Source organism: Vidua chalybeata, chromosome 34 (genome assembly GCF_026979565.1).
Source record: "Vidua chalybeata isolate OUT-0048 chromosome 34, bVidCha1 merged haplotype, whole genome shotgun sequence".
In the NCBI taxonomy this organism is placed as follows: domain Eukaryota; kingdom Metazoa; phylum Chordata; class Aves; order Passeriformes; family Viduidae; genus Vidua; species Vidua chalybeata.
The window spans coordinates 786,845-919,612 of NC_071563.1; the positions used below are offsets into that span (position 1 = coordinate 786,845).

Consider the following 132,768-nt stretch of genomic DNA (forward strand, 5'->3'; position numbering starts at 1 on the left):
TCACAAAGGACTCAGAAGGCGACTGTTTAATATAGACATAATTATCTACAGGCGTTTCAGGCTTAAGTTTGAAGAAAGCCTTTTCAGCCGCCTTCAGACTCTGCTGCAGAGCCCCCCTGGGAATTTTCTCAGCCTGCTTCTGCCCTGACACCCAGTCTCCTTTCCCACACAATTGGTCAAGAGATAGAATCCGACCCTCAGCGTCTAGTGCAGTATCTTGGCTGGCCCATAACTCAGGCAACACAGCCCAGACCTCTCTTCCCCATGCCACCTCCCACAGCATGAACTCTGTTTGTGTAAGTAGGCATGAGAAGAGGGTCCTTAGCTCTGCCGGAGTGTACTCATCTGATGTTAAATTTGCCTTTAGTAGGCCTCTGAAATGTTCACTTTCCCTTTTAAATTCTTTTTGGGCCTTGCACAGTTCTTTAATGTCTGCTGAGGGATCGGCGACCACTGGGCAAGGAGCCTACCCTCCGGCTGCGGGACGCATGGAACCGGCGCAGCTGAAAGGGTAGGAAGGGTGTCAGGCAGGCCTGGGTTCCCACAACCCCCCGCCCCGGAAAACAAAGCGTGGGAACCGGAAGGAGGGTTGTGGGAACCGTGGGAATCAGAGGCGTGGGATCAGAAGGGACGACAACAGGACCAGTGGGAGGGGCATTGGGTGATGACGTGTCCAGGTGGATGGTGACATCAGGCGGGGTTAAAGATGATATGGGAGGGACGGTGGGCGGAGAGGTAGGACTGGCAGGAAAACCAGAGGGCCAGAAGGGGTTGGGTTCGGGAAGGATGGGGCTCTGGGGAGGAAAGGGAGGAGGATCACGGGAAGTAGAAGGACAAGTGGTGGGAAACGCCGTGTGGCGCCCGCCATTTTGTGCCTCTTGGGGGCCATTTTGAGGGGAGATGGGATCAGGGACATGGAATCTAAATGAGGGTTTTTGGATGGGGCTGTATATTTAGGAGAAAATGGGGGACAGGAAAGATCCCAAGCAGTCTGGCCAGGACTGCCCAGGCGGGGAACGCGAGAATTCTGTGGAGAGCCGGGGAGACGGTGGCAACCCCGCACCGAATGGCGGGTTGCTCCCTCAGAATTCCTGAACGAGGAGCAGCGGGAGAGGAAAGAGGTGTAGGATGGGACGAACCGAGTTGTGAACTGGGGAAAAGTTTGTCATTGGATGGCTGTCTCTGCATTTCATTTTTGACAATATTACGAATTTGCAGGGCCAGATATGTGAATTTAGATAGGGATGGATCCCTAATCTTAGAATTTCATTCCCTACCCTGTCCCAAAATGACACTTGTAATAATTTTGGGCCGAAACATCAGGGAAATGCAGGGACAACCATCTGACTTCTGAACTTCGGATTTTTTTAAACTTTTGTTCCCCTCCTGAAAGGATGCCCACAACTTGGTAATAAAGCCTCTTCTGTGAGACAGACAGCTGTGCACCCATGCTGTCGGATGTTACAGTTGTCTGGCAGACCCGATCCCCAGCCAGAAGAAAAGTAACAATCAAAAGGCAATCTGCCCTGGCTACCCAGCAACCTACCTAGAGGTTGCTTAGCAACCTGCCCAGTGAAATCAAGGAGAACCTCCCTCCCCCACTTAAAGGGAAGACAAGGAAGGGACCCCGAGACAGTTAGGCTACGCCCCCGAGTGGGCAGAATTGCTTAGAAAGACCCTCAACCTCCCTTAAAAGAGGAGAGATTACAAAGAAGCAACTTACCTAAGTTGCAAACTCAAGGCCAGGGCAGGAACAGAAAATCCAGGGCAGGAACAGAAAGTCCTCGGCTGGGGGGCTTCAGTGGGGGTCTGACCTCTCGGGTGCTGGAGAGGCTACCAGACCCTTCCCCGGGAGCGCCACTCCCTAAAACGGAGTCTGCTCCCACCGGGGTAGCTTGACGTCCACAGGTGATAAGTCCGGAGCCACAGGAGACTAGGCTAGTCCACCAGGAAAATCCTAGGGAAGAAGAGCGGTCCCCCGAAGCGTCCGGGCACCCCCTCCGTGGGGTCCGGCGGTGTTCTCAGGCGCCACGTTGGGCGCCAAGCTGCCGTCGTGTACACTCGGCAGCCGCTCAAGTGACCCAGCCAGGTGACACGGCGATGGCAGAAGGCACTGCCTTCGGTTCCCCGCAGGGTTCTCCAGGAGTGCCTCCGGAGGAGAGACAGGACAGCAAACCCGCTGAAGGACGAGGCTGACTCTCTTTGGGGGCGAATGTCAGGCTTTATTAGAGATCCCAGGAGCTCCAACAAGACCTAACCGAAGCCAACCAACGAGAGCCCCGAGAGGGCCTCTGCAACAACTTATAAAGGGGGGAGTGGAAGGGGAGAACAACCAATGGGGTGAAACTGGGGTGTGGCTTTTGAGAGGTTGGATGGGATTAACAACCTATTAGGGGAAGGTAGGGGAGGGGTCCCTGGTCCTGATCCAATCACTCGACGCCCCTGATGGAAGTTTCTGGGTGGTGGGAATGGGCTGCCGAGTGATGGACAGGGCACCAGGGAGGGGACTCAGGAATGACTCAGCAGTTCTGCTGAGTCAAGGGGCAGGCTTAGGGAGGAGTGACAGGGGTTGAACCAAAGGGATATGGGGGGTAACAGGGACGAACCATTCTCAGAACATAGGCAACTACAACAGTATAACCAAACATAATAAAACACAATACAACAAATCAGCAATCAAGCAATCAGTGCAGGACTGCTTCTGATGCCTTGAATCAAATACCAGATAAGAACAGCAAGCCAAGAGAAGAGAAAAACAGGGAGCCAGGCAAAAGGACCAAGAAGACCTTTTCAAAAGTAGATGAAAAAGGAGATCACTTAAGAAAGGTCATTATTTTTGCTTCCAGGATCTGTTCCATCTAGATAGGGCCAGACTTGCTCAAATTACCCAGAATGACAAAGAGTGTTTATCCTGTGAACTCCCACCTACTCTTTGGGCATTTGTTTCCTCTTTAGTTTCATTGGATTGAGGCAGTGACCTTTTCAGAGAGTGAGGAGGAGCTCTCAGAACTCCCCTAACCCCATCCCTGCACAACACTCAGAACTCCCAGCAAGGAGATGTCGCTGCTGTGTGAGTCCAAGAGAGGCAAGAAAGGAACGTTGTAGCAAGAGTGAGGTGCACAGGAATGTGTCCAAGTTTTCCTTCTCTCTGTTCATCAGCATTTGTTTTCTCTGTCTGGGCTCACAGGCCCCTCCACAGAAGAAAACAGAGGGATCTCCTTGACAGAGCCTCAGCAGTGGGGCATCTTCAGTCCAGGGAGCTCCAGACCCCAAGAGACCTTTGTGGCCCTGACTCCAGTGCTGCCTGCAGGGCTGGATCTGCGTCCACACAGGAGACGAGGGAGAACAGCTGGCTTGGAACCTCTTCTAGCTGGGACCAGCCGTGTCTCTCAAGGCTCTGGGCAGAGCTTGAGCTTCCCCCCACCAACATGCCCAGGTGCCCAAGGGCAGGTTGGTGAGAGCAGCACAGGTGAGTGCCCAGCCTGACAGAAGGAATTGCTGTGGCAATTCTAACTACTAGATATCTAACTAACTAACTAACAACTTGTGACTTTGTTTTTGAGAGTCTAGCCACAGGTGGATCTGATTGGTTATTAGGTTCAAACAATTTTCACTAGACTCCAATTAAGTAATCACTCTAGGTGAACAATTTTCTAAACACATTCCACATAGGAAAAACAAGGAGCAGAAATAGAAATTGTTTTCTCTTTCTTTTTCTCTGTGCACCTGGATGAAAAATCTTGAGAGAGAGAGAAATGTGCTTACTACACAGCACAGGTGAGTGCCCAGCCTGACAGAAGGAATTGCTGTGGCAAAGGGAAAGGGAGAGAACACACGCTCCGGGCTTCAGCTGCACATTGCTTTAACTTGGCTCCGGTGGCACAGCCAGGCAAGAGCCTGAGGCAACACACGGCGTTCCCTACTGCACCAGGACAGCCCCCACCAACAGGAGCAGGGCACAAAGAGGTGGGGAGGGGGTCTGCAGCTTCACAGCGCTGCTGGACAACAGGGGCAGGGAGAGGAGGGACACGAGGGGAGTTTCCAGCCTTAACACAGCCCCAGTGGCTATTTACAGTAAAAGACTTCAGCATTTCCCTGGACCAAGGACGAGGTGTCGGTGTCTTTTTTGGGAATCCAGAAGCCATTTTGAAGGGAGGATATCCCAGATGAATGACAAAGCCTCAACGAAACTGGAAGGTGCAACAATGGAACTCTGAAAATCCAGAACCCAATTCATGGCAGACTCCAAGGATATACTGGTGCTAAAGATGTGATATTATTTGAAAGTAGCAATAGACAGAGTCAGACTTGCCCCGCCCCAAGGAGGTACCTGGGAGGTCCCACCTTGCCCAAATCTGCCTTAATCCATATGAGTCTTACATTTTCCAAGACCTCACCACAGAGAAGACCAGAAGAGGATTTTATGGTATGCTGATGGGATCCATGGAATGGTGACCTTTTTTACTTAATCTGTCTCTGTCACTCTCTTTCTCCTCCCTCTTCCCAACCCCCCATCCCCCCCCTCCACCACCACTTTTTCTATTTCTTTCTCTCTCTCTTCCTCACATTTACTGTTACATAAAATCCAGACGACTGACTTTGGCATATGGTCTCGTTTGCACCTCAATTCAGAGGCATCTCCCTAATAATTTTAATAACCAGATGATAACAACCCACTGAAACTTGACCAGAACTCTTTCACCTTTAAGCAGTTTAAGCAATCATTATAGGAAAAAAAAAATATAGACTAGCACATTTAGAAAATGTTGCATTTCCTCAGTGAAAAAAAAGCACAATCAGTAGACCATATGTCATTCATCCACTCACTGAACTGCTGCACCAGAAGACTGGCATTAGCACATCCTGTACTTCCCTTTGGCATTCTCTTTCAGAGCCCAGATGAGACAAAATCAAAAAGTTCAACTTTAGTCAGTCTTTACCTTCAAAGGAAATTCAGGACTCCCGTGCAGAGACCAATGCTCTGCCTGTTCAGGACTCCTTTGCAGAGACCAATGCTCTGCGTGTTCAGGAATCCCTTGCAGAGACCAATGCTCTGCAAATTCAGGAATCCCGTGCAGAGACCAATGCTCTGCAAATGCAGGAATCCCGTGCAGAGACCAATGCTCTGCAAATTCAGGAATCCTTTGCAGAGACCAATGCTCTGCAAATTCAGGAATCCCGTGCAGAGACCAATGCTCTGCGTGTTCAGGACTCCTTTGCAGAGACCAATGCTCTGCTTTTTGAGGAATCTTTTGCAGAGACCAATGCTCTGCGTTTTGAGGACTCCTTTGCAGAGACCAATGCTCTGCGAACAATTCGCTTGTGAATGGCGAGTGTAGCCGCCTGCACGAGCCCAGGCTGGCACAAGCAGCCAGGAGCGCGGTCTGTGGCCACTGAGCTGTTCCGCAGCACAGCAGCCCCGCACGTCACAGCCGCCGCCGCCGCCGCGTTCGCGGTTACCAGGCACCCACGGCACCCGATCGTCGGGGCCGGGCGGGGCCGGGCCGGGCGGGGCCGGGCCGAGCCGCAGCGATTTTCAAAGGCGATCGTCACTTGAGCTACTGACTTGACTTTGGTGCTTTCTGAAGAGTTTTTCTCCAAGTATTTAGGAAAGCTTCAAATGTGCTGATAAAGGCACCCCTGGCAGGCCTATCCATTGCTCTTGGGGTAGCACTAGTATTCTACCCTGGCTGGAACACCAGGAGGGGCTGAGGGAGCTGGGAAAGGGGCTCAGCCTGGGAAAAAAGAGGCTCAGGGGGGACCTTCTGGCTCTGCACTACTCCCTGACAGGAGGGGACAGGAGGGTGCTGTGAGTTCAGGAGGCGCCGGAGCGGCGTGGCTCCCACTGTCCCCTCTTCCACAAATCCCTACAACTCCCTTCTACCTCTCCACGTCCCTGCCCCCCCATTTCTGTGACCCTGAGACCCCCCCTGCACTCCCATTCCTGAAAACCAAGACGTCCTTTTACCCGTTTGCCCGGCCGGCACTGAGACGCCCCTGTCCCTCGGCTGTGCCCTGTCCCTCGGCTCTGTGGGCTGGGGGTGGCAGCAGGACCCGGGGCAGCCCTGGGGGAGAACAGTCCTGAGCCCCAGCTCAGCCAGTTCCCCCAGTTCCCCCCAGGTCACTCCCAGCCACTTTCAGTTACACTCACTATGTTCCCAGTATCATCCTGGTCACTCCCAGTAAGATTCCAGTTGCTCTCAGTGGCCCCTAGCATAGACCCAGTCACTCCAAGTATGATCCCAGTCTTCCCCGGTATGGTCCCAATCAATCCCAGTTGCCCCCAGTGTAGACTCAGTCACTCCCAGTTGCTCTCAGTGTGTTCCCAGTCACCCCCAGTACAGTTACAGACACTCCCAGTACATCCCAGATGGCCTCAGCATACTCCTAGTCATTCCCAGTCACATCCACTCAGCCCAGTAAGGTTCCAGTTTCCAGCAGTATGATCCCAGTCACTCTCAGCCACTCCCAGTCAATCCCGGTTGGTGCCACTATGATCCCTGTTGCCCCAGTTCTGGTCCTGCTGGGTCCCAGTGTGCTCTGATCCTGCTCCCTGTGGGTCCCAGTCCTGGGTGTGGTGTGTCCCGCTGTATCCCGGTGTCCCACTCCATCCCAGCCTGTCCCAGTCCATGCCGGTCCCTTCCCGGCAGCCGCTGCCGTTTCCCAGATCCTGCCCCTCCCGCCCCTGGAGCTGCAGCCGGACGCCCCCCAAGATGCTGCCGGGGCTCGGGGGCTTCGTGTTGGGCTTCGTCTGCTGGGCTGGGGCTCAGCTTCCCCTGCGGGAGAAGGGGAGGAGGGTCCGGGGGTCGTGTCCCCCCTGGGAGCGCGTCTGACACCCCCATGTCCCCCCATGCCGGGGTCACCCCCTTTTCTCTCCCCAGAGTCCTGCCCCAGCTCCTGCTCCCCTCTGGGAGGGGCTTCGGGGAGCCCCCCTGGGACCCCGTTGGAATCCCCATTCCTGGGGTCCTGCGGGGCCCCCCCGCAGCTCCTTCCCCAGTTCCAGGACCCCCTGTACCCCCTTATCCTGCCCTGACATCCCCTGCACTCCCTTTGCCGGCTCTCCTCCTCTGGCAGCCCCTGGATCCCCCGTTTCCCGGGCTCCGGCCACCCCCGGACCCCCATTCCCGGCCAGCCCGGGGCACCTCACCCCCAGGCCTCCCTTTGCTGGGGAACCCGGCCTGGGCACGGGGCTCTGCAGCCGCTCTGGGATCTGTGATCGCCCCAAGGAAAGGGAGAGAAGAGCGAGAGGCACAGAAGGGGATCGCCAGCCAGGGATCGCAGTCCCAGCGCCCGCTCCTGCTCCGCCGGGGCTGGGAGCCGCAGCCGCAGGAAAAAATGGATCCGCGGATGGCGGGGCTTGCCCCGCTTCGGGCCGAAGCCGGCGGGTTCCAGGCAGGCTTGGAGCGCAGGGCCCGGCAGCTGAGCCCAGCCCGGCCCGGGGGTCCCGCAGGGAGCGGCCGAGGAGCTGCCGGGGGATGCCAGGAGGGGATCCCGGGGAATTCTCTGGAATTCCCCCGTCCCCTCCCCCCTCGCTCCCTCGGGCACTTTTGCTTCGGCCTTTCCCGCCCTGCGCCGCCGGGATCTGCCCGGTGAGCGGTGACGTCATTGCAGCCTCGGGCTGCCATTGGCGGGCAGCAAAGAGCGGCGCCAATGGCGGGGCCGGAGGCGGCTCTGGGGGCGGGGCCGCAGCGGAGCAGAGCGATGGCTCCAGCGCTGGGGCTGGGGGCGCTCCTGGGGCTCCGGGGGGAGGGGGCGGCGAGAGGTGAGAGGGACCCCCGGCACCGGGACTCTTTGATCGCCCGTTCCGGAGCACCCAGGGGCCCCTGAACCCCCATTCCTGGGCGCCGCCATCCCCCCGCACCCCCATTCCCGGCATGGGTTCCACCCTGCACCCCCTTATCCGGCACCAACAACCCCTGCACCCCCTTCCCGGCCATCCCGCCTCTCTCAGCCCCAGAGCCCCCTTTTCCTTCGCCCACAGACCCCCTGGACTCCTATTCCTGCCTTTCCCAGCACCCAGCCCCTGCTTTCCTCAACACCGAAAACACCCGGGACCCCTAGTCCCAGCCATCCTGGGTTTTCCCACCTTTTGCTGGGAATGGGGACACCGTGGAGCTCCCTTTCCTGGATACAGGAAGCCCCTTAACCCCGCCCGTGCCACCTCTACCCACCCCAGCCTCCCCTTTTCTTAATCCTGGAACCCCCAGACCCCGTTCCCAGCTCTCCCGTCCCCCCTTTCCTTCTCCCGTGACCCGCCAGCCCCTAAATCTCCGTGTCCCCCCAGTTCTCCTGGCCCTGCGTTCTCTGCTCGTGGCGCTGTCGGAGCCCGGCCCGGGGTTCCCCCAGTTCGTGTCCATGGGGTCCCTGGATGGGATCCCCTCCCAGTGCTGCCGCAGCGAGCGGGGCCGGGCGGAGCCGCGGCCGCCGGGGGTGGCGGCCGGAGCCGAGCCGGGATCTCGGCATCGCCAGAGCCGGCACAACGAGCGGGGGCTTCTCCTCCGCCTGCCCGGTGGCTGTGGGCGAATCTCAACAGAGGCAGAATCTTGGCTGAGCTGGCCCAGCCCGGGGCTGCTCCTGGGGCCTGGCGGATCCTGGCTCGGCCTGGGCGAGCAGCAGGGCGAGCCTTAGTAAGTAACAGGGCAAGATGTTGGCAGCTGCAGCCGCTAACACCTCGGCCCCGCGGCCTCTCCTCCCCCTGCCCGGCAGCTGATGGGGCCTGGTGGGCTCCCCAGGCAGGAGCCCAGCCTGCGGCAGAGGCCACCTGGCCTGTCCCAGGCCAAGATGAGGGCCAGGCTGGTCAGTTACCTCTTTGCAGCTGGAAAAGAAAGAGGGATTTCCCAGGATTTTTCCTTTTTTACATGCATGTTCACAGAGGCTTATCAGCTTTCTCAGGGCTTTAACAGATTGTCAATTCTCAAAGCTAATTACTGATTGCTTTTTGTGTCAGACATGGAGGAAACTGCTAGCAGCTTCTCTTTGCATTTCTTCCATAAGCGCCTCCCATGCAAAACCACCCCACCATAGGAACAGGGGGCTGGAGAAGGTTGCCATGGAAACTGACCATAGCAACAGGGGGGCTGGTGATGTTTGCCTAGGAAGGAACCGAGTTGCCACAGGCCCTCAGAGGGGTTCCATGGGGACTTCCCAAGAGTCTCCTGGCTCTTCAAGAACTGGAATGTCACAGGCAGAGACAGGGGCTCCATGGAGACCTCCCAGGGCCTTCTGGAGATGGTAAAGAGCCGTGTGGTCAGAGGCAGTCACAGCCATTCCATGGTGACATCCCAGGGGACCTTGGGTTGCAAAGGCACTGATCTGTCACAGGCACTCACGGGGGCTCCACGGTGACATCCCAGGAGTCCCCAGGCTGCCAAAGAGCCGGGATGTCCCAGACTGGCACAGGAGTTCCTGTCATGGACAGAGTGGGAGCTTCAGCAAAAGCTTTGTTTCCTTATTGGAGAAACTCCTGCTGAGTCATGAGGTGGAAAAATGGCTTTGATTTTGGTTACAGGTATCTCCTCTAACTCATCACTGTCTTTTTCCACAGGGCAGAAGCCAATGCCCAGCCACAGCCAATGTCCAACAGCAGCTCCATCAGCCACTTCCTCCTGCTGGCACTGGCAGACACGTGGCAGCTGCAGCTCCTGCACTTCTGCCTCTCCCTGGCCATCTCCCTGGCTGCCCTCCTGGGCAACGGCCTCATCATCAGCGCTGGCCACCAACTGCACACGCCCATGTTCTTCTTCCTGCTCAACCTGGCCCTCAGCCACCTGGGCTCCATCGGCACCACTGTCCCCAAAGCCATCCACAATTCCCTCTGGGACACCAGGACCAGCTCCTATACAGGATGTGCAGTCCAACTATTTTTTTTTGTCTTTTTCATTTCAGCAGAGTTTTCCCTTCTTACCATCATGTGCTACGACCGCTACATGCCCATCTGCAAAGCTCTGCACTACGGGACCCTCCTGGGCAGCAGAGCTTGTGCCCACATGGCAGCAGCTGCCTGGGCCAGTGGCTTTCTCTTTTCACTGCTGCACCCAGCCAATACATTTTCCCTGCCCCTGTGCCAGGACAATTCCCTAGGTCACTTCTTCTGTGAAATCCCTCAGATCCTCAAGTTCACGTGCTCCACATCCTATCTCAGGGAACTTGGGTTCATTGCAGTTAGTGCCTGTTTAGGACTCATATGATTTGTGTTCATTGTTTTCTCCTATGTGCAGATCCTCAGCGCCGTGCTGAGGATCCCCTCTGAGCAGGGAGGGCACAAAGCCTTTTCCACCTGCCTCCCTCACCTGGCCATGCTCTCCCTGTTTGTCACCACTGGCACATTTGTCTGCCTGAAGCCCCTCTCCATCTCCTCCCCATCCATGGATCTGGCACTGTCAGTTCTGTACTCGGTGGTGCCTCCAGCCCTGAACCCCCTCATCTACAGCCTGAGGAACCAGGAGCTCAAGGCTGCAGTGTGGACACTGATGACTGGATGATTTCAGGATCATTAAAGTGCTGGCAAATCAATTGTAATAAACTCTAAATCACTTGGAATAAAAGTCATCTTTGCTACTTCTTTTTGGCTTGGTTGTGGGGGTTTTTTACCTTTATATTAGTTTTCACATATTGTCCACAAAGAAAAGCCATTCCTTGTGGCATTTCTCATTTTGTTTCTCTTCACCATCCCTGTAGCCACAGACTGTGTCAATGAGGGGCTGCGCTCATGGTGGCTTTAAAGGAACTCAAGGATCTCCCAGCAAAGTTTTTTGTAGAGATGCCCTTTTTGTTGCCTTCTCTAGAGCTGCAGCAGCAATGTCTGTCTGCAGAGCTGGGGGCAGATCAGTGCTGGCACAGCAGCTGTGCCCAGCAGCAGCAGCACTTGGTGGTGCCAGTGCTGCTCCTGTGCCACTGCCCGGCTGCCCTGGTGGCCCTGGTGTTGCTGCAGGGCCTGAGTGCTCTCGGGGCCGGGCACAGTCCTGGGGGTGGCAGTGCCAGGGCTGCAGCAGGGACAGGCCATGGGCACTGCTGGGGCAGTGCTGACGCCTCAGGCCAGGGCCTGGGGACTCCAGGCTCCTTTGCCCAGGCTCTCTCAAGAACACGGCCAGGCCAATGCTCAACAGAGAAAAACCCCCGTGAGCAGCCCCAGGCTGGCCGTGGGCAGGCTGGGGGCAAACAGCACGGCTGGTGCTCAGCCAGGGCCCCGGGGGAGAGGGGAAGGAACAGCAGAGCAGGGGCTGGTCCTTTCCCACTGTGCTGGACAGCCCATGGCAGTGTCCTAGAGCATCCTCATGGAGCTGCCAACATTATCCCCCCTCTGCAGCCCTGGCCTCTTCCCCAGCTCACAGAGGTGCCACATCCTTGCAGGCACAGACACAGCAGCACTGGCTCAGGAGCTCCTGTTTGCATTGCACAGAGCTGGTGGGAGCACAGCCATGCTGTTGGTGTGGGGACATGAACCTGAGGGAGCACAAATGCCATCAGCCCCTGAGGCCAGGAAAGGCTGGGGCATGGCAGGGAAAGCACTCAGCTTTGTGCTGGCCTCTGCAGTCAGTCAGAAAGTTTGTTCCCATCAGCTGGGAGTTTCACCAACACAAAGGACGTTGTCTTTATGGGCTTTCCCCTAGGAGCGCAGGGGAAATGGCACCAAGGGAACTTTGAACTTTTGAACTCCTCCTGCAACTGCTCCAAGGGTGATGTCAGGGAATCCCAGAATCAGCAAGGTTGGAAAAGACCTCGGAGATCATCAAGTCCAACCTGTGCCCTGACACTGCCTTGTGTCCCCTGAGACTCCTCTTTTCCAGGATAAACAACTCCATCTCCCTCAGCTTCTCCTCACAGAACTTGTGTTCCAGACCCCTCAGCAGCCCTGCTGCCCTTCTCTGTACACGCTCCAGCCCCTCCATGTCCTTCCTAAATTGGGGGGCCCAGAACTGGACACATCACTCGAGGTGCTGCCCAACCAGTGCTGAACACAGGGGAAGAATCACTGCCCTGCTCCTGCTGGCCACAGCATTCCTGATCCAGCCCAGGAGCCATTGGCCTTCTTGGCCACCTGGGCACACTGCTGGCTCATGCCCAGCCTGCTGTCCATCAGTCCCCCAGGTCCCTTTCTGCCTGGCAGTTGTCCAGCCCCTTTGTCCCCAGCCTGTAGTGCTGCAGGAGTTGTTGTGGCCAAAGTGCAGGACCCGGCACTTGGACTTGTTCAGCCTCACCTTGTTGGATTTGGGCCCTGGATCCAGCCTGTCCAGGTCCCTGTGCAGAGCCCTCCTACCCTCCAGCAGATCCACACTCGCACCCAGTTTGGTGTCATCTGCAAATTTGATGATGGTGGACTCAGTCCCCTCATCCAGATCATCAGTGTAGATGTTCAAATCCATGCTGGCAGGCTCTGATCCCTCGGCCATCCTGCAGGTGCCCTGTGATGGCACTCAAGGTGATGATCTCTTCCATAACCTTGCCGGGCACCGAGGTCAGGCTGACAGCCCTGGAGCTGCCCAGCTCCTCCTTCCAGCCCTTCTTGGGGATGGGGTCACATTGGCACCTCCAGTCCCCTGGGACCTCCCTGCTGAGCCAGGACTGATGATAAATGATGGAGAGCAGCTTGGGGAGCTCATCCACCAGCTCCCTCATCCCCCTAGCATGGATCCTATCTGATCCCATACACCTGTGAGCATCTGAGTGGCTCAGCAGGTCCCAACTGCTCCCTCCTGGATTACAGGGAATGTTCTGCTCCCCGTCCCCATTTACCAGCTCAGGAGAACACTTGTCCTGAGGACAACCTGTCTTCTTGTTCAAAACTGAGACAAACAAGGTGTAAAGTAGCTCAGCCTTTTCCTTCTCTTTAGTTACTTGATCTTTAGTTCTCTGTGTAGGAACTGAGCTTGTGACCCCTTTATCTTTAGTTATATTCTCCACTGCATCCAATAAAGAATAGAGATTCTCCTTCTCCCTGGTTTTGCTATTTTTTTATTAAAAAAAATTATAAAATATTTTTTATAAAAATATTTTTTATAATTTTTTTTTTTTTACAGAAGCCACTAGGTTTAGTTTTAATTGAGGTTTCACCTCTCTAATTTTCTTTCCATATAGCCTTAAACAAAGTCCATAAACACTTCCTGAGTTGCTGGTCCTTTTTTCCCCTGTGTTCCCAAAAATGCTGCATGGGCAGCCTGGACAGTAATTTTCCTCACTAGCTCATCTTTTGGCACGCTGGGACAGGCTGCTCCTTCCCCCTTCAGATTGCTTTCTTGAAATGTCTTCATCCTTCCTGGACCTCTTTCCTTTTAAGGCTTGATTCCCTTAAAAACACCTGGAAACTGACTGAGGCTGCCCTCTATGCCCTTGTCCAGATCAGCAATAAAGAGATTTAAATGACCAGGCCCCAGTCCTGAGCTCTGGGGACACTCCTGGATGTGACTCCATTCCTCAGCTGCGCTGAGTGCCAGGACATGGCTGAGGGAAATGGTGGGTGGGGGTAGGGACAAAGTGTTTCTGATTGTCAGCCATGAAGGCTCTTGATTTTCATATCTGTTCAGACTGCATTAGGAGGTGCTGGGGATCAATATCAATTGGACATTGCTGATATCAATCTATAAACAGGAAGAGAAAACTTAATAGGACAAAACTATTCTGTGTTCATTGTTTCCAATATATTAGATTCACATTGAATAGACTTCTGAAATCTGTCTAATTGACCACAGAAGAACTGAAGACTTGAATTATTCCCATGGGCTTCTCTTGTTTGGGTGTTTTGAACAAATGTTTATGAGCTTTTCTCACTGAATTCCTGAATTGAAGAACTCAAGAAAGAAGAGGCCTGTGGAGTAGTAAAATCCATCAGCAACCTCCAAGTGGCTGAGGATGCATCCTCATCAGAGCAGCAATGAGCAGAAATGGGCACAGCTTTGTGGCTGCCCCAGCTCTGGGATGGGCCCTGGGCCTGGAGCAGGAGCAGCTCTGGAGGGCCCCAAGGCCGGGGCTCTTGTGCTGGCCTGGGCAGATGGGATGGCAGCAGGGGCTGCAGAGCTCTCAGCACCTGAGCCCGAGGGGAGCAGGGCAGCCAGGGAGCCTCCTTGTGCCTTGGGCAAGCCCCTTCCCCCATGGCTGGGGCTGAGTCCTGGCTGAGCTGCAGCTGCTGCTGTGCCCTTGGCAGGGGCTGAGGCCGTGGGGCCAGTGGCCAGAGCAGCCTGGCCTGAGCAGAGCTGTGGGGCCAGAGCCGGCTGGGCTGTGCTGGGGAGAGGCCCTTGGTGCTGCACAGAGCTCAGGGCAGCTGGCAGAGCTTGCAGGGAGCTGGGCTGGGCTGGGAGAGGCTGACAGAGAAACCATCAGTGACCATCTCAGCCTGGCTGAGCGTGCAGGGGCAGGACTCAGCCCAGGCCTTGTGGGGCAGGGCCAGCGCCTGTGCAAGGCATGGAAAACAGGCAATGCCTGAGAGATGAGGCTGCTCTGTGCCCTTGGGGGCATGGACAGAGCAGGGAGGGGCTCCAGGACATTTGTCAGCGCCAGCCTCTGTCTCCAGCCCTTGGCAGCCCTGGCTGCTGAGCCCAGCTTTGGCCTGGGCTGAGTTTGGCTGTGGCCCAGCTCCATCCTCCTGCGGGGCTCAGGGCCTGTTCCCGGCCATGGCCAGCCCTGGCCGGCCTCTCAGCTGGCCCAGAGGCCGGCAGAGCCGGGGCAGGGCTGTCTGTGCAGCCCCACAGGTGCCACGGGCTGGGCAGGAGCTGGCAGAGGCTGCCCAGCAGGGAGGCCATGGGGCACAGAGCCCCAAGGCTGCCGTGGGCACCACGGCACAGGGGCCGTTCCCAGCCGCAATGCTCCTGTCCTGGGCTGGGCCTGCACAGGGGCTGTGGCACCATGGCTGGCCAGCACAGGGTGTTGCCTTCTGCTGAGAAGGCAGGCGACTTGGTTTTAAGACACAGCACGGCAACCCGGCCTCACCTGGGTTACTTGGGCCACTAACATGCACAGACACTAATGTAGTTGATGGTTAAAATCGCGTTTATTACTTTATCTTGTGTGGTTAAATAGTCAAGGGGCCCTACTACGTCAAAAGGGGGAAGGTAGGCCCGGCTAGAGCTAGTAAGGAGTAGAAGACCACTGGTGTTATGAAGTGCTACATGTCTCAGGGGTGATTAGTTACATATCGCAAGATGAGGGGGAGAGGGTCTTGCTTTCCGTTACATCCCGAAATCTTCCGTTCGCCTGTCCCTATCTACTACACAGGGCCACAAATGGGCCACGCAGCCGCTGCCGGGGCTGGCAGCAAGGCCGGGCACAGACAAGGAATTGCTGAGCGTGGCCTGCGCTGGCCAGGGCTGACTGTGCCAAAGGCAGAGCTCAGCTGCCCTTGCTGGCTGCAGGAACAGTCAAGAGCCCAAAGAGCCTCCATGGCTGTACTGGAGACCAAGGCTGGAGGAGAGAAATGCACGGCTGCTGTGGGATGGGCAGGGCATGGAATTCCAGCAGACCCCTCAGCTTACAAGGTGCTCTGCTCTCCCTCAGCTCCTCTCTGAGAGAGCCAATCCCAGCTCAGCACCTCAGGGTACTGGGGCCCTAAAGGAGAACTGCCTGTTCATGGGCATGCAGCTGATGGAAAGGGGCACAGGTTTTAATATCTGTTCATTTCATAAGATATAAGCAAATCTTCATTATCTGGCTCATTTGAGTGCTTTGAAGAAATGGTAATATTTTCCCACCAGGAACAGGAATTTCCTGGCTCTACTGTTTTCTTCTGCTGATGGCAGGAGAAGAAATACTGATCTTCCCCTCTACCAATGCCATCAACATTCAGTCTAATATTTCATAACCCTCTTCCTTCAGGTGTTACCAGCTCTCCTGGTTAAATGGCCATGTCTAAGGACATCTCTTCATTTACAGCAGCTGCATCTATGTCCTTCCCATTGCTCCCACATTTCCTCCTGCAGCTGGTCTCTGCTCATTCCAATGCATCTCCCTTGAGTGCCTTAATGCTTTACTGGCCTCAGAGATTTTCCCAATTTTTCAGAAGTTTAAATAACTCCTTACTCAGCATCTTAGTTGTAGTTTTATCTTTTATATCTCCTCTTCTTATGACTTTGACTAAAATCCTTCCTGTATGGCAATGCCTTGTAGACGAGGGACATGTCAGATGCTGCTGTCTGCTCACAAGGAGCAGAGAGAAAGGTTTTGATGTTTATTAAAATTTATCATGTTGACATTTTTGCTGTTGGCCATGAAGAGAAAGCTTTCTGTGCCTCTGAGTCTCAGCAGTTCCTGGCCCCTCAAAGGACACAAACCTGATGAGTTGTGGTTGCCACTCCAGTGGCTGCACTAGGACCTCCCTTCATAGCCAGAGCAGAGCTCCCTTGCCCCACAAAGTCCCTGGCACTGGAGGGATGAAGGAAAGAGGACAGGCTGTGGGGATCAGGGGCAGGGCAGAGCCAGGCAGAAGAAGGACTTCTGCATTTGGTGGAGCTGTGCCTTGCCTTGGCTTTGTTGGCTGACAAGAAATAAACATCCCTCTGTGTCTTGGGCTGCTCCTTCTCCAAGGAAAGCAGGTGGGAGTTGGAGCCAAGGAGCTGAAACCGGCAGGTGCAGCCTGGGCTGCAGGGAGCTCAGATTTGCACAAGGCTGCTCTGAGTGCCAGGGCTTGGATGGGGGAAATGCTGGGGTGGGAGTAGGGACAGAGTGAGATTGATTGTCAGCCATCAAGGGTCTTGATTTTCCTATCTCTTCCAACTGCATGAGGACGTACTTGGATTCAGTGTCAATTGGAGATTGCACATAGCCATGTATTAACAGGGAAAAACCTAAACAGGACCTAAAACATGTTGTCTCACTGTCTTTTTAAATCTGATAGATTCAGTTTGAATACACTTCAAGCCCCTGGAGCAGGAAAATTCAGCAGCAGCCTCCAAGTTGCTGAGGAGGTCAGCAGCTCCCTCTGAGGCCATCCCTGCCCAGAGACCCTGGGGGAATGGGCAGACAAGGAGAGCGTCCCTGGGGCTGGGCAAGCAGAACTCAGAGGCACCAAGGGCACCAACAGCTGGGAAATGGAGTGTGGAATGTGGCTGTGAAAGCCCTGCCTGGGCTGTGCCAAGCAGGACAGACAAGCCCTGACTGCCATCCCCCAAACCATTTTCTCAAGAAAACATTTAAAAGGAGTTACAATCATTTGTGTCCTCTGAGTTGGATGTCCTGCAGAAATACCAACAAGAGATTCTCAGGAGCTCAAAACAAACCAAACAGCCTTTAGTGGCAACTTGAGAATATCAGAGAAACTTTGGCAGAAGGTTTAATATGACATTCAATCAACAAAAAACACTTCTCAGAGTATTAACTTGGCCCATTCAACTTCACAAACTCTAAGCCTGTTCAATTTTAAGTTAATCAAAATTTGCAAAGCAGAGAATTAGAAGAAGACACAGAAAGAGAGAAAGACAAATAAGATATGGAGAAGCACAGACAGAGCTACCAGCTACTGGATTCCAGCGTTGTTGAGATGGAAATTCCAAGAGGAGCTAGGGTCAAGATGTGTGCTTGCCTTGTGGCCAGCCTTGAATACCCCTTGGTCTTCCTGGGCCCTTCCGCCAGCTGGGACTTGGGGTCATTTGGTCACTCAGGAGCTGGGCTGGGGGCTCCAGAGGTGGCTGTGGAGCATTGCCTGTGCTGTGCCAGGGACTGGCAGCCACTGCTGGACTGGGATAGAGGCTCTGGGGGCATTGGGGTTCCAGGGCAGGGCAGTGCTGGGGTGACAGGGCAGGGCAAGGCTGGACCTGCCCTTTCCTCCCCCCCACACAAAATGATTCAAGCCAACAATCTCCTCCAGTCTGTCACAATAGGGGTTATTGGAGGTGGAACCCAAATTTGGCCATGGGCACCTGGCCGAGAAGGACAGCTCTTTTCCATGGGAAGGAAAACACGGAGCCATCTCCACAGTTTTGGGGACAGATGAGAGGTGACCCTGATGTCACAATGGCCCCTTGCTTCTATGACACCCCAAAGTGTCATAATGGTCTCCACGGTTCCATGTGGCACCACAGTGTCACAACGGGGCCTCACAGTGTCACAATGATCCTTACATTCCATGGAGCCACACAGAGTCAGTACAGTCCCCTTGGTTCCATGAGCTCCAGCAATGTCACAGTGGTCTCTATGATTCCATGAAGCCCCACAGTGTCACAATGGCTCCTTGGTTCCATGGACCCTGTGCTGGTGCATTCCCCCCTCCCCTTCTCAGCCCGCCCTGCCAGCTGAGAAATGCTCCTTGGGCCTCAGCCTTGGCCAACAGCCCCTGGGCTCAGCTCCTCTGGAGCTCATCACAAACACTGCCTGCTCCAGGCACTGCTGCTGCCCTTACAAGCTCCTTGTTTCTTTAGGAGCAGCCCTGGGAACTGTTTTTGTTCCCTCAGTGGCACAACATCCCTGTTCTCACACTGCCAAAGAAAGCTGTTGTTGCCACATGCAGCCAGGATGAACCATTGCTGGGACTGAAGTCCCTCTCTTGGGGCCCTACAAACTGCGCTCCAAAAGGAGCCCCTTGGAGCTCTCCTGGGCCAGCCACCTCCCTCTGGTTGGGGCGTCTCCGATCCGGGAACTCTCCCGTTTGCTGCACTCGGGGGATCCCCCAACAATGACGCAGCCTGGGCCGATCCCCCCACTCCTCCAGGCTCAACCCTTTGCCCGCTGGGGAGATGCCACAGCCTCGGCAGGGAGCATTTCCCTGCCCTCAGGGGAATTTCTCACAGGTGCCTTGCACTGACTCTCTGCGTCTGTGTGCACACACGAGTGCATGTGCTGGGGAAATGTGGCAGAAATGCTGCTCTCTGAGGGGCTTGAGTGCCTTGGGTAGTTGAGTCAGTCAGGCCTGTAAGTAAGGTTAAGTCACAAGCTGTAAGCTAAGTTAAATGCTGCAAAGAGTTGTTCTTTTCCTAAGTTGTTAAGTTTCAAATAAGTCATAATCTATGTCAAATATTGTTAAGTGTTATTCCATTGCCAAATCATGAAGTCCTAGGTTATAAGTAAGGTTAAATACTGTTACGTGCTGTTCTTTTGCTAAATGCTGAAGTCTAAGGTCTCAGTCAAGTCCTGTTAAGTTTGAGCTCTGTTAAGCTCTGTCATGGTGCAATGCCAGCGCCCCCATGAAAATACACCTTCCCTAAATAAATGCTGTGAGATGTTATCAGGAACAGAGTAGAGCAGGCCCAAGCTTGATAACAAAGGGAAAAACAGACTTTATTAAACTACTACTACAAAAGACACACACACTAAATCCAGGATGAAGACCCTCTAAAACACCCCTCCTCCTCCCAATTTCCAAGACAACCACCATGAAATGTCACCCGGGATTCCTGTTCAAATTACCACACTTCAGATAATCAATACTCAGTCTATCAAGGGAGAGATAAGTCTCTCTTGCGCCACTGACCCCCCAGGAAACACAATTGCCACCTCCTGTGTTTCCATGTCACACATGGCAACCCCCCAGAGAAAATCTGCCAGTGTGACACTCTCCTCTCCATGTCACAGTGCTCTCACCATCACACATGGACAGACTGCTCATAGGGCTCCTGTAAGGATGCTTTGCCACAGACCCAAAGATACAACAGTTCAGCTTCTCATCTTGGGACTACAGTCCCCCCCATTTTCCCCTGGGGCCAAGGGTCCAGGAATAGAGATCATCTTCCTCCTGAAGACAGAGGGCATCACCATTCCCTCCTCAGCTTTTCTCTGTTCTTGCCATTCCTTCGCTGTTGGTTGCTGAAGCTGGTCTCCTTGGGTCACCACTGCATCCCCCTAAAATGCAGTCTCTATTGCAGGAGAATTTGGTTCAGTCTATGGCTAACAAGAAAAGTCCAGCCAAAACCTACTTCATCATCTCCTCCCACATAAATATTTCTTCTTCTAACATCTCAGGTCCCGGACTGTCTCTCTTCCACTACAAATCGAGGAGGAGTAATATTTTACAAAGCCCTCATTTCCCAGAAAGGATTAAAAGTTCAGACTCCCTGGATGGCTGAAATCCCTGCCCCGCATTCTCGACTCCCACGATGGGCATCATCCCCCCCCACCCCTTTCTGCATCTCCTCTGCCGGCAAATCTCCAGGTGCTGTCAGGCTCTCTGTCTCTTTCCCTCTGGGGGTGGGGGACAAAGGCATCTCTGCTTCTCTCCACCCTTCCGTTCACAGGAGCTGGCTCGGTTCCAGACCTTCAGCCCCCTCGGCTGACCTGGACAAGGCCGCGTGGCTTCCCCTCCCCCACCCAGCCCATGGCTGGGCAGGGGAGAGTCTGCACTGCACTCTCTGATGACCAGAACCAAAGAGAGAGTTCCCCTGGGAGTTCTTGCTTTTAACCCCCTGTGTTCTCAGAGGCGTGTCCATATGTTCAGTGGTCAATCCAGGTGCCAATATCCAAACCTGATCACTGATTGGTGTGACCCAGCTTCCTGGAAAAAAATTCACTTCCATGTCAAACCACAACAGTAGAATCTACTTGGAAATGTTCTGCAGTTCAATGCCGTGCTGGGAGCAGTCCTGAACAATGCAGCATCCTCAGCACACAAGGAGAACACTTCCAAGCCTTACCAGCTGTCTCCTTGCAGCCAGATCTTGTCCCCCAGTGCTGTGAGAAGCACCCAGGGCTGGCTGAGAGCTGTCCCTGGCAGGCAGCAGAGGCCCTGGCCCAGCACAGCACCCTGGGCTGCAGGACCCTGATCTGCAGGACAGCCCTGGGCACCCCTGGCCTCAGAGAATGTACTCACAGAGTCTGTGGGCATTGGGATGTTCCAGCTTTAGGAGAACACTGCAGGAGCTGCAGCTGCATTGTCCTGCAGCCAGAGGTTCCTGTGTCAAGGGCTGGCTGTGATTGTGCCCCAGGCACTTCTCAGCACCTTCCCAGCCCTGACTGATTGAAGCTCTCTGTGCCTCTGGGCTGTGCCTAGGCTGGCTGCACGCAGTGGCCCAGCCCTGCTGGGCTGTGCACAGGAGCTGCCAGGCCACACAAAGCCTTGGGCTGCTCCAGGCTGCTCCTGGTGGACGTGTTGCACCACAGCCCTGCCCTGGGAGAGAAATTCCTTTCTCCTGCTGTCCAGTATGGGCCTCTCCAGCTGCCCTTGGTGCCATTATTTCCTTCTCATGCTTATCTCCTCTAGGAAGAAAAGCTCCACCATCTCTGAAACCACTCTTCAGTCCCTCCCAGGCTACTCCTGTTCTCTCCTCAGTCTCCATGCCACTGAGCCCAGAGCCCGCAGCCTCTGCCTGCAGACTTTTCCCGCCCCGGCCCAGTCTCTCCTCAGCCAGTTCGCACAGCGGCAGCGGCGGGAGGGCCGGCAGCGGGCCGACACCCAGGCAGCCGGGGCCTTCGGCCGGCAGGGCGAGAGCCCGCTGCAGAGGCAGGGCGGGCACGCTTAGCGCCCTCCCTTTCCCAAGGAGCTTGCTCCTCGGCTCTCGCCGAGCCTTCTGCTTTGCCGGCCTTCCTTCCTTGCTGCTCAGCCCCGGCCCCGGCCGAGCCTGCGGCGGGACGGCAGCGGGGGGAGCGGCTGAAGGCAGGGAGCCACATTCCACACTCCATTTCCCAGCTGTTGGTGCCGTTGGTGCCTCCGAGTTCTGCTTGCCCAGCCCCAGGGACGCTCTCCTGCCCCTGCACGCTCACTGGCAGTGTTGCTTTGTTCTTTTCTCTCTCCGACTTCCTTGTTTTCGCCCAGCTACTCTTTCCCAGGGCGCTGGCCAGGCGCTTCCGGGAGCAGCCGGAGAGAAGCAGCAATCACCTTTGTGGGTTCGTTTGATACGGACAGAGCTATTTAGAGAGCGCAATCATGACCGGGATAAAGAGACTCAAGAGATTGGACACTTGTGTGCAGTCCAAAGTAGGTTGTATTTGCTCGAACACTGCACATACAAGTGACAATGATTAGGGGTTGAGTTACAGGTTGTATAGGGGAAAATAAGAGATAAGGTGAAACAATAGAACAATGCCCAGTATGAATACATTATAGGTAAAATCCAATGGGAATAGCTTCAGGGGGAAGGATGAATACACATAAAAATACAGAATAGAAACTCCAGCTTTAGGTTTAGGAAACAGAAACTCCCATTTCAAATTCACAAAGCTTTTTTGCTCCATTTGCGTAGCTGTACACTACAACACCTTGTTACGTCACAGAGTCTTCTGGACATCACAGCGCAGCTGTAGGAGATCGCAGAGTGATATCCTAGGGTTGGCTCTATGACATCACAAGGGGGTTTGTGACATCCCCGAGTGAGCTGTGACATCATAGGGGGCTGTGTGACATCACAGGGCATGTGTGAGGTCACTGGGGAGGTCACTACACCTCTGCCCCCCTCACAGTTCCCCCCAGAGAAGTCCAACGCTGCTCGTGCACAGCAGGGTCCCCTGTCCCACCCGGTCCCCCCACCCCTGGCACCGCAGCCTCCCCCAGAGGATGTTCCACGAGATCGCCCAGAGCCTGACACAGGGATGGGGGGTCAGGGCTGTGAGGGGTGGGGCAGGGGGACAGGGACCCCCGGCAGTGTCCCTGTGTCCCCCAGGGCCAGGGCTTCTCCACCCTGTTATGAATGAGGGTTTGAGAGCACTTAAAAAAATCCCTGGCATGGGATCAGTAAAAACCAGATTTAATATCATTCAACAGTACCACAGAATTCCTTGGTAAGAGTCACTCTGCTGCTGACTGGACACTTCAGGCACACCAAGGAAACAAAGCAACAAGAAAACCAAACAAAATCCAGGCAATCAAACCAGAAATGAGCCACGAACGCCCCAGTGTCTGTGTGTCCATGTTTGTCTGTATGTGTCTCTGGCTCTGTGTGTGTGTGTGTGTGCCTAAAGGACAGTGAGGGCAAGGATAAAAGGAATACGGCCTAAAAGCGAAAGAGAACTCAACAGGACTTGACTGATACCTTAGACTTCAGCGTTTAGCAAAAGAACAGCATGTAACAGTATTTAACCTTACTTATAACCTATTCAACTTCGCTTAAAACTTATTTAAAACATAACAAATTAGCAGAAGAACAACTCTCAGCAGCATTTAACTTCGCTTACAGCTTGTGACTTAACCTTACTTACAGGCCTGACTGACTCAACTACCCAAGGAACTCAAGCCCCTCAGAGAGCAGCATTTCTGCCACATTTCCCCAGCACATGCACTCGTGTGTGCACACAGACACAAAGAGTCAGTGCAAGGCACCTGAGAGAAATTCCCCTGAGGGCAGGGAAATGCTCCCTGCAGAGGCTGTGGCATCTCCCCAGCGGGCAAAGGGTTGAGCCTGGAGGAGTGGGGGGATCGGCCCAGGCTCCGTCGTTGTTGGGGGATCCCCCGAGTGCAGCAAACGGGAGAGTTCCCGGATCGGAGACGCCCCAACCAGAGGGAGGTGGCTGGCCCAGGAGAGCTCCAAGGGGCTCCTTTTGGAGCGCAGTTTGTAGGGCCCCAAGAGAGGGGCTTCAGTCCCAGCAATGGTTCATCCTGGCTGCACTTGGCATCAACAGCTTTCTTTGGCAGTGTGAGAACAGGGATGTTGTGCCACTGAGGGAACAAAAACAGGTCCCAGGGCTGCTCCTAAAGAAACAAGGAGATTGTAAGGGCAGCTGCAGTGCCTGGAGCAGGCAGTGTTTGTGAGGAGCTCCAGAGGAGCTGAGCCCAGGGGCTGTTGGCCAAGGCTGAGTCCCAAGGAGCATTTCTCAGCTGGCAGGGCGGGCTGAGAAGGGGAGGGGGGAATGCACCAGCACAGGGTCCATGGAACCAAGGAGCCATTGTGACACTGTGGGGCCTCATGGAATCATGGAGACCAGTGTGACATTGCTGGAGCTCATGGAACCAAGGGGACTGTACTGACTCTGTGTGGCTCCATGGAATGTAAGGATCATTGTGACACTGTGAGGCCCCGTTGTGACACTGTGGCGCCACATGGAACCGTGGAGACCATTATGACCATTGGGGCGTCATGGAAGCAAGGGGCCATTGTGACACCAGGGTCACCTCTCATCTGTCCCCAAAACCCTGGAGATGGCTGTGTGTTTTCCTTCCAATGGAAAAGAGCTGTCCTTCTCGGCCAGGTGCCCATGGCCACATTTGGGTTCCACCTCCAATAATCCCTATTGTGACAGACTGGAGGAGATTGTTGGCTTGAATCATTTTGTGTGGGGGGGAGGAAAGGGCAGGTCCAGCCTTGCCCTGCCCTGTCACCCCAGCACTGCCCTGCCCTGGAACCCCAATCCCCCCAGAGCCTCTATCCCAGCCCAGCAGTGTCTGCCAGTCCCTGGCACAGCACAGGCAATGCTCCACAGCCACCTCTGGAGCCCCCAGCCCAGCTCCTGAGTGACCAAATGACCCCAAGTCCCAGCTGGGGGAAGGGCCCAGGAAGACCAAGGGGTATTCAAGGCTGACAACAAGGCAAGCACACATCTTGACCCTACCTCCTCTTGGAATTTCCATCTCAACAACGCTGGAATCCAGTAGCTGGTAGCTCTGTCTGTGCTTCTCCATATCTTATTTTTCTTTCTCTCTTTCTGTGTCTTCTTCTAATTCTCTCCTTTGCAAATTTTGATTAACTTAAAATTGAACAGGCTTAGAGTTTGTGAAGTTGAATGGGCCAAGTTAATACTCTGAGAAGTGTTTTTTGTTGATTGAATGTCATATTAAACCTTCTGCCAAAGTTTCTCTGATATTCTCAAGTTGCCACTAAAGGCTGTTTGGTTTGTTTTGAGCTCCTGAGAATCTCTTGTTGGTATTTCTGCAGGACATCCAACTCAGAGGACACAAATGATTGTAACTCCTTTTAAATGTTTTCTTGAGAAAATGGTTTGGGGGATGGCAGTCAGGGCTTGTCTGTCCTGCTTGGCACAGCCCAGGCAGGGCTTTCACAGCCACATTCCACACTCCATTTCCCAGCTGTTGGTGCCCTTGGTGCCTCTGAGTTCTGCTTGCCCAGCCCCAGGGACACTCTCCTTGTCTGCCCATTCCCCCAGGGTCTCTGGCCAGGGATGGCCTCAGAGGAAGCTGCTGACCTCCTAAGCAACTTGGAGGCTGCTGCTGAATCTTCCTGCTCCAGGGGCTTGAAGTGTATTCAAACTGAATCTATCAGATTTAAAAAGACAGTGAGAAAACATGTTTTAGGTCTTGTTTAGGTTTTTCCCTGTTAATACACGGCTATGTGCAATCTCCAATTGACACTGAATCCAAGTACCTCCTCATGCAGTTGGAAGAGATAGGAAAATCAAGACCCTTGATGGCTGACAATCAATCTCACTCTGTCTCTACTCCCACCACAGCATTTCCCCCATCCAAGCCCTGGCACTCAGAGCAGCCTTGTGCAAATCTGAGCTCCCTGCAGCCCAGGCTGCACCTGCCGGTTTCAGCTCCTTGGCTCCAACTCCCACCTGCTTTCCTTGGAGAAGGAGCTGCCCGAGACACAGAGGGATGTTCATTTCTTGTCAGCCAACAAAGCCAAGGCAAGGCACAGCTCCACCAAATGCAAAAGTCCTTCTTCTGCCTGGCTCTGCCCTGCCCCTGATCCCCACAGCCTGTCCTGTTTCCTTCATCCCTCCAGTGCCAGGGACTTTGTGGGGCAAGGGAGCTCTGCTCTGGCTATGGAGGGAGATCCAAGTGCAGCCACTGGAGTGGCAACCACAACTCATCAGGTTTCTGTCCTTTGAGGGCCCAGGAACTGCTGAGACTCAGAGGCACAGAAAGCTTTCTCTTCATGGCCAACAGCAAAAATGTCAACATGATAAATTTTAATAAACATCAAAACCTTTCTCTCTGCTCCTTGTGAGCAGACAGCAGCATCTGACATGTCCCTTGTCCACAAGGCATTGCCATACAGGAAGGATTTTAGTCAAAGGCATAAGAAGAGGTGATATAAAAGATAAAACTACAACTAAGATGCTGAGTAGGGAGTTATTTAAACTTCTGAAGAACTGGGAAACTCCCTGATGCTCAAAGCATGAAGCCATTCAAGGGAGACACATTGGAATGAGCAGAGTCCAGCTGCAGGAAGAAATTCAGGAGCAACGGGAAGGACATAGATGCAGCTGCTGTAAATGAAGAGATGTCCTTAGACATGGCCAGTTAACCACGAGAGCTGGAAACACCTGAAGAAAGAGGGTCATGAAATATTAGACTGAATGTTGGTGGCATCAGTAGAGGGGAAGATCAGTATTTCTTCTCCTGCCATCAGCAGAAGAAAACAGTAGAGCCAGGAAATTCCTGTTCCTGGTGGGAAAACTTTGCCATTTCTTCAAAGTACTCAAGTGACCCAGATAATAAAGATGTGCTTATCTCTTATGAAACTAACAGGTATTAAATCCTCTGCCCCTTTCCAGGTAGACACCTGTCCCCACAGGCCCCCAGCTGGGGAATAATTAGCATTGACTCCATGACTGCAGAAGGCTGATCAATTGCTTTATTATATCAACTTATACTGTATTATACTGTACTTAAGAAACTCAGCAACCCTTACAGCCAGTCCAATACAGCTGGGACCTAATTGGTCAATCCATCCAAACACCACCCAGTGTCCAATTACAAAATCACCCTTTGGTAAACAAATCTCCGTGACACATTCCTCATGTGCACAACAGCAGGTGCAACAAGTGGAGATGAGAATTGTTTCTCATTCTTTTCTCTGATCTTCTCCCAGCTTTCCCTAGGAAAATGCCTGGGAAAGTCTGTGCCTGCTCTCTGTGGCCAGAGAGCTGCTGCCACAAGCACCGCAGTGGCAGCCCCAACATTCCCCTCTTTGTTACACCGGAAGGGTGGCAGCCCCAAATGTTTTCATGTCTTTGACCCCACAAGGATGTCAGCTCCAACCTTCCCCTCTCTATGACACCACAACTGTGGCAGCAGCACTAGAACAGAAGCAACAGCCGTGGAACAACAGGGGAGCTGGGGAGGAGCAGAGAAGGAGCAGTGGAACAGTGGTGGATGAGCAGTGTTGGAGCAGCAGTGGAGCAGTGGTGGAGGAGCAGAGCAAGTGTGCTGAAACAGCACAAGACAGCTTTTGAGCAGCAGTGGAGTGAGCATGGAAAAGGTGGAACAGTGGTGGAACAGGAACTACAGCCATGGAATAGAGGTGGCACAGGCCTCACAGCTGTGGAGCTGTGGGACACAGAGCGGCTCCGAGCGCTGCAGGAGCCGGCCCCACACAACAGAGCGATCCCTTCAGACTGACCCAGTGCGGGGGGCAGAGGCAGGAATTGCTGCTGGGCTGTGGAAGGTGTGGATCGAGTGCATTGAAGGATGACCTGGGGGTTTGATCCTGCTCATTGTGGCTGCTTTTGTGCTGCCAGGATGGTTCCAGTTTGTCTGAAGTCATGAACTGAGAAGGAACTTGGGACAAAATTTTTCAAACTGCCTTCTTTACTGCAGGGAAACACATCTGGGGAGAAGTTTCATGATTTCTGATTTGGGAACCAAAGTGGGTCAGTTATTGGCCTGTGGTTTTGTTCTAATCCAGGCACAATTTCCATATTACTGCACTTTAGCGTAAGAAACGAGGAACGTGCCTCACCCTTGCGATGTTGATAATGGGTGAAGAGCTTTTTGTGGTCCTAGTGCTAAAAAAGCAATTGGAATTCTTTTCCCTCCTTCCCCTTTTCTTCCTCTCTCTGGCAATGAGCCTTCAACTCTTCCTGCAGGTCTGCTTCCCATAATCTGCTCTGGACTTGGAATGTGCCAAATGAACAGAGGGAAGACAGAGATTAATGGACCATAAAAACTTCAAGCTTTCTCCTTGTAGCCTCTGAAGTTCAAGGAGTTGGAAACTTCTGCTTTTTCAACTGTTCACCACATGCCACTCCTCTAACTTCTGCCCGGCCATAAAACCTTCCTGTGGCCCTGTTTGGGAATTGACACTCATATTTTTCAGGAGAACCACAGTGGGGGTCAAAGGTTTGGGTTCTGAAGCCTGTGGGAGCCTTGCCGGAGACACAGAGAATCCCCGTGTCCCTATTTGTTTTTTTTTTTTTTTCCCCGGGACTATCCAGATGTTTGTCCCAGGTTCCAAGAAGGAAAAAAGAAGTGGATAAGTGGTTCCCAAGACATGTCCATAGCTGCAATTCCTGTTTGACATAAGTGAAATTAGTGAAAGGCTCCTGCTTCTCTCTTTCCACAGGGACACTGTGGATGCATCCGGGATCTCTGGTGACCCAGCTGGGGAAACATTTCAGGCCACTGCCTTGACTGTTTGCTCTGGAACTTGCCCAAGGAGCCGCAGTGCCCATGGGCAAAGATTTTCCTCTGGAATGTTGCTGCTTTGTGCTCCATTGATGAGAGAGCAGAGTGTCCCTGTGGGGATTCTTGACTAGATGGACAAGTGCTATGATGTCATTGATGTGCTGACATCATCTTGAAAAGGAATTGTGCAAGACTCCGCAGTGTCCTAATTGGGGAACTTTGGCTGAGGCTTTGGCTGAACTTTGGGCCAGGCTTCCTTGGAGATCAGTGCCAGTCAGGGGGATGGAACCGGATGGCAATGGACCCCGTGCTGACAGCCCCAGGAGAACGAGCTGGACATTCACGGAGGCTCCCAGTGTGGGCAGATTGGCCCCCCAGCTTTGGGGACCCCATGGGAATGTCCCTGCTTCCCTCTGGGCTCTGTCTCAGTTTTGCAGAATCTGTTCCTATGGCTGTGCAGCCTTTCAGGAAGGATGTGTTTTCCCTCTTGTTTCCAGCCACTGTCCCAGTCACAGGGAGTCAGCTTCTTCCTGCTCCAAGGAAAGGTGCTGGTGGCACAGCCCATGTGTCAACCCCGGTTCTGTCTGCAGCACTGGTGGCTTGGACATGAGGAGGTTGCATGGGGAACCTCCCTGTGGTTGAGGAAGCTCAGGTACAGATCCTGGAAGGAAGCCCAAAGGCCCCAAAGCATTTCTGCAGGAGAACTCCTGCTCCAGTGTCTGTGAGGCAGAGCAGAAGGGCTGCTCAGACTTGCCACACTGCTCTAGGCAATTCTGCTTGGCAGGAACAAACCCCACAGATCCCTTCCCTGAGCAGCAAGAGGCCCTATGTCCATCCCAGCATCCAAAAGGGACAGTCAGGGCCCCTGGCACAGGTGGGATCAGTGGGCTGGCACAGCAGCCACAAGGCAGCATCAAGGATGTGTCTCTGGTGGACACTGATGCACTGTGCTTGGAAACCCCCATTCCAAAGGGGCAGAATCCATCCATCTTTCTGGAGGGATGACAGGATGCCACAGACTGTCTGTGCTGGAGACCTAGGAAGGTCTCACTGGGAAGGAGTGGCCAAATCACCCTCGTGGGACCGGCACTGAGTCTCCATTCATCCTTGGCAGGGATGTCCAGGACCCATTCAGGAGCCCGTGGGCTTTTGTCAGTGATGCCTTGAGGATGGAGAAGGTTCAAGAGCTGTTTGTCTTGCCCGGGACCCCCCCAGGATCCTTCCCTTGTGGGGTTGCTGGTGGGTCCAAGAACAGCATGTGGCCAGTGGGGCCGGGACAGGGCAGAAATGACAACATCGCATCCCCTGGGACTCCCCGGTTCCCTTCCAAGAGCTGATCTGCACCCGGAGAGAAAAGCATTGCTCAAGAAGTCTCACTCACCCTTGAATACTCCCACCTGACCAGGGCAAAAACCTAATGGAGAGTGGAAGATGATCCTGGGCCTTGAAAAGCATCTGCTGAGGGCACAGCAGCACTGAAAGAACTGAAGCACAGAAGGGTGCTCAGGAGAGCAGAGTGAGAAAGAGAAATGGGTGTCCAGAGCAGCAGAGCAACAGGCACTGGGATGGGGCCGTGTGGGACAGCCTGTGCTGGCCGATGCCATGTGGCCTGGTGAGGCTGGAAGGCATCCAGAGCACCTTGCTCTGCCAACCCTTGGCTCTGGCCAAGCTTCAAACCAAGTGCCTCCTTGTCAAAAAGAAAAAGAGCAGGGGCTGGAAGGAAAACTGATCCCAAGATGAGTCACCAGCCTGATAAGGATAACACCAGCTGGGAAACACCAACCGACAGAGGGAGGGGCAGCTGCAGGGCCATTATCTCAGAACCCTCAGTGCATGGCTATCAGCTGGGACAATTCACACCTTCCCAGGGGTATTCAAGCACTTACTAGATGGCCAGGAGATACAATCAGCAATCAGCCAATCAGTGCAGGACTGCTTCTGATGCCTTGAATCAAGAAGCCAGATAAGAACAGCAAGCCAAGAGAAGAGAAAAATGGGGAGCCAGGAAAAAGGACCAGGAAGACCTTTTCAAAAGTGCTTGAAAAGAAGAGCACTTAAGAAAAGTAACTTGAGTACTGTTTTTCTTATAGCTACTCTTTTTACTCCTTTTAAAATATAAGAACCAAACCTTTTTACAGCATATTGTTAAATATTTTGTAACAGTTTCTACCCTAATTTTTACCGTCCAGAGAGAAAGCTCTTCTCCTATAAAGAACAGAAAGAAAAAGAGCTGTGCAGCACATCCTGCATAGGAGCTGGTCCTGGTGTCCCAGAGGGAATTGTGCATGGCTTTGGGGACAGTGGTGCAGATGGAGCCCAGGTGGCTGAGGTCCAGGTTGAGCAGGAAGAAGAACATGGGCGTGTGCAGTTGGTGGCCGCAGGCTCCGGCGCTGATGATGAGGCCGTTGCCCAGGAGGGCAGCCAAGGAGATGGCCAGGGAGAGGCAGAAGTGCAGGAGCTGCAGCTGCCACGTGTCTGCCAGTGCCAGCAGGAGGAAGTGGCTGACGGAGCTGCTGTTGGACATTTGTGCTGTCTTGGCATGGGCATCTGTAAAAAAAAAGTAGTCCTGGACTAGGTGGATTTGGAGAGGACTTTGAATATCCCAGCACAGCTTGGGGGCACATTTCCCCCACTGCCTGCCCAGGACTCTGCTGCCTGGAGCTGTCCCTGCCAGCAGCTGCTTCCCTGTGCCCTGGGCTGGGCCCTGCTGGAGCTGCCAGAGCCCAGCCCAGCCCTGGGGGCTCAGCTCTGCCCTACAGAGCCCTCCCAGCTCAGGCACTGCCCAGGGGCAGCTCTGGCTCTGCAGGCTCTGATGGCAACGTCAGAGCAACCCTGAGCAGGCTGGAAAAGCAACACAGATGCTTCCTCTAAAGGCCGCTGTGCTGATTTCTGTCACTGCCTGCTTTATTCAGATCTGAGAGAAAACTTGTTTATTTTTCTCCACCTGAACTGAGACGAATATCTATGTACAATTTCTCATCCACGCATTCCAGAGCAGTAGATTAAAAAAGAAGGATTTTCCCATTTGTGCAGCCCCTGCCTTGCTGTTCTCCCTGTAGAATCTACTTGGAAATGTTCTGCAGTTCAATGCCGTGCTGGGAGCAGTCCTGAACAATGCAGCATCCTCAGCACAAAAGGAGAACACTTCCAAGCCTTACCAGCTGTCTCCTTGCAGCCAGATCTTGTCCCCCAGTGCTGTGAGAAGCACCCAGGGCTGGCTGAGAGCTGTCCCTGGCAGGCAGCAGAGGCCCTGGCCCAGCACAGCGCCCTGGGCTGCAGGACCCTGCTCTGCAGGACAGCCCTGGGCACCCCTGGCCTCAGAGAATGTACTCACAGAGTCTGTGGGCACTGGGATGTTCCAGCTTAGGAGAACACTGCAGGAGCTGCAGCTGCATTGTCCTGCAGCCAGAGGTTCCTGTGTCAAGGGCTGGCAGTGATTGTGCCCCAGGCACTTCTCAGCACCTTCCCAGCCCTGACTGATTGAAGCTCTCTGTGCCTCTGGGCTGTGCCTGGGCTGGCTGCAGGCAGTGGCCCAGCCCTGCTGGGCTGTGCACAGGAGCTGCCAGGCCACACAAAGCCTTGGGCTGCTCCAGGCTCCTTCTGCGGGACATCTTGCACCACAGCCCTGCCCTGAGAGAGAAATTCCTTTCTCCTGCTCTCCAGTCTGGGCCTCTCCAGCTGCCCTTGGTGCCATTATTTCCTTCTCATGCTTATCTCCTCTAGGAAGAAAAGTTCCACCATCTCTGAAACCACCCTTCAGCCCCTCCCAGGCTACTCCTCTCCTCAGTCTCCATGCCACTGAGCCCAGAGCCCGCAGCCTCTGCCTGCTGGTTGTGTGATGAGGCCTCCAAACCCCATCTTGGGAGATTTTTGGATCCTCTCCAAGGTCTGTGAAAATGGAAAATTAGTGGTCCAAGGTATTTTCTCCCAAATCTTGCAGTGGCAGAACAAGGGTCAATATCTCTAAATTACATGATGTAGCTGGGCGTGTGTAATCAATTCCCATCTCTTAGAAGTGATACAGTTATCTTCTGTTAATTGACCAGTTTTCTTTATCTCTTCCACAACCAATCTTTCCTGCAGGAAATATCTTCTCTTAATGGGCCATTGAATGTCCCTGCAGGACTGAGAAAAATGACATCATCCCATTGTGAGATGCTCCGCCCAGGGGGAGGGGCCAAGCATTCCTGCCTGTTTATAATCTCGGACTTTGAACACCATCGGCATCTGTTTCCCACTGCATTCTCAGTGGAGCAGCTTTCCTTCTCCACTGGATTCGCAGAGAAAGATTCCCAACAACACCACCACTGGACCTTCAGAGGAAAACTTCAGCTTTCTACAGGATCATTGCTTCAACACAAGCACACCTGTCATACTGGAGGAGGACTGCAGCCCCCATTTCATGGGACTGCTGCCAGCATCCTGACCCACAGGCTGCCATGTCCTATTCTGACTCAGTGAGTGGTTTTTATTTTGTGCTATCGCATTTGTATTTTTCTAGGAAAGAACTGTTATTCCTATGCCCATATTTTTCCCTGAGAAACCCTTAATTTCAAAATCATCATAATTTGGAGGGAAGCAGTTTCCGTTTTCTATTTCAAGAGAGGATCCTGTCTTCCTTAGCAGACACCTGTCTTTTCAGACCGTGACAATGCCCCAGCACACCCAGGCAGGTGAGGAGGAAATCACTGCCCCTTTCCCCCCCTCTCCTGCTCCATCTCCCAGCCCAGCATTGCCCCCGGCTGCAGGACGACCCCGCTGCCAGCGCCGACCTCCTGGGGATGCACTGGGGGCATCTCCTTCCCCTTCCCTCTGGCATGGAGGCAAATCCCATCCTGTCCTTGTTCTTCCTCCCCCAGACAAGGAGCTGAAAATGGAGACCAGGAAGGACAAATCCCCGCAACAGAGCCTCATGGAAGAGGCCGTTTTGAGTGGTTCCACAGTGCTGGAATCCAATGGGGAGGAAAAGCCCCAGAGATCCCGCAGGAAGAGGGGCTCCAAACCCAGCCCAGAGTGCTCTGAAGAGAAAAGACCCAGTCTGTGCCAGGAAGGTGGACAGAGCTTCAGCCGGAGCTCGGAGCTGGTGGTAAATGAGCAGTTTCATGACAGGGAGAAGCCCTACAAGTGCTTGGAGTGTGGGAAGAGCTTCAGCCGGAGCTCCAATCTGATCCGCCACCAGATGATCCACACTGGGGAATGGCCCTACAAGTGTGGGGAATGTGGGAAGGGCTTCAGCTGCAGCTCTGAGCTGATCCGCCACCAGATGATTCACACAGGGGAACGACCCTACAAGTGTCCTGAGTGTCAGAAGAGGTTTCGGATCAGCTCCCATCTCATCCTGCACCAGCGGATTCACACAGATGAGAGGCCCTTCCGCTGCCCCGACTGCAGGAAGGGCTTCAAGCAAAACTCCCACCTCATCAGCCATCGGCGCATCCACACCGGGGAGAAGCCCTATGAGTGTCCGCAGTGTGGGAAGAGCTTCTCCAGGAACTCTCACTTGACTGAACACCAACGGACACACCAGTAAGGGAAGGCCTGCAACTGCCCTGACTGCAGGAAGAGCTTTGTGCACTGCTCCAGCTTCATCCCCCATTGGAGGACCCATGTTGGGAAGAGCTCTGGTGACCCATGTTCCCTGTGATCCATGCTGGGAAGAAACCTGTCTCTTTTCCTGCCCCTGGCAATGACATGATGTGGGCTCAAAGAACATGAGGGTCTGGCCGTGGTGCTGTCATAACATTCACTCCCACATCAGGTCATTGCCAGGGGCAGGAAAGGGACTCTCTCTCTCTCCTGAGGAGGAGGGTGTCCTTTCCAGGTAGGAGGGAATAGGTGGCTTGGAAGAGACAGTGGGTGGTGGTGTAGTTTTCTTATCTCTTCTGTGTTCAATATTGTTTCTGTTTCTATTTGTTCCTTATGAGGTTGCTGTTCCAAATAAATTGTTCTTATCCCAGCCCAGGATCTTTGCCTTTTGTGCTTTCCATGGGAGGCGGGAGGGCAGCGAGTAGCAGGGCGGTTTTAGCAGGAGCAGGAAATTGGGGAATCCCATTCCTAAACCCTGGCTCATGGAGACTGAGCATCCCAGCTGGTGCCAGCCCTGGTGGCCATGGCAGCAGCCTTGGGAGCGGGTCCCTGGCTGGGAGCTGTGGGAACCTCTTCACTCTGGTGCCCAGGGACAGGAGTGGAGGGAGCTCCCAGGGCTTTTGGGGGATGGTAAAGAGCTGTGTGTGGTCAGAGGCAGTCACAGCCATTGTATGGTGACATCCCAGGGCACCTTGAGGTGCAAAGGCACTGATCTGTCACAGGCACTCACGGGGGCTCCATGGTGACATCCCAGGAGTCCCCAGGCTGCCAAAGAGCCGGGATGTCCCTGACAGGCACACTAGATCCTGTCATGGGCAGAGTGGGAGCTTCAGGCAAAAGTTTTGTTTCTTTATTAGAGAAACTCCTGCTGAGTCATGAGATGGAGAAATGACACCCAGCAGCCACCATAGAACCCCAAAACCCTCCAGGACCCCTGGACTTCTGCAATTCCTTCTAAGAGAGGAGACTGTGAGTGGCTGGATCCAATTCCAGCCCCAGACTTTGTCCAAGGTGTAAAAGATTGGACCGGTGGAATTGAACTTTAATGCCATTTGTCCCACAGGATTAAGGATGGAATACCAGAGAGATTTATGTAAATACAGCTCTGATTGATTCTGATCATGGTTAGACAGAAAGATCTTAATCAGCGTTATTTACTCTACAGCATAGGAGCTACAACAGTTCTTAGAACATTCTGCTCTAGGAAGCAATTCTGAAGTCAGCAGGGCCTTGCTGGAGTTGTTTGAGCCCTTTGCAGGCAGAGCCTCCTGTTCCAGCAGGAACTGCCTTTCCTGTGCCATGAGCAGGGCAGGTCCCGCTGCAGGAAAAGCCCCAGGCCAGCCCCAACTCAGGGAAGGCCTCGGGCACAAGTGCAGAGTGCCCTGCTGGGAGCTGTGCCAGGGAGAGCCTGAGGCACCAAAGGCACCTTGGCAGCAGCAGCTGCTTGCAGGGCATGGCCAGAAGCCTCCCTTGGCAACCCAGCCTGGTGGCCAGCACTGCAGAGCTGCTGCTTCAGGGCTCATTTCTGGCAGGGCTCTGGAAAGCCACTTGTGCTCCAGGAGCCTGACTGGGAAGCAACTGGCCCCAGCACCTTGGGGACAAGATCTTAATGAAAAGAGTCTTCATGGCAGCAGAGACAAGGCAGGGGCAGAGGAAAGGGGAGAGCCAGGCCCAGGGGACAGGGCTGCCATGGTGATGGCTGTGAGGTCACTGCCACTGCAGCAGCCTGGCTGCCCTCAGCAGACATTCTGGCCAGAAGCCTTGTGAGGTCCCCCAGCACATCAGAGAATCCACACAACGGGAATTCCATCCTTGGGGAGGGGAGGGGATTCCTCTATGTCCACTTGCACAAAGCTCCTGCTCTTGGATAATTCCTGGGATGGAGCATCCACTTCTCTGGAAAAACAGTTGCAGTTTTTTTCCATTGTATAATATTTCCTCCTTCTAACAAATGTGCGTCCAGCCTCATGCAATTTAGACATATTGACCCTTGTTCTGCCACTGCAAGATTTGGGAGAAAATACCTTTGACCACTACTTTTCCGTTTTCACAGACCTTGGAGAGGACCCAAAAATCTCCCAAGATGGGGTCTGGAGGCCTCATCACACAACCAGCAGGCAGAGGCTGCGGGCTCTGGGCTCAGTGGCATGGAGACTGAGGAGAGAACAGGAGTAGCCTGGGAGGGACTGAAGAGTGGTTTCAGAGATGGTGGAGCTTTTCTTCCTAGAGGAGATAAGCATGAGAAGGAAATAATGGCACCAAGGGCAGCTGGAGAGGCCCAGACTGGACAGCAGGAGAAAGGAATTTCTCTCCCAGGGCAGGGCTGTGGTGCAAGACGTCCCCCAGGAGCAGCCTGGAGCAGCCCAAGGCTTTGTGTGGCCTGGCAGCTCCTGTGCACAGCCCAGCAGGGCTGGGCCACTGCGTGCAGCCAGCCCAGGCACAGCCCAGAGGCACAGAGAGCTTCAATCAGTCAGGGCTGGGAAGGTGCTGAGAAGTGCCTGGGGCACAATCACTGCCAGCCCTTGACACAGGAACCTCTGGCTGCAGAACAATGCAGCTGCAGCTCCTGCAGTGTTCTCCTAAAGCTGGAACATCCCAATGCCCACAGACTCTGTGAGTACATTCTCTGAGGCCAGGGGTGCCCAGGGCTGTCCTGCAGAGCAGGGTCCTGCAGCCCAGGGCGCTGTGCTGGGCCAGGGCCTCTGCTGCCTGCCAGGGACAGCTCTCAGCCAGCCCTGGGTGCTTCTCACAGCACTAGGGGACAAGATCTGGCTGCAAGGAGACAGCTGGTAAGGCTTGGAAGTGTTCTCCTTCTGTGCTGAGGATGCTGCATTGTTCAGGACTGCTCCCAGCACGGCATTGAACTGCAGAACATTTCCAAGTAGATTCTACTGTTGTGGTTTGACATGGAAGTAAATTTTTTTTCATGAAGCTGGGTCACACCAATCAGTGATCAGGTTTGGATATTGGCACCTGGAGTGACCACTGAACATATGGACATGCCTCTGAGAACACAGGGGGTTAAAAGCAAGAACTCCCAGGGGAACTCTCTCTTTGTTTCCAGTCATCAGAGAGTGCAGTGCAGACTCTCCCCTGCCCAGCCATGGGCTGGGTGGGGGAGGGGAAGCCACGCGGCCTTGTCCAGGTCAGCCGAGGGGGCTGAAGGTCTGGAACCGAGCCAGCTCCTGTGAACGGAAGGGTGGAGAGAAGCAGAGATGCCTTTGTCCCCCACCCCCAGAGGGAAAGAGACAGAGAGCCTGACAGCACCTGGAGATTTGCCGGCAGAGGAGATGCAGAAAGGGGTGGGGGGGGATGATGCCCATCGTGGGAGTCGAGAATGCGGGGCAGAGATTTCAGCCGTCCAGGGAGTCTGAACTTTTAATCCTTTCTGGGAAATGAGGGCTTTGTAAAATATTACTCCTCCTCGATTTGTAGTGGAAGAGAGACAGTCCGGGACCTGACATGTTAGAAGAAGAAATCTTTAGGTGGGAGGAGATGATGAAGTAGGTTTTGGCTGGACTTTTCTTGTTAGCCCTCGACTGAACCAAATTCTCCTGCAATAGAGACTGCATTTTAGGGGGATGCAGTGGTGACCCAAGGAGACCAGCTTCAGCAACCACCAGCGAAGGAATGGCAAGAACAGGGGAAAGCTGAGGGGGGAATGGTGATGCCCTCTGTCTTCAGGAGGAAGATGATCTCTGTTCCTGGACCCTTGGCCCCAGGGGAAAATGGGGGGGACTGTAGTCCCAAGATGAGAAGCTGAACTGTTGTATCTTTGGGTCTGTGGCAAAGCATCCTTACAGGAGCCCTATGAGCAGTCTGTCCATGTGTGATGGTGAGAGCCCTGTGACATGGAAAGGAGAGTGTCACACTGGCAGATTTTCTCTGGGCGGTTGCCGTGTGTGACGTGGAAACACAGGAGGTGGCAACTGTGTTTCCTGGGGGGTCTATGGCACAGGAGAGGCTCCTCTCTCCCTTGATAGACTGAGTATTGATTATCTGAAGGGTGGCAATTTGAACAGGAATCCCGGGTGACATTTCATGGTGGTTGTCATGGAAATTGGGAGGAGGAGGGGTGTTTTAGAGGGTCTTCATCCTGGATTTAGTGTGTGTGTCTTTTGTAGTAGTAGTTTAATAAAGTTTGTTTTTCCCTTTGTTATTAAGCTTGGGCCTGCTCTACTCTGTTCCTGATAACATCTCACACCATTTATTTAGGGAAGGTGTATTTTCATGGGGGCGCTGGCATTGCACCAGTGTCAAACCATGACAGAGCTTAACAGAGCTCAAACTTAACAGGACTTGACTGAGACCTTAGACTTCAGCATTTAGCAAAAGAACAGCACGTAACAGTATTTAACCTTACTTATAACCTAGGACTTCATAATTTGGCAATGGAATAACACTTAACAATATTTGACATAGATTATGATTTATTTGAAACTTAACAAATTATCAGAAGAACAACTCTTAGCAGCATTTAACTTAGCTTACAGCTTGTGACTTAACCTTACTTACAGGCCTGACTGACTCAACTATCCGAGGCACTCAAGCCCCTCAGAGAGCAGCATTTCTGCCACATTTCCCCAGCACATGCACTCGTGTGTGCACACAGACACAGAGAGTCAGTGCAAGACACCTGTGAGAAATTCCCCTGAGGGCAGGGAAATGCTCCCTGCCGAGGCTGTGGCATCTCCCCAACGGGCAAAGGGTTGAGCCTGGAGGAGTGGGGGGATCGGCCCAGGCTCCGTCGTTGTTGGGGGATCCCCCGAGTGCAGCAAACGGGAGAGTTCCCGGATCGGAGACGCCCCAACCAGAGGGAGGTGGCTGGCCCAGGAGAGCTCCAAGGGGCTCCTTTTGGAGCGCACTTTGTAGGGCCCCAAGAGAGGGGCTTCAGTCCCAGCAATGGTTCATCCTGGCTGCATGTGGCAACAACAGCTTTCTTTGGCAGTGTGAGAACAGTGATGTTGTGCCACTGAGGGAACAAAAACAGTTCCCAGGGCTGCTCCTAAAGAAACAAGGAGCTTGTAAGGGCAGCAGCAGTGCCTGGAGCAGGCAGTGTTTGTGATGAGCTCCAGAGGAGCTGAGCCCAGGGGCTGTTGGCCAAGGCTGAGACCCAAGGAGCATTTCTCAGCTGGCAGAACGGGCTGAGAAGGGGAGGGGGGAATGCACCAGCACAGGGTCCATGGAACCAAAGAGCCATTGTGAAACTGTGGGGCTTCATGGAATCATGGAGACCACTGTGACATTGCTGGAGCTCATGGAACCAAGGGGACTGTACTGACTCTGTGTGGCTCCATGGAATGTAAGGATCATTGTGACACTGTGAGGCCCCGTTGTGACACTGTGGCGCCACATGGAGTCGTGGAGACCATTATGACACTTTGGGGTGTCATAGAAGCAAGGGGCCATTGTGACACCAGGGTCACCTCTCATCTGTCCCCAAAACTGTGGAGATGGCTCCGTGCTTTCCTTCCCATGGAAAAGAGCTGTCCTTCTCGGCCAGGTGCCCATGGCCACATTTGGGTTCCACCTCCAATAATCCCTATTGTGACAGACTGGAGGAGATTGTTGCCTTGAATCATTTTGTGGGGCGGGGAGGAAAGGGCAGGTCCAGCCTTGCCCTGCCCTGTCACCCCAGCACTGCCCTGCCCTGGAACCCCAATGCCCCCAGAGCCTCTATCCCAGCCCAGCAGTGTCTGCCAGTCCCTGGCACAGCACAGGCAATGCTCCACAGCCACCTCTGGAGCCCCCAGCCCAGCTCCTGAGTGACCAAATGACCCCAAGTCCCAGCTGGGGGAAGGGTCCAGGAAGACCAAGGGGTATTCAAGGCTGACCACAAGGCAAGCACACATCTTGACCCTACCTCCTCTTGGAATTTCCATCTCAACAACGCTGGAATCCAGTAGCTGGTAGCTCTGTCTGTGCTTCTCCATATCTTATTTTTCTTTCTCTCTTTCTGTGTCTTCTTCTAATTCTCTCCTTTTGCAAATTTTGATTAACTTAAAATTGAACGGGCTTAGAGTTTGTGAAGTTGAATGGGTCAAGTTAATACTCTGAGAAGTGTTTTTTGTTGATTGAATGTCATATTAAACCATTTCCCGAAGTTTCTCTGATGTTCTCAAGTTGCCACTAAAGGCTGTTTGGTTTCTTTTGAGCTCCTGGGAATCTCTTCTTGGTATTTCTGCAGGACATCCAACTCAGAGGACACAAATGATTGTAACTCCTTTTAAATGTCTTCTTGAGAAAATGGTTTGAGGGATGGCAGTCAGGGCTTGTCTGTCCTGCTTGGCACAGCCCAGGCAGGGCTTTCACAGCCACATTCCACACTCCATTTCCCAGCTGTTGGTGCCCTTGGTGCCTCTGAGTTCTGCTTGCCCAGCCCCAGGGACGCTCTCCTTGTCTGCCCATTCCCCCAGGGTCTCTGGGCAGGGATGGCCTCAGTGGGGGCTGCTGACCTCCTCAGCAACTTGGAGGCTGCTGCTGAAATTTCCTGCTCCAGAGCTTTGAAGTGTATTCAAACTGAATCTATCATATTTCAAAAGACAGTGAGAAAACATGTTTTAGGTCCTGTTTAGGCTTTTTCCCCTGTTAATACACGGCTATGTGGAATCTCCAATTGACACTGAATCCAAGTACCTCCTCATGCAGTTGGAATAGATATGAAAATCAAGACCCCTCATGGCTGACAATCAATCTGACTCTGTCCCTACTCCCACCCCAGCATTTCCCCCATCCAAGCCCTGGCACTCAGAGCAGCCTTGTGCAAATCTGAGCTCCCTGCAGCCCAGGCTGCACCTGCCAGTTTCAGCTCCTTGGCTCCAACTCCCACCTGCTTTCCTTGGAGAAGGAGCTGCCCGAGACACAGAGGGATGTTCATTTCTTGTCAGCCAACAAAGCCAAGGCAAGGCACAGCTCCACCAAATGCAAAAGTCCTTCTTCTGCCTGGCTCTGCCCTGCCCCTGATCCCCACAGCTTGTCCTGTTTCCTTCATCCCTCCAGTGCCAGGGACTTTGTGGGACAAGGGAGCTCTGCTCTGGCTGTGGAGGGAGGTCCAAGTGCAGCCACTGGAGTGGCAACCACAACTCATCAGGTTTGTGTCCTTTGAGGGCCCTGGAACTGCTGAGACTCAGAGGCACAGAAAGCTTTCTCTTCATGGCCAACAGCAAAAATGTCAACATCATAAATTTTAATAAACATCAAAACCTTTCTCTCTGCTCCTTGTGACATTCCAGCAGCATCTGACATGTCCCTCGTCTACAAGGCATTGCCATACAGGAAGGATTTTAGTCAAAGTCATAAGAAGAGGAGATATAAAAGATAAAACTACAACTAAGATGCTAAGTAAGGAGTTATTTAAACTTCTGAAAAATTGGGAAAATCTCTGAGGCCAGTAAAGCATTAAGGCACTCAAGGGAGATGCATTGGAATGAGCAGAGACCAGCTGCAGGAGGAAATCCAGGAGCAATGGGAAGGACATAGATGCAGCTGCTGTAAATGAAGAGATGTCCTTAGACATGGCCATTTAACCAGGAGAGCTGGTAACACCTGAAGGAAGAGGGTTATGAAATATTAGACTGAATGTTGGTGGCATTGGTAGAGGGGAAGATCAGTATTTCTTCTCCTGCCATCAGCAGAAGAAAACAGTAGAGCCAGGAAATTCCTGTTCCTGGTGGGAAAACTTTGCCATTTCTTCAAAGTACTCAAGTGACCCAGATAACAAAGATGTGCTTATCTCTTATGAAACTAACAGGTATTAAATCCTGCGCCCCTTTCGAGGTAGACACCCGTTGCCACAGGCCCCCAGCTGGGGAATAATGAGCATTGACTCCATGACTGCAGAAGGCTGATCAATTGCTTTATTATATCATCTTATACTCTATTATACTGTACTTCTTAAGAAACTCAGCAACCCTTACAGCCAGTCCAATACAGCTGGGACCTAATTGGTCAATCCATCCAAACACCACCCAGTGTCCAATTACAAAATCACCCTTTGGTAAACAAATCTCCATGACACATTCCACATGTGTACAACAGCAGGTGCAACAAGTGGAGATGAGAATTGTTTCTCATTCTTTTCTCTGATCTTCTCCCAGCCTTCCCCAGGAAAATACCTGGGAAAGTGTGTGCCTGCTCTCTGTGGCCAGAGAGCTGCTGCCACAAGCACCGCAGTGGCAGCCCCAACATTCCCCTCTTTATTACACCACAGGGGTGGCAGCCCCAAATGTTCCCCTGTCTGTGACACCACGGCGCTGGCAGTCCCAAGATTACACTCTCCATGACAAAACAGGGGTAGCAACCCCGAGGTTCCCCTCTCTTTGACCCCACAAGGATGGCAGCTCCAACATTCCCCTCTCTATGACATCACAGCCGTGACAGCCCCAGCGTTCCCCTGACTGTGGAACCAGAGCAGTGTCAGCCTCAACATTTTCCTCTCTGTGACACCATAGATGTGGCAGCCCCAAGTGCCCCTCTCTGTGACACCACAGCAGTGGAAGACCCAGCGTCCCCTCTCTGTGACACCGCAGCTTTGGCAGCCACAACATTCCCCTCTCTATGACTCCAGGGTAGAGGCAGCCCCAGTATCCTCCTCTCTATGACATCACAGCATTGGCAGCCCCAACGTTCTCCTCTGTATGACAACACAGTCGTGGCAGCCCCAGCATTCCCATGTGTGTGATATCGCTGTGAGACAGCCACAACATTCCCCTCTCTGTGACACCACAGCTCTGGCAGCTGCTGAGTTCCCCTGTCTGTGACACCACAGCTGTGGCAACCCCAGTGTTTCCCTTTCTGTGACACCCGAGCAGTGGCAGTCCCATTGTCCCTGGCTCTGTGACACCAGAGCAGTGGCAACCCCAACCTTCCCCTCTCTGTGACACCACAGCTGTGGCAGCAGCACTAGATCAGAAGCAGCAGCCATGGAACAGGGGAGCAGGGGAGGAGCAGAGAAGGAGCAGTGGAACAGTGGTGGATGAGCAGTGTTGGAGCAGCAGTGGAGCAGTGGTGGAGGAGCAGAGCAAGTGTGCTGAAACAGCACAACACAGCTTTTGAGCAGCAGTGGAGTGAGCATGGAAAAGGTGGAACAGTGGTGGAACAGGAACTACAGCCATGGAATAGAGGTGGCACAGGCCTCACAGCTGTGGAGCTGTGGGACACAGAGCGGCTCCGAGCGCTGCAGGAGCCGGCCCCACACAACAGAGCGATCCCTTCAGGCTGACCCAGCGCGGGGGGCAGAGGCAGGAATTGCTGCTGGGCTGTGGAAGGTGTGGATCGAGTGCATTGAAGGATGACCTGGGGGTTTGATCCTGCTCATTGTGGCTGCTTTTGTGCTGCCAGGACGGTTCCAATTTGTCTGAAGTCATGAACTAAGAAGAAACTTGGGAGAAAAGTTATCAAACTGCCTTCTTTACTGCAGGGAAACACATCTGGGGAGAAGTTTCATGATTTCTGATTTGGGAACCAAAGTGGGTCAGTTATTGGCCTGTGGTTTTGTTCTAATGCAGGCACAAGTTCCAAATTACTGCACTTTAGCGTAAGAAACGAGGAACGTGCCTCACCCTTGCGATGTTGATAATGGGTGAAGAGCTTTTTGTGGTCCTAGTGCTAAAAAAAGCAATTGGAATTCTTTGGGTGCTGAAGCCTGTGGGAGCCCTGCCTGAATCACAGAGAATCCCAGTGTCCCTGGGTTTTTTTTCCCAGGAGTATCCAGATATTTGTCATAGGTTCCAAGTAGGAAAAAATAGTGGAGAAGTGGTTCCCGAGACATGTCCATGGCTGCAATTCCTGTTTGACATAAGTGAAATTAGTGAAAGGCTCCTGCTTCTCTCTTTCCACAGGGCCACTGTGGATGCATCCGGGATCTCTGGTGACCCAGCTGGGAAAACATTTCAGGCCACTGCCTTGACTGTTTGCTCTGCAACTTGCCCAAGGAGCCGCAGTGCCCATGGGCAAAGATTTTCCTCTGGAATGTTGCTGCTTTGTGCTCCATTGATGAGAGAGCAGAGTGTCCCGTGGGGGATTCTTGACTAGATGGACAAGTGCTATGATCTCATTGATGTGCTGACATCATCTTGGAAAGGAATTGTGCAAGACTCCGCAGTGTCCTAACTGGGGAACTTTGGCTGAGGCTTTGGCTGAACTTCGGGCCAGGCTTCCTTGGAGATCAGTGCCAGTCAGGGGGATGGAACCAGATGGCAATGGACCCCGTGCTGACAGCCCCAGGAGAACGAGCTGGACATTCACGGAGGCTCCCAGTGTGGGCAGATTGGCCCCCCAGCTTTGGGGACCCCATGGGAATGTCCCGGCTTCCCTCTGGGCTCTCTCTCAGTTTTGCAGAATCTGTTCCTATGGCTGTGCAGCCTTTCAGGAAGGATGTGTTTTCCCTCTTTTTTCAAGCCACTGTCGCACTCACAGGGAGTCAGCCTCTTCCTGCTCCAAGGAAAGGTGCTGGTGGCACAGCCCATGTGTCACCCCCAGTTCTGTCTGCAGCACTGGCGGCTTGGACATGAGGAGGTTGCATGGGGAACCTCCTTGTGGTTGAGGAAGCTCAGGTACAGATCCTGGAAGGAAGCCCAAAGGCCCCAAAGCATTTCTGCAGGAGAACTCCTGCTCCAGTGTGTGAGACAGTGCTCCTGTCTGTGAGGCAGAGCAGAAGGGCTGCTCAGACTTGCCACACTGCTCTAGGCAATTCTGCTTGGCAGGAACAAACCCCACAGATCCCTTCCCTGAGCAGCAAGAGGCCCTATGTCCATCCCAGCATCCAAAAGGGACAGTCAGGGCCCCTGGCACAGGTGGGATCAGTGGGCTGGCACAGCAGCCACAAGGCAGCATCAAGGATGTGTCTCTGGTGGACACTGATGCACTGTGCTTGGAAACCCCCATTCCAAAGGGGCAGAATCCATCCATCTTTCTGGAGGCATGACAGGATGCCACAGACTGTCTGTGCTGGAGACCTAGGAAGGTCTCACTGGGAAGGAGTGGCCAAATCACCCTCGTGGGACCGGCACTGAGTCTCCATTCATCCTTGGCAGGGATGTCCAGGACCCATTCAGGAGCCCGTGGGCTTTTGTCAGTGATGCCTTGAGGATGGAGAAGGTTCAAGAGCTGTTTGTCTTGCCTGAGACCCCCCCAGGATCCTTCCCTTGTGGGGTTGCTGGTGGGTCCAAGAACAGCAGGTGGCCAGTGGGGCCGGGACAGGGCAGAAATGACAACATCGCATCCCCTGGGACTCCCCGGTTCCCTTCCAAGAGCTGATCTGCACCCGGAGAGAAAAGCATTGCTCAAGAAGTCTCACTCAGCCTTGAATACTCCCACCTGACCAGGGCAAAAACCTAATGGAGAGTGGAAGATGATCCTGGGCCTTGAAAAGCATCTGCTGAGGGCACAGCAGCACTGAAAGAACTGAAACACAGAAGGGTGCTCAGGAGAGCAGAGTGAGAAAGAGAAATGGGTGTCCAGAGCAGCAGAGCAACAGGCACTGGGATGGGGCCATGTGGAACAGCCTGTGCTGGCCAATGCCATGTGGCCTGGTGAGGCTGGAAGGCATCCAGAGCACCTTGCTCTGCCAACCCTTGGCTCTGGCCAAGCTTCAAACCAAGTGCCTCCTTGCCAAAAAGAAAAAAGAGCAGGGGCTGGAAGGAAAACTGATCCCAAGATGAGTCACCAGCCTGATAAGGATAACACCAGCTGGGAAACACCAACCGACAGAGGGAGGGGCAGCTGCAGGGCCATTATCTCAGAACCCTCAGTGCATGGCTATCAGCTGGGACAATTCACACCTTCCCAGGGGCACTCAAGCACTTACTAGATGGCCAGGAGATACAATCAGCAATCAAGCAATCATTGCAGGACTATCAATTATCCTGAATGACATAGAGTGTTTGTCCTGTGAACTCCCACCCAGTGAACTTTATTCAGTTTTGAAAGCCAGATGGGAAGCACATGGGACATTTGATAGCCTTGGGAACTTCCAGATTAATAGAAATGCCGACAATAGTGCTTTCAGATATTTAATTATGGCAAAAGGTATGGAGAAAAATGTGCAGGAGATGAGTACAAACTCAGCTCCCACCCCAGACGGGATAACTCTAGGAGACATCAAGAAGATGGATCCAGAGCAGTCCCAGACCACGGAGATCTTCAGCTTATGGTTAACATCCAGAACAATTCAGGACATGCTGAGGGGTTGCAGGACTGTTTTGATTCCTAAGTCAACCAATCCAGAGCGGTTAAAGGACATTAACAAATGGACACCCATCACGATCGGTTCTGTCTAGCTAAAACTGTTCTCCAGGATTTTAACAGCCAAACTGAGCCAGGCCTGCCCCCTCAACCCCAGGCAAAGAGGCTGTAGAAGAGCGGCGGGATGCTCTGAAGACCTGAAACTCCTGCAAACCATAATTTGGTAGGCAAAAAGAGAACACAAAGCCCTGGGTGTTGTATTTGTGGACATCGCCACGGCTTTTGACACCATAAGCCGCCAGCACATTCTACATGCCCTACAGCAAAGGGAAGTTGATCCCCACATCATCAATTTGGTGAGCAATATGTATGAAAACATCTGTACGAATATCAAAAGAAAGGAAGCACAAAGAGACCACATCCAGATCCGTGTTGGAGTTAAGCAGGGTGATTCAGTGTCACCATTTTTATTTAATCTGGCCATGGACCCCCTATTGTGCAAGCTGGAAGAGGCCGGCAAAGGATTCCATCAAGGACCGAGCAGCGTCACAGTGATGGCTGTTATGTCTATTTTCGATAATTTGTGCTTGTGAGAAATAGATGTATGAAATATGTTATGTCGGTAAGAAATATTCCTGTAAGTTTTTTAAGCACTCAAGCCGGGGACAGGAAGGTTGCTTCACAGTATTTCAAAACCGCAGCTGGCAGCAGGGAGGAAAGGAGCTAATTTGCAAAGGAATGGACGTGGCTGGCTCAGAGATGGGTATTTCTCCAAGATAATCTGAGGAACAGCCAGGCGGTGAATACTTGATAAATAGCTCAGATGGAGATAGCCAGAGCCATCAAGAAGACGCATCTCAATGTCGAGTTCCAGTCACCCTCTGATTGGCATACATGGCTTCCCAGACACAGTTTTGTTCAACTCTATGAATATGTGGGACTTTGAATGGAAAGAAAAGCCCGATCACCGAAATCCCTGCCTCGAGCAAAATAAACTGTATAAAAACCGCTTGAGCAGGACAGTCAGTGTGAACATAGGGGACCCTATGCTGTAGTGGTCAAACCTGGGTCTCACTCAGTGCTGATCCTGGGCTTGGCACTGACCCTTTTTTTTTTTTTTTTTGATAGTGGCTTTTCATTGTTATTCTCTAAATTTATATTTGGACCATTTAATAGATTTTCTTTAATTAATAAATTGGAGCATTCATTTATACCAATGGCATTCGCAGATGATCTAGTTTTATGGAGTGATTCCTGGGAAAACATGAAGAGAGACATCAAGGTATTAGAGACCTTCTGCAATCTCACCCGTCTCAAGACACCAGGGGAGAAGTGCTACGGCTTCAACATCAAGCCAACAAAAGACTCCTACACTGTCAATGACTGCGTTGCCTGGACCATCAACGGCACACCCCTAAGCATGGTCTGCCCCAGCAAGTCTGGGAAATACCTGGGCCTGCAGATTGACCCGTGGACTGTGACAGCAAAATCCAGACTTTCTACAAAACTCAAATCCTGTCTCAAATGCATTGATAAGGCTCCACTTAAACCTTTGCAGAAAATCAATATCCTCAAAACTTATACCATCCCTCAGCAGACCTACCTGGCTGACCACTCGGACCTGAAGGCAGGGTTCCTAGATACCCTCCACCAGAAGGTTTGGACAGTGGTGAAGAACTGGCTGCAATTACCTTTGTCTGCCTGCAATGCTATGCTTTACTTGAGCACAAAGGACGGTGGTTTGGGCATCACCAAATTGGCAAGGCTGGTCCCTAGCGTGCAAGCTCAGAGACTGCATGGAATCGCTCAGTCTTCAGATGAGACCATGAAGATGTTTTGGCCTCCCCCTTTTCCAAACAGTCCTTTTTCAAATGCCCAGGTTTCCCGCACCCAAAGAACATTTGGGGGTCCCCCTTCTTAAGAGACTTTTTCTTGAATTGCATCCAGTTATCATGAGGGTCAGGAGGGAATGATCAGTCTCATAATCTGAATCTCTGGGTCCTGGATCAAAAGGCTCCCCCTCCTCCTCACTGCTAGAGCCACAGTCAGCGATACAAACTGCTAACGACCATGAGAAAGGATGCCTTCCCCTCCTTCGTCTGGGTAGGGGGGAGGTTGATGGCTGGGCCCCTCTTCAGAATCAGAGGTGCCAGTTTCAAGTGGACAGGGAGAGTCAGAGTGAGGCAGGGGGCCAGTGGCATCTGCAGAGGATACAGCCTGAGACTGCTCTTGCTTTTTCAATGTCTCAAAAGTATTCTCCAGGACGGGAGCCTATCTGACACCCATCGTAAAAGTGACGTAAGGTCCTGCTTTAGGATGGGAGAGCCATGCCTGCCCAGAAGGGCAAGCATGGTTCCATAGACGTCTCTCTTGTTGGACGTGTCCTGTCCCTTTTTTAGTTCCCCTGGCTCACCTGTCAGTCACAGCAGACAGGCGATTGTGGGCCCATACGTGGTTCTCTCACCGTTACGATCAGTTCCAGCGGCTCGCCGACTGCCACCAGTCAGGTTCTTCCCTCACATGGAGGCACCAATTATCAGCGATGAAGAGAGAGAGATGGGGTTCGGTGTGATGGTCAAAGAATCCCAATTTATTGTGAAGTACAAAAGCTTATATACTTATTCTAGGCAGACTACTAATGTTTTACTACAATGATTGGGTTAAAGAACACATAAACAAACATATTCATTTTAAACATTTCTACATTTTCCTACATTTTAAACATCTCTTGCTTGAAGAAATCTGATGTAATTTTCCTTTTTCCGGTTAACTCCTCTGATTGAATTGTCTTGCAATCTTCATTTAATCCTGAAAGTTCTGTTTGCTATTGCCAGGCCATTTTGTTTATCAAATCTCTCATGCTAATAAGATCCAAAGTACTCTCTGATTTGTGTGCCCCAACAGGGTACCAGGGTGGGGACAACCAGGATGTTGGGGAAGGGGGAGTTCAGGGGGTCTCTGGTTTTGCAGAAAGGAAGGGCTAGGGGCTGGGAAAGGCAGGAATGGGGGCCCGAGGCATTCCAGGGTGTGCCAGGGTCAAGTCCACAGGAAGTCTAGTGACTGGGAGCCATGGGATGACCGGGAAAAGGGGAGCAGGGTGTCCTGCTGTGCAGCAATAGGGGATTCAGGGCGGTCCCTGTGCAGGATAAGGGGACCAGGGGGGTCCTGGTGCCGGGAATGGTGGTTCAGGGTCCTGATGCCGGGACTCTTTGGACCCCCTACACCCCAAAGCAGAGAATAAGGAGAAAAGGGACCCTGGGACCCCAAAACCTCCAGCATCCCTAAGTGGGGAGATGGAACAGGGGGGAACTTTTTGGATTCCTGGGACTCCCTGCAGCCTGGGGAGGGCAGGGAGCGAGTAGATGAGGGACCCCCAATACAAGTGTGACCCCAGCAGCAGGGACAGGGGGAACACACAAACATCAAAGGGGAGAGACCAGAGACGGGGAACTCCTGAGAGGCATTTTCAGGGCTAAATCTTGGTATTTGGGAGGGTTTTATGGACCCCACGTGGCCGGTGACTTCTAGGGATGGACTTGGGCAGAGGGACCTTCAAAGCCAACGTGCTGATCCCATGTTTTTCCCCAAACCAGGATTTTCCATTCCCAGTCTCTGGGGGCAAGGACAAGAAGGATTCAACAAAGATGCCTGTCTTAGGTTGCAAAATGTAGCTGGGGGTGTGTCTATACCCATCTCATAGAGGTGGGTCAGTTATCACAGTCCCTGCCAGAGCTGCCAGAGCCCAGCCCAGCCCTGGGGGCTCAGCTCTGCCCTACAGAGCCCTCCCAGCTCAGGCACTGCCCAGGGGCAGCTCTGGCTCTGCAGCCTCTGATGGCAATGTCAGAGCAACCCTGAGCAGGCTGGAAAAGCAACACAGATGCTTCCTCCAAAGGCCGCTGTGCTGATTTCTGTCACTGCCTGCTTTATTCAGATCTGAGAGAAAACTTGTTTATTTTTCTCCACCTGAAGTGAGACGAACATCTATGTACAATTTCTCATCCAGGCATCCCAGAGCAGTAGATTAAGAAGGATTTTCCTTTTTATGCAGCCCCTGCCTTGCTGTTCTCCCTGTAGAATCTACTTGGAAATGTTCTGCAGTTCAATGCTGTGCTGGGAGCAGTCCTGAACAGTGCAGCATCCTCAGCACACAAGGAGAACACTTCCAAGCCTTACCAGCTGTCTCCTTGCAGCCAGATCTTGTCCCCCAGTGCTGTGAGAAGCACCCAGGGCTGGCTGAGAGCTGTCCCTGGCAGGCAGCAGAGGCCCTGGCCCAGCACAGCGCCCTGGGCTGCAGGACCCTGCTCTGCAGGACAGCCCTGGGCACCCCTGGCCTCAGAGAATGTACTCACAGAGTCTGTGGGCATTGGGATGTTCCAGCCTTAGGAGAACACTGCAGGAGCTGCAGCTGCATTGTCCTGCAGCCAGAGGTTCCTGTGTCAAGGGCTGGCTGTGATTGTGCCCCAGGCACTTCTCAGCACCTTCCCAGCCCTGACTGATTGAAGCTCTCTGTGCCTCTGGGCTGTGCCTGGGCTGGCTGCAGGCAGTGGCCCAGCCCTGCTGGGCTGTGCACAGGAGCTGCCAGGCCACACAAAGCCTTGGGCTGCTCCAGGCTGCTCCTGGGGGACGTCTTGCACCACAGCCCTGCCCTGGGAGAGAAATTCCTTTCTCCTGCTCTCCAGTCTGGGCCTCTCCAGCTGCCCTTGGTGCCATTATTTCCTTCTCATGCTTATCTCCTCTAGGAAGAAAAGCTCCACCATCTCTGAAACCACCCTTCAACCCCTCCCAGGCTACTCCTGTTCTCACCTCAGTCTCCATGCCACTGAGCCCAGAGCCCGCAGCCTCTGCCTGCTGGTTGTGTGATGAGGCCTCCAAACCCCATCTTGGGAGATTTTTGGGTCTTCTCCAAGGTCTGTGAAAATGGAAAAATACTGGTCCAAGGTATTTTCTCCCAAATCTTGCAGTGGCAGAACAAGGGTCAATATCTCTAAATTACCTGATGTAGCTGGGCGTGTGTAATCAATTCCCATCTTTTAGAAGTGATACAGTTATCTTCTGTTAATTGACCAGTTTTCTTTATCTCTTCCACAACCAATCTTTCTTGCAGGAAATATCTTCTCTTAATGGGCCATTGAATGTCCCTGCAGGACTGAGAAAAATGACATCATCCCATTGTGAGATGCTCCGCCCAGGGGGAGGGGCCAAGCATTCCTGCCTGTTTATAATCTCGGACTTTGAACACCATTGGCATCCTTTTCCCACTGCATTCTCAGTGGTGCAGCTTTTCTTCTCTACTGGATTCCCAGAGGAAGATTCCCAACAACACCACCACTGGACCTTCAGAGGAAAACTTCAGCCTTCTACAGGATCATTGCTTCAACACAACCACACCTGTCATACTGCAGGAGGACTGCAGCCCCCATTTCCTGGGACTGCTGCCAGCATCCTGACCCACAGGGTGTCAGGTTGTATTCTGACTCAGTCAGTGTTTTTTTTTTCTTTGTCCAATAGCATTTGTATTTTAAATTATTTTCTAGGAAAGAACTGTTATTCCTATTCCCCTATCTTTGCCTAAGAGACACTTAAATTGAAAATAATATTAATTTGGCAGGAGGGAGGGGGTTAATATTTTCCATTTCAAGGGAGACTTCTGCCCTCCTTAGCAGACAGCTGTCTTTTCAAACCAAGACAATGCCCCACGACACCCAGGCAGGTGTGGAGGAAATCACTGCCCCTTTCCCCCCCTCTCCTGCTCCATCTCCCAGCCCAGCATTGCCCCCGGCTGCAGGACAACCCCGCTGCCAGCGCCGACCTCCTGGAGATGCACTGGGGGCATCTCCTTCTCCTTCCCTCTGGCATGGAGGCAAATCCCATCCTGTCCTTGTTCTTCCTCCCCCAGACAAGGAGCTGAAGATGGAGACCAGGGAGGACAAATCCCCGCAGCAGAGCCTCATGGAAGAGGCCCTTTCGAGTGGTTCCACAGTGCTGGAATCCAATGGGGCGGAAAAGCCCCAGAGATCCCACAGGAAGAGGGGCTCCAAACCCAACCCAGAGTGCTCTGAAGAGAAAAGACCCACTCTGTGCCAGGAAGGTGGACAAAGCTTCAGCTGGAGCTCGGAGCTGGTGGTGAATGAGCAGCTTTGTGATGGGGAGAAGCCCTACAAGTGCTTGGAGTGTGGGAAGAGCTTCAGCCAGAGCAGCACCCTGATCCGCCACCAGATGATCCACACTGGGGAATGGCCCTACAAGTGTGGGGAATGTGGGAAGGGCTTCAGGTGCAGCTCTGAGCTCATCACCCACCAACGCATCCACACTGGGGAGAGGCCCTATGAATGTAGCGAATGTCCAAAAAGGTTTCACACCACCTCCACCCTCCTCAAACACCAGCGGATTCACACAGATGAGAGGCCGTTCCGCTGCCCTGACTGTGGGAAGGGCTTCAAGGAAAACTCCACCCTCATCAGCCACCGCCGCATCCACACCGGGGAGAAGCCCTACGAGTGTCCCCAGTGTGGGAAGAGCTACACCCAGAGGTCTCACTTGACCAAACACCAACGGAGGCACCAGTAAGGGAAGGCCTGCAAATGCCCTGACTGCAGGAAGAGCTTCGTGCACTGCTCCTGCTTCATCCCCCATTGGAGGACCAACGTTGGGAAGAGCCCTGGTGACCCATGTTCCCTGTGATCCATGCTGGGAAGAAACCTGTCTCTTTTCCTGCCCCTGGCAATGACATGACGTGGGCTCAAAGAACATGAGGGTCTGGCCGTGGTGCTGTCATAACATTCACTCCCACATCAGGTCATTGCCAGGGGCAGGAAAGGGATTCTCTCTCTCTCTCCTGAGGAGGAGGGTGTCCTTTCCAGGTAGGAGGGAATAGGTGGCTGGGAAGAGACAGTCGGTGGTGGTGTAGTTTTCTTATCTCTTCTGTGTTCAATATTGTTTCTGTTCCTATTTGTTCCTTATGAGGTTGCTGTTCCAAATAAATTGTTCTTATCCCAGCCCAGGATCTTTGCCTGTTGTGCTTTCCATGGGAGGCGGGAAGGCAGCGAGTAGCAGGGCGGTTGTAGCAGGAGCAGGAAATTGGGGAATCCCATTCCTAAAGCCTGGCTGGTGGAGACTGAGCATCCCAGCTGGTGCCAGCCCTGGTGGCCATGGCAGCAACCTTGGGAGCGGGTCCCACCTGGCTGGGAGCTGTGGGAACCTCTTCACTCTGGTGCCCAGGGACAGGACTGGAGGGAACAGCTGCAACTGAGTCGGGGCAGACTTAGGTTGGATCTCAGGAAAAGGTTTTTCGCCAGAGGCTGCTGGGACATTGACCAGGCTCGCCAGGGAAGGGTCACAGCTCCAGGGCTCTCTGCACTCCAGCAGTGTTTGGACAGCGCTGCCAGGCCCAGGCTGGCATTGTTGGGCTGTCCTGTGCCGGGCCAGCAGCTGGGCTCAAGGATCCTGATGGATCCCTCCCAGCTCAGCCAATTCTGTGGTTCTGGGATGCTGGGAATGGGACTGCCAATGGTTGCCATGGCTACAGACTGAGGCTTCAGGTGGGAACAGGTGTCCATGGCAGCCACCCCTGGCATGGGGTCTCCATGGAGCTGCCAAGGGATGGACCATAGCAACAGGGGGTGGTGATGGTCACACTGGAAGCTGACCACAGCAATGGCTTCTGGTGATGACTGTCTGATTAGGATCAGATTTGTCACACACACTCAGAGGGGTTCCGTGGGGACTTTCCAAGAGTCTCCAGGCTGTTCAAGAGCTGGAATGTCACAGGCAGAGACAGGGGCTCCATGGCCATCTCCCAGGGCTTTTTAGGGATGGTAAAGAGCTGTGTGTGGTCAGAGGCAGTCACAGCCATTCCATTGTGACATCCCAGGGCGCCGTGGGCTGCAAAGGCACCGATCTGTCACAGGCACTCACGGGGGCTCCACGGTGACATCCCAGGAGTCCCCAGGCTGCCAGAGAGCTGGGATGTCCCACACAGGCACAGGAGATCCTGTCATGGGCAGAGTGGGAGCTGTTGGGGAAGATGAAATAGCAAAGCCCTATAAATATGATGGGCTGGCAAAAGAGTCAGAAAATACAGATATTGAGATGAAAACAAGGTTTGAAATACCAAACCTTAATCACTGAGCATCTCGAAAACAATAATACAGCCAAGCTGGAAGCAATCCCCCCTTCTGATAGATCCAAAGGTCAAATGGAATGTTCTGTCTCACCCCTCAATGTATGGTTCATCCCTCACCTGTAACCCTCCCCTGAAGTATCAGGTATCTGTAACCCCATTGACCCAAGTCCTGTCCCAGCCCACCTTGAAGCCCCCTGATAAGGTGTGGCCGAGGGACCGGACGCTCCCTTGGACCTTCCTCTTGGGATGCCCACCTGGCACACTCTCTCTCTCTCTCTCTCTCTCCCCCCGCTCTCCCTGGGCCTGCCACGAGTTGCGGCTGGCAACTCCAAGCAGGGCCCTTCACCCTTTACAATAAACCATATGTTCTAAAGACCTGGCTTCAGAGATCCCTCATCACCACCCATCCAAACCAGCCTGGAGCCCAGCAGTCCCCGCAGGGAGCTTCAGGCAAAAGTTTTGTTTCTTTATTAGAGAAACTCCTGCTGAGTCATGAGATGGAGAAATGACACCCAGCAGCCACCATAGAACCCCAAAACCCTCCCGGACCCCTAGACTTCTACAATTCCTTCTAAGAGAGGAGACTGTGAGTGGCTGGATCCAATTCCAGCCCCAGACTTTGTCCAAGGTGTAAAAGATTGGACAGGTGGAATTGAACTTTAATGCCATTTGTCCCACAGGATTAAAGATGGAATACCAGAGAGATTTATGTAAATACAGCTCTGATTGATTCTGATCATGGTTAGACAGAAAGATCTTAATCAGCGTTATTTACTCTACAGCATAGCAGCTATAACTGTTCTTAGAAGATTCTGCTCTGGAAAGCAACTCTTAAGTCAACAGGGCCTTACTGGAGTTGTTTGAACCCATTGCAGGCAGAGCCTCCTGCTCCAGCAGGAACTGCCTTTCCTGTGCCATGAGCAGGGCAGGTCCCGCTGCAGGAAAAGCCCCAGGACAGCCCCAACACAGGGAAGGCCTCGGGCACAAGTGCAGAGTGCCCTGCTGGGAGCTGTGCCAGGGAGAGCCTGAGGCACCAAAGGCACCTTGGCAGCAGCAGCTGCTTGCAGGGCATGGCCAGAAGCCTCCCTTGGCAACCCAGCCTGGTGGCCAGCACTGCAGAGCTGCTGCTTCAGGGCTCATTTCTGGCAGGGCTCTGGAAAGCCACTTGTGCTCCAGGAGCCTGACTGGGAAGCAACTGGCCCCAGCACCTTGGGGACAAGATCTTAATGAAAAGAGTCTTCATGGCAGCAGAGACAAGGCAGGGGCAGAGGAAAGGGGAGAGCCAGGCCCAGGGGACAGGGCTGCCATGCTGACGAAAAATAACAATACAGGACTCTTTCGAGGCCCTGTAATTGGAATGAGCGCACCTTAAATCCTTTAGCGAGGATCCATTGGAGGGCAAGTCTGGTGCCAGCAGCCGCGGTAATTCCAGCTCCAATAGCGTATCTTAAAGTTGCTGCAGTTAAAAAGCTCGTAGTTGGATCTTGGGATCGAGCTGGCGGTCCGCCGCGAGGCGAGCCACCGCCTGTCCCAGCCCCTGCCTCTCGGCGCCCCCTCGATGCTCTTAGCTGAGTGTCCCGCGGGGCCCAAAGAGTTTTCTTTGAGAAAATTAGAGTGTTCAAAGCAGGCCGGCCGCCGGCATACTTCAGCTAGGAATAATGGAATAGGACTCCGGTTCTATTTTGTTGGTTTTCGGAAGCGGGGCCATGATAAGCGTCGGCCGAGCGGTTCGCACGGGGGAGGGTCCCCAGGGGGGGTCCCCGGGCCGGCGCCCCGCCTCGGCCGGCGCCTAGCACCCAGCTTAGAACTGGTGCGGACCAGGGGAATCCGACTGTTTAATTAAAACAAAGCATCGCGAAGGCCTGAGGCGGGTGTTGACGCAATGTGGTTTCTGCCCAGTGCTCTGAATGTCAAAGTGAAGAAATTCAATGAAGCGCGGGTAAACGGCGGGAGTAACTATGACTCTCTTAAGTGAGATGTCATAGTTGCTAACTGGGCTGAGCTGGGGAAGTTGCGCCTCCTCGTGGCCCCGCTGGATACCCTTGTGGTAACTAAGTCGACTTCTCCCCCAGTGTGAGAGGGGGCAAACCCTTGCTCCCCCTATCGTTGGCCTCGCCACCCAGCGGTAGTCTCACAAAAAATGCGAAACCACTGTTGCCGGCAACCAGTTGCGTAAGTGTTGCCCAAAGCCTTGTCCACGGGCTAAGTTGGACAAAGTTGGCAGTTTGGTGAGAGGGGCCAGCTGCTGACTGAGGACTCCCTCACTCACTTTCCACCGGACATGACACTGGGGGCTCCGGGGGTCCCGTGGCCCTGGGCTTCTCCACAGTGAGGCTGGAGAGGTTTGCACGGGCCCCGACTCTCGGAGTTCCAGCTGCCAGGCCGATGAGCCCATCCCGGCTGCGGTAGCTGGACAGTGGTAATCGGTTCTGGGCGGGAGGGGTTCCTCCTTCATAACCGCGTCTGTGCCCAGCTTTGGGCCACAAATTCCAACCTGGACCATCAGGTGGACGGGCCACCTCTACTTAACCCGGAAAAGGGACATATATTCTATATATGTGTTCGAAAAATAGTAGTTACTAACTGGGGTTAGCTGGGGAAGTCGCGCCTCCTCGTGGCCCCGCTGGATACCCTTGTGGTAACTAAGTCGACTTCTCCCCCAGTGTGAGCGAGGGTGAATATTCGCCCTCCCTATCGCTGGACTCGCCACCCAGTGGTAGCCTCACAATTTGCTGAAACCAAAAGTTTGGCACCAGTAAAAATCTGATGCCCAAAGCCTTGCCCACAGGCAAAGTTGGACAAAGTTGGCAGCTTGGGTGAGAGCCAGCTGCTAACTTTTGGTACCCTCAATTCAACCGGATTTTCTATTGAGATGGCGCAATCATGGGTTTTGCGACTTGTATCGATAGCCACTCAGACTGACCTTTTGGATATTCTAAGGGTCAATGAGGCCAAAACTCCATCTTTACCCTCTCTGCCCAGGAAAGAGGGTTTCCAACTGGTGTGTTTGGAATTTAATAACTCCACGTTTGTTCATGATGGGGGAATCCATCACGGTGTGGTTTGGGAGGGCTTGGCAAAACTTCCAGAGCCATATGAGCCTTAACAATCTGGCCTGGACTGGGAGGATACTGAGTGTGCTGGCAGAGGTGATGAGAGGCCTAAAACACCTGAGGCACCTGCCAGGATTAGCAAGGGCAGTTCACAGATCAGGACTCCTGTTGTGTCTGTCCCGGAAAAAAAGCCAGCTTGTCCACGCTGTGCAACCCGGTTTACTCGGATATCGGGGCTGATAGACCACCTTAAGAGGACCCACGGGCAGAAAATGTTCTTCTTTAAATGCTCAAAATGTGGTAAACAAAATCTGAATTACCACAGTATTGCTTGTCATGTCCCACAGTGCAAAGGGACAGTAAATGTAGCCCCAACAGGTGAGTGGGTATGTGAGGTGTGCCAAAAGGGTTTTACCACCAAGATTGGCTTGGGCCAACACAAGAGGTTAAAGCATCCTCTTGTGAGAAATGTGGAACGGATTGTTGCCTCCCAACCTAAGGTGCCATCTGCTGGGGGGGGCCACAAGAAAGTATGGACTGAGGAGGAGGAGGCTCTTCTGGTACATTTGGTGGAGAGATTTGCCGGTAGCAGAAATATAAACCAACTAATTGCGGAGCATATTCCATCTAAGACGGCAAAGCAGATCAGTGATAAAAGGCGCCTTCTGGGAAAGGGTTCCTCCGCAGAAGTTCCATCTGGACCAGAGGGTAGAGGGAGGAAAGTATATCATTCTGGGTCTGCTGGAGTGGTAAAGGAGGGACAATTAAAGCTCCAATATCATGAGGCCATCAAAAAGGAGATATTGGCAGGTAAATTCACCAGATACCAGGGGGCGGTCGAAAAAATTTTAAGTGGGCAAGATTCACAGAAAGTGGTGAATAAAGTTTATGAGGAATTCCTGATTGATCTAGAAGGGCTGGGTCAGAGTACAAAAGCGACCAAGGGTCGGAAGGTACAAAGTACAAGTGGTGAATCAGCATCCAAAACGGCAACTAGTTGGATGCGAAAAAGAGCTGTAAAAAGAGGGAAATATCTTAGATTTCAGAGGCTGTTTCATTTACATAGAAGGAGGTTGGCTCGGCTTATTTTGGATAGCACGGAGGCCCTACAATGCCAAATACCATCTGGTACTGTCCATGATGCCTTTAAATCGAGATGGGTAACATCCGTTGAATTTGGGGGTCTCGAGGATTTTCCACCGTATGCGGAGGCGGATAATAACATGTTTCGGGCCCTGATTACCGAGAAAGAGGTGGAAAAGAACTTGAAAGAGATGTGTAAAACCCCTGCTCCTGGGCCAGATGTGGTAGATAGGGACAGGTGAATGGAAAATCTCGGGATGTGACGGAAAGCAAGACCCTTCCCCCCTCATCCTGCTATAGATGATCAATCACCCCTGAAGCATGCAGCCCCTCCTAACTCCAGTAGTTTTCCACTCCTTACTAACCCTAGCCAGACCCACCGTCCCCCCTTTGATGTAGTAAAGCCCCCTTGACTATTTAACCTCACGAGATGAGATAATAAACACCATTTGACCATCCACCACATTGGTGTCTGTGCATGTCAGTGGACCGAGTGACCCGGGCGAGGCCGGGTTGCCGTGCTGTGTCTTGATACCATGTCGCCCGCCTTCTCAGCAGAAGGCGACATAGTGCTGCCGAAACCCGGGAAAAGGGGAAAAGAGAAACTCTCTTGGGTAGCGGGTATCGCCTGGACAAGAGCAGCGGCCGGAGTGGCTAGACCAACTCTCGGCGGGGGAGATGTCCCCGGACCAGCGATTGACATGGAAGCCATCACGAAGGTCGTGAGTTCGGTTTATAAGCAGTGGGGAATTAAATGCAGCCTCAAGGATTTTTATCTCGCTATTGCGAGACTCTTAGAGCTTGGGGCGATTGAACATCGCGCGGAAATATTACACCCGGAGGTGTGGGAGAAATGCACAGCCGCGCTAGCTGAGGAAACAAAGTCCTCAGGCAGCGGCAAAAGCCTCAAGGCGTGGGGAAAAGTCGAACAAGCCCTGCGCCGGGCGCTAGAGGAACAGGAAACATGGAGCGCCGCGCGCACATGTTTATTAGCTACACCCAAGCTGGGGGTAGGAGCGGCAACGCAAACCGCCCCCGAAAGCGATCTACCCAGGTGCGGAGATCCGGGGGGGCCGGGCGCGTTCCCCCCCTCCCCGAGCCCAAACCCCCCCGCAGAACCTCCCGAAAAACCTGCGGGTTCCCCATCCATCCCTTCACCACGGATCAGCAATTTGGCGCCGGGGGCGCGGCAGCGCGCGCAGTCCTTTTGGGAGGAACTGGCAAGGGAAGCCAGAGACGTGGAGAACACGGCTCACAAGGAGACGCGGGCGGCGCCGCCACCCTACCCAGCTGAACAGGGCGCCGGCGACCGAGGGGATGGGCGGGGCGCGGAGGCTCTCGGCAGGAAGAGCCCAGAGTCACGAGTTCTTGCTAGTGCGCATCCGTGAGGAAAAGAGGAGGAGAGGGGCGGCAGAGAGCGCACGCCCAATCGGGAGCCGCGCTCAACGCTGCTACCATTTAAGGGAGAGACCTCCCGCTGCGGGCGGCAGGGCAAGCCCAGGGGGCAGGAGCGGCACCAGCCCTGAGGGGAGGGACGGGGCTGGAGCCGCACAAAAAGGCACCGAAGCCCGGAAGTGCGCTGGCATTCGACTTCCAGCTCTGAGTCCGGCGACAGCAGCTCCACCAGCTCGGGAGAGCTGACGGAAGCCGACTGGGACTCAGACACGGAAAAAGTGGAGCTAAACGTGGTTTAAAACAAAAAACGAATAAAGCCTTAAGCCACATCGAAAGGCAATCGCAATGCAAACCAGCCCAGTTTACCGACTGGGGAAAAATAAAAATAGCCTGTGCAGAATGGACCCCTTCAGCCGCGGTCCAAGTCTTCCCGGTTAGGATCACCGGGCCAGAGGGGAATCAGCAAAGGATATATAATCCGGTAAACCCCAAAGACGTACAGGCAATTGTCAAAGCGATCTCAGAGAAGGGGATCAACTCGGCTATGGTCTCCACCCTCGTGGACGGCCTCTTTGGCAATGACGACTTGCTCCCCTTTGATATCAAACAAATAGGTCGCATGATACTCGGCGGTGCGGGAATGATCGTGTTTAAGCAGGAATGGGAAAATAATTGGACAAAAGCGCTAGCCCAGGCTTCCGGGGCGGGGCAGCCACTGCATGGGTCGAGCCTATCCAGGCTGCTAGGGAAACATGACGAGATGGTAACACCTCAGCAACAAGCCGCACAGATGCGGGCCGAGGAAGTCAGGGCCACCACTCGAGCTGCTAGGGAGGCTATTCGGGCTGCCTCTCTGGTTGTGGCCAAGCCGTCACCGCGGTCCACCATAACGCAGGCAGAGAGCGAAAGCTTCACGCAGTTCGTAGACCGCCTGCAGGCAGCAGTAGACTCCTCTACCCTGCCTGCGGAGGCAAAGGGCCCTGTGGTGGCAGACTGCTTGCGCCAGCAATGCAACTCCGTCACCAAGGACATCCTGCACTCCCTGCCAGCCGGAGCCAGCCTAGCCGACATGATCAGGCACGTCGTAAGAGAGGAACACCTGACACCCATTCAAGCAGCCGTCCGCACCCTAGGCAGTACAATGGCGTGCTTCAAGTGCGGTCAGGCAGGCCACATCGCAGTGAGCTGTCCCCAGCCGGCACAGCAGTCCGCGGCAGTGCCCCCACCTCAAGCACGCCCGAGAGGGCCCTGCTGGAGCTGTGGGAAGAAGGGGCATTTCGCTAAGGACTGCAGGTCCCAGCCTCAGGGAAACGGGAAAGGGAGGGGGCGCACCGGCCGCACTCAGCCTCCTCCCGCTGCGAATGCGAAGCGGCCCATTTATGTCAACCCCCAGTGGGGCGGGGGGCCCTCATACCCCATGCCCCCACAGGAGGCAGCCAGCTTCGCACCCCCACCAGTGACACAATCGCAGAGCTTTACAGCGCCGCCAGTGGCACCTTCGTGTCCACCACCGCCACAAGCTGCGCCTGTGCCACAGGGCCAGCAGGGGACGCCCCAGAGCGGGACCCCTGGGTGGCCTTGGCCATGAAAATAGGGAAGGAGCCCCTGAAGAGGTGGGGAACATGCCGCCTTTATGGCAGTCAGGATCCCCACGTCATAGGGCTTCAGTTCTGGGCGGACACGGGATCAGACTGCTCGGTTTTTCCCCAAGCACTTTGGCCTCAGCATTGGCAATGTAAAGAGGTCCCCCCAGTGAACGGAGTGGGAGGGCCATCCTGGGTGTGGAAAAGCACCCAGTTGGTGGCTATAACACTCCACACGAAAAAGGGACCGGAACAGACGGTGGCAATCTACCCCTACATTCTACAAAGCTCTTCACCCTTGATAGGAAGGGATGTCCTCGCTATGTTAGGAGTCAGGATCACAAATTTATCCTGAGGGCCACTGCCGTACACCCACCGCTGCCAATCAGACTGACTTGGAAATCGTCAGACCCCATTTGGGTCGAGCAGTGGCCCCTGTCAAAGCCTCGAATGGCAACCTTGCTGGAACTAGTCAGCCGCGAGCTGCAGAAGGGTCACATAGAACCCTCCACCAGCCCGTGGAACACCCTTGTATTTGTAATCCCCAAAAGGTCCAGAGAGGGTCATCGCCTCATCCACGACCTGAGGGAGGTGAACAGGACAATCCAACCCATGGGTCCAGTTCAGACACTGCTGCCCACCAACTCAGCCATCCCCAAAGGACAGCCATGCACAGTGCTGGACATCAAGGACTGCTTCTTTTCAATACAGCCACAACCCAGGAGACTAACGAGAATTGCGAGTTTCTGTTTACAGGACATGCTCGTGGGCCGTCCCTGTAACGCGTACATCCCGGTTCCAGAGGAAAACGACAAACCACCAAAACGCCAGACAGCGCCCAAGAGTCCTATACCGGTGAGACCCAGACAGCAACGGTGGCTTTGTGTGATCTTGTTATTAGGGCTCATCGCCGGAGGGCGAGCTAATCCAGACTATTACCCCCATCAGCCATTCAGGTGGGTCATGCAATATCTTTCAAGTGACAAGGTATTCAAAGAAATCACCACGGCAGGCACCCCATCCTTCGTGTTCCATATCGCCGATCTGTTTCCAGGACGACCAAAAATACGACCCCAGCACCCACACGTCATGTACATGTACCTATGCTACTGGTGTCCAGCCTCCAACCTGGGGAAGAGGTACTGTAACTACCCGGGGTGGGGATATTGCGGACACTGGGGCTGTGAAACCATTGTCACAGATGCCAGACCATCAGGAGAGGGGTGGGAACCGCAGGAGCCCGATAGATTTTTACAGTTCACCTGGGCACCTACCGGCTGTAAAAAGCCCGCCATCGCGAAAGGGGTCTATAGCAACCATTATACACAGCCCAAATATCGGAAGTGCACAGACTATAACATGACAGTTCTGCAGCCAGAACACCCTAATTGGGCCACAGGCAGAACGTGGACTGTAGTCCTCAAAGGGCCAAAAGAGTGGGTGAATGTGCGAATTATCAGGCTCCAACCACCAGCACCCCGACCGGTAGGACCCAATAAGGTCATTAAGGATGTGCTGAAAGGGAGAAACATAACCCATCCCAAACCACTACCCACAAAGGCCACTGATATCCCGACCGGCCATGCAGATGCCTTCCAAATAGGCCGCTTAGCCGAGTCGGACTCAGACCCAATCTTCCGCATGCTAGAGGCTACCTTTCTATCCTTGAACGAATCCAACCCGAACCTAACCAATTCCTGCTGGCTTTGCTACGATGTTAAACCTCCTTTCTACGAAGGAGTTGCTCTAAACACCCCCTTCAGTTACTCAACAGCTGAAGCCCCCCACCAGTGCAGATGGGACACTCCCTGTAGGGGAATCACCCTGGGTCAAGTCACAGGCCAGGGCAAATGCTTTGGCAATGCAGCCTTGGCAAAGCAGAAAGGCAACTTCTGCACCGAAGTTGTCAAGCCCAACAGAAAGGTCAACAAGTGGGCGGTCCCATCCGCATCAGGGATGTGGGTTTGTCAGAGATCTGGGGTGAGTCCTTGCGTGTTCCTTGCCAAGTTCAATGACGCTACCGATTTCTGTGTCCAAGTTCTAATTGTTCCTAGGGTCCTGTACCACTCAGACGAAGTGGTATACCACCTCTTTGAGGAGCCCGGCCGACTCCACAAAAGAGAAATAATAACGGGAGTGACTATCGCAATGCTGCTCGGCCTGGGAGCAGCTGGCACAGCCACGGGTGTCTCGGCCCTTGCGACCCGACACCAAGGGCTTGCTCAGCTGCAGATGACCATCGATGAGGACCTGCAGAGGATCGAGAAATCCATCTCCTTTCTAGAGAAATCAGTTTCCTCGCTTTTGGAAGTGGTCTTACAGAACAGGCGAGGACTGGACCTCTTGTTCATGCAACAAGGAGGTCTGTGTGCCGCCTTGAAGGAGGAATGCTGCTTCTATGCGGACCACACAGGAGTCGTTAAAGACTCCATGGCAGAACTCCGAGATAGACTGGCTCAAAGAAAGAAAGACAGGGAAACCCAACAGAGCTGGTTCGAGTCCTGGTTCAATCAATCGCCATGGCTCACCACTCTAATTTCCACCCTGATAGGTCTGCTAGCAATACTGCTTTTAACCCTTACATTCGGACCATGCCTGCTAAACAAGCTGGTCTCATGTGTTCAAGCTCGCCTAGAACGGGCCAACATCCTGTTTATAGGCCGGCAACAAATGCTGTGAACCAAAAAACCGAGGACACTGCCAGTCGCAAAGGTTCTCTAAACTTCCCTTGCGAAGATTACTCAGGTTTACCAAAACCCCTTTTCCCTTTTCAAATTATAACTTTATACCTCACCTTAGTGCCTATGTTTATAACTACCTCATTCATTAGTAAAAAAGGGGGGGGGAGATGTGGGAGATAGGGACAGGCGAACGGAAAATCTCGGGATGTGACGGAAAGCAAGACCCTTCCCCCCTCATCCTGCTATAAGTGATCAATCACCCCTGAAGCATGCAGCCCCTCCTAACTCCAGTAGTTTTCCACTCCTTACTAACCCTAGCCAGACCCACCGTCCCCTTTTGATGTAGCAAAGCCCCCTTGACTATTTAACCCCACGAGATGAGATAATAAACGCCATTTGACCATCCACCACATTGGTGTCTGTGCATGTCAGTGGCCCGAGTGACCCGGGGGAGGCCGGGTCGCCGTGCTGTGTCTTGAAACCAGGTCGCCCGCCTTCTCAGCAGAAGGCGACAGCTTCCCATAATCTGCTCTGGACTTGGAATGTGCCAAATATACAGAGGGAAGACAGAGATTAATGGACCATAAAAACTTCAAGCTTTCTCCTTGTAGCCGCTGAAGTTCAAGGACTTGGAAACTTCTGCTTTTTCAACTGTTCACCACATGCCACTCCTCTAACTTTTGCCCGGCCATAAAACCTTCCTGTGGCCCTGTTTGGGAATTGACACTCATATTTTTCAGGAGAACCACAGTGGAGGTCAGAGATTTGGGTGCTGAAGCCTGTGGGAGCCTTGCCTGAGTCACAGAGAATCCCAGTGTCCCTGTTTTGTTTTTTTTTTTTTTCCCAAGGAGTATCCAGATGCTTGTCCCAGGTTCCAAGAAGGAAAAAAGAAGTGGAGAAGTGGTTCCCAAGACATGTCCATGGCTGCAATTCCTGTTTGACATAAGTGAAATTAGTGAAAGGCTCCTGCTTCTCTCTTTCCACAGGGCCACTGTGGATGCATCCGGGATCTCTGGTGACCCAGCTGGGAAAACATTTCAGGCCACTGCCTTGACTGTTTGCTCTGGAACTTGCCCAAGGAGCCACAGTGCCCATGGGCAAAGATTTTCCTCTGGAATGTTGCTGCTTTGTGCTCCATTGATGAGAGAGCAGAGTGTCCCCGTGGGGGATTCTTGACTAGATGGACAAGTGCTATGATCTCATTGATGTGCTGACATCATCTTGAAAAGGAATTGTGCAAGACTCCGCAGTGTCCTAATTGGGGAACTTTGGCTGAGGCTTTGGCTGAACTTTGGGCAAGGCTTCCTTGGAGATCAGTGACAGTAAGGGGGATGGAACCGGATGGCAATGGACCCTGTGCTGACAGCCCCAGGAGAACGAGCTGGACATTCACGGAGGCTCCCAGTGTGGGCAGATTGGCCCCCCAGCTTTGGGGACTGTGGGGACTGCTGGGCTCCAGGACGGTTTGGATGGGTGGTGATGAAGGATCTCTGAAGCCAGGTCTTTAGAACATTTGGTTTATTCTAAGGGGTGAAGGGCCCTGCTTGGAGTTGCTAGCCGCAACTCGTGGCAGGCCCAGGGAGAGCAGGGGAGAGAGAGAGAGAGAGGGTGAGTGTCCCAAGAGGAAGGTCCAAGAGAGCGTCTGGTCCCTCGGCCACACCTTATCAGGGGGCTTCAAGGTGGGCTGGGACAGGACTTGGGCCAATGGGGTTACAGATACCTGATACTTCAGGGGAGGGTTACAGGTGTGGGATGAACCATACATTGGGGGGTGAGACAGAACATTCCATTTGACCTTTGGATCTATCTGTAAGTAAAGGCCATTGTTTAATCAGAAGGGGGGATTGCTTTCAACTTGGCTGTATTATTGCTTTCAAGTTGCTCAGTAATTAAGGTTTGGTATTTCAAATCTTGTTCACATCTCAATATCTGTATTTTCTGACTCTTTTGCCAGGCCATCCGGCTGGAAAAGAAAGAGGGATCTCCCAGGATTTTTCCTTTTTTACATGTATGTTCACAGAGGCTTATCAGCTTTCTCAGCGCTTTAACAGATTGTCAGTTCTCAAAGCTAATTACTGATTGCTTTTTGTGTCAGACATGGAGGAAACTGCTAGCAGCTTCTCTTTGCATTTCTTCCATAAGCGCCTCCCATGCAAAACCACCCCACCATAGGAACAGGGGGCTGGTGAAGGTTGCCATGGAAACTGACCATAGCAACAGGGGGCTGGTGATGTTTGCCTAGGAAGGAACCGAGTTGCCACAGGCCCTCAGAGGGGTTCCATGGGGACTTCCCAAGAGTCTCCAGGCTGTTCAAGAACTGGAATGTCACAGGCAGAGACAGGGGCTCCATGGAGACCTCCCAGGGCCTTCTGGAGATGGTAAAGAGCCGTGTGGTCAGAGGCAGTCACAGCCATTCCATGGTGACATCCCAGGGCACCTTGGGCTGCAAAGGCACCGATCTGTCACAGGCACTCACGGGGGCTCCACGGTGACATCCCAGGAGTCCCCAGGCTGCCAAAGAGCCGGGATGTCCCAGACTGGCACAGGAGTTCCTGTCATGGACAGAGTGGGAGCTTCAGCAAAAGCTTTGTTTCTTTATTGGAGAAACTCCTGCTGAGTCATGAGGTGGAAAAATGGCTTTGATTTTGGTTACAGGTATCTCCTCTAACTCATCACTGTCTTTTTCCACAGGGCAGAAGCCAATGCCCAGCCACAGCCAATGTCCAACAGCAGCTCCATCAGCCACTTCCTCCTGCTGGCACTGGCAGACACGTGGCAGCTGCAGCTCCTGCACTTCTGCCTCTCCCTGGCCATCTCCCTGGCTGCCCTCCTGGGCAACAGCCTCATCATCAGCGCCGGAGCCTGCGGCCACCAACTGCACACGCCCATGTTCTTCTTTCTGCTCAACCTGGCCCTCAGCCACCTGGGCTCCATCGGCACCACTGTCCCCAAAGCCATCCAAAATTCCCTCTGGGACACCAGGACCAGCTCCTATACAGGATGTGCAGTCCAACTATTTTTTTTTGTCTTTTTCATTTCAGCAGAGTTCTCCCTTCTTACCATCATGTGCTATGACTGCTACATGCCCATCTGCAAAGCCCTGCACTACGGGACCCTCCTGGGCAGCAGAGCTTGTGCCCACATGGCAGCAGCTGCCTGGGCCAGTGGCTTTCTCTTTTCACTGCTGCACCCAGCCAATACATTTTCCCTGCCCCTGTGCCAGGACAATGCCCTAAGCCACTTCTTCTGTGAAATCCCTCAGATCCTCAAGCTCACGTGCTCCACATCCTATCTCAGGGAACCTGGGTTCATTGCAGTTAGTGCCTGTTTAGGACTCATATAATTTGTGTGCATTGTTCTCTCCTATGTGCAGATCCTCAGCGCCATGCTGAGGATCCCCTCTGAGCAGGGAGGGCACAAAGCCTTTTCCACCTGCCTCCCTCACCTGGCCATGCTCTCCTTGTGTGTCACCACTGGCACATTTGTCTGCCTGAAGCCCCTCTCCATCTCCTCCCCATCCATGGAACTGGCACTGTCAGTTCTGTACTCGGTGGTGCCTCCAGCCCTGAACCCCCTCATCTACAGCCTGAGGAACCAGGAGCTCAAGGCTGCAGTGTGGACACTGATGACTGGATGATTTCAGGATCATTCAAGTGCTGGCAAATCAATTGTAATAAACCACAAATCACTTGGGATAAAAGTCACCTTTGATGCTTCTTGATGGTTATGTCTTGTTTTTTTGTTCCTTTGTTTTATTTTTTTTCATCTAGTCCACAGAGGAAAGCCATTCCTTGTGGCATTTCTCATTTTGTTTCTCTTCACCATCCCTGTAGCCACAGACTGTGTCAATGAGGGGCTGTGCTCATGGTGGCTTTAAAGGAACTCAAGGATCTCCCAGCAAAGTTTTTTGCAGAGATGCCCCTTTTGTTGCCTTCTCTAGAGCTGCAGCAGCAATGTCTGTGTGCAGAGCTGGGGGCAGATCAGTGCTGGCTCAGCAGCTGTGCCCAGCAGCAGCAGCACTTGGTGGTGCCAGTGCTGCTCCTGTGCCACTGCCCGGCTGCCCTGGTGGCCCTGGTGTTGCTGCAGGGCCTGAGTGCTCTCGGGGCCGGGCACAGTCCTGGGGGTGGCAGTGCCAGGGCTGCAGCAGGGACAGGCCATGGGCACTGCTGGGGCAGTGCTGACGCCTCAGGCCAGGGCCTGGGGACTCCAGGCTCCTTTGCCCAGGCTCTCTCAAGAACACGGCCAGGCCAATGCTCAACAGAGAAAAACCCCCGTCAGCAGCCCCAGGCTGGCCGTGGGCAGGCTGGGGGCAAACAGCATGGCTGGTGCTCAGCCAGGGCCCTGGGGGAGAGGGGAAGGAACAGCAGAGCAGGGGCTGGTCCTTCCTCACTGTGCTGGACAGCCCATGGCAGTGTCCCAGAGCGTCCTCATGGAGCTGCCAACATTATCTCCCCTCTGCAGCCCTGGCCTCTTCCCCAGCTCACAGAGGTGACACATCCTTGCAGGCACAGACACAGCAGCACTGGCTCAGGAGCCCCTGTTTGCACTGCACAGAGCTGGTGGGAGCACAGCCATGCTGTTGGTGTGGGGACATGAACCTGAGGGAGCACAAATGCCATCAGCCCCTGAGGCCAGGAAGGGCTGTGGCATGGCAGGGAAACCACTCAGCTTTGTCCTGGCCTCTGCAGTCAGTCAGAAAGTTTGTTCCCATCAGCTGGGAGTTTCACCAACGCAAAGGACGTTGTCTTTATGGGCTTTCCCCTAGGAGCGCGGGGGAAATGGCACCAAGGGAACTTTGAACTTTGAATACTCTTGGCCTCTCTAAATTGAGGCAAGTGACAATTGCAGAGACTTTTTCCACAAGAGCGCTCCTGTCATCTGTGGACATTGTACATATGTTCGCCAGTAGGGCCAGAAAACTACATAACCCAGAGTAGGTGTAGTGTTGTTTCCTTTTTACTGCCTTTTGTTGGTTTTTATTATGTTAATTTTGTATTGTTATATAGTGTTCTTTTTTTTGTACTGTCTTATACTTTTTTTAATAAATTAGACCACAGCTAGGGACGTAGGGCAGCCGTTAGGTAGCTGATAGTGAGCAGGGACAGAACCTATTATTTCATAACGTGTCAATTTACAACCAAATTGGACCACTTCACCGGACTTGTCCAAGGTGGACGGGCCACCTTTACTTAACCTGGAAAAGGAACATATATTCTATATATGTGTTTGAAAAACAGCCAAATACCTCGTCATCTAATTAGTGACGTGCATGAATGGATGAACGAGATTCCCACTGTCCCTACCTACTGTCATGAATAAATTCAGTAAAGTTAAGATAGTTGAAATAAGCTGATAATTGTTAGACACCTTTATTGTACACCATATTCACTCCAGTTGTACCCTTGTTGTAATACCCCCCCCGTTACTTCCCCCACTGTTGAATTGTTGTACCCCCTTGTGTTAATACTCCAGTTGTACCCCTTGTTACTTCCTCCACTGTTGAATCCCTTTATTGGTACCCTTATTGAGTCTCTCGGGTATTGCCTCCGCTGCTCCCAAAATGGCGGCCGGAAATAGCTCCGGTAATATGCAAATGAAGCTAGGCAGAAGAAGACTCCACAAGAGGCCCCGGAAACAACGAGCCGACATGGAGATTTAGAAAATTAAGTGACAAGACTCAGTGGGGAAGAGTCCCCCTGTACCATCAACCAGGTTTTGGAGATCACCACCATCTAAAGGTAATCAGACTGAGATGAGGACCCTAGTCAATGAGCTGGGAGACGTCTTCCTAGGCACGCCCGCGAGGACTGGAGTCCCAGTTCTGCTGCAAAGCAAAACTGATCACCTCCTCCTCTGCGTCGCCAAAGGGAGCAGCGGCGGTGAGCGCGACCCCTCAGGCTCCCACCCAGAGCTGATCACTCAGTCAAGGCCTTTAAAAGGAGCTGGTCTCCTGGCCCATTTCTATCACCTACTATCCAGTGAAACTACAGCCAAGGGAACGGGCTTGGCGGAATCAACAGGGAAAGAAGACCCTGTTGAGCTTGACTCTAGTCTGGCGCTGTGGAGAGACATGAGAGGTGTAGAATAAGTGGGAGGCCGGGCGCGCGCCGGGCGCGGCGGGGCGACCCGCCCGCCGGCGTCCCGGCCGTCGGTGAAATACCACTACTCTGATCGTTTTTTCACGTATCCGGCGAGGCGGGGGAGCGAGCCCCGAGGGGGGCTCTCGTTTCTGGCGCCAAGCGGCCGGCGCGCGCCGGCCACGACCCGCTCCGGGGACAGCGGCAGGTGTGGAGTTTGACTGGGGCGGTACACCTGTCAAAGCGTAACGCAGGTGTCCTAAGGCGAGATCAGGGAGGACGGAAACCTCCCGCGGAGCAGAAGGGCAAAAGCTCGCTTGATCTTGATTTTCAGTACGAATACAGACCGTGAAAGCGGGGCCTCACGATCCTTCTGGCTTTTTGGGTTTTAAGCAGGAGGTGTCAGAAAAGTTACCACAGGGATAACTGGCTTGTGGCGGCCAAGCTTCTCCTCACAGGACTTGTGTTCCAGACCCCTCAGCAGCCCTGCTGCCCTTCTCTGGACACTCTCCAGCCCCTCCATGTCCTTCCTAAATTGGAGACCCAGAACTGCACATAGCACTCGAGGTGCTGCCCAACCAGTGCTGAGTGCAGGGGAAGAATCACTGCCCTGCTCCTGCTGGCCACAGCTTTCCTGATCCAGCCCAGGAGCCATTGGCCTTCTTGGCCACCTGGGCACACTGCTGGCTCATGCCCAGCCTGCTGTCCATCAGTCCCCCAGGTCCCTTTCTGCCTGGCAGTTGTCCAGCCCCTTTGTCCCCAGCCTGTAGTGCTGCAGGAGTTGTTGTGGCCAAAGTGCAGGACCCGGCACTTGGACTTGTTCAGCCTCACCTTGTTGGATTTGGGCCCTGGATCCAGCCTGTCCAGGTCCCTGTGCAGAGCCCTCCTACCCTCCAGCAGATCCACACTCGCACCCAGTTTGGTGTCATCTGCAAATCTGATGATGGTGGACTCAGTCCCCTCATCCAGATCATCAGTGTAGATGTTCAAATCCACGCTGGCAGGCTCTGATCCCTCGGCCATCCTGCAGGTGCCCTGTGATGGCACTCAAGGTGATGATCTCTTCCATAACCTTGCTGGGCACCGAGGTCAGGCTGACAGCCCTGGAGCTGCCCAGCTCCTCCTTCCAGCCCTTCTTGGGGATGGGGTCACATTGGCACCTCCAGTCCCCTGGGACCTCCCTGCTGAGCCAGGACTGATGATAAATGATGGAGAGCAGCTTGGGGAGCTCATCCACCAGCTCCCTCATCCCCCTAGCATGGATCCCATCTGATCCCATACACCTGTGAGCATCTGAGTGGCTCAGCAGGTCACAACTGCTTCCTCCTGGATTACAGGGAATGTTCTGCTCCCCGTCCCCATTTACCAGCTCAGGAGAACACTTGTCCTGAGGACAACCAGTCTTCTTGTTGAAAACTGAGACAAACAAGGTGTCAAGTAGCTCAGCCTTTTCCTTCTCTTTAGTTACTTGATCTTTAGTTCTCTCTGAAGGAACTGAGCTTGTGACCCCTTTATCTTTAGTTATATTCTCCACTGCATCCAATAAAGAATAGAGATTCTCCTTCTCCCTGGTTTTGCTAATTTTTTTATTAAAAAAAATTATAAAATATTTTTTATAAAAATATTTTTTTTTACAGAAGCCACTAGGTTTAGTTTTAATTGAGGTTTCACCTCTCTAATTTTCTTTCCATATAGCCCTAAACAAAGTCCATAAACACTTCCTAAGTTGCTGGTCCTTTTTTCCCCTGTGTTCCCAAAAAAGCTGCATGGGCAGCCTGGACAGTAATTTTCCTCACTAGCTCATCTTTTGGCACGCTGGGACAGGCTGCTCCTTCCCCCTTCAGATTGCTTTCTTGAAATGTCTTCATCCTTCCTGGACCTCTTTCCTTTCAAGGCTTGATTCCCTTAAAAACACCTGGAAACTGACTGAGGCTGCCCTCTATGCCCTTGTCCAGATCAGCAATAAAGAGATTTAAATGACCAGGCCCCAGTCCTGAGCTCTGGGGACACCCCTGGATGTGACTCCATTCCTCAGCTGCTCTGAGTGCCAGGGCTTGGCTGAGGGAAATGGTGGGTGGGGGTAGGGACAAAGTGTTTTTGATTGTCAGCCATGAAGGCTCTTGATTTTCATATCTGTTCAGACTGCATTAGGAGGTGCTGGGGATCAATATCAATTGGACATTGCTGATATCAATCTATAAACAGGAAGAGAAAACTTAACAGGACAAAACTATTATCTCTTCATTGTTTTCAATATATTAGATTCACACTGAATACACTTCTGAAATCTGTCTAATTAACCACAGAAGAACTGAAGACTTGAATTATTCCCATGGGCTTCTCTTGTTTGGGTGTTTTGAACAAATGTTTATGAGCTTTTCTCACTGAATTCCTGAATTGAAGAACTCAAGAAAGAAGAGGCCTGTGGAGTAGTAAAATCCATCAGCAACCTCCAGGTGGCTGAAGATGCATCCTCATCAGAGCAGCAATGAGCAGAAATGGGCACAGCTTTGTGGCTGCCCCAGCTCTGGGATGGGCCCTGGGCCTGGAGCAGGAGCAGCTCTGGAGGGCCCCAAGGCCGGGGCTCTTGTGCTGGCCTGGGCAGATGGGATGGCAGCAGGGGCTGCAGAGCTCTCAGCACCTGAGCCCGAGGGGAGCAGGGCAGCCAGGGAGCCTCCTTGTGCCTTGGCCAAGCCCCTTCCCCCATGGCTGGGGCTGAGTCCTGGCTGAGCTGCAGCTGCTGCTGTGCCCTTGGCAGGGGCTGAGGCCGTGGGGCCAGTGGCCAGAGCAGCCTGGCCTGAGCAGAGCTGTGGGGCCAGAGCCGGCTGGGCTGTGCTGGGGAGAGGCCCTTGGTGCTGCACAGAGCTCAGGGCAGCTGGCAGAGCTTGCAGGGAGCTGGGCTGGGCTGGGAGAGGCTGACAGTGATCATCTCAGCCTGGCTGAGCGTGCAGGGGCAGGAGAGCGTCCCTGGGGCTGGGCAAGCAGAACTCGGAGGCACCAACGGCACCAACAGCTGGGAAATGGAGTGTGGAATGTGGCTCCCTGCCTTCAGCCGCTCCCCCCGCTGCCGTCCCGCCGCAGGCTCGGCCGGGGCCGGGGCTGAGCAGCAAGGAAGGAAGGCCGGCAAAGCAGAAGGCTCGGCGAGAGCCGAGGAGCAAGCTCCTTGGGAAAGGGAGGGCGCTAAGCGTGCCCGCCCTGCCTCTGCAGCGGGCTCTCGCCCTGCCGGCCGAAGGCCCCGGCTGCCTGGGTGTCGGCCCGCTGCCGGCCCTCCCGCCGCTGCCGCTGTGCGAACTGGCTGAGGAGAGACTGGGCCGGGGCGGGAAAAGTCTGCAGGCGGCGGCAGGGAGTGCGATGGGGGAGGGCGGGGAGCGCCCAGCCATCGATGGGCGGGCGGCTGCGACAGACAGGGGCAGGGACAGGGACAGGGGTAGGGACAGGGATTTCTTCTTTCTTCTTTCTGCTTTTTTTATTTCCCCCAGCTATGGTTTACAAATGATGAAAAGCCATTGCTGCTGCTGCTGCTGCTGCCAGCAGGAGTGCACTAAGTCAAACAGAACCCCCCAGGAAGGACGCAGCTGTCCAGGCCCCTGGCTGCAGGGAGGGTCTGAGCCTGGTGTTAATACCAGAGGAAGTGCAAAAGACACCTGCGTGTGGTGTGGGCAGCTGAATGATCTGCTCTGCCCGGTGGCAGAGCTTAAGGAAGAAGTGGAAAGGCTGAGGAGCATTAGGGAGAGCGACACAGAAATAAACTGGTGGAGTTACAGCCGTCCAACCCTGAGAGAAGCTCAGCAGGAGCCAGAGGAGCCCTGCCCTTCTTGGCATCAGGCAGAAGGAGGAGACCTAGGAGACAGTGGGGAATGGAAATGGGTCTCTGCTGGGGAGGTCATAAAATTCCGTCCTGACCCCCACCACCTACCCAGGTACCCTGACAGAATAGGTATGAGGCTTGGCTCCAGAGGCTCTGCCAGATGACACTACAGAAAAAATTCTGCCTGGAGAGTCTCCCAGCTGCACTTGCTCTGTCACACAGATCACAGCCTCAAGCATTAAGAGGAAAAGAAGGGTAGTGGTAGTAGGTGACTCCCTTCTAAGGGGAGCTGAGGGCCCTGTAGATCGACTGGATCCATTCCACAGGGCAGTCTGCTGCCTCCCTGGGGTCCAGGTACAGCAGGGATATCACCAGGAAGTTCCCTAATGACTAAATGAACTTCATCTGTTCACCACTGTCTGGGCTACAGTGACCGTGAAAGAACAGAGTTCTCAATATTCGGTGAAACAAGGAGGGGCATCAACAAAACTTCCACTCTGGACTTCTGGAGGGCAGATTCGGCCTGTTCAAGAGACTGATTTGGCGAGAACCCTGGGAAACAGCCCTTAAAGACAAAGGGGTCCAGGAAGGATGGACATACTTCAAGAAAGAAGTCTTGAAGGCACAGGAACAGACTGTCCCTGTGTGCTGAAAGGCGAGCTGACAGGGAAGACAACCAGCCTGGATGGGCAAGGAGCTTCTGAAGGAACTAAGGGAAAAAAAGAGGGTGTATCACCTTTGGAAAGAGGGTGAGCTGTTGAAGGATGTTGCCAGGCCATGGAGGAAGAAGATCAGAGAGGCAAAAGCCCAATGAGAACTTGAGGAAATCCAGTCATTGCAACCAACCTTTCCTTCCCAAAATGCCATCCTTGGTTGGAGAATAAGTGGAACTGGAATGCTAAGTGCTGAGCTCCTGAAGCCAGCAGGGACACACACCTGAGAGCCAGGCATGGTTTCCTTGGCCTAAAGCACTCAAAAGCACCAACACCCCCCTGAGGCCACACGTCAGTTTTAGCCGTGGGCCGTGTATCTCACTGAAATGGATCTGTCAGACCAACCTCCTCTTCTCTTTATTCTCTTCTTCCTCAGTAGGAAAAGCCTTCCACTGGAAGTGGGCTGTGACGTTACTCCTGTTTTTAATGAACATGGTTGCGTGGTTGGACATGGTGATGAAAGTCGTCTCAACCTCCACGAAATTTGTGCTCAACCCAACACGGACAGCTCCAGCTTCTCCGTGGAGCTCTGTGTGGATAGTTTCTTCACCTGGAACAAAGCAAAGGGGAGTCTTTGCTCAGCTCAGTTGCTGATGGAAGCGCAAGGACCAGAGCAAACTGCAGGTCACAGGATAAAGTGTCACAGCTTTTAGCTGAATGAGCAGTTCCATGGATCAGTACATTTATCACATCCTGACAGCTCTGGGGGTACAGCGTGAGGATGTCCTGGGCACCTCCTTAAACACCTGATTTCTGAGAGTGTTTGTGCAGATTTGACCCCAAGGTGACAGCACGTACAGTGAGATTTGTCAATGTGCTCCAGTGACCCACTCAGATCACCGGGATTTCTGCATCAAAGTCCTTCAGGTGACGCTGAGGAGCCCAGTTCAGTCCTGGCTTGCCCAGGGTCTCCCCTGGGCATCCCACGAGACTCCTGTCTCTCCTGATCCCTTGCATCCCTTGTTGCTGACCAGCAAATACGCCTGGGGGCATGTGGGCAGCAAAAGGAGGCCCAGAGGAACAAGTGAAGTGACAGCCCACAGCAGGAGGGGACACAGGTGAGGAAACACAACCAGCCTGGCTCTGCAATATGACAAACCACTACAAAATGAACACCGTGAAAATCATCATCATCTCCCTGTCCAAACCCACAGCCGCATCAGTCGTGAAATATTTTATATTGTTCTGATCTCAAAACCCAAGCTGGAGCATTGCAAATTCAATAAAAAAGGGACAAAGCAAAGATTAATGAGAACAGAGCAGCTTCTACATGAACACTGAATGGGATTCCTCAGTCTAGAAATCAAATGCGAGATAGATGTGAGAGGTTTGCAACAGCTTGAACAGCCTGGGAAATGGGGACGAGGAAAAATTTGTCTTGATTTGTCACCAAACAGGAACTCGAGGGCCTGGAAACGTTATTAGACAGAAACTAAATATATGTGGAAGGGCAACATAGAAAAAGGGTCTGCGACAAGCCAATGGAGAAGCAGCATACGGGACAGAGGTGTGCAAGAAACACATTGCACTGGAGAGAGTCTGATGGAAACCTCACACCTCGCATACAGCACTGCCCAGGAATAAAACAAAACTTCACCCAGGCACAGCCACACGGTCGTGCAGAATCAGGGTTCCTCCTTCCTCCACTCAGCAACTCCCAGCAAAACAGGAGTGCAAAAATCTTAGCCCTGTTAGAGGGGATCCACTTTATCAAGCCCCTAAACACCAAGGGGCTTGATAAACACAACAGAACAGTTGATCACACAACAGAAAACAGTTATCAACACAACAGTTGCTAACACAACAGAAAACTCTGTTTTCTTTGGGGTAAAGATGGAACAGGGGAGGGACCTCTGGAGGGAATGGAGGGGGATGGGACAATCCCCATGGGATGGGACAACAGGGAGCGATGGTGGAGAAGTGTCCTGTGCCCCGTGCAGGGCCCAGCACTCACCGGTGTTGCAGCACAGCCACCCGGAATGGTCACCGGTCGTCAGCGGGTGAAATCCCACTGTCACCCGCATGCTGTCGCCAGCGCCCAGAGTTCCCGTGGTCGGAACCACGGAGAAAGGACTGCAACACAAAGAGAGGGCAGCAGCTGCAACGCTCTGCTTCCTTTTGTTGCTCTTTCCCAGCCCTGTTATCACCCAAAGGTGTTTTGCACAAGGACAGATCCTCACCTCTGGGTGCTCAGCTGGTAATGAGCTGCCCGGTTACCGACATTGCGAACCAGCAGAGTCTTCTGGGTGCTGTACTTGACCGGACAGGCCGAGAAGTCCAGCTGGTCAGGGAAGTTCAGGATAGCTCGGCCACCAATGGCCCGAACTGGCACAACTATCCTTTCGCTTTCAGTCATGCAGACGAGCTGGTGGGAATAATCCTGCAGGAAAAGAAACTAGCTCAGCACAGGACATTTAGTGCCATCCCCATGGCAGAAGAAAAACCGTTTCCTATAACCCTTCAAGGGCATCAGTTTACCTATTCCACCCTAAAATGAACACTAACTTCTACTAATATGTCACATTTTAAAGGCACCAGTGCACTTTGCAAAACCTATCTCAGTGGCATTAAGCTCTTGTGTCACTTGGGTCATCCGGAGAACTGCCCTAGGCCACCATAATTTTTACTCTAAATTTTAATGATGTTAAATAATTCCTAAGTCCCTTCTAAGGAACATGGAGCTAGGGAACTCAGGACATTCCTCTTTAGGTTTCTGTATTCCCACTGTTTGAGAATAGGACAAAGTGTTAAACTGACTCTAAGCAGCAAAAAGAAGATGAGGAAACAGCTGCACCCAAAAAGCTCCTGCACCTCTGGCCTGGTGTAGAAACATCAGTTGGCTCAGAACTGCCCTCTACCTTTGCCTCTCCAACCGAGTCAGGAGAAGAACAGCGCTAAGAGGTGGCAGCATGCTGTTGGAAAGAGCCTCTGTTTTCCTGCAAGGCTTCCTCCCTTCCATGCCATGTCCTAAACCCTTCTGTATGAACAAGCCTCCGGATCACAGCACTGAGATCGCACTTGCCAGGGCCCCAGCACCGCTGTTCAAACCTCCACACAAAAGCACCTTAGGCAGGGAACAGCTGCCAGGTGACAGAGCCACCAGAGTGACAGGCATGAAGACAGAGGCACAGCAGTGTCACTGCTCTGGGCTCACAGCTCTGCCTGCAGGTTGCGCCTGCCCTACACGAGCTCTTTCATGCCGTTGTGTCCACTCGGCAGCCGCTCGAGTGACCCGGCCAGGTGACACGGCGACGGTGGAAGGCACTGCCTTCGGTTCCCCGCAGGGTTTTCCAGGAGTGCTTCCAGAGGAGCGACCGAACGGCTAACCCACTGAAGGATGAGGCTGACTCTCTTGGGGGCGAACGTCAGGGTTTTATTAGAAACTCCAGGAGCTCCAACAAAACTCAACAGAAGCCAACCAACGAGAGCCCCGAGAGGGACTCTGCCACAGTTTATAAAGGGGGGAGTGGAAGGGGAGAACAACCAATGGGGTAGAACCGGGGTGTGGCTTTCAAGGGGATGGATAGGGATAACAACCTATTAGGGGAAAGTAGGGGAGGGGTCCCTGGTCCTGATCCAATCACTCGACGCCCCTGATGGAAGTTTCTGGGTGGTGGGAATGGGCTGCCGAGTGATGGACAGGGCACCAGGGAGGGGACTCAGGAATGACTCAGCAGTTCTGCTGAGTCAAGGGGCAGGCTTAGGGAGGAGTGACAGGGGTTGAACCAAAGGGATATGGGGGGTAACAGGGACAAACCATTCTCAGAACATAGGCAACAACAACAGTATGAATGAACATAATAAAACACAATACAACAATTCCCCCTTTTTGTTTTAAAAAGAAGGGAATGGAACTTAATAATTAAACAGAATTTGAGAACTAAATAGAAGTGAACTCAGTCTGAGGTAAATACTCTGATTCCGGGTACAGGTCCCCAAACCACGGTTGTTGAGTTGGAGCTGTTTCATGCCATGGTTGCTCTTCCGCCGGGGTCTCCTCTGGTGGTGTTGAAACAGAGACCCGGTTCACCTCAACCGCGGTGTTTACTAAGTTGATGAGCATTCGTTTGAGGACACTGAACCCGATAATGATGACAACCAAAACAAATAAAATCAAAAGTCCAATCTGAAACAAAGACTGTACCCAACCCGTGAGTCCCCATCCTTCAAAGACATTCCCCAGCCAGTCTCCTGATTCCTTCTTAATGTCCGTTATCATGTTCTGCATCTTATTTATTGTGGCGTGGATGTCCTCAGCATGTGATGTTAGGTTCAGGCAACAAAGTCCTTCAAATTCTTCGCACCGATGATTGTGGAGGAGAAGGAGAAAATCAATTGCTGCTCGATTTTGAAGGGTAGCCTGCCTCGTTATCTCCTCATCAGATAGGAGGTCCGAATGCGCAGTTGATGTCAAATTTGCTTGTTTAGCAACCCAGCACTCGAGGTGAGCCAATTCCCCAAATGCTTTGGCTACGGCCACCCAAGGCATGAATGTGATGGCCGCAACCCCTTTTGGCTTTGACCAATGAATAATTTCCGAATCACAATTTGGGTCCAGATTCTTTAATTCTCTTTTTGGACGAGCCAATTGACGGCTCATATTTTTCTTCTGCCAATTAGCGATTTGAGTTTTGTTGGAAGTAAACAAGCCCAACCGGCCGAAGGTACAGGGGCCTCCGATCAGATGAGGGGGGATGCCAGCCCAAGCCCGATCCCCACAAATTAAAAAGGTGCCTTTAGGAAGGGAATGGGGTCGATTGTCTGGGGTGGATTTCAAGGGGATATGAATTACTTTTCGGCACCAATTTTTTGCGGTATAATTAATGTTGTACTGCTTGATTTCGGTAAAGGGCCGGACTTGGGGGTCGGGATCAACGGCAAAATGGATACAAACAAAAGCCTTAGAAGAACCTAAAAGATCTCATTCCTGCAGAAGGTTCTCCATGACTGGTAATTTTCTGACCCATTCTTTCCAGGGCTTAACTTCCTTGATTACAAAAGAGCGGGCCTTCTTTCGGGGGGATACAGAGGTTTTGGGAAAAACAAAAGGAAACTCATCCAGATTTAATGGGATCCCCACAAGGCAGGAGAGCATAGGTTTAGCGGCGGAGGAGGTAGATAGGCAAATGTGGTCTTGACTCATAGCTCTCGCCAGGCTGGTCCAGACATTGGCCTGAGGCTGAGGGATTATCCACGCCTGCTGGGGATGTAGGACGCTCATCATCACTGTGAGCAGGATGAGGCTCATCTCCGGTGTTATGATGGGTTGGGACATCTCCAAAGGAATTCTGCAAGGGAAACTGAAACATGACAGGATTAGAAACTTATAAACCTTAACTTCAAAGGAAGGACCTTTGGCGTCGCCTCCTCTTAAGACTCTGGTGGGCCCTTTCCACCACGGCTTGACCTGTCAGGGAGGAGGGGCCCACCAGAGACTTAAGAGGATTTTATGCCAGCAACAACCGACGATGAAGGTGGAGCCCCCCCAGGTCCGGCTGTCAAGAGCATTGTTTACATTAAATTTCCTGAACTGCTCTTTCGAAAATCTAAATCCACCACGGCTTGACCTGTCGGGGAGTAGGGGATGCCGGTCTTATGTTCTACTCCCCATTGCTGCAGGAAGCTTCGGAATTCCTTGGACTTGTACACTGGGACGTTGTCCGTTTTGATGACTCTCGGAACGCCGAGCATGGAGAAGGCCTGTACTAGATGGTTTTTTGTATCTGCTGCCTTCTCCCCTGCGTGGGTAGAGGTGTACACTGCACCAGAGAAGGTGTCAATGGAGACATGCACATATTTCAGCCTGCCAAAAGACGTGACATGGGTCACGTCCATCTGCCACACCTCACAATTATGCAACCCGCGAGGGTTGGCTCCAGAACTTAAGGAGGGTAGGGAATGTGACTGGCACGAAGGACATGTGGCCACAATGGCCCGAGCCTGTTCGCGAGTAAGGTGGAATTGGCGAACCAGGCTGGGCGCATTTTGATGGAAGAGCTGGTGGCTGATCTTAGCCTGTTGGAATACGTCTGGGAGCGGGGCCATCCTGACTGCTGTGGCTGCAAGGGCATCGGCACGCTGATTGCCCTCAGCGATGAACCCCGGCAGGTCTGTGTGCGACCGCACATGCATCACATAATGCGGTTGCTCTCGGTGGGAGACTAATCTTACTAATTTTGAGAGCAATTTATACAGGGGAATGTTGGACACCTCCTGCAATATCGCATTCTCTGCTCTGGACACTACACCTGCTACATAGGCCGAATCTGTCACCAGATTAAATGGCTCAGAGAACCTCTCAAAGGCTCTGACGACTGCAGCCAACTCAGCTATTTGGGGTGACCCCTCTACCTCGGCGATATCTGCCTCCCACCGCTGAGTCTGAGGATCCCTCCAAGTCATCGCTGACTTGTGGGATGCTCCGGATGCGTCGGTAAAGACTGTCAGGGCTTTAAGAGGTGTTCTACTTTGAATGCTTTTTAATGACAATGTAAATTGAACATCCAAATTGAAAATTTTGTGGGCCAGTCTCTGCCCAAAAAACCTGGGGAGTCGGGATGTCAATTGTGACTCCCCATTGGGCCATCAGGTCTCTCCCCCACAAGGGTTCCGAATAGTCTAAAACGAATGGGCATATAGAAGCAAATTGCCCATTCGGCCCCTCAATTTTCACGATGCTTTTTGACTGTTTAGCCAATTGAATTCCTCCTACACCCTGTACGTGTCCAGCCACGTTCTGCAACTCCCAATGTGACGGCCACTCCTGAGAGGGAATGATCATCACATCAGCCCCGGTGTCCAAAAGTCCTCTCATGTATTTGTACTCACCTCCCCGGCGCAGCCCGCACGGAATCCTGGGCTTTTCTCTTCCCAGCTCCTGAGTCCAACAAACTGTAGGAATGGACCCCAGGCATTCGGGGTCCCACGGAAGCTCAGGTACCGGGAGAGCCTGGGCGATTACTTGACCCTTCGGCAGGTACACCGGAGGGTGAGCACAGTGCAGCCATAACACTAAATTCCCCGGATCAGCTGTTACCAGACCCGGGGCAATGGTAATGTCGAGAGGCGTGTGTTTGGTGTCCCCAAGGATGATGTACTTACAGTGGAATTTCTTCCAGGTCCCGGGTATTTCGGTGTCCACGGACACGAACCGCCAATCGCTGTTTCTTAGGTGTAAAGATTCTGTCAACACCAGCCTGAAAGAGCCAGAGGAAGCGATGATAGTTAGGATGGGGTTAGGGTGATCGGGATGCTCCCTCAAGGGGAATGATAACCCCACAGCTTCTCCTGTGCTAGCCACTGGTTTAGTTGTAGTCCAGTCCAGTAAAGGAATGTCCAAGTTCCCAGGTAGGTCCTCTATCTCCTTGTCCCTCCCTGTAGATGATACGTGACCCACCCTACTTGTGTCCTTGCGCAGGGAGGGACTGCGCTGGCTGTTTAGGTTTTTTGAGCCCCCTCCTTGGGAGGGCTTCTTTGCCCTTGTTGTCTCTTTTGAAAGTCAAAAAATTCAGTTCTCAAAGGGCAATTCTGAACCCAATGCCCCTTCTGGCGACAAAGGTGACACAGCTGGTCCCTGTTGTTCCCTTTTGACGGTGGTCCCGGGAAACGTTGAGGTGGAACGGCCGGTGGAATGAGCGGTGGCTTGATGTTGGCCGCATCTGCAGCAGAGATCCTCCTTGTAGAGCGGTAGCGGTCCTGCTGATCCTTCTGCGGGATGGTGACTTTTCTCTTGCACACCTCCAGCATCGCGTGGAGGGTGGGGGTTGGATCCAAAGGCAGGCTGAGAATGGCGGCTCTGCAGGGCTCGTTGGCGTTGAGCCTTGCCATCTCAGTAAGGATCCCTGCTTGGCTTCTTCACTTGGCACCTGCAGGTCGATGGCCTTCCGCAACCGCTCTACAAAACTCACAAAGGACTCAGAAGGCGACTGTTTAATATAGACATAATTATCTACAGGCGTTTCAGGCTTAAGTTTGAAGAAAGCCTTTTCAGCTGCCTTCAGGCTCTGCTGCAGAGCCCCCCTGGGAATTTTCTCGGCCTGCTTCTGCCCTGACACCCAGTCTCCTTTCCCACACAATTGGTCAAGAGATAGAATCCAACCCTCAGCGTCAAGTGCAGTATCTTGGTTGGCCCATAACTCCGGCAACACAGCCCAGACCTCTCTTTCCCATGCCACCTCCCATAGCATGAACTCTGTTTGTGTAAGTAGGCATGAGAAGAGGATCCTTAGCTCTGCCGGAGTGTACTCATTTGATGTTAAAGTTGCCTTTAGTAGGCCTCTGAAATATTAACGTTCCCTCTTAAATTCTTTAAGAACTGCAAATTCTTAAATTCACAGTTCTTTAATTGTCTGCTGAGGGATCGGCGACCACTGGGCAAGGAGCCTACCCTCCGGCTGCGGGACGTATGGAACCGGCGCAGCTGAAAGGGTAGGAAGGGTGTCAGGCAGGCCTGGGTTCCCACAACCCCCCGCCCCGGAAAACAAAGCGTGGGAACCGGAAGGAGGGTCGTGGGAACCGTGGGAATCAGGGGTGGGACCGGAAGGGACCACAACAGGACCAGTGGGAGGGGCATTGGGTGATGACGTGTCCAGGTGGATGGTGACATCAGGCGGGGTTAAAGATGATATGGGAGGGACGGTGGGCGGAGAGGTAGGACTGGCGGGAAAACCGGAGGGCCGGAAGGGGTTGGGTTCGGGAAGGATGGGGCTCTGGGGAGGAGAGGGAGGAGGATCACAGGAAGAAGAAGGACAAGTGGCGGGAAACGCCGCGTGGCGCCCGCCATTTTGTGCCTCCTGGGGGCCATTTTGAGGGGAGATGGGATCAGGGACATGGAACCTAACTGTGGGTTTTTGGGACGGGGCTGTACATTTAGGAGAAACTGGGGGACAGGAAAGATCCCGAGCAGTCTGGCCAGGACTGCCCAGGCGGGGGTCGTGAGAATTCTGTGGGGAGCCGGGGAGACGGTGGCAACCCTGCACCGAATGGCGGGTTGCTCCCCTCAGAATTCCTGAACGAGGAGCAGCGGGAGAGGAAAGAGGGGTAGGATGGGATGAACCGGGTTGTGAACTGGGGAAAAGTTTGTCATTGGACGGCTGTCTCTGCATTTCATTTTTGACAATATTACGAATTTGCAGGGCCAGATATGTGAATTTAGATAGGGATGGATCCCCTAATCTTAGAATTTCATTCCCTACCCTGTCCCAAAATGACACTTGTAATAATTTTTGGGCCGAAACATCAGGGAAATGCAGGGACAACCACCTGGCAAACTTCTGAGCTTCGGATTTTTTAAACTTTTGTTCCCTCCCCGAAAGGATGCCCACAACTTGGTAGTATAGGCTCTTCTGCGAGACAGACAGCTGTGCACCCATGCTGTCGGATGTTACAGTTGTCTGGCAGACCCGATCCCCAGCCAGAAGAAAAGTAACAATCAAAAGGCAATCTGCCCTGGCTACCCAGCAACCTACCTAGAGGTTGCTTAGCAACCTGCCCAGTGAAATCAAGGAGAACCTCCCTCCCCCACTTAAAGGGAAGACAAGGAAATGACCCTGAGACAGTTAGGCTACGCCCCCGAGTGGGCAGAGTTGCTTAGAAAGACCCTCAACCTCCCTGAAAAAAAGGAGAGATTACAAAGAAGCAACTTACCTAAGTTGCAAACTCAAAGCCAGGGCAGGAACAGAAAATCCAGGGCAGGAACAGAAAGTCCTCGGCTGGGGGGCTTCAGTGGGGGTCTGACCTCTCGGGTGCTGGAGAGGCTACCAGACCCTTCCCCGGGAGCGCCACTCCCTAAAACGGAGTCTGCTCCCACCGGGGTAGCTTGACGTCCACAGGTGATAAGTCCGGAGCCACAGGAGACTAGGCTAGTCCACCAGGAAAATCCTAGGGAAGAAGAGCGGTCCCCCGAAGCGTCCGGGCACCCCCTCCGTGGGGTCCGGCGGTGTTCTCAGGCGCCACGTTGGGCGCCAAGCTGCCGTCGTGTCCACTCGGCAGCCGCTCGAGTGACCCGGCCAGGTGACACGGCGATGGCAGAAGGCACTGCCTTCGGTTCCCCGCAGGATTCTCCAGGAGTGCCTCTGGAGGAGAGACAGGACAGCAAACCTGCTGAAGGACGAGGCTGACTCTCTTTGCGGGCGAATGTCAGGCTTTATTAGAGATCCCAGGAGCTCCAACAAGACCTAACCGAAGCCAACCAACGAGAGCCCCGAGAGGGCCTCTGCAACAACTTATAAAGGGGGGAGTGGAAGGGGAGAACAACCAATGGGGTGAAACTGGGGAGTGGCTTTCGAAAGGATGGATGGGATTAACAACCTATTAGGGGAAGGTAGGGGAGGGGTCCCTGGTCCTGATCCAATCACTCGACGCCCCTGATGGAAGTTTCTGGGTGGTGGGAATGGGCTGCCGAGTGATGGACAGGGCACCAGGGAGGGGACTCAGGAATGACTCAGCAGTTCTGCTGAGTCAAGGGGCAGGCTTAGGGAGGAGTGACAGGGGTTGAACCAAAGGGATATGGGGGAGTAACAGGGACGAACCATTCTCAGAACATAGGCAACTACAACAGTATAACCAAACATAATAAAACACAATACAACAAATCAGCAATCAAGCAATCAGTGCAGGACTGCTTCTGATGCCTTGAATCAAGAAGCCAGATAAGAACAGCAAGCCAAGAGAAGAGAAAAATGGGGAGCCAGGAAAAAGGACCAAGAAGATCTTTTCAAAAGTAGATGAAAAAGAAGATCACTTAAGAAAGGTCATTATTTTTGCTTCCAGGATCTGTTCCATCTAGATAGGGCCAGACTTGCTCAAATTATCCTGAATGACAGAGAGTGTTTGTCCTGTGAACTCCCACCTGCTCTTTGGGCATTTGTTTCCTCTTCAGTTTCATTGGATTGAGGCAATGACCTTTTCAGAGAGTGGGGAGGAGCTCTCAGAACTCCCCTAACCCCATCCCTGCACAACACTCAGAACTCCCAGCAAGGAGATGTCGCTGCTGTGTGAGTCCAAGAGAGGCAAGAAAGGAATGTTGTAGCAAGAGTGAGGTGCACAGGAATGTGTCCAAGTTTTCCTTCTCTCTGTTCATCAGCATTTGTTTTCTCTGTCTGGGCTCACAGGCCCCTCCAGAGAAGAAAACCGAGGGATCTCCTTGACAGAACCTCAGCAGTGGGGCATCTTCAGTCCAGTGAGCTCCAGACCCCAAGGGACCTTTGTGGCCCTGACTCCAGTGCTGCCTGCAGGGCTGGATCTGCGCCCACACAGGAGACGAGAGAGAACAGCTGGCTTGGAACCTCTTCTAGCTGGGACCAGCCGTGTCTCTCAAGGCTTTGGGCAGAGCTTGAGCTTCCCCCCACCAACATGCCCAGGTGCCCAAGGGCAGGTTGGTGAGAGCAGCACAGGTGAGTGCCCAGCCTGACAGAAGGAATTGCTGTGGCAATTCTAACTACTAGATATCTAACTAACTAACTAACAACTTGTGACTTTGTTTTTGAGAGTCTAGCCACAGGTGGATCTGATTGGTTATTAGGTTCAAACAATTTTCACTAGACTCCAATTAAGTAATCACTCTAGGTGAACAATTTTCTAAACACATTCCACAGAGGAAAAAAAAGGAGCAGAAATAGAAATTGTTTTCTCTTTCTTTTTCTCTGTGCACCTGGATGAAAAATCTTGAGAGAGAGAGAAATGTGCTTACTACACAGCACAGGTGAGTGCCCAGCCTGACAGAAGGAATTGCTGTGGCAAAGGGAAAGGGAGAGAACACACGCTCCGGGCTTCAGCTGCACATTGCTTTAACTTGGCTCCGGTGGCACAGCCAGGCAAGAGCCTGAGGCAACACACGGCGTTCCCTACTGCACCAGGACAGCCCCCACCAACAGGAGCAGGGCACAAAGAGGTGGGGAGGGGGTCTGCAGCTTCACAGCGCTGCTGGACAACAGGGGCAGGGAGAGGAGGGACACGAGGGGAGTTTCCAGCCTTAACACAGCCCCAGTGGCTATTTACAGTAAAAGACTTCAGCATTTCCCTGGACCAAGGACGAGGTGTCAGTGTCTTTTTTGGGAATCCAGAAGCCATTTTGAAGGGAGGATATCCCAGATGAATGACAAAGCCTCAACGAAACTGGAAGGAGCAACAATGGAACTCTCAAAATCCAGAACCCAATTCATGGCAGACTCCAAGGATATACTGGTGCTAAAGATGTGATATTATTTGAAAGTAGCAATAGACAGAGTCAGACTTGCCCCGCCCCAAGGAGGTACCTGGGAGGTCCCACCTTGCCCAAATCTGCCTTAATCCATATGAGTCTTACATTTTCCAAGACCTCACCACAGAGAAGACCAGAAGAGGATTTTATGGTATGCTGATGGGATCCATGGAATGGTGACCTTTTTTACTTAATCTGTCTCTGTCACTCTCTTTCTCCTCCCTCTTCCCAACCCCCCATCCCCCCCCTCCACCACCACTTTTTCTATTTCTTTCTCTCTCTCTTCCTCACATTTACTGTTACATAAAATCCAGACTATTGACTTTGGCATATGGTCTCGTTTGCACCTCAATTCAGAGGCATCTCCCTAATAATTTTAATAACCAGATGATAACAACCCACTGAAACTTGACCAGAACTCTTTCACCTTTAAGCAGTTTAAGCAATCACTATAGGAAAAAAAAATATAGACTAGCACATTTAGAAAATGTTGCATTTCCTCAGTGAAAAAAAAGCACAATCAGTAGACCATATGTCATTCATCCACTCACTGAACTGCTGCACCAGAAGACTGGCATTAGCACATCCTGTACTTCCCTTTGGCATTCTCTTTCAGAGCCCAGATGAGACAAAACCAAAAAGTTCAACTTGAGTCAATCTTTACCTTCAAAGGAAATTCAGGACTCCTGTGCAGAGACCAATGCTCTGCAAATTCAGGAATCCCGTGCAGAGACCAATGCTATGCGTGTTCAGGAATCCCGTGCAGAGACCAATGCTCTGCAAATTCAGGAATCCTGTGCAGAGACCAATGCTCTGCAAATTCAGGAATCCTGTGCAGAGACCAATGCTCTGCGTGTTCAGGACTCCCGTGCAGAGACCAATGCTCTGCGTGTTCAGGACTCCTTTGCAGAGACCAATGCTCTGCGAACAATTCGCTTGTGAATGGCGAGTGTAGCCGCCTGCACGAGCCCAGGCTGGCACAAGCAGCCAGGAGCGCGGTCTGTGGCCACTGAGCTGTTCCGCAGCACAGCAGCCCCGCACGTCACAGCCGCCGCCGCCGCCGCGTTCGCGGTTACCAGGCACCCACGGCACCCGATCGTCGGGGCCGGGCGGGGCCGGGCCGGGCGGGGCCGGGCCGAGCCGCAGCGATTTTCAAAGGCGATCGTCACTTGAGCTACTGACTTGACTTTGGTGCTTTCTGAAGAGTTTTTCTCCAAGTATTTAGGAAAGCTTCAAATGTGCTGATAAAGGCACCCCTGGCAGGCCTATCCATTGCTCTTGGGGTAGCACTAGTATTCTACCCTGGCTGGAACACCAGGAGGGGCTGAGGGAGCTGGGAAAGGGGCTCAGCCTGGGAAAAAAGAGGCTCAGGGGGGACCTTCTGGCTCTGCACTACTCCCTGACAGGAGGGGACAGGAGGGTGCTGTGAGTTCAGGAGGCGCCGGAGCGGCGTGGCTCCCACTGTCCCCTCTTCCACAAATCCCTACAACTCCCTTCTACCTCTCCACGTCCCTGCCCCCCCATTTCTGTGACCATGAGACCCCCCCTGCACTCCCATTCCTGAGAACCAAGACGTCCTTTTACCCCTTTGCCCGGCCGGCACTGAGACGCCCCTGTCCCTCGGCTGTGCCCTGTCCCTCGGCTGTCCCTGTCCCTCGGCTGTCCCCTGTCCCTCGGCTCTGTGGGCTGGGGGTGGCAGCAGGACCCAAGGCAGCCCTGGGGGAGAACAGCCCTGAGCCCCAGCTCAGCCAGTTCCCCCAGTTCCCCCCAGGTCACTCCCAGCCACTTTCAGTTACACTCACTATGTTCCCAGTATCATCCTGGTCACTCCCAGGATGATTCCAGTTGCTCTCAGCGGCCCCTAGCATAGACCCAGTCACTCCAAGTATGATCCCAGTCTTCCCCAGCATGGTCCCAATCAATCCCAGTTGCCCCCAGTGTAGACTCAGTCACTCCCAGTTGCTCTCAGTGTGTTCCCAGTCACTCCCAGTACAGTTACAGACACTCCCAGTACATCCCAGATGGCCTCAGCATACTCCTAGTCATTCCCAGTCACATCCACTCAGCCCAGTAAGGTTCCAGTTTCCAGCAGTATGATCCCAGTCACTCTCAGCCACTCCCAGTCAGTCCCGGTTGGTGCCACTATGATCCCTGTTGCCCCAGTTCTGGTCCTGCTGGGTCCCAGTGTGCTCTGATCCTGCTCCCTGTGGGTCCCAGTCCTGGGTGCGGTGTGTCCCGCTGTATCCCGGTGTCCCAGTCCATCCCAGCCTGTCCCAGTCCACGCCGGTCCCTTCCCGGCAGCCGCTGCCGTTTCCCAGATCCTGCCCCTCCCGCCCCCGGAGCTGCAGCCGGACGCCCCCCAAGATGCTGCCGGGGCTCCGGGGCTTCGTGTTGGGCTTCGTCTGCTGGGCTGGGGCTCAGCTTCCCCCGCAGGAGAAGGGGAGGAGGGTCCGGGGGTCGTGTCCCCCCTGGGAGCGCGTCTGACTCCCCCATGTCCCCCCATGCCGGGGTCACCCCCTTTTCTCTCCCCAGAGTCCTGCCCCAGCTCCTGCTCCCCTCTGGGAGCGGCTTCGGGGAGCCCCCCTGGGACCCCGTTGGAATCCCCATTCCTGGGGTCCTGCGGGACCCCCCCGCAGCTCCTTCCCCAGTTCCAGGACCCCCTGTACCCCCTTATCCTGCCCTGACATCCCCTGCACTCCCTTTGCCGGCTCTCCTCCTCTGGCAGCCCCTGGATCCCCCGTTTCCCTGACTCCGGCCACCCCCGGACCCCCATTCCCGGCCAGCCCGGGGCACCTCACCCCCAGGCCTCCCTTTGCTGGGAAACCCGGCCTGGGCACGGGGCTCTGCAGCCGCTCTGGGATCTGTGATGGCCCCAAGGAAAGGGAGAGAAGAGCGAGAGGCACAGAAGGGGATCGCCAGCCAGGGATCGCAGTCCCAGCGCCCGCTCCTGCTCCGCCGGGGCTGGGAGCCGCAGCCGCAGGAAAAAATGGATCCGCGGATGGCGGGGCTTGCCCCGCTTCGGGCCGAAGCCGGCGGGTTCCAGGCAGGCTTGGAGCGCAGGGCCCGGCAGCTGAGCCCAGCCCGGCCCGGGGGTCCCGCAGGGAGCGGCCGAGGAGCTGCCGGGGGATGCCAGGAGGGGATCCCGGGGAATTCTCTGGAATTCCCCCGTCCCCTCCCCCCTCGCTCCCTCGGGCACTTTTGCTTCGGCCTTTCCCGCCCTGCGCCGCCGGGATCTGCCCGGTGACCGGTGACGTCATTGCAGCCTCGGGCTGCCATTGGCGGGCAGCAAAGAGCGGCGCCAATGGCGGGGCCGGAGGCGGCTCTGGGGGCGGGGCCGCAGCGGAGCAGAGCGATGGCTCCAGCGCTGGGGCTGGGGGCGCTCCTGGGGCTCCGGGGGGGGGGGCGGCGAGAGGTGAGAGGGACCCCCGGCACCGGGACTCTTTGATCGCCCGTTCCGGAGCACCGAGGGGCCCCTGAACCCCCATTCCTGGGCGCCGCCATCCCCCCGCACCCCCATTCCCGGCATGGGTTCCACCCTGCACCCCCTTATCCGGCACCAACAACCCCTGTGTGATAAACTGTGGTAACTTGTTTGTTCATCAAAAGAATTAGAATATTAAAGGGGGAAATATAAAATTAAAGTATAAGGGACCAGCTTGCTTGTTAAGAGATAGGGGAAGCATCTGTGAAGTTGGGAAACAGGAAGCAACTGCTACAAACCGCAAGGCTATAGGCATATTGCAAGGCGCAAGACCACAAGTATGGTTAATCATCATATAGGGAGCTTTTCTTAGCTTCTTTTGCAGACACAGGCTAAGGATATTGGGGGATGGCTGGAGCTGATTGTGAAATCAGCGACCACCGGGCGGCGGCCACCGGTGTGGACGGCGTAGGAGTGCTCCGGGTACGCCCATCACTGTCCGGAACCGATTGTGAAATCAGCGATCACCTGCCTCGACACAACGCAGACACGATGGAGAGGGATGCTCAAGCTACGCCCACCGCTATCGCAAGAGACGCGAATGAAGGAACCTCCAAGAAAACTATAAAAAGAGACTGAATAAGGGAGTGGGGCGTGGGGCACTGCAGTGTGGGACACTGCAGGAGGGGCGGTTAGGAGACCCCTACCCACCCAGCGCTGTTTTGCTTGCTACTGCTTGCTGTAATTAATAAAATTCTAATTGACCTTAAAAAGGCTGAATCAAATTATTCACCTCAATTTATCACACCTGCACCCCCTTCCCGGCCATCCCGCCTCTCTCAGCCCCCAGAGCCCCCTTTTCCTTTGCCCAGAGACCCCCTGGACCCCTATTCCTGCTTTTCCCAGCACCCAGACCCTGCTTTCCTTAACACCAAAAACACCCGGGACCCCTAGTCCCAGCCATCCTGGGTTTCCCATCAGGATCCTCGAGTCCAGCTGCTGGCCCTGCACAGGACACCCCAACAATGCCAGCCTGGGCCTGGCAGTGGTGTCCAAACGCTGCTGGAGCGCAGAGAGCCCTGGAGCTGTGACCCTTCCCTGGGGAGCCTGGGCAGTGCCTGAGCAGCCTCTGGGGAAAAACCTTTTCCTGAGATCCAACCTAAGCCTGCCCCAACTCAGCTGCAGCCGTTCCCTCCAGTCCTGTCCCTGGGCACCCAAGTGAACGGTTTCCACAGCTCCCAGCCAGGGACCCGCTCCCAAGGCTGCTGCCATGGCCACCAGGGCTGGCACCAGCTGGGATGCTCAGTCTCCACCAGCCAGGGTTTAGGAATGGGATTCCCCAATTTCCTGCTCCCGGTAGTACTGCGTTGCCGCTCGCTGCCCTCCCGCCTCCCATGGAAAGCACAAAAGACAAAGATCCTGGGCTGGGATAAGAACAGTTTAATGGGAACAGCAATGAGATAAGGAACAAACAGGAACAGAAACAATATTGAACACAGAAGGGATAAGAAAAATGATTTGGAGTACATCACCACCGACTGTCTCTTCCCAGCCACGTATCTCTTCCTACCTGGAATGGATGCCCTTCTCCTTGGGGCAGAGAGAGAGTCCCTTTCCTGCCCCTGGCAATGGCCTGAGGTGGGAGTGAATGTAATGACAGCGCCATATCCTATAGTCCCAGGTCATGTCATTGGCAGGGGCAGGAAAAGAGATAGGTTTCTTCCCAGCATGGATCACAGGGAACATGGGTCACCAGGTCTCTTCCCAACGTTGGTCCTCCAATGGGGGATGAAGCAGGAGCACTGCACGAAGCTCTTCCTGCAGTCAGGGCATTTGCAGGCCTTCCCTTACCGGTGCCTCCGTTGGTGTTCAGTCAAGTGAGAGTTCCTGGAGAAGCTCTTCCCACACTGGGGACACTCATAGGGCTTCTCCCCGGTGTGGATGTGGCGGTGGCTGATGAGGTGGGAGTTTTCCTTGAAGCCCTTCCCACAGTCAGGGTAGCGGAAGGGCCTCTCCTCGGTCTGAATCCGCTCATGCAGAAGGAGATGGGAGCTGGTGTGAAACCTCTTCTGACACTCAGAGCACTCCTAGGGCCTCTCCCTGGTGTGGATGCGTTGGTGGGTGACAAGGTGTGAGTTTTGCTTGAAGCCCTTCCCGCAGTCGGGGCAGCGGAAGGGCCTCTCCTCGGTGTGAATCCGCTGGTGCAGGATCAGATGGGAGCTGATCCGAAACCCCTTCTGACACTCAGGACACTCGTAGGGCCTCTCCCCGGTGTGGGTGCGTTGGTGGGTGATGAGCTCAGAGCTGCAGCTGAAGCCCTTCCCACATTCCCCACACTTGTAGGGCCATTCCCCAGTGTGGATCATCTGGTGGCGGATCAGGGTGCTGCTCTGGCTGAAGCTCTTCCCACACTCCAAGCACTTGTAGGGCTTCTCCCCATCACGAAGCCGCTCATTCACCATGAGTTCCGACATCTGGCTGAAGCTCTGTCCACCTTCCTGGCGCAGACTGGGTCTTTTCTCTTCAGAGCACTCTGGGCTGGGTTTGGAGCCCCTCTTCCTGTGGGATCTCTGGGGGTTTTCCTCCCCATTGGATTCCAGCACTGTGGAACCACTCAAAACGGCCTCTTCCATGAGGCTCTGCTGCGGGGATTTGTCCTCCCTTGTCTCCATCTTCAGCTCCTTGTCTGGGGGAGGAAGAACAAGGACAGGATGGGATTTGCCTCCATGCCAGAGGGAAGGGGAAGGACATGCTCCCAGTGCATCCCCGGGCGGTCGGCGCTGGCAGCGGGGTCGTCCTGCAGCCGGGGGCAATGCTGGGCTGGGAGATGGAGCAGGAGAGGGGGGGAAAGGGGCAGTGACTTCCTCCTCACCTGCCTGGGTGTCGTGGGGCATTGTCACGGTCTGAAAAGACAGGTGTCTGCTAAGGAAGACAGGATCTTCTCTTGAAATAGAAAATGTAAACCCCTTCCCTGCAAATAATGATGATTTTGAAATTAAGGGTTTCTCAGGGAAAAATATGGGCATAGGAATAACAGTTCTTTCCTAGAAAAACACAAATGCGATAGCAAAAATAAAAACCACTGACTGAGTGAGAATAGGACTTGGCACCCTGTGGGTCAGGGTGTTGGCAGCAGTCCCATGAAATGGGGGCTGCAGTCCTCCTGCAGTATGACAGGTGAGGTTGTGCTGAAGCAATGATCCTGTAGAAGGCTGAAGCTTTCCTCTGAAGGTCCAGTGGTGGTGTTGTTGGGAATCTTCCTCTGGGAATCCAGTAGAGAAGAAAAGCTGCTCCACTGAGAATGCAGTGGGAAAAGGATGCCGATGGTGTTCAAAGTCCGAGATTATAAACAGGCAGGAATGCTTGGCCCCTCCCCCTGGGCGGAGCATCTCACAATGGGATGATGTCATTTTTCTCAGTCCTGCAGGGACATTCAATGGCCCATTAAGAGAAGATATTTCCTGCAGGAAAGATTGGTTGTGGAAGAGATAAAGAAAACTGGTCAATTAACAGAAGATAACTGTATCACTTCTAAGAGATGGGAATTGATTACACACCCCCAGCTACATCATGTAATTTAGAGATATTGACCCCTGTTCTGCCACTGCAAGATTCGGCAGAAAATACCTTGGACCACTACTTTTCCATTTTCACAGACCTTGGAGAGGACCCAAAAATCTCCAAAGATGGGGTTTGGAGGCCTCATCACACAACCAGTGGGTAGAGGCTGCGGGCTCTGGGCTCAGTGGCATGGAGACTGAGGAGAGAACAGGAGTAGCCTGGGAGGGGCTGAAGGGTGGTTTCAGAGATGGTGGAGCTTTTCTTCCTAGAGGAGATAAGCATGAGAAGGAAATAATGGCACCAAGGGCAGCTGGAGAGGCCCAGACTGGAGAGCAGGAGAAAGGAATTTCTCTCCCAGGGCAGGGCTGTGGTGCAAGACGTCCCGCAGAAGGAGCAGCCTGGAGCAGCCCAAGGCTTTGTGTGGCCTGGCAGCTCCTGTGCACAGCCCAGCAGGGCTGGGCCACTGCCTGCAGCCAGCCCAGGCACAGCCCAGAGGCACAGAGAGCTTCAATCAGTCAGGGCTGGGAAGGTGCTGAGAAGTGCCTGGGGCACAATCACTGCCAGCCCTTGACACAGGAACCTCTGGCTGCAGGACAATGCAGCTGCAGCTCCTGCAGTGTTCTCCTAAAGCTGGAACATCCCAATGCCCACAGACTCTGTGAGTACATTCTCTGAGGCCAGGGGTGCCCAGGGCTGTCCTGCAGATCAGGGTCCTGCAGCCCAGGGCGCTGTGCTGGGCCAGGGCCTCTGCTGCCTGCCAGGGACAGCTCTCAGCCAGCCCTGGCTGCTTCTCACAGCACTGGGGGACAAGATCTGTCCGGAAGGAGAGAGCTGGTAAGGCTTGGAAGTGTTCTCCTTGTGTGCTGAGGATGCTGCATTGTTCAGGACTGCTCCCAGCACGGCATTGAACTGCAGAACATTTCCAAGTAGATTCTACAGGGAGAACAGCAAGGCAGGGGCTGCATAAAAGGGAAAATCCTTCTTTTTTAATCTACTGCTCTGGGACGCCTGGATGAGAAATTGCACATAGATATTCGTCTCAGTTCAGGTGGAGAAAAATAAACATGTTTTCTCTCAGATCTGAATAAAGCAGGCAGTGACAGAAATCAGCACAGTGGCCTTTAGAGTAAGCATCTGTGTTGCTTTTCCAGCCTGCTCAGGGTTGCTCTGACGTTGCCATCAGAGCCTGCAGAGCCAGAGCTGCCCCTGGGCAGTGCCTGAGCTGGGAGGGCTCTGTAGGGCAGAGCTGAGCCCCCAGGGCTGGGCTGGGCTCTGGCAGCTCAGGCAGGGCCCAGCCCAGGGCACAGGGAAGCAGCTGCTGGCAGGGACAGCTCCAGGCAGCAGGGGAAATGTGCCCCCAAGCTGTGCTGCGATATTCAAAGTCCTCTCCAAACCCACCTATTCCAGGATTACTTTTTTTACAGATGCCCATGCCAAGACCGCACAAATGTCCAACAGCAGCTCCATCAGCCACTTCCTCCTGCTGGCACTGGCAGACACGTGGCAGCTGCAGCTCCTGCACTTCTGCCTCTCCCTGGCCATCTCCCTGGCTGCCCTCCTGGGCAACGGCCTCATCATCAGCGCCGGAGCCTGCGGCCACCACCTGCACACGCCCATGTTCTTCTTCCTGCTCAACCTGGCCCTCAGCCACCTGGGCTCCATCTGCACCACTGTCCCCAAAGCCATGCACAATTCCCGCTGGGACACCAGGACCAGCTCCTATGCAGGATGTGCTGCACAGCTCTTTTTCTTTCTGTTCTTTATAGGACAAGAGCTTTCCCTCTGGACGGTAAATATTAGGGTAGAAACTGTTACAAAATATTTAATAATATGCTGTAAAAAGGTTTGGTTCTTATATTTTAAAAGGAGTTAAAAGAGTAGCTATAAGAAAAAACAGTACTCAAGTTACTTTTCTTAAGTGCTCTTTTTTCAAACACTTTAGAAAAGGTCTTCCTGGTCCTTTTTCCTGGCTCCCCATTTTTCTCTTCTCTTGCCTTGCTGTTCTTCTCTGGCTTCTTGATTCAAGGCATCAGAAGCAGTCCTGCACTGATTGGCTGATTGCTGATTGTATCTCCTGGCCATCTAGTAAGTGCTTGAATGTCCCTGGGAAGGTGTGAATTGTCCCAGCTGATAGCCATGCACTGAGGGTTCTGAGATAATGGCCCTGCAGCTGCCCCTCCCTCTGTCGGTTGGTGTTTCCCAGCTGGTGTTATCCTTATCAGGCTGGTGACTCATCTTGGGATCAGTTTTCCTTCCAGCCCCTGCTCTTTTTTCTTTTTGGCAAGGAGGCACTTGGTTTGAAGCTTGGCCAGAGCCAAGGGTTGGCAGAGCAAGGTGCTCTGGATGCCTTCCAGCCTCACCAGGCCACATGGCATCAGCCAGCACAGGCTGTCCCACACGGCCCCATCCCAGTGCCTGTTGCTCTGCTGCTCTGGACACCCATTTCTCTTTCTCACTCTGCTCTCCTGAGAGCCCTTCTGTGCTTCAGTTCTTTCAGTGCTGCTGTGCCCTCAGCAGATGCTTTTCAAGGCCAGGGATCATCTTCCACTCTCCATTAGGTTTTTGCCCTGGTCAGGTGGGAGTATTCAAGGCTGAGTGAGACTTCTTGAGCAATGCTTTTCTCTCCGGGTGCAGATCAGCTCTTGGAAGGGAACCGGGGAGTCCCAGGGGATGCGATGTTGTCATTTCTGCCCTGTCCCGGCCCCACTGGCCACCTGCTGTTCTTGGACCCACCAGCAACCCCACAAGGGAAGGATCCTGGGGGGGTCCCGGGCAAGACAAACAGCTCCTGAACCTTCTCCATCTCAAGGCATCACTGACAAATGCCCACGGGCTCCTGAATGGGTCCTGGACATCCCTGCCAAGGATGAATGGAGACTCAGTGCCGGTCCCACGAGGGTGATTTGGCCACTCCTTCCCAGTGAGACCTTCCTAGGTCTGCAGCACAGACAGTCTGTGGCATCCTGTCATGCCTCCAGAAAGATGGATGGATTCTGCCCCTTTGGAATGGGGGTTTCCAAGCACAGTGCATCAGTGTCCACCAGAGACACATCCTTGATGCTGCCTTGGGGCTGCTGTGCCAGCCCACTGATCCCACCTGTGCCAGGAGCCCTGACTGTCCCTTTTGGATGCTGGGATGGACATAGGGCCTCTTGCTGCTCAGGGAAGGGATCTGTGGGGTTTGTTCCTGCCAAGCAGAATTGCCTAGAGCAGGGTGGCAAGTCTGAGCAGCCCTTCTGCTCTGCCTCACAGACACTGGAGCAGGAGTTCTCCTGCAGAAATGCTTTGGGGCCTTTGGGCTTCCTTCCAGGATCTGTACCTGAGCTTCCTCAACCACAGGGAGGTTCCCCATGCAACCTCCTCATGTCCAAGCCGCCAGTGCTGCAGACAGAACCGGGGGTGACACATGGGCTGTGCTACCAGCACCTTTCCTTGGAGCAGCAAGAGGCTGACTCCCTGTGACTGGGACAGTGGCTGGAAACAAGAGGGAAAACACATCCTTCCTGAAAGGCTGCACAGCCATAGGAACAGATTCTGCAAAACTGAGACAGAGCCCTGAGGGAAGCAGGGACATTCCCATGGGGTCCCCAAAGCTGGGGGGCCAATCTGCCCACACTGGGAGCCTCCATGAATGTCCAGCTCGTTCTCCTGGGGCTGTCAGCACGGGGTCCATTGCCATCCGCTTCCATCCCCCTGATGTCCAAGGAAGCACTGATGTCCAAGGAAGCCTGGCCCAAAGTTCAGCCAAAGTTCCCCAATTAGGACACTGCGGAGTCTTGCACAATTCCTTTTCAAGATGATGTCACCAAATCAATGACATCATAGCACTTGTCCATCTAGTCAAGAATCCCCCACGGGGACACTCTGCTCTCTCATCAATGGAGCACAAAGCAGCAACATTCCAGAGGAAAATCTTTGCCCATGGGCACTGCGGCTCCTTGGGCAAGTTCCAGAGCAAACAGTCAAGGCAGTGGCCTGAAATGTTTTCCCAGCTGGGTCACCAGAGATCCCGGATGCATCCACAGTGTCCCTGTGGAAAGAGAGAAGCAGGAGCCTTTCACTAATTTCACTTATGTCAAACAGGAATTGCAGCCATGGACATGTCTTGGGAACCACTTCTCCACTTATTTTTTCCTTCTTGGAACCTATGACAAATATCTGGATACTCCTGGGAAAAATACCCAGGGACACTGGGATTCTCTGTGACTCAGGCAAGGCTCCCACAGGCTTCAGTACCCAAACCTTTGACCCCCACTGTGGTTCTCCTGAAAAATATGAGTGTCAATTCCCAAACAGGGCCACAGGAAGGTTTTATGGCCGGGCAAAAGTTAGAGTAGTGGCATGTGGTGAACAGTTGAAAAAGTAGAAGTTTCCAAGTCCTTGAACTTCAGAGGCTACAAGGAGAAAGCTTGAAGTTTTTATGGTCCATTAATCTCTGTCTTCCCTCTGTTCATTTGGCACATTCCAAGTCCAGAGCAGATTATGGGAAGCAGACCTGCAGGAAGAGTTGAAGGCTCATTCCCGGAGAGAGGAAGAAAAGGGGAAGGAGGGCAAAGAATTCCAATTGCTTTTTTAGCACTAGGACCACAAAAAGCTCTTCACCCATTATCAACATCACAAGGGTGAGGCACGTTCCTCGTTTCTTACGCTAAAGTGCAGTAATATGGAAATTGTGCCTGCATTAGAACAAAACCACAGGCCAATAACTGACCCACTTTGGTTCCCAAATCAGAAATCATGAAACTTCTCCCCAGATGTGTTTCCCTGCAGTAAAGAAGGCAGTTTGAAGACTTTTCTCCCAAGTTCCTTCTAAGTTCATGACTTCAGACGAACTGTAACCGTCCTGGCAGCACAAAAGCAGCCACAATGAGCAGGATCAAACCCCCAGGTCATCCTTCAATGCACTCGATCCACACCTTCCACAGCCCAGCAGCAATTCCTGCCTCTGCCCCCCGCGCTGGGTCAGCCTGAAGGGATCGCTCTGTTGTGCGGGGCCGGCTCCTGCAGCGCTCGGAGCCGCTCTGTGTCCCGCAGCTCCAGAGCTGCGGGGCCTGTGCCACCTCTATTCCATGGCTGTAGTTCCTGTTCCACCACTGTTCCACCTTTTCCATGCTCACTCCACTGCTGCTCAAAAGCTGTGTTGTGCTGTTTCAGCACACTTGCTCTGCTCCTCCACCACTGCTCCACTGCTGCTCCAACACTGCTCATCCACCACTGTTCCACTGCTCCTTCTCTGCTCCTCCCCTGCTCCCCTGTTCCATGGCTGCTGCTTCTGTTCTAGTGCTGCTGCCACAGCTGTGGTGTCACAGAGAGGGGAAGGTTGGGGTTGCCACAGCTGTGGTGTCACAGAGCCAGGGACAATGGGACTGCCACTGCTCTGGTGTCACAGACAGGGAAACACTGGGGTTGCCACAGCTGTGGTGTCACAGACAGGGGAACTCAACAGCTGCCAGAGCTGTGGTGTCACAGAGAGGGGAATGTTGTGGCTGTCTCACAGCGATATCACACACATGAGAATGCTGGGGCTGCCACTGCTGTGTTCTCATACAGAGGAGAACGTTGGGGCTGCCAATGCTGTGATGTCATAGAGAGGAGTATACTGAGGCTGCCTCTACCCTGGAGTCATAGAGAGGGGAATGTTGTGGCTGCCAAAGCTGCGGTGTCACAGACAGGGGACGCTGGGTCTTCCACTGCTGTGGTGTCACAGAGAGGGGCACTTGGGGCTGCCATGTCTATGGTGTCACAGAGAGGAAAATGTTGAGGCTGACACTGCTCTGGTTCCACAGTCAGGGGAACGCTGGGGCTGTCACGGCTGTGATGTCATAGAGAGGGGAATGTTGGAGCTGCCATCCTTGTGGGGTCAAAGAGAGGGGAACCTCGGGGTTGCTACCCCTGTTTTGTCATGGAGAGTGTAATCTTGGGACTGCCAGCGCCGTGGTGTCACAGAAAGGGGAACATTTGGGGCTGCCACCCCTGTGGTGTAATAAAGAGGGGAATGTTGGGGCTGCCACTGCGGTGCTTGTGGCAGCAGCTCTCTGGCCACAGAGAGCAGGCACAGACTTTCCCAGGCGTTTTCCCGGGGAAGGCTGAGAGAAGATCAGAGAAAAAAATGAGAAACAATTCTCATCTCCACTTGTTGCACCTGCTGTTGTGCACATGTGGAATGTGTCATGGAGATTTGTTTACCAAAGGGTGATTTTGTAATTGGACACTGGCTGGTGTTTGGATGGATTGACCAATTAGGTCCCAGCTGTATTGGACTGGCTGTAAGGGTTGCTGAGTTTCTTAAGAAGTACAGTGTAATACAGTATAAGATGATATAATAAAGCAATTGATCAGCCTTCTGCAGTCATGGAGTCAATGCTCATTATTCCCTGTCTGGGGGCCTGTGGCAACGGGTGTCTACCTGGAAAGGGGCACAGGATTTAATACCTGTTAGTTTCATAAGAGATAAGCACATCTTTATTATCTGGGTCACTTGAATACTTTGAAGAAATGGCAAAGTTTTCCCACCAGGAACAGGAATTTCCTGGTTCTACTGTTTTCTTCTGCTGATGGCAGGAGAAGAAATACTGATCTTCCCCTCTACTGATGCCACCAACATTGAGTCTAATATTTCATAACCCTCTTCCTTCAGGTGTTACCAGCTCTCCTGGTTAAATGGCCATGTCTAAGGACATCTCTTCATTTACAGCAGCTGCATCTATGACCTTCCTGTTGCTCCTGGATTTCTTCCTGCAGCTGGTCTCTGCCCATTCCAATATTTCTGCCTTTACTGGCTTCATGCTTTGAGCATTAGGGAGTTTCCCAGTTTTTCAGAAGTTTAAATAACTCCTTACTCAGCATCTTAGTTGTAGTTTTATCTTTTATATCTCCTCTTCTTATGACTTTGACTAAAATCCTTCCTGTATGGCAATGCCTTGTGGACAAGGGACATGTCAGATGCTGCTCTCTGCTCACAAAGAGCAGAGAGAAAGGTTTTGATGTTTATTAAAATTTATGATGTTGACATTTTTGCTGTTGGCCATGAAGAGAAAGCTTTCTGTGCCTCTGAGTCTCAGCAGTTCCTGGGCCCTCAAAGGACACAAACCTGATGAGTTGTGGTTGCCACTCCAGTGGCTGTGCTTGGACCTCCCTCCATAGCCAGAGCAGAGCTCCCTTGTCCCACAAAGTCCCTGGCACTGGAGGGATGAAGGAAACAGGACAGGCTGTGGGGATCAGGGGCAGGGCAGAGCCAGGCAGAAGAAGGACTTTTGCAATTGGTGGAGCTGTGCCTTGCCTTGGCTTTGTTGGCTGACAAGAAATGAACATCCCTCTGTGTCTCGGGCAGCTCCTTCTCCAAGGAAAGCAGGTGGGAGTTGGAGCCAAGGAGCTGAAACCGGCAGGTGCAGCCTGGGCTGCAGGGAGCTCAGATTTGCACAAGGCTGCTCTGAGTGCCAGGGCTTGGATGGGGGAAATGCTGGGGTGGGAGTAGGGACAGAGTGAGATTGATTGTCAGCCATCAAGGGTCTTGATTTTCCTATCTATTCCAACTGCAGGAGGGGGTACTTGGATTCAGTGTCAATTGGAGATTGCACATAGCCGTGTATTAACAGGGGAAAAAGCCTAAACAGGACCTAAAACATGTTTTCTCACTGTCTTTTGAAATATGATAGATTCAGTTTGAATACACTTCAAGGCTCTGGAGCAGGAAATTTCAGCAGCAGCCTCCAAGTTGCTGAGGAGGTCAGCAGCCCCCACTGAGGCCATCCCTGCCCAGAGACTCTGGGGGAATGGGCAGACAAGGAGAGCGTCCCTGGGGCTGGGCAAGCAGAACTCAGAGGCACCAAGGGCACCAACAGCTGGGAAATGGAGTGTGGAATGTGGCTGTGAAAGCCCTGCCTGGGCTGTGCCAAGCAGGACAGACAAGCCCTGACTGCCATCCCTCAAACCATTTTCTCAAGAAAACATTAAAAGGAATTACAATTATTTGTGTCCTCTGAGTTGGATGTCCTGCAGAAATACCAACAAGAGATTCTCAGGAGCTCAAAACAAACCAAACAGCCTTTAGTGGCAACTTGAGAATATCAGAGAAACTTTGGCAGAAGGTTTAATATGACATTCAATCAACAAAAAACACTTCTCAGAGTATTAACTTGGCCTATTCAACTTCACAAACTCTAAGCCAGTTCACTTTTTAAGTTAATTAAAATTTGCAAAAGGAGAGAATTAGAAGAAGACACAGAAAGAGAGAAAGACAAATAAGATATGGAGAAGCACAGACAGAGCTACCAGCTACTGGATTCCAGTGTTGTTGAGATGGAAATTCCAAGAGGAGGTAGGGTCAAGATGTGTGCTTGCCTTGTGGTCAGCCTTGAATACCCCTTGGTCTTCCTGGGCCCTTCCCCCAGCTGGGACTTGGGGTCATTTGGTCACTCAGGAGCTGGGCTGGGGGCTCCAGAGGTGGCTGTGGAGCATTGCCTGTGCTGTGCCAGGGACTGGCAGCCACTGCTGGGCTGGGATAGAGGCTCTGGGGGGATTGGGGCTCCAGGGCAGGGCAGTGCTGGGGTGACAGGGCAGGGCAAGGCTGGACCTGCCCCTTCCTCCCCCCACACAAAATGATTCAAGCCAACAATCTCCTCCAGTCTGTCACAATAGGGATTATTGGAGGTGGAACCCAAATTTGGCCATGGGCACCTGGTCGAGAAGGACAGCTCTTTTCCATGGGAAGGAAAGCACGGAGCCATCTCCAGGGTTTTAGGGACAGATGAGAGGTGACCCTTGTATCACAATGGCCCCTTGCTTCCATGTTAAGTGTTATTCCATTGCCAAATTATGAAGTCCTGGGTTATAAGTAAGGTTAAATACTGTTACGTGCTGTTCTTTTGCTAAATGCTGAAGTCTAAGGTATCAGTCAAGTCCTGTTAAGTTTGAGCTCTGTTAAGCTTTTAGGCCGTATTCCTTTTATCCTTGCCCTCACTGTCCTTTTGTCACACACACACACACACACAGACACACACACACACACACACACACAGACACACACACACACACACACACACACACACACACAGGGACAGTTCTTGGCTCATTTCTGGTTTAATTGCCTGGATTTTGTTTGGTTTCCTTGTTGCTGTATTTCCTTGGTGTGCCTGAAGTGTCCAGTCAGGAGCAGAGTGCCTCTTGCCAAGGAACTCTGTTGTGCTGTCGCTTAATATTAAATCTGGTTTTTACTGATCCCATGCCAGGGATTTTTTAAGTGCTCTCAAACCCTCATTCATAACAGGGTGAAGAAGCCCTGGCCCAAGCTCTGGCCCTGGGGGACACAGGGACCCTGCCGGGGATCCTTGTCCCCCTGTCCCACCCCTCACAGCCCTGACTCCCCATCCCCGTGTCAGGCTCTGGGGTCGATCTCGTGGAACATCCTCTGGGGGAGGCTGCGGTGCCAGGGGTGGGGGGGACCGGGCGGGACAGGGGACCCTGCTGTGCACGAGCAGCGTTGGACTTCTCTGGGGGGAACTGTGAGGGGGGCAGAGGTGTAGTGACCTCCCCAGTGACCTCACACATCCCCTGTGATGTCACACAGCCCCCTATGATGTCACACAACCCATTGTGATGTCACACCGCCTCCTGCGATGTCTCAGCTCACCCTGGGATGTCACAAACCCCCTTGTGATGTCACAGAGCCAACCCTGGGAGATCTCTGTGATATCATACAGCTGTGCTGTGATGTCACAGAAGACTCTGTGACACCACAAAGTCACTCTGTGATGCCACTGTCTGTTCTGTCATGTCACAGCCTGCTCTGTGATGTTACTCAGATGCCCAATGATGTCACAACCCACACTCTTGGAAAGTCCCCATGGAACCCCTCTGAGTGTGTGTGACAAATCTGATCCTAAGCAGACAGTCATCACCAGAAGCCTTTGCTATGGTCAGCTTCCAGTGTGACCATCACCACCCCCTGTTGCTATGGTCCATCCCTTGGCAGCTCCATGGAGACCCCATGCCAGGGGTGGCTGCTGATTTAATAAAGAAATATGGATATTGATCTAGCACCAATATCCACCTGTGACGGACAAAAACTCTCTAACAGTTTAAAGTTAGGAAGTGTATGCTTATTGCGACGCCGGGCAGCGTGCGGGATAGCTCCCAAATACACACCGCGCCTTTCAGATGATTACAGAGTCCTTTTATCCACACAAGAATTGAATACCCAAAATACAAATACATATTCATACTTCTGGTACATCCCATTCCTCGCTTCGTATGCTAATCATTTCAAAAGCTATTAAGCATGCGTAGTTTGTTCCTTGAAATGGGTCGGTGGTCCCTTTCATGGAGAGGGGTCCCAAAATGAGGAAGTAAATGAAGTCTTCCTCATTCTGACCTTTCTACCTTTTCAATGCTAATATGACAAATGAACCTTGGTAGAACTCCCATTCCCTGTCTTCAACTGGTTTCAGAACACAGGAGGCCCACAATTGTCTTATGTTGCTAAAAGCAATCTGTCAGTTTCTACATTCTTCATTACAAACCCAGCAAACTAAACATGGTGTTGACAAGCCATCAGTTATTAGTTAACTACTAACTCTTAACTTCATCAAGGCCTACTTAAAAATCCCTTTATTTTAATTAACTCTAGTAAGGCTTATCTCTAACTAAAATCTTAGCTCCTCGAAAATCTCTAAATCTCTTAAAGTTTATGTTTCACTGCCATGGACACCTGTTGCCACCTGAAGCCTGAGTCTGTAGCCATGGCAACCATTGGCAGTCCCATTCCCAGGGTCATGGGAACCCAGAACCACAGAATTGGCTGAGCTGGGAGGGATCATCACGATCCTCGAGTCCAGCTGCTGGCCCTGCACAGGACAGCCCAACAATGCCAGCCTGGGCCTGGCAGTGGTGTCCAAACACTGCTGGAGCGCAGAGAGCCCTGGAGCTGTGACCCTTCCCTAGGGAGCCTGGTCAATGTCCCAGCAGCCTCTGGGGAAAAACCTTTTCCTGAGATCCAACCTAAGCCTGCCCCGACTCAGTTGCAGCCGCTCCCTCCACTCCTGTCCCGGGGCACCAGAGTGAAGAGGTTCCCACAGCTCCCAGCCAGGGACCCGCTCCCAAGGCTGCTGCCATGGCCACCAGGGCTGGCACCAGCTGGGATGCTCAGTCTCCATGAGCCAGGGTTTAGGAATGGGATTCCCCAATTTCCTGCTCCTGCTACAACCGCTCTGCTACTCGCTGCCCTCCCACTTCCCATGGAAAGCACAAAAGGCAAAGATCCTGGGCTGGGATAAGAACAATTTATTTGGAACAGCAACCACATAAGGAACAAATAGGAACAGAAACAATATTGAACACAGAAGAGATAAGAAAACTACACCACCACCGACTATCCCTTCCCAGCCACCTATTCCCTCCTACCTGGAAAGGCCACCCTCCTCCTCAGGAGAGAGAGAGAGTCCCTTTCCTGCCCCTGGCAATGACCTGAGGTGGGAGTGAATGTTATGACAGCACCATGGCCAGACCCTCATGTTCTTTGAGCCCACATCATGTCATAGCCAGGGGCAGGAAAAGAGACAGCTGTCTTCCCAGCATGGATCACAGGGAACATGGGTCACCAGGTCTCTTCCCAACGTTGGTCCTCCAATGGGGGATGAAGCAGGAGCACTGCACAAAGCTCTTCCTGCAGTCAGGGCATTTGCAGGCCTTCCCTTACTGGTGTGTCCGTTGGTGTTCAGTCAAGTGAGAGTTCCTGGAGAAGCTCTTCCCACACTGGGGACACTCATAGGGCTTCTCCCCGGTGTGGATGCGCCAGTGGCTGATGAGGTGGGAGTTTCGCTTGAAGCCCTTCCCACAGTCAGGGCAGCGGAAGGGCCTCTCCTTGGTGTGAATCCGCTCATGCAGAAGGAGATGGGAGCTGGTGTGAAACCTCTTCTGACACTCAGAGCACTCGTAGGGCCTCTCCTTGGTGTGGATGCGTTGGTGGGTGACAAGGTGTGAGTTTTGCTTGAAGCCCTTCCCGCAGTCGGGGCAGCGGAAGGGCCTCTCCTCGGTGTGAATCCACTGGTGCAGGATCAGATGGGAGCTGATCCGAAACCTCTTCTTACACTCAGGACACTCGTAGGGCCTCTCCCCGGTGTGGGTGCGTTGGTGGGTGATGAGCTCAGAGCTGCACCTGAAGCCCTTCCCACATTCCCCACACTCGTAGGGCCATTCCCCAGTGTGGATCATCTGGTGGCGGATCAGGGTGCTGCTCTGGCTGAAGCTCTTCCCACACTCCAAGCACTTGTAGGGCTTCTCCCCATCACGAAGCTGCTCATTCACCAGCAGCTCCGAGCTCCGGCTGAAGGTCTGTCCACCTTCCTGGCACAGACTGGGTCTTCTCTCTTCAGAGCACTCTGGGCTGGGTTTGGAGCCCCTCTTCCTGCGGGATCTCTGGGGCTTTTCCTCCCCATTGGATTCCAGCACTGTGGAACCACTCAAAACGGCCTCTTCCATGAGGCTCTGCTGCGGGGATTTGTCCTCCCTGGTCGCCATCTTCAGCTCCTTGTCTGGGGGAGGAAGAACAAGGACAGGATGGGATTTGCCTCCATGCCAGAGGGAAGGGGAAGGAGATGCCCCCAGTGCATCCCCGGGCGGTCGGCGCTGGCAGCGGGGTTGTCCTGCAGCCGGGGGCAATACTTGGCTGGGAGATGGAGCAGGAGAGGGGGGGAAAGGGGCAGTGATTTCCTCCACACCTGTCTGGGTGTCCTGGGGCATTGTCTTGGTTTGAAAAGACAGCTGTCTGCTAAGGAGGGCAGAAGTCTCCCTTGAAATGGAAAATATTAACCCCCTCCCTCCTGCCAAATTAATATTATTTTCAAGTTATGTGTCTCTTAGGCAAAGATAGGGGAGTAGGAATAACAGTTCTTTCCTAGAAAATAATTTAAAATACAAATGCTATTGGACAAAGAAAAAAAAAACACTGACTGAGTCAGAATACAACCTGACACCCTGTGGGTCAGGGTGTTGGCAGCAGTCCCATGAAATGGGGGCTGCAGTCCTCCTGCAGTATGACAGGTGTGGTTGTGTTGAAGCAATGATCCTGTAGAAGGCTGAAGTTTTCCTCTGAAGGTCCAGTGGTGGTGGTGTTGGGAATCTTCCTCTGGGAACCCAGTAGAGAAGAAAAGCTGCACCACTGAGAATGCAGTGGGAAACAGATGCCGATGGTGTTCAAAGTCCGAGATTATAAACAGGCAGGAATGCTTGGCCCCTCCCCCTGGGCGGAGCATCTCACAATGGGATGATGTCATTTTTCTCAGTCCTGCAGGGACATTCAATGGCCCATTAAGAGAAGATATTTCCTGCAGGAAAGATTGGTTGTGGAAGAGATAAAGAAAACTGGTCAATTAACAGAAGATAACTGTATCACTTCTAAAAGATGGGAATTGATTACACACCCCCAGCTACATCATGTAATTTAGAGATATTGACCCTTGTTCTGCCACTGCAAGATTTGGCAGAAAATACCTTGGACCACTACTTTTCCATTTTCACAGACCTTGGAGAGGACCCAAAAATCTCCCAAGATGGGGTATGGAGGCCTCATCACACAACCAGCAGGTAGAGGCTGCGGGCTCTGGGCTCAGTGGCATGGAGACTGAGGAGAGAACAGGAGTAGCCTGGGAGGGGTTGAAGGGTGGTTTCAGAGATGGTGGAGCTTTTCTTCCTAGAGGAGATAAGCATGAGAAGGAAATAATGGCACCAAGGGCAGCTGGAGAGCCCCGACTGGACACCAGGGGAAAGGAATTTCTCCCCCAGGGCAGGGCTGTGGTGCAAGACGTCCCCCAGGAGCAGCCTGGAGCAGCCCAAGGCTTTGTGTGGCCTGGCAGCTCCTGTGCACAGCCCAGCAGGGCTGGGCCACTGCCTGCAGCCAGCCCAGGCACAGCCCAGAGGCACAGAGAGCTTCAATCAGTCAGGGCTGGGAAGGTGCTGAGAAGTGCCTGGGGCACAATCACTGCCAGCCCTTGACACAGGAACCTCTGGCTGCAGGACAATGCAGCTGCAGCTCCTGGAGTGTTCTCCTAAAGCTGGAACATCCCAGTGCTCACAGACTCTGTGAGTACATTCTCTGCGGCCAGGGGTGCCCAGGGTTGTCCTGCAGAGCAGGGTCCTGCAGCCCAGGGCGCTGTGCTGGGCCAGGGCCTCTGCTGCCTGCCAGGGACAGCTCTCAGCCAGCCCTGGGTGCTTCTCACAGCACTAGGGGACAAGATCTGGCTGCAAGGAGACAGCTGGTAAGGCTTGGAAGTGTTCTCCTTGTGTGCTGAGGATGCTGCATTGTTCAGGACTGCTCCCAGCACGGCATTGAACTGCAGAACATTTCCAAGTAGATTCTACTGTTGTGGTTTGACATGGAAGTAAATTTTTTTTCATGAAGCTGGGTCACACCAATCAGTGATCAGGTTTGGATATTGGCACCTGGAGTGACCACTGAACATATGGACACGCCTCTGAGAACACAGGGGGTTAAAAGCAAGAACTCCCAGGGGAACTCTCTCTTTGGTTCTGGTCATCAGAGAGTGCAGTGCAGACTCTCCCCTGCCCAGCCATGGGCTGGGCGGGGGAGGGGAAGCCACGCGGCCTTGTCCAGGTCAGCCGAGGGGGCTGAAGGTCTGGAACCGAGCCAGCTCCTGTGAACGGAAGGGTGGAGAGAAGCAGAGATGCCTTTGTCCCCCCCCCCCAGAGGGAAAGAGACAGAGAGCCTGACAGCACCTGGAGATTTGCTGGCAGAGGAGATGCAGAAAGGGGTGGGGGGGGATGATGCCCATCGTGGGAGTCGAGAATGCGGGGCAGAGATTTCAGCCGTCCAGGGAGTCTGAACTTTTAATCCTTTCTGGGAAATGAGGGCTTTGTAAAATATTACTCCTCCTCGATTTGTAGTGGAAGAGAGACAGTCCGGGACCTGACATGTTAGAAGAAGAAATCTTTAGGTGGGAGGAGATGATGAAGTAGGTTTTGGCTGGACTTTTCTTGTTAGCCCTCGACTGAACCAAATTCTCCTGCAATAGAGACTGCATTTTAGGGGGATGCAGTGGTGACCCAAGGAGACCAGCTTCAGCAACCACCAGCGAAGGAATGGCAAGAACAGAGAAAAGCTGAGGAGGGAATGGTGATGCCCTCTGTCTTCAGGAGGAAGATGATCTCTATTCCTGGACCCTTGGCCCCAGGGGAAAATGGGGGGGACTGTAGTCCCAAGATGAGAAGCTGAACTGTTGTATCTTTGGGTCTGTGGCAAAGCATCCTTACAGGAGCCCTATGAGCAGTCTGTCCATGTGTGATGGTGAGAGCCCTGTGACATGGAAAGGAGAGTGTCACACTGGCAGATTTTCTCTGGGCGGTTGCCGTGTGTGACGTGGAAACACAGGAGGTGGCAACTGTGTTTCCTGGGGGGTCTATGGCACAGGAGAGGCTCCTCTCTCCCTTGATAGACTGAGTATTGATTCTCTGAAGGGTGGCAATTTGAACAGGAATCCCGGGTGACATTTCATGGTGGTTGTCATGGAAATTGGGAGGAGGAGGGGTGTTTTAGAGGGTCTTCATCCTGGATTTAGTGTGTGTGTCTTTTGTAGTAGTAGTTTAATAAAGTTTGTTTTTCCCTTTGTTATTAAGCTTGGGCCTGCTCTACTCTGTTCCTGATAACATCTCACAGCATTTATTTAGGGAAGGTGTATTTTCATGGGGGCGCTGGCATTGCACCAGTGTCAAACCATGACAGAGCTTAACAGAGCTCAAACTTAACAGGACTTGACTGAGACCTTAGACTTCAGCATTTAGCAAAAGAACAGCACGTAACAGTATTTAACCTTACTTATAATGTAGGACTTCATAATTCGGCAATGGAATAACACTTAACAATATTTGACTTAGATTATGACTTATTTGAAACTTAACAAATTATCAGAAGAACAACTCTTAGCAGCATTTAACTTAGCTTACAGCTTGTGACTTAACCTTACTTACAGGCCTGACTGACTCAACTACCCAAGGCACTCAAGACCCTCAGAGAGCAGCATTTCTGCCACATTTCCCCAGCACATGCACTGGTGTGTGCACACAGACACAAAGAGTCAGTGCAAGGCACCTGAGAGAAATTCCCCTGAGGGCAGGGAAATGCTCCCTGCCGAGGCTGTGGCATCTCCCCAGCGGGCAAAGGGTTGAGCCTGGAGGAGTGGGGGGATCGGCCCAGGCTCCGTCATTGTTGGGGGATCCCCCGAGTGCAGCAAACGGGAGAGTTCCCGGATCGGAGACGCCCCAACCAGAGGGAGGTGGCTGGTCCAGGAGAGCTCCAAGGGGCTCCTTTTGGAGCGCAGTTTGTAGGGCCCCAAGAGAGGGGCTTCAGTCCCAGCAATGGTTCATCCTGGCTGCATGTGGCAACAACAGCTTTCTTTGGCAGTGTGAGAACAGGGATGTTGTGCCACTGAGGGAACAAAAACAGTTCCCAGGGCTGCTCCTAAAGAAACAAGGAGCTTGTAAGGGCAGCAGCAGTGCCTGGAGCAGGCAGTGTTTGTGATGAGCTCCAGAGGAGCTGAGCCCAGGGGCTGTTGGCCAAGGCTGAGGCCCAAGGAGCATTTCTCAGCTGGCAGGGCGGGCTGAGAAGGGGAGGGGGGAATGCACCAGCACAGGGTCCATGGAACCAAGGAGCCATTGTGAAACTGTGGGGCTTCATGGAATCATGGAGACCACTGTGACATTGCTGGAGCTCATGGAACCAAGGGGACTGTACTGACTCTGTGTGGCTCCATGGAATGTAAGGATCATTGTGACACTGTGAGGCCCCGTTGTGACACTGTGGCGCCACATGGAACCGTGGAGACCATTATGACCATTGGGGCGTCATAGAAGCAAGGGGCCATTGTGATACCAGGGTCACCTCTCATCTGTCCCCAAAACTGTGGAGATGGCTCCGTGCTTTCCTTCCCATGGAAAAGAGCTGTCCTTCTCGGCCAGGTGCCCATGGCCAAATTTGGGTTCCACCTCCAATAATCCCTATTGTGACAGACTGGAGGAGATTGTTGCCTTGAATCATTTTGTGGGGCGGGGAGGAAAGGGCAGGTCCAGCCTTGCCCTGCCCTGTCACCCCAGCACTGCCCTGCCCTGGAACCCCAATGCCCCCAGAGCCTCTATCCCAGCCCAGCAGTGTCTGCCAGTCCCTGGCACAGCACAGGCAATGCTCCACAGCCACCTCTGGAGCCCCCAGCCCAGCTCCTGAGTGACCAAATGACCCCAAGTCCCAGCTGGGGGAAGGGCCCAGGAAGACCAAGGGGTATTCAAGGCTGACCACAAGGCAAGCACACATCTTGACCCTACCTCCTCTTGGAATTTCCATCTCAACAACGCTGGAATCCAGTAGCTGGTAGCTCTGTCTGTGCTTCTCCATATCTTATTTTTCTTTCTCTCTTTCTGTGTCTTCTTCTAATTCTCTCCTTTTGCAAATTTTGATTAATTTAAAATTGAACGGGCTTAGAGTTTGTGAAGTTGAATGGGTCAAGTTAATACTCTGAGAAGTGTTTTTTGTTGATTGAATGTCATATTAAACCATTTCCCGAAGTTTCTCTGATGTTCTCAAGTTGCCACTAAAGGCTGTTTGGTTTCTTTTGAGCTCCTGGGAATCTCTTCTTGGTATTTCTGCAGGACATCCAACTCAGAGGAAACAAATCATTGTAATTCCTTTTAAATGTTTTCTTGAGAAAATGGTTTGAGGGATGGCAGTCAGGGCTTGTCTGTCCTGCTTGGCACAGCCCAGGCAGGGCTTTCACAGCCACATTCCACACTCCATTTCCCAGCTGTTGGTGCCCTTGGTGCCTCTGAGTTCTGCTTGCCCAGCCCCAGGGACGCTCTCCTTGTCTGCCCATTCCCCCAGGGTCTCTGGGCAGGGATGGCCTCAGTGGGGGCTGCTGACCTCCTCAGCAACTTGGAGGCTGCTGCTGAAATTTCCTGCTCCAGAGCCTTGAAGTGTATTCAAACTGAATCTATCATATTTCAAAAGACAGTGAGAAAACATGTTTTAGGTCCTGTTTAGGCTTTTTCCCCTGTTAATACACGGCTATGTGGAATCTCCAATTGACACTGAATCCAAGTACCCCCTCCTGCAGTTGGAATAGATAGGAAAATCAAGACCCCTCATGGCTGACAATCAATCTGACTCTGTCCCTACTCCCACCCCAGCATTTCCCCCATCCAAGCCCTGGCACTCAGAGCAGCCTTGTGCAAATCTGAGCTCCCTGCAGCCCAGGCTGCACCTGCCAGTTTCAGCTCCTTGGCTCCAACTCCACCTGCTTTCCTTGGAGAAGGAGCTGCCCGAGACACAGAGGGATGTTCATTTCTTGTCAGCCAACAAAGCCAAGGCAAGGCACAGCTCCACCAAATGCAAAAGTCCTTCTTCTGCCTGGCTCTGCCCTGCCCCTGATCCCCACAGCTTGTCCTGTTTCCTTCATCCCTCCAGTGCCAGGGACTTTGTGGGACAAGGGAGCTCTGCTCTGGCTGTGGAGGGAGGTCCAAGTGCAGCCACTGGAGTGGCAACCACAACTCATCAGGTTTGTGTCCTTTGAGGGCCCTGGAACTGCTGAGACTCAGAGGCACAGAAAGCTTTCTCTTCATGGCCAACAGCAAAAATATCAACATCATAAATTTTAATAAACATCAAAACCTTTCTCTCTGCTCCTTGTGACATTCCAGCAGCATCTGACATGTCCCTCGTCTACAAGGCATTGCCATACAGGAAGTCATAAGAAGAGGAGATATAAAAGATAAAACTACAACTAAGATGCTAAGTAAGGAGTTATTTAAACTTCTGAAAAATTGGGAAAATCTCTGAGGCCAGTAAAGCATTAAGGCACTCAAGGGAGATGCATTGGAATGAGCAGAGACCAGCTGCAGGAGGAAATCCAGGAGCAATGGGAAGGACATAGATGCAGCTGCTGTAAATGAAGAGATGTCCTTAGACATGGCCATTTAACCAGGAGAGCTGGTAACACCTGAAGGAAGAGGGTTATGAAATATTAGACTGAATGTTGGTGGCATTGGTAGAGGGGAAGATCAGTATTTCTTCTCCTGCCATCAGCAGAAGAAAACAGTAGAGCCAGGAAATTCCTGTTCCTGGTGGGAAAACTTTGCCATTTCTTCAAAGTACTCAAGTGACCCAGATAATAAAGATGTGCTTATCTCTTATGAAACTAACAGGTATTAAATCCTGCGCCCCTTTCGAGGTAGACACCCGTTGCCACAGGCCCCCAGACAGGGAATAATGAGCATTGACTCCATGACTGCAGAAGGCTGATCAATTGCTTTATTATATCATCTTATACTCTATTATACTGTACTTCTTAAGAAACTCAGCAACCCTTACAGCCAGTCCAATACAGCTGGGACCTAATTGGTCAATCCATCCAAACACCACCCAGTGTCCAATTACAAAATCACCCTTTGGTAAACAAATCTCCATGACACATTCCACATGTGTACAACAGCAGGTGCAACAAGTGGAGATGAGAATTGTTTCTCATTCTTTTCTCTGATCTTCTCCCAGCCTTCCCCAGGAAAATACCTGGGAAAGTGTGTGCCTGCTCTCTGTGGCCAGAGAGCTGCTGCCACAAGCACCGCAGTGGCAGCCCCAACATTCCCCTCTTTATTACACCACAGGGGTGGCAGCCCCAAATGTTCCCCTGTCTGTGACACCACGGCGCTGGCAGTCCCAAGATTACACTCTCCATGACAAAACAGGGCTAGCAACCCCGAGGTTCCCCTCTCTTTGACCCCACAAGGATGGCAGCTCCAACATTCCCCTCTCTATGACATCACAGCCGTGACAGCCCCAGCGTTCCCCTGACTGTGGAACCAGAGCAGTGTCAGCCTCAACATTTTCCTCTCTGTGACACCATAGACATGGCAGCCCCAAGTGCCCCTCTCTGTGACACCACAGCAGTGGAAGACCCAGCGTCCCCTCTCTGTGACACCGCAGCTTTGGCAGCCACAACATTCCCCTCTCTATGACTCCACGGTAGAGGCAGCCCCAGTATCCTCCTCTCTATGACATCACAGCATTGGCAGCCCCAACGTTCTCCTCTGTATGACAACACAGCAGTGGCAGCCCCAGCATTCCCATGTGTGTGATAGCGCTGTGAGACAGCCACAACATTCCCCTCTCTGTGACACCACAGCCCTGGCAGCTGCTGAGTTCCCCTGTCTGTGACACCACAGCTGTGGCAACCCCAGTGTTTCCCTTTCTGTGACACCCGAGCAGTGGCAGTCCCATTGTCCCTGGCTCTGTGACACCAGAGCAGTGGCAACCCCAACCTTCCCCTCTCTGTGACACCACAGCTGTGGCAGCAGCACTAGATCAGAAGCAGCAGCCATGGAACAGGGGAGCAGGGGAGGAGCAGAGAAGGAGCAGTGGAACAGTGGTGGATGAGCAGTGTTGGAGCAGCAGTGGAGCAGTGGTGGAGGAGCAGAGCAAGTGTGCTGAAACAGCACAAGACAGCTTTTGAGCAGCAGTGGAGTGAGCATGGAAAAGGTGGAACAGTGGTGGAACAGGAACTACAGCCATGGAATAGAGGTGGCACAGGCCTCACAGCTGTGGAGCTGCGGGACACAGAGCGGCTCCGAGCGCTGCAGGAGCCGGCCCCACACAACAGAGCGATCCCTTCAGGCTGACCCAGCGCGGGGGCAGAGGCAGGAATTGCTGCTGGGCTGTGGAAGGTGTGGATCGAGTGCATTGAAGGATGACCTGGGGGTTTGATCCTGCTCATTGTGGCTGCTTTTGTGCTGCCAGGACGGTTCCAATTTGTCTGAAGTCATGAACTAAGAAGAAACTTGGGAGAAAATTTATCAAACTGCCTTCTTTACTGCAGGGAAACACATCTGGGGAGAAGTTTCATGATTTCTGATTTGGGAACCAAAGTGGGTCAGTTATTGGCCTGTGGTTTTGTTCTAATGCAGGCACAAGTTCCAAATTACTGCACTTTAGCGTAAGAAACGAGGAACGTGCCTCACCCTTGCGATGTTGATAATGGGTGAAGAGCTTTTTGTGGTCATAGTGCTAAAAAAAGCAATTGGAATTCTTTTCCCTCCTTCCCCTTTTCTTCCTCTCTCTGGCAATGAGCCTTCAACTCTTCCTGCAGGTCTGCTTCCCATAATCTGCTCCGAACTTGGAATGTGCCAAATGAACAGAGGGAAGACAGAGATTAATGGACCATAAAAACTTCAAGCTGTCTCCTTGTAGCCTCTGAAGTTTAAGGACTTGGAAACTTCTGCTTTTTCAACTCTTCACCACATGCCACTCCTCTAACTTCTGCCTGGTCATAAAACCTTCCTGTGGCCCTGTTTGGGAATTGACACTCGTATTTTTCAGGAGAACCACAGTGGGTGTCAAAGGTTTGGGTGCTGAAGCCTGTGGGAGCCTTGCCTGAGTCACAGAGAATCCCAGTGTCCCTGGGTTTTTTTTCCCAGGAGTATCCAGATATTTGTCATAGGTTCCAAGAAGGAAAAAAAAGAAGTGGAGAAGTGGTTCCCGAGACATGTCCATGGCTGCGATTCCTGTTTGACATAAGTGAAATTAGTGAAAGGCTCCTGCTTCTCTCTTTCCACAGGGACACTGTGGATGCATCCGGGATCTCTGGTGACCCAGCTGGGAAAACATTTCAGGCCACTGCCTTGACTGTTTGCTCTGCAACTTGCCCAAGGAGCCGCAGTGCCCATGGGCAAAGATTTTCCTCTGGAATGTTGCTGCTTTGTGCTCCATTGATGAGAGAGCAGAGTGTCCCGTGGGGGATTCTTGACTAGATGGACAAGTGCTATGATCTCATTGATGTGCTGACATCATCTTGAAAAGGAATTGTGCAAGACTCCGCAGTGTCCTAACTGGGGAACTTTGGCTGAGGCTTTGGCTGAACTTTGGGCCAGGCTTCCTTGGAGATCAGTGCCAGTCAGGGGGATGGAACCGGATGGCAATGGACCCTGTGCTGACAGCCCCAGGAGAACGAGCTGGACATTCACGGAGGCTCCCAGTGTGGGCAGATTGGCCCCCCAGCTTTGGGGACCCCATGGGAATGTCCCGGCTTCCCTCTGGGCTCTCTCTCAGTTTTGCAGAATCTGTTCCTATGGCTGTGCAGCCTTTCAGGAAGGATGTGTTTTCCCTCTTTTTTCCAGCCACTGTCGCACTCACAGGGAGTCAGCCTCTTCCTGCTCCAAGGAAAGGTGCTGGTGGCACAGCCCATGTGTCACCCCCAGTTCTGTCTGCAGCACTGGCGGCTTGGACATGAGGAGGTTGCATGGGGAACCTCCTTGTGGTTGAGGAAGCTCAGGTACAGATCCTGGAAGGAAGCCCAAAGGCCCCAAAGCATTTCTGCAGGAGAACTCCTGCTCCAGTGTGTGAGACAGTGCTCCTGTCTGTGAGGCAGAGCAGAAGGGCTGCTCAGACTTGCCACCCTGCTCTAGGCAATTCTGCTTGGCAGGAACAAACCCCACAGATCCCTTCCCTGAGCAGCAAGAGGCCCTATGTCCATCCCAGCATCCAAAAGGGACAGTCAGGGCCCCTGGCACAGGTGGGATCAGTGGGCTGGCACAGCAGCCCCAAGGCAGCATCAAGGATGTGTCTCTGGTGGACACTGATGCACTGTGCTTGGAAACCCCCATTCCAAAGGGGCAGAATCCATCCATCTTTCTGGAGGCATGACAGGATGCCACAGACTGTCTGTGCTGGAGACCTAGGAAGGTCTCACTGGGAAGGAGTGGCCAAATCACCCTCATGGGACCAGCACTGAGTCTCCATTCATCTTTGGCAGGGATGTCCAGGACCCATTCAGGAGCCCGTGGGCTTTTGTCAGTGATGCCTTGAGATGGAGAAGGTTCAAGAGCTGTTTGTCTTGCCCGGGACCCCCCCAGGATCCTTCCCTTGTGGGGTTGCTGGTGGGTCCAAGAACAGCAGGTGGCCAGTGGGGCCGGGACAGGGCAGAAATGACAACATCGCATCCCCTGGGACTCCCCGGTTCCCTTCCAAGAGCTGATCTGCACCCGGAGAGAAAAGCATTGCTCAAGAAGTCTCACTCAGCCTTGAATACTCCCACCTGACCAGGGCAAAAACCTAATGGAGAGTGGAAGATGATCCTGGGCCTTGAAAAGCATCTGCTGAGGGCACAGCAGCACTGAAAGAACTGAAGCACAGAAGGGCTCTCAGGAGAGCAGAGTGAGAAAGAGAAATGGGTGTCCAGAGCAGCAGAGCAACAGGCACTGGGATGGGGCCGTGTGGAACAGCCTGTGCTGGCCAATGCCATGTGGCCTGGTGAGGCTGGAAGGCATCCAGAGCACCTTGCTCTGCCAACCCTTGGCTCTGGCCAAGCTTCAAACCAAGTGCCTCCTTGCCAAAAAGAAAAAAGAGCAGGGGCTGGAAGGAAAACTGATCCCAAGATGAGTCACCAGCCTGATAAGGATAACACCAGCTGGGAAACACCAACCGACAGAGGGAGGGGCAGCTGCAGGGCCATTATCTCAGAACCCTCAGTGCATGGCTATCAGCTGGGACAATTCACACCTTCCCAGGGGCACTCAAGCACTTACTAGATGGCCAGGAGATACAATCAGCAATCAAGCAATCATTGCAGGACTATCAATTATCCTGAATGACATAGAGTGTTTGTCCTGTGAACTCCCACCCAGTGAACTTTATTCAGTTTTGAAAGCCAGATGGGAAGCACATGGGACATTTGATAGCCTTGGGAACTTCCAGATTAATAGAAATGCCGACAATAGTGCTTTCAGATATTTAATTATGGCAAAAGGTATGGAGAAAAATGTGCAGGAGATGAGTACAAACTCAGCTCCCACCCCAGACGGGATAACTCTAGGAGACATCAAGAAGATGGATCCAGAGCAGTCCCAGACCACGGAGATCTTCAGCTTATGGTTAACATCCAGAACAATTCAGGACATGCTGAGGGGTTGCAGGACTGTTTTGATTCCTAAGTCAACCAATCCAGAGCGGTTAAAGGACATTAACAAATGGACACCCATCACGATCGGTTCTGTCTAGCTAAAACTGTTCTCCAGGATTTTAACAGCCAAACTGAGCAAGGCCTGCCCCCTCAACCCCAGGCAAAGAGGCTGTAGAAGAGCGGCGGGATGCTCTGAAGACCTGAAACTCCTGCAAACCATAATTTGGTAGGCAAAAAGAGAACACAAAGCCCTGGGTGTTGTATTTGTGGACATCGCCACGGCTTTTGACACCATAAGCCGCCAGCACATTCTACATGCCCTACAGCAAAGGGAAGTTGATCCCCACATCATCAATTTGGTGAGCAATATGTATGAAAACATCTGTACGAATATCAAAAGAAAGGAAGCACAAAGAGACCACATCCAGATCCGTGTTGGAGTTAAGCAGGGTGATTCAGTGTCACCATTTTTATTTAATCTGGCCATGGACCCCCTATTGTGCAAGCTGGAAGAGGCCGGCAAAGGATTCCATCAAGGACCGAGCAGCGTCACAGTGATGGCTGTTATGTCTATTTTCGATAATTTGTGCTTGTGAGAAATAGATGTATGAAATATGTTATGTCGGTAAGAAATATTCCTGTAAGTTTTTTAAGCACTCAAGCCGGGGACAGGAAGGTTGCTTCACAGTATTTCAAAACCGCAGCTGGCAGCAGGGAGGAAAGGAGCTAATTTGCAAAGGAATGGACGTGGCTGGCTCAGAGATGGGTATTTCTCCAAGATAATCTGAGGAACAGCCAGGCGGTGAATACTTGATAAATAGCTCAGATGGAGATAGCCAGAGCCATCAAGAAGACGCATCTCAATGTCGAGTTCCAGTCACCCTCTGATTGGCATACATGGCTTCCCAGACACAGTTTTGTTCAACTCTATGAATATGTGGGACTTTGAATGGAAAGAAAAGCCCGATCACCGAAATCCCTGCCTCGAGCAAAATAAACTGTATAAAAACCGCTTGAGCAGGACAGTCAGTGTGAACATAGGGGACCCTATGCTGTAGTGGTCAAACCTGGGTCTCACTCAGTGCTGATCCTGGGCTTGGCACTGACCCTTTTTTTTTTTTTTTGATAGTGGCTTTTCATTGTTATTCTCTAAATTTATATTTGGACCATTTAATAGATTTTCTTTAATTAATAAATTGGAGCATTCATTTATACCAATGGCATTCGCAGATGATCTAGTTTTATGGAGTGATTCCTGGGAAAACATGAAGAGAGACATCAAGGTATTAGAGACCTTCTGCAATCTCACCCGTCTCAAGACACCAGGGGAGAAGTGCTACGGCTTCAACATCAAGCCGCCAAAAGACTCCTACACTGTCAATGACTGCGTTGCCTGGACCATCAACGGCACACCCCTAAGCATGGTCTGCCCCAGCAAGTCTGGGAAATACCTGGGCCTGCAGATTGACCCGTGGACTGTGACAGCAAAATCCAGACTTTCTACAAAACTCAAATCCTGTCTCAAATGCATTGATAAGGCTCCACTTAAACCTTTGCAGAAAATCAATATCCTCAAAACTTATACCATCCCTCAGCAGACCTACCTGGCTGACCACTCGGACCTGAAGGCAGGGTTCCTAGATACCCTCCACCAGAAGGTTTGGACAGTGGTGAAGAACTGGCTGCAATTACCTTTGTCTGCCTGCAATGCTATGCTTTACTTGAGCACAAAGGACGGTGGTTTGGGCATCACCAAATTGGCAAGGCTGGTCCCTAGCGTGCAAGCTCAGAGACTGCATGGAATCGCTCAGTCTTCAGATGAGACCATGAAGATGTTTTGGCCTCCCCCTTTTCCAAACAGTCCTTTTTCAAATGCCCAGGTTTCCCGCACCCAAAGAACATTTGGGGGTCCCCCTTCTTAAGAGACTTTTTCTTGAATTGCATCCAGTTATCATGAGGGTCAGGAGGGAATGATCAGTCTCATAATCTGAATCTCTGGGTCCTGGATCAAAAGGCTCCCCCTCCTCCTCACTGCTAGAGCCACAGTCAGCGATACAAACTGCTAACGACCATGAGAAAGGATGCCTTCCCCTCCTTCGTCTGGGTAGGGGGGAGGTTGATGGCTGGGCCCCTCTTCAGAATCAGAGGTGCCAGTTTCAAGTGGACAGGGAGAGTCAGAGTGAGGCAGGGGGCCAGTGGCATCTGCAGAGGATACAGCCTGAGACTGCTCTTGCTTTTTCAATGTCTCAAAAGTATTCTCCAGGACGGGAGCCTATCTGACACCCATCGTAAAAGTGACGTAAGGTCCTGCTTTAGGATGGGAGAGCCATGCCTGCCCAGAAGGGCAAGCATGGTTCCATAGACGTCTCTCTTGTTGGACGTGTCCTGTCCCTTTTTTAGTTCCCCTGGCTCACCTGTCAGTCACAGCAGACAGGCGATTGTGGGCCCATACGTGGTTCTCTCACCGTTACGATCAGTTCCAGCGGCTCGCCGACTGCCACCAGTCAGGTTCTTCCCTCACATGGAGGCACCAATTATCAGCGATGAAGAGAGAGAGATGGGGTTCGGTGTGATGGTCAAAGAATCCCAATTTATTGTGAAGTACAAAAGCTTATATACTTATTCTAGGCAGACTACTAATGTTTTACTACAATGATTGGGTTAAAGAACACATAAACAAACATATTCATTTTAAACATTTCTACATTTTCCTACATTTTAAACATCTCTTGCTTGAAGAAATCTGATGTAATTTTCCTTTTTCCGGTTAACTCCTCTGATTGAATTGTCTTGCAATCTTCATTTAATCCTGAAAGTTCTGTTTGCTATTGCCAGGCCATTTTGTTTATCAAATCTCTCATGCTAATAAGATCCAAAGTACTCTCTGATTTGTGTGCCCCAACAGGGTACCAGGGTGGGGACAACCAGGATGTTGGGGAAGGGGGAGTTCAGGGGGTCTCTGGTTTTGCAGAAAGGAAGGGCTAGGGGCTGGGAAAGGCAGGAATGGGGGCCCGAGGCATTCCAGGGTGTGCCAGGGTCAAGTCCACAGGAAGTCTAGTGACTGGGAGCCATGGGATGACCGGGAAAAGGGGAGCAGGGTGTCCTGCTGTGCAGCAATAGGGGATTCAGGGCGGTCCCTGTGCAGGATAAGGGGACCAGGGGGGTCCTGGTGCCGGGAATGGTGGTTCAGGGTCCTGATGCCGGGACTCTTTGGACCCCCTACACCCCAAAGCAGAGAATAAGGAGAAAAGGGACCCTGGGACCCCAAAACCTCCAGCATCCCTAAGTGGGGAGATGGAACAGGGGGGAACTTTTTGGATTCCTGGGACTCCCTGCAGCCTGGGGAGGGCAGGGAGCGAGTAGATGAGGGACCCCCAATACAAGTGTGACCCCAGCAGCAGGGACAGGGGGAACACACAAACATCAAAGGGGAGAGACCAGAGACGGGGAACTCCTGAGAGGCATTTTCAGGGCTAAATCTTGGTATTTGGGAGGGTTTTATGGACCCCACGTGGCCGGTGACTTCTAGGGATGGACTTGGGCAGAGGGACCTTCAAAGCCAACGTGCTGATCCCATGTTTTTCCCCAAACCAGGATTTTCCATTCCCAGTCTCTGGGGGCAAGGACAAGAAGGATTCAACAAAGATGCCTGTCTTAGGTTGCAAAATGTAGCTGGGGGTGTGTCTATACCCATCTCATAGAGGTGGGTCAGTTATCACAGTCCCTGCCAGAGCTGCCAGAGCCCAGCCCAGCCCTGGGGGCTCAGCTCTGCCCTACAGAGCCCTCCCAGCTCAGGCACTGCCCAGGGGCAGCTCTGGCTCTGCAGGCTCTGATGGCAATGTCAGAGCAACCCTGAGCAGGCTGGAAAAGCAACACAGATGCTTCCTCTAAAGGCCGCTGTGCTGATTTCTGTCACTGCCTGCTTTATTCAGATCTGAGAGAAAACTTGTTTATTTTTCTCCACCTGAAGTGAGACGAACATCTATGTACAATTTCTCATCCAGGCATCCCAGAGCAGTAGATTAAGAAGGATTTTCCTTTTTATGCAGCCCCTGCCTTGCTGTTCTCCCTGTAGAATCTACTTGGAAATGTTCTGCAGTTCAATGCTGTGCTGGGAGCAGTCCTGAACAGTGCAGCATCCTCAGCACACAAGGAGAACACTTCCAAGCCTTACCAGCTGTCTCCTTGCAGCCAGATCTTGTCCCCCAGTGCTGTGAGAAGCACCCAGGGCTGGCTGAGAGCTGTCCCTGGCAGGCAGCAGAGGCCCTGGCCCAGCACAGCGCCCTGGGCTGCAGGACCCTGCTCTGCAGGACAGCCCTGGGCACCCCTGGCCTCAGAGAATGTACTCACAGAGTCTGTGGGCATTGGGATGTTCCAGCCTTAGGAGAACACTGCAGGAGCTGCAGCTGCATTGTCCTGCAGCCAGAGGTTCCTGTGTCAAGGGCTGGCAGTGATTGTGCCCCAGGCACTTCTCAGCACCTTCCCAGCCCTGACTGATTGAAGCTCTCTGTGCCTCTGGGCTGTGCCTGGGCTGGCTGCAGGCAGTGGCCCAGCCCTGCTGGGCTGTGCACAGGAGCTGCCAGGCCACACAAAGCCTTGGGCTGCTCCAGGCTGCTCCTGGGGGACGTCTTGCACCACAGCCCTGCCCTGGGAGAGAAATTCCTTTCTCCTGCTCTCCAGTCTGGGCCTCTCCAGCTGCCCTTGGTGCCATTATTTCCTTCTCATGCTTATCTCCTCTAGGAAGAAAAGCTCCACCATCTCTGAAACCACCCTTCAACCCCTCCCAGGCTACTCCTGTTCTCACCTCAGTCTCCATGCCACTGAGCCCAGAGCCCGCAGCCTCTGCCTGCTGGTTGTGTGATGAGGCCTCCAAACCCCATCTTGGGAGATTTTTGGGTCTTCTCCAAGGTCTGTGAAAATGGAAAAATACTGGTCCAAGGTATTTTCTCCCAAATCTTGCAGTGGCAGAACAAGGGTCAATATCTCTAAATTACCTGATGTAGCTGGGCGTGTGTAATCAATTCCCATCTTTTAGAAGTGATACAGTTATCTTCTGTTAATTGACCAGTTTTCTTTATCTCTTCCACAACCAATCTTTCTTGCAGGAAATATCTTCTCTTAATGGGCCATTGAATGTCCCTGCAGGACTGAGAAAAATGACATCATCCCATTGTGAGATGCTCCGCCCAGGGGGAGGGGCCAAGCATTCCTGCCTGTTTATAATCTCGGACTTTGAACACCATTGGCATCCTTTTCCCACTGCATTCTCAGTGGTGCAGCTTTTCTTCTCTACTGGATTCCCAGAGGAAGATTCCCAACAACACCACCACTGGACCTTCAGAGGAAAACTTCAGCCTTCTACAGGATCATTGCTTCAAGACAACCACACCTGTCATACTGCAGGAGGACTGCAGCCCCCATTTCCTGGGACTGCTGCCAGCATCCTGACCCACAGGGTGTCAGGTTGTATTCTGACTCAGTCAGTGGTTTTTTTTTCTTTGTCCAATAGCATTTGTATTTTAAATTATTTTCTAGGAAAGAACTGTTATTCCTATTCCCCTATCTTTGCCTAAGAGACACTTAAATTGAAAATAATATTAATTTGGCAGGAGGGAGGGGGTTAATATTTTCCATTTCAAGGGAGACTTCTGCCCTCCTTAGCAGACAGCTGTCTTTTCAAACCAAGACAATGCCCCACGACACCCAGGCAGGTGTGGAGGAAATCACTGCCCCTTTCCCCCCCTCTCCTGCTCCATCTCCCAGCCCAGCATTGCCCCCGGCTGCAGGACGACCCCGCTGCCAGCGCCGACCTCCTGGAGATGCACTGGGGGCATCTCCTTCTCCTTCCCTCTGGCATGGAGGCAAATCCCATCCTGTCCTTGTTCTTCCTCCCCCAGACAAGGAGCTGAAGATGGAGACCAGGGAGGACAAATCCCCGCAGCAGAGCCTCATGGAAGAGGCCCTTTCGAGTGGTTCCACAGTGCTGGAATCCAATGGGGCGGAAAAGCCCCAGAGATCCCACAGGAAGAGGGGCTCCAAACCCAACCCAGAGTGCTCTGAAGAGAAAAGACCCACTCTGTGCCAGGAAGGTGGACAAAGCTTCAGCTGGAGCTCGGAGCTGGTGGTGAATGAGCAGCTTTGTGATGGGGAGAAGCCCTACAAGTGCTTGGAGTGTGGGAAGAGCTTCAGCCAGAGCAGCACCCTGATCCGCCACCAGATGATCCACACTGGGGAATGGCCCTACAAGTGTGGGGAATGTGGGAAGGGCTTCAGGTGCAGCTCTGAGCTCATCACCCACCAACGCATCCACACTGGGGAGAGGCCCTATGAATGTAGCGAATGTCCAAAAAGGTTTCACACCACCTCCACCCTCCTCAAACACCAGCGGATTCACACAGATGAGAGGCCGTTCCGCTGCCCTGACTGTGGGAAGGGCTTCAAGGAAAACTCCCACCACATCAGCCACCGCCGCATCCACACCGGGGAGAAGCCCTACGAGTGTCCCCAGTGTGGGAAGAGCTACACCCAGAGGTCTCACTTGACCAAACACCAACGGAGGCACCAGTAAGGGAAGGCCTGCAAATGCCCTGACTGCAGGAAGAGCTTCGTGCACTGCTCCTGCTTCATCCCCCATTGGAGGACCAACGTTGGGAAGAGCCCTGGTGACCCATGTTCCCTGTGATCCATGCTGGGAAGAAACCTGTCTCTTTTCCTGCCCCTGGCAATGACATGACGTGGGCTCAAAGAACATGAGGGTCTGGCCGTGGTGCTGTCATAACATTCACTCCCACATCAGGTCATTGCCAGGGGCAGGAAAGGGATTCTCTCTCTCTCTCCTGAGGAGGAGGGTGTCCTTTCCAGGTAGGAGGGAATAGGTGGCTGGGAAGAGACAGTCGGTGGTGGTGTAGTTTTCTTATCTCTTCTGTGTTCAATATTGTTTCTGTTCCTATTTGTTCCTTATGAGGTTGCTGTTCCAAATAAATTGTTCTTATCCCAGCCCAGGATCTTTGCCTGTTGTGCTTTCCATGGGAGGCGGGAAGGCAGCGAGTAGCAGGGCGGTTGTAGCAGGAGCAGGAAATTGGGGAATCCCATTCCTAAAGCCTGGCTGGTGGAGACTGAGCATCCCAGCTGGTGCCAGCCCTGGTGGCCATGGCAGCAACCTTGGGAGCGGGTCCCACCTGGCTGGGAGCTGTGGGAACCTCTTCACTCTGGTGCCCAGGGACAGGACTGGAGGGAACAGCTGCAACTGAGTCGGGGCAGACTTAGGTTGGATCTCAGGAAAAGGTTTTTCGCCAGAGGCTGCTGGGACATTGACCAGGCTCCCCAGGGAAGGGTCACAGCTCCAGGGCTCTCTGCACTCCAGCAGTGTTTGGACAGCGCTGCCAGGCCCAGGCTGGCATTGTTGGGGTGTCCTGTGCCGGGCCAGCAGCTGGGCTCGAGGATCCTGATGGATCCCTCCCAGCTCAGCCAATTCTGTGGTTCTGGGATGCTGGGAATGGGACTGCCAATGGTTGCCATGGCTACAGACTGAGGCTTCAGGTGGGAACAGGTGTCCATGGCAGCCACCCCTGGCATGGGGTCTCCATGGAGCTGCCAAGGGATGGACCATAGCAACAGGGGGTGGTGATGGTCACACTGGAAGCTGACCACAGCAATGGCTTCTGGTGATGACTGTCTGATTAGGATCAGATTTGTCACACACACTCAGAGGGGTTCCGTGGGGACTTTCCAAGAGTCTCCAGGCTGTTCAAGAGCTGGAATGTCACAGGCAGAGACAGGGGCTCCATGGCCATCTCCCAGGGCTTTTTAGGGATGGTAAAGAGCTGTGTGTGGTCAGAGGCAGTCACAGCCATTCCATTGTGACATCCCAGGGCGCCGTGGGCTGCAAAGGCACCGATCTGTCACAGGCACTCACGGGGGCTCCACGGTGACATCCCAGGAGTCCCCAGGCTGCCAGAGAGCTGGGATGTCCCACACAGGCACAGGAGATCCTGTCATGGGCAGAGTGGGAGCTGTTGGGGAAGATGAAATAGCAAAGCCCTATAAATATGATGGGCTGGCAAAAGAGTCAGAAAATACAGATATTGAGATGAAAACAAGGTTTGAAATACCAAACCTTAATCACTGAGCATCTCGAAAACAATAATACAGCCAAGCTGGAAGCAATCCCCCCTTCTGATAGATCCAAAGGTCAAATGGAATGTTCTGTCTCACCCCTCAATGTATGGTTCATCCCTCACCTGTAACCCTCCCCTGAAGTATCAGGTATCTGTAACCCCATTGACCCAAGTCCTGTCCCAGCCCACCTTGAAGCCCCCTGATAAGGTGTGGCCGAGGGACCGGACGCTCCCTTGGACCTTCCTCTTGGGATGCCCACCTGGCACACTCTCTCTCTCTCTCTCTCTCTCCCCCCACTCTCCCTGGGCCTGCCACGAGTTGCGGCTGGCAACTCCAAGCAGGGCCCTTCACCCTTTACAATAAACCATATGTTCTAAAGACCTGGCTTCAGAGATCCCTCATCACCACCCATCCAAACCAGCCTGGAGCCCAGCAGTCCCCGCAGGGAGCTTCAGGCAAAAGTTTTGTTTCTTTATTAGAGAAACTCCTGCTGAGTCATGAGATGGAGAAATGACACCCAGCAGCCACCATAGAACCCCAAAACCCTCCCGGACCCCTAGACTTCTACAATTCCTTCTAAGAGAGGAGACTGTGAGTGGCTGGATCCAATTCCAGCCCCAGACTTTGTCCAAGGTGTAAAAGATTGGACAGGTGGAATTGAACTTTAATGCCATTTGTCCCACAGGATTAAAGATGGAATACCAGAGAGATTTATGTAAATACAGCTCTGATTGATTCTGATCATGGTTAGACAGAAAGATCTTAATCAGCGTTATTTACTCTACAGCATAGCAGCTATAACTGTTCTTAGAAGATTCTGCTCTGGAAAGCAACTCTTAAGTCAACAGGGCCTTACTGGAGTTGTTTGAACCCATTGCAGGCAGAGCCTCCTGCTCCAGCAGGAACTGCCTTTCCTGTGCCATGAGCAGGGCAGGTCCCGCTGCAGGAAAAGCCCCAGGCCAGCCCCAACACAGGGAAGGCCTCGGGCACAAGTGCAGAGTGCCCTGCTGGGAGCTGTGCCAGGGAGAGCCTGAGGCACCAAAGGCACCTTGGCAGCAGCAGCTGCTTGCAGGGCATGGCCAGAAGCCTCCCTTGGCAACCCAGCCTGGTGGCCAGCACTGCAGAGCTGCTGCTTCAGGGCTCATTTCTGGCTGGGCTCTGGAAAGCCACTTGTGCTCCAGGAGCCTGACTGGGAAGCAACTGGCCCCAGCACCTTGGGGACAAGATCTTAATGAAAAGAGTCTTCATGGCAGCAGAGACAAGGCAGGGGCAGAGGAAAGGGGAGAGCCAGGCCCAGGGGACAGGGCTGCCATGCTGACGAAAAATAACAATACAGGACTCTTTCGAGGCCCTGTAATTGGAATGAGCGCACCTTAAATCCTTTAGCGAGGATCCATTGGAGGGCAAGTCTGGTGCCAGCAGCCGCGGTAATTCCAGCTCCAATAGCGTATCTTAAAGTTGCTGCAGTTAAAAAGCTCGTAGTTGGATCTTGGGATCGAGCTGGCGGTCCGCCGCGAGGCGAGCCACCGCCTGTCCCAGCCCCTGCCTCTCGGCGCCCCCTCGATGCTCTTAGCTGAGTGTCCCGCGGGGCCCAAAGAGTTTTCTTTGAGAAAATTAGAGTGTTCAAAGCAGGCCGGCCGCCGGCATACTTCAGCTAGGAATAATGGAATAGGACTCCGGTTCTATTTTGTTGGTTTTCGGAAGCGGGGCCATGATAAGCGTCGGCCGAGCGGTTCGCACGGGGGAGGGTCCCCAGGGGGGGTCCCCGGGCCGGCGCCCCGCCTCGGCCGGCGCCTAGCACCCAGCTTAGAACTGGTGCGGACCAGGGGAATCCGACTGTTTAATTAAAACAAAGCATCGCGAAGGCCTGAGGCGGGTGTTGACGCAATGTGGTTTCTGCCCAGTGCTCTGAATGTCAAAGTGAAGAAATTCAATGAAGCGCGGGTAAACGGCGGGAGTAACTATGACTCTCTTAAGTGAGATGTCATAGTTGCTAACTGGGCTGAGCTGGGGAAGTTGCGCCTCCTCGTGGCCCCGCTGGATACCCTTGTGGTAACTAAGTCGACTTCTCCCCCAGTGTGAGAGGGGGCAAACCCTTGCTCCCCCTATCGTTGGCCTCGCCACCCAGCGGTAGTCTCACAAAAAATGCGAAACCACTGTTGCCGGCAACCAGTTGCGTAAGTGTTGCCCAAAGCCTTGTCCACGGGCTAAGTTGGACAAAGTTGGCAGTTTGGTGAGAGGGGCCAGCTGCTGACTGAGGACTCCCTCACTCACTTTCCACCGGACATGACACTGGGGGCTCCGGGGGTCCCGTGGCCCTGGGCTTCTCCACAGTGAGGCGGGAGAGGTTTGCACGGGCCCCGACTCTCGGAGTTCCAGCTGCCAGGCCGATGAGCCCATCCCGGCTGCGGTAGCTGGACAGTGGTAATCGGTTCTGGGCGGGAGGGGTTCCTCCTTCATAACCGCGTCTGTGCCCAGCTTTGGGCCACAAATTCCAACCTGGACCATCAGGTGGACGGGCCACCTCTACTTAACCCGGAAAAGGGACATATATTCTATATATGTGTTCGAAAAATAGTAGTTACTAACTGGGGTTAGCTGGGGAAGTCGCGCCTCCTCGTGGCCCCGCTGGATACCCTTGTGGTAACTAAGTCGACTTCTCCCCCAGTGTGAGCGAGGGTGAATATTCGCCCTCCCTATCGCTGGACTCGCCACCCAGTGGTAGCCTCACAATTTGCTGAAACCAAAAGTTTGGCACCAGTAAAAATCTGATGCCCAAAGCCTTGCCCACAGGCAAAGTTGGACAAAGTTGGCAGCTTGGGTGAGAGCCAGCTGCTAACTTTTGGTACCCTCAATTCAACCGGATTTTCTATTGAGATGGCGCAATCATGGGTTTTGCGACTTGTATCGATAGCCACTCAGACTGACCTTTTGGATATTCTAAGGGTCAATGAGGCCAAAACTCCATCTTTACCCTCTCTGCCCAGGAAAGAGGGTTTCCAACTGGTGTGTTTGGAATTTAATAACTCCACGTTTGTTCATGATGGGGGAATCCATCACGGTGTGGTTTGGGAGGGCTTGGCAAAACTTCCAGAGCCATATGAGCCTTTACAATCTGGCCTGGACTGGGAGGATACTGAGTGTGCTGGCAGAGGTGATGAGAGGCCTAAAACACCTGAGGCACCTGCCAGGATTAGCGAGGGCAGTTCACAGATCAGGACTCCTGTTGTGTCTGTCCCGGAAAAAAAGCCAGCTTGTCCACGCTGTGCAACCCGGTTTACTCGGATATCGGGGCTGATAGACCACCTTAAGAGGACCCACGGGCAGAAAATGTTCTTCTTTAAATGCTCAAAATGTGGTAAACAAAATCTGAATTACCACAGTATTGCTTGTCATGTCCCACAGTGCAAAGGGACAGTAAATGTAGCCCCAACAGGTGAGTGGGTATGTGAGGTGTGCCAAAAGGGTTTTACCACCAAGATTGGCTTGGGCCAACACAAGAGGTTAAAGCATCCTCTTGTGAGAAATGTGGAACGGATTGTTGCCTCCCAACCTAAGGTGCCATCTGCTGGGGGGGGCCACAAGAAAGTATGGACTGAGGAGGAGGAGGCTCTTCTGGTACATTTGGTGGAGAGATTTGCCGGTAGCAGAAATATAAACCAACTAATTGCGGAGCATATTCCATCTAAGACGGCAAAGCAGATCAGTGATAAAAGGCGCCTTCTGGGAAAGGGTTCCTCCGCAGAAGTTCCATCTGGACCAGAGGGTAGAGGGAGGAAAGTATATCATTCTGGGTCTGCTGGAGTGGTAAAGGAGGGACAATTAAAGCTCCAATATAATGAGGCCATCAAAAAGGAGATATTGGCAGGTAAATTCACCAGATACCAGGGGGCGGTCGAAAAAATTTAAAGTGGGCAAGATTCACAGAAAGTGGTGAATAAAGTTTATGAGGAATTCCTGATTGATCTAGAAGGGCTGGGTCAGAGTACAAAAGCGACCAAGGGTCGGAAGGTACAAAGTACAAGTGGTGAATCAGCATCCAAAACGGCAACTAGTTGGATGCGAAAAAGAGCTGTAAAAAGAGGGAAATATCTTAGATTTCAGAGGCTGTTTCATTTACATAGAAGGAGGTTGGCTCGGCTTATTTTGGATAGCACGGAGGCCCTACAATGCCAAATACCATCTGGTACTGTCCATGATGCCTTTAAATCGAGATGGGTAACATCCGTTGAATTTGGGGGTCTCGAGGATTTTCCACCATATGCGGAGGCGGATAATAACATGTTTCGGGCCCTGATTACCGAGAAAGAGGTGGAAAAGAACTTGAAAGAGATGTGTAAAACCCCTGCTCCTGGGCCAGATGTGGTAGATAGGGACAGGTGAATGGAAAATCTCGGGATGTGACGGAAAGCAAGACCCTTCCCCCCTCATCCTGCTATAGATGATCAATCACCCCTGAAGCATGCAGCCCCTCCTAACTCCAGTAGTTTTCCACTCCTTACTAACCCTAGCCAGACCCACCGTCCCCCCTTTGATGTAGTAAAGCCCCCTTGACTATTTAACCTCACGAGATGAGATAATAAACACCATTTGACCATCCACCACATTGGTGTCTGTGCATGTCAGTGGACCGAGTGACCCGGGCGAGGCCGGGTTGCCGTGCTGTGTCTTGATACCATGTCGCCCGCCTTCTCAGCAGAAGGCGACATAGTGCTGCCGAAACCCGGGAAAAGGGGAAAAGAGAAACTCTCTTGGGTAGCGGGTATCGCCTGGACAAGAGCAGCGGCCGGAGTGGCTAGACCAACTCTCGGCGGGGGAGATGTCCCCGGACCAGCGATTGACATGGAAGCCATCACGAAGGTCGTGAGTTCGGTTTATAAGCAGTGGGGAATTAAATGCAGCCTCAAGGATTTTTATCTCGCTATTGCGAGACTCTTAGAGCTTGGGGCGATTGAACATCGCGCGGAAATATTACACCCGGAGGTGTGGGAGAAATGCACAGCCGCGCTAGCTGAGGAAACAAAGTCCTCAGGCAGCGGCAAAAGCCTCAAGGCGTGGGGAAAAGTCAAACAAGCCCTGCGCCGGGCGCTAGAGGAACAGGAAACATGGAGCGCCGCGCGCACATGTTTATTAGCTACACCCAAGCTGGGGGTAGGAGCGGCAACGCAAACCGCCCCCGAAAGCGATCTACCCAGGTGCGGAGATCCGGGGGGGCCGGGCGCGTTCCCCCCCTCCCCGAGCCCAAACCCCCCCGCAGAACCTCCTGAAAAACCTGCGGGTTCCCCATCCATCCCTTCACCACGGATCAGCAATTTGGCGCCGGGGGCGCGGCAGCGCGCGCAGTCCTTTTGGGAGGAACTGGCAAGGGAAGCCAGAGACGCGGAGAACACGGCTCACAAGGAGACGCGGGCGGCGCCGCCACCCTACCCAGCTGAACAGGGCGCCGGCGACCGAGGGGATGGGCGGGGCGCGGAGGCTCTCGGCAGGAAGAGCCCAGAGTCACGAGTTCTTGCTAGTGCGCATCCGTGAGGAAAAGAGGAGGAGAGGGGCGGCAGAGAGCGCACGCCCAATCGGGAGCCGCGCTCAACGCTGCTACCATTTAAGGGAGAGACCTCCCCCTGCGGGCGGCAGGGCAAGCCCAGGGGGCAGGAGCGGCACCAGCCCTGAGGGGAGGGACGGGGCTGGAGCCGCACAAAAAGGCACCGAAGCCCGGAAGTGCGCTGGCATTCGACTTCCAGCTCTGAGTCCGGCGACAGCAGCTCCACCAGCTCGGGAGAGCTGACGGAAGCCGACTGGGACTCAGACACGGAAAAAGTGGAGCTAAACGTGGTTTAAAACAAAAAACGAATAAAGCCTTAAGCCACATCGAAAGGCAATCGCAATGCAAACCAGCCCAGTTTACCGACTGGGGAAAAATAAAAATAGCCTGTGCAGAATGGACCCCTTCAGCCGCGGTCCAAGTCTTCCCGGTTAGGATCACCGGGCCAGAGGGGAATCAGCAAAGGATATATAATCCGGTAAACCCCAAAGACGTACAGGCAATTGTCAAAGCGATCTCAGAGAAGGGGATCAACTCGGCTATGGTCTCCACCCTCGTGGACGGCCTCTTTGGCAATGACGACTTGCTCCCCTTTGATATCAAACAAATAGGTCGCATGATACTCGGCGGTGCGGGAATGATCGTGTTTAAGCAGGAATGGGAAAATAATTGGACAAAAGCGCTAGCCCAGGCTTCCGGGGCGGGGCAGCCACTGCATGGGTCGAGCCTATCCAGGCTGCTAGGGAAACATGACGAGATGGTAACACCTCAGCAACAAGCCGCACAGATGCGGGCCGAGGAAGTCAGGGCCACCACTCGAGCTGCTAGGGAGGCTATTCGGGCTGCCTCTCTGGTTGTGGCCAAGCCGTCACCGCGGTCCACCATAACGCAGGCAGAGAGCGAAAGCTTCACGCAGTTCGTAGACCGCCTGCAGGCAGCAGTAGACTCCTCTACCCTGCCTGCGGAGGCAAAGGGCCCTGTGGTGGCAGACTGCTTGCGCCAGCAATGCAACTCCGTCACCAAGGACATCCTGCACTCCCTGCCAGCCGGAGCCAGCCTAGCCGACATGATCAGGCACGTCGTAAGAGAGGAACACCTGACACCCATTCAAGCAGCCGTCCGCACCCTAGGCAGTACAATGGCGTGCTTCAAGTGCGGTCAGGCAGGCCACATCGCAGTGAGCTGTCCCCAGCCGGCACAGCAGTCCGCGGCAGTGCCCCCACCTCAAGCACGCCCGAGAGGGCCCTGCTGGAGCTGTGGGAAGAAGGGGCATTTCGCTAAGGACTGCAGGTCCCAGCCTCAGGGAAACGGGAAAGGGAGGGGGCGCACCGGCCGCACTCAGCCTCCTCCCGCTGCGAATGCGAAGCGGCCCATTTATGTCAACCCCCAGTGGGGCGGGGGGCCCTCATACCCCATGCCCCCACAGGAGGCAGCCAGCTTCGCACCCCCACCAGTGACACAATCGCAGAGCTTTACAGCGCCGCCAGTGGCACCTTCGTGTCCACCACCGCCACAAGCTGCGCCTGTGCCACAGGGCCAGCAGGGGACGCCCCAGAGCGG

At 53.1% G+C, this 132,768-nt stretch overlaps 6 protein-coding genes and 2 pseudogenes across 17 annotated transcripts; 5 read left to right on the forward strand and 3 right to left on the reverse strand.

Annotated features, from left to right (window-relative positions):
• The first annotated feature begins 8,561 nt into the window (after window positions 1-8,561).
• LOC128802181 (olfactory receptor 14J1-like) lies at window positions 8,562-10,497 on the forward strand. 3 transcript variants are annotated; one of them, XM_053968426.1, is made up of 2 exons: window positions 8,562-8,627; window positions 9,545-10,497. In XM_053968426.1, the coding sequence occupies exon 2, from the start codon at window positions 9,573-9,575 to the stop codon at window positions 10,185-10,187; it is 615 nt and encodes a 204-aa protein (XP_053824401.1). In that variant the 5' UTR covers window positions 8,562-8,627; window positions 9,545-9,572; the 3' UTR covers window positions 10,188-10,497. The 3 variants fall into 3 exon arrangements, with proteins under 3 accessions (XP_053824401.1, XP_053824400.1, XP_053824402.1); XM_053968425.1 differs by lacking the exon at window positions 8,562-8,627 and adding an exon at window positions 9,105-9,231; XM_053968427.1 differs by lacking the exon at window positions 8,562-8,627 and adding an exon at window positions 9,253-9,419.
• Window positions 10,498-18,136: 7,639 nt separating this feature from the next.
• On the forward strand, window positions 18,137-34,072 carry LOC128802173 (zinc finger protein 239-like). 7 transcript variants are annotated; one of them, XM_053968415.1, is made up of 4 exons: window positions 26,867-30,210; window positions 31,871-32,604; window positions 32,771-32,820; window positions 33,007-34,072. In XM_053968415.1, exons 2-4 carry the CDS (start codon window positions 32,282-32,284, stop codon window positions 33,675-33,677), a joined length of 1,044 nt encoding a protein of 347 aa, XP_053824390.1. In that variant the 5' UTR covers window positions 26,867-30,210; window positions 31,871-32,281; the 3' UTR covers window positions 33,678-34,072. The 7 variants fall into 7 exon arrangements, with proteins under 7 accessions (XP_053824387.1, XP_053824390.1, XP_053824385.1 ...); XM_053968410.1 differs by having other exon boundaries at window positions 26,867-27,188; window positions 28,086-30,210; window positions 32,771-34,072; XM_053968412.1 differs by lacking the exon at window positions 26,867-30,210 and adding an exon at window positions 18,137-18,828 and having other exon boundaries at window positions 32,231-32,604; window positions 32,771-34,072.
• A 16,882-nt stretch (window positions 34,073-50,954) lies between these two features.
• Window positions 50,955-53,176, forward strand: LOC128802179 (zinc finger and SCAN domain-containing protein 2-like). Of its 2 annotated transcripts, none has more exons than XM_053968422.1 (2): window positions 50,955-51,626; window positions 51,813-53,176. In XM_053968422.1, exons 1-2 carry the CDS (start codon window positions 51,605-51,607, stop codon window positions 52,481-52,483), a joined length of 693 nt encoding a protein of 230 aa, XP_053824397.1. In that variant the 5' UTR covers window positions 50,955-51,604; the 3' UTR covers window positions 52,484-53,176. The 2 variants fall into 2 exon arrangements, with proteins under 2 accessions (XP_053824397.1, XP_053824398.1); XM_053968423.1 differs by having other exon boundaries at window positions 50,955-51,394.
• Window positions 53,177-65,743: 12,567 nt separating this feature from the next.
• Window positions 65,744-67,537, forward strand: LOC128802177 (olfactory receptor 14J1-like; annotated as a pseudogene).
• A 5,308-nt stretch (window positions 67,538-72,845) lies between these two features.
• LOC128802185 (hydrocephalus-inducing protein homolog) lies at window positions 72,846-77,014 on the reverse strand. Its single transcript, XM_053968432.1, has 3 exons — window positions 76,612-77,014; window positions 76,386-76,504; window positions 72,846-74,981 (listed from the first exon to the last, which is right to left on the reverse strand). Exons 1-3 carry the CDS (start codon window positions 76,785-76,787, stop codon window positions 74,767-74,769), a joined length of 510 nt encoding a protein of 169 aa, XP_053824407.1. The 5' UTR covers window positions 76,788-77,014; the 3' UTR covers window positions 72,846-74,766.
• A 565-nt stretch (window positions 77,015-77,579) lies between these two features.
• On the reverse strand, window positions 77,580-84,060 carry LOC128802178 (uncharacterized). 2 transcript variants are annotated; one of them, XM_053968419.1, is made up of 3 exons: window positions 81,828-84,060; window positions 81,533-81,627; window positions 77,580-79,731 (listed from the first exon to the last, which is right to left on the reverse strand). In XM_053968419.1, the coding sequence occupies exon 1, from the start codon at window positions 83,800-83,802 to the stop codon at window positions 82,762-82,764; it is 1,041 nt and encodes a 346-aa protein (XP_053824394.1). In that variant the 5' UTR covers window positions 83,803-84,060; the 3' UTR covers window positions 77,580-79,731; window positions 81,533-81,627; window positions 81,828-82,761. The 2 variants fall into 2 exon arrangements, with proteins under 2 accessions (XP_053824394.1, XP_053824396.1); XM_053968421.1 differs by having other exon boundaries at window positions 81,260-81,627.
• A 7,837-nt stretch (window positions 84,061-91,897) lies between these two features.
• On the reverse strand, window positions 91,898-105,824 carry LOC128802176 (zinc finger protein 239-like; annotated as a pseudogene).
• Window positions 105,825-122,949: 17,125 nt separating this feature from the next.
• On the forward strand, window positions 122,950-124,992 carry LOC128802182 (zinc finger protein 774-like). Of its 2 annotated transcripts, none has more exons than XM_053968430.1 (2): window positions 122,950-123,030; window positions 123,449-124,992. In XM_053968430.1, the coding sequence occupies exon 2, from the start codon at window positions 123,463-123,465 to the stop codon at window positions 124,117-124,119; it is 657 nt and encodes a 218-aa protein (XP_053824405.1). In that variant the 5' UTR covers window positions 122,950-123,030; window positions 123,449-123,462; the 3' UTR covers window positions 124,120-124,992. The 2 variants fall into 2 exon arrangements, with proteins under 2 accessions (XP_053824405.1, XP_053824403.1); XM_053968428.1 differs by having other exon boundaries at window positions 122,959-123,262.
• Window positions 124,993-132,768: the final 7,776 nt, after the last annotated feature.

Coding starts and splice junctions, on each gene's coding strand:
- LOC128802182 (XM_053968428.1), top strand. CDS start 123,241: ATGCCCCACGACACCCAGGCAG. Junction 123,263..123,448: donor GCCCCACGACACCCAGGCAG/GTGTGGAGGAAA, acceptor TTCCTCCCCCAG/ACAAGGAGCTGAAGATGGAG.
- LOC128802179 (XM_053968422.1), top strand. CDS start 51,605: ATGCCCCACGACACCCAGGCAG. Junction 51,627..51,812: donor GCCCCACGACACCCAGGCAG/GTGTGGAGGAAA, acceptor TTCCTCCCCCAG/ACAAGGAGCTGAAGATGGAG.
- LOC128802181 (XM_053968425.1), top strand. CDS start 9,134: ATGGGGACTTCCCAAGAGTCTCCTGGCTCTTCAAGAACTGGAATGTCA. Junction 9,232..9,544: donor CCCAGGGCCTTCTGGAGATG/GTAAAGAGCCGT, acceptor CTTTTTCCACAG/GGCAGAAGCCAATGCCCAGC.
- LOC128802173 (XM_053968412.1), top strand. CDS start 32,282: ATGACATCATCCCATTGTGAGATGCTCCGCCCAGGGGGAGGGGCCAAG. Junction 32,605..32,770: donor CCATGTCCTATTCTGACTCA/GTGAGTGGTTTT, acceptor TGTCTTCCTTAG/CAGACACCTGTCTTTTCAGA.
- LOC128802185 (XM_053968432.1), bottom strand. CDS start 76,787: ATGACTGAAAGCGAAAGGATAGTTGTGCCAGTTCGGGCCATTGGTGGC. Junction 76,505..76,611: donor TACCAGCTGAGCACCCAGAG/GTGAGGATCTGT, acceptor TTTGTGTTGCAG/TCCTTTCTCCGTGGTTCCGA. Junction 74,982..76,385: donor GTGGCTGTGCTGCAACACCG/GTGAGTGCTGGG, acceptor GCTTTGTTCCAG/GTGAAGAAACTATCCACACA.
- LOC128802178 (XM_053968419.1), bottom strand. CDS start 83,802: ATGGGTGCACAGCTGTCTGTCTCGCAGAAGAGCCTATACTACCAAGTT.